Below are 119,674 nucleotides of genomic sequence, written 5' to 3'. Positions count from 1 at the left end.
TTTTAAAACCTTATTTTAATTTTGTACCTTAGTTTAACAAATTCATATACTATATTATATGTCATTTCAAGAAATCAGATATATATTTATAGAATATTAAACACACAATTGCATTGCTTATCAAAAGTTCTACAAACATACTAATCACTAAAGTCATTGAAAATTTTGATTAACCTTATTTTAATTTTGTACCTTAACAAATTCATATACTGTATTTTATGTCATTTCAAGAAATCAGATATATATTTACAGAAAAGTAAAACCATTATATAATATGTCCACTTATTTAGCCTGATTAATGTATAATAAACAAGATTATCATTATCATACAAATCTGTATAATCAAAAAGTGTGCCCACTTAATCAGCCTGATTAATGTGTGATAAACAAGATATTAAAGGGCAGTGCTATACTGCTACTTGATTATACAGTAGCAAACATGCATCTAACCTAATCAAAGTTGACATGTGGGGAAAAACTTTTGTGTTCAAATAATTCATAATTAATATTTTATACAAATAAGGGAGAAGCTTTTCAAATTGTCAATATTATTTCGAGATTATTTTAAAATATCATATGTTAACTATAATGGGTTTAAATTAAATAAACTAAATTTCAATTTCATGTCAAGGAAATATGTGACAGATTCAATAATCCTTTACTGCTTATCAAGCAGATTGTTAAATTTACTTAGACTTTAACATTTAATTTGTAATTCTTTAAACAACGGACATACTAGAATATTCTGTTATATATATTTTTTGCATCGTTAATAAACATAACACTCGAACATGTATATCATAAAAGATGATAAATTTAGGTGGAAATTTTAATATTATATACAAAATACAAAATCTTGCCAAATGAGTAAAGTCACCTACCTGTATAACTGCAAATATCTTGTACAGACAATTTAAACATCCAAGGTGTGATTAACACTTAATCACCTAGATGAAATAATTTATTAGCCTAATAATTGCAATTGCAATTACTTACTTTGAGAAGGAAAAAAAAGGTGCAAAAACCATAAGTGTACCTACAAAGGACTAATTAAATATCATTTTCCACTGAATAGTTGTTTGTAACAATTTTTACAATACAACAGAGCAACAATTTAATATAACTGAAAGATTTTATCAAACAGACAGCTTGAATGGATGCAATCAAGAAATCTGCAAAATATATTCATTTCTTAGAAAGGGAATTATTTATGACAAATTAATTATTGATATTTATTTCTGTACAACTTTATCATATATGCTTCTATATTCGAAGACATATATTTTAGAATCAATATATTTAGATATTTCTTTTCACTTGATGGTATAAAGAAAACTGCCTGAAATAATTTACTCATATCTTTTTTAAAAATTTAACCATGCTATCTTATAATTAAAATTTAAACTTGAAAATTAACGTAATACAATCTGTTGGCACTGCTTTCAATAATTATTATCGTAATTGCCCCTAATTTGTCCATAGTGCATCTTTAATAGTCTTTAGTGGCCCATAGTGCCTCCTTAGCGGTCTTTGCTAGGAAAACTGCCTGAAATAATTTACTCATATCTTTTTTATTTTAACATTTATTTCTTAGATTTTTCTTAAGGGTCCTTATTGTACCCTAAGTCACCCCTTAGTGGTCCTTAGTGCTCACTTAGAGGTCCTTAGTGGTCCTTTGTGCCTCCTTAGTGGTCCTTAGCGGTCCTTAGTGGTTTATTGCAGGACCGACAAATTGACAGTGACATATATGGCCAAGACGATGTGTTTATGTTATATAATGTCTAGATATATAGTTAAATTAATGTAGCAGTATGCATAAAACTTGGTGAAATAAGGTGAGTTTAGACCACACTTTGTTTCTAGGAACAGTGTAAGATAGTTATTATTCTAAGTTTTAAAACTAAGTTGAAAAGAGATTGATTGGATAAGTTTGCAGGTGAAGTTGCGACAACACATTAATTCAGGGAGGGCCTAAATTGTCCACCTATCATGTTGTAGAATAGCTTTATTATACCAGTATAATCAGAATGATTTGCACGAAGTTCATGTGGGAGGAAAAACTAGGTCACCAGGTTGTGGTGGTCTTTAAATAATCTTACATACAAATTATAGGGCTTAAAATATCTAAAGTATATGCCTGTAATGGGGTTAAATCCAGGTAAAACCCCTTGTCCTTATTAAATTTTCCCAAAAATAGAAAAGATGGAAACCTCGCAGATCGCCCAACACGACAAAAATGATAATGTTGCAGGCTCGGTTTGATGGAGCAAGGTCATGGACGGTAGTGGAAATTTATGCTACCGTCAATGCACTATAGCCTCTAAAACAATTTAGAGACATGCGAAGAAGTGTCCATGTGGAGGTGAACATTGAACATTCAATGACACACAGAGTGCAATTCCATGAACATCGGTGTATGGTCCCTACTTAAAACAATTGGCTTGCCCTAAACAAATAAACAATGGGCAGAACTAAACGAACTGGAATTTAACATAGAAAATTAAAGTTTTGTTGTTAAAATCAAATATGTATTATTTGAATATACAGGAAAGAGGCTGCCGGAATCCTTAGGCGGTGCCCATTTGTTGTTTTTACTGCTTATGTGTATGCGTGTGTGCTTGTGCGTCTGTATGTCTTGGGCGGTGCCCTATAGTGTCGTTACATTTTACTTGTTTGTTTGTTTATCAATGTATGTTAGTTGTGTGTGTGTCTCTGTGTGTGTGCGTGTATGCGTGTGTCTTTTGTACGTTAGTGGTTTCCGTTGTAGGGTAACTGTGATTAACGAACGTAGCATTCCCTTTTGAATATTCATCCTTATTCCACTTTCCCGTTCACCCCCCCCCCCCCCCCCCCCCCCCCAAACCCAAACACACCCTTTCTACTCCCTATTATTATATTATTGTTATTATTATACCAGATTTTTATAGCGCCCTTTTCATGATCAATTTCACGTTCAAAGGCGCTTTACATAGTTCAAATGCAGCCACACAGGGCGCATAATCCATCCTCTACTAGTACAGACACAGAGCGATCTGACCAGACGGACAGAGTGAGACAAAGCCTGGGGAAGACAGAGAGATCAGAAATCAGATACAGGCTTGTCCGGCTAACTTAGCCTAGCTCGTTGCGAATAGACAGCCTGGTTCTTTCACGTGCCCAGTGTATAGCACTGATACATGCAAGGATTGCCTGGGTTCCTGACCAGTACACCTCTAGTTGGGTGGGAAACACTGAAAAGCGTTTCTGAAAATTCCCGAGTAGCTGCCGGGGATCGAACGCCCGACCTCAGGATTGGAAGGCCAGTGTGCAAACCACTGAGCTATCCGTCCACCACCTTTCCTCCCCTTTTATATTTTGCATGAAATTAAATTTACTTGTTAAATTTTTGAAGCACCCGTCTATAATATTTTTCCGTTACAGCTTATTTTTGTTTTGGGCCTACTTTGCAAATGCATGGCTCTGTGGCTGTGTTTGTGGTGCTCTGTGCTTCCGAGAAATCTACCCTTACCTTTTGTCTTTAATACAATCTTATAGCTTACTCCTTAATCTTATGTCATTAATATTATGTTTGTATATTATGCATATTTTGGAAATAAATATTGTTTAAACCAACATAGTATATTAGAATTAATGAATCCATCATATCAGAGAAACTGTCAAAAGGCAAAATTAAAAAGTAGGCACCATATCCTAGGGATGTTTGAACAATGTCTAAAGCTATGAAAGCGGGGTCATTGGAACCACACAATTCGATATTGTCAAGCTAAAAAACTAAACAGTACCACGAATGCAATATTGATGTCGTGGTGCGCGATCTGAAAGGATCTAAATACTTCTGCTCTGGCTGAATGCATTTAAAACATTACGGCCGACACAAGGTACAAACAATACTGCTGCTAAAGAGTTCCACCAAGATATAGTCTCAAGCATTACAAGTATATTCCAACGATTTCTTGAAACATGTCAATCACCTAAAGACTGGAAGAGAGCAATCGTTTCACCTCATATTGTTTCACTGTTTACAGATTATCAGAATCGACAAATAATGTCCTATGTTAATATTTATTGGATAGGAAACAACAAATTCAAATTGAAAATGTAATACGTATGAGGGCTAAAATTAAGAATGAAGTACCACACGACAGAATGGTCTTCTTTTTTAACGTCTTTATCAAATGTATTTTCTACTTAATTCAGAGAGGAACACTTTACAATTTTGTAGATGACAACACCTGCCTTTATAGTCACCTGATTTTAATGAAGTGGTCAATGTTTTAGAGCAAGAAGTAAAGTTTTTATCAAGTGGTTTAACTTTAACTGTATGCAGGCAAACCCTGATAAATTTCAAGCAACTGCTGCAGGCAAGAAAACATGTTCAAAGAATTCAGTCTTCAACAGCGGTTCAGCACGTATAACATGTGAGGGGGTTAAAAAGTTTTATGGAGAAGGTAAAGACTACCAAATGAATTTCGACTTTTACATAGGTACATCTGTAAAACAGGCAACTGAATATACCTTAAAGAATTGACAGAAATCTGAGCAAATTGAATAGCTATAGTTTTATACATTACAACTTCAACTTTTGTCCAATGAGCTGGCATTTTTGTTCTGAAAGTAACACAAAAATTGAATAATCAAGACCTATACCGTGATATACTTCCTTTAAATTCGTCCTCGATTTTTTAATGGGACAGAGAACAATGTGAACATGATCTCGGAGTATTTTCAGTCACGGACCCCGTTGGGTGCCAAATGTCACAAGGTGAGAAAAAATGTGCAGCCAGACCGAGACTCGAACCCGAGGCTTCGGAATACCGTTCCGATGCTCTACAGACTGAGCTACTCGGCCGTTTTAATATTCAAGCCCAACACCATAACAAAATCAAATTCTTCAAGCTTCCCTTACTCTTTAACGTATCAGGTGTACAAGATTTATATACTTGACTTTTTATCTAAAAGTTAGAAATTTCAGTTGCAGGAGCGGGTACTTGAACTCACGAGGCCTGGTTTCGTAGTCCGAGGTGCTAAGTATTGCTACATTAATTTTCTGGTTCTGATAGACCTTGAAGTACCTTCAGCTTAATGATAAAAAAATCCGCTAATGCGGATGCATGCAGTAGGAGCGTGGGGGTATTTCACGCCCGAAGAACTCGGTGAAACCAAGTCTGCTATTATTTTGCTTGGCTGTGTTATATTTTTCTAAAGGGTATTTTTGTAGATTTTGTTTACCACTGGACCACCGCGTCCGCTGTTAATCGTAAGCTAGTCATAATTTTGTTTTCAGTGCATTTATTGGAAGGCGCCAGCGGCTTCCAGTAGGTACGCTTAAAAGTTCCTCACATAGAGATGACGTCATTAATTTAGAATCAGCTGTTGTATTACAATATTGTGTTTAGATTACAAAAATTGTGTATAAGACGAACTGATTTAATAAAATTTCATAGTAAAAAAAATCTAGCGGAAACAAAGAATTGGAATATTTTGTTCATTTTGATTTGTATTTTGTATCGTTTTAATTGTTTAATATTTTCTTTCTCCCTTACCGCCCCGCCACCCACCAGACTACTGACCATAACTGAGTTACTTTAATATTATGTATTCCTTTATATTGACAAAACTTTTCCCTATTATTGGATCTAAGACAGAAATATGTTTGTTAATATTGTTGCGTGGATTATATTAAATTGATTTGCTTTTTAATATAGGAAGTGTAACTTTAGATTGTGCAACATTTCACTGGTAAACAGCAATTTAACATTAATATATACATATCAATTTAAAATTGCGATCAGAGTAAAGATATTACATTGTAAATAAAGAAAGTTAAAGGGTGGGGACCCCCTTTTGTTTGCATGATTTTGAATATACTACCCCTGCTTGCCCTCCAAAAAATACAAACATAAAAATAAACGAAAAGATGGGGGAAAAGTTAGCGTTGGGGCAGCCGGCTCGCAGTTTCTTAGCTTTCTTGAATATTTTAAATTATATATGAAAGGTATTTTCAGGATTGTTAACCTTTTGGTTCCAGGTGCTTTTTACGTTTTTGTCAGCATTATGATATTGCCATTTGCTGTTCCAACTTTGAGAGACGAAGTGTTCTGCGCAAACCCCAGATTCCTATCTCAAAGGTTAACGTCACAGTTAGAGGTCGAAGCTTATGTCAGATCCTGTCCGGGTTGCATCTTTGCCATGCTTAATGCAATCCTTTTTTTGTTTGGCATAAATGTTTGCCCCAATGAGACAATGTCGTGTGCAACTCAAAGACCACTACCTCAAAGATCAAAGTCATACTCAGAGGCCAAAGGTCAAAATGCTGTTAGTCCTTTTGACACCTGGTGGGTTCGACATGTTGCCCAAGGTCATCTAGTTTGAGTGTAAGAACAATTTCGAAGATATTGCCTTTGGTTTCCTTTATGGCATGCAGAAAGGTAATTGGCTGATATTTTAACCCGTCATGAATAAATGAAGTATAAATCTGAAGCATTGAAGAGATAGAATCTTAACATCACCGTGCACCAATCATAATTTTACATGGTCCACTTTTATAATCATTTATTCTACTTAGCATTATACATCGTAGACACCTTCTTTATTTCTACGTCTAAGAAATTCTAAGGAACAAAGAAATTGCGGCTTCTTTGATGCCATGCATCAATAAGAGCTGTCGGAGGGCTATTCAACAGCCTTGTCAATTGAATGAATACAAAAGTCGAGAAAGGGGCATAATTTTGTACAAATGCAAAACAGGGTTACGGAACCTGCACAGTGCTTATCAGCTCATGACAGTGAACAAATATTTGAAGTTTCAATCCATTCCCAAGTCGAAAAAGGGGCATAATTTTGAAAAAATGCGAAGTTTATTGAACCTGCACAGTGCATGTCAGATCAGACAGTGAACAGATGTTTGAAGTTCCAGTCCATTCCAATAAGTGGATACTGAGATACAAGCTTACATACAAAAACTTAACCCAAAACTGCTTAGTCGAAAAAGGGGCATAATTTTGAAAAAATATAAAGTAGAGTTAAGGGACCTGCACAGTGCATGTCAGATCACGATAGTGAACAAGTGTGTGAAGTTTCAATCCATTTCCATTGGTGGGTACTGAGATACAAGCTTACATACAAAACCTCAACCAAAAATTTCTATGACGAAAAGGGGACATTACTTTGTAAAAAAAGCAAAACAGAGTTATGGAATCTGTGCGATGTAAGTCAGTTTATCACAGTGAATAAATGTGTGAAGTTTCAATCCATTACCACAAGTGGTTACTGATACCAGCTTACATATAAAAACTTAACCGAATCGGGACGCCGACGCCGACGCCGACGCACGGGCGAGTCCAATAGCTATTGGATAGCTCTACTCGATTTAAAAACCTATATACCGTTCAACTTGGGAATATGTTCTATACCTTCACCGGTTTTGTTGTTGTTGTTCTCCCATAATTCTACCGGACCTGCTGCCGTGCTTGCGCAATAAATAATTTTCAGGACGACATTTGATAAAATAAAATTTCTTATGAACGATCGGGCGCCGCATTATTTAAAGGCAAAGAAAATCTCCTATATAAGTGACCCCCCCCCCCCCCCCCCCCCCAAATACCAGACTTTTTAATCCCCAATATACAAGATCCTGTCTGGTCCAGTCTGATAAGGGTCCATAAAACCCCTGTAGACTTGACATGTAGCCTAATTATTGTCCGAGAATCATAAATTTTATTGCCTACAGGTATATTGGTTATTTCATGTGTTTTGCATTTTATTAATTGAAATGCTGTTGTTTTTTTAGTCTTTTTTCAGGATGTAAACAAAATTATTTTAATTGATAAGATACTAATTTTGATTGCTCAGTCATGTTGAGTAATGTCCTGGCCAATTAAAATATAACGCTTATAGCAAAGTATTTCTCACTATAAAATAATTATTCAAAACTTAATAAGAGAAATTACAAGTTTGTTTATTCAATGATTATGATCTTTTTATCAAAAGTAACAAAATAAAAACGAAAGAAAAAGATAATTGCTGGATTTTAATGGAAATTAAAGAAGCGTTCAGTTGCATTTTTAATAGATAAAGAAGGTATATAGACAGAAGGATGTTACATATTAAAAATGCTTAATTCCTCTTGTGTTATCTAAATAATGTTAACTTTCTTTTATGTATAATAAAATCCAGCAATAAAGATATTTCATTGTTCAAAATACACAATAATTTATTACTTCTAAAAGCTATGTGCCTGAATGCATTTTTTATATTTTTTATAATAAAAAACAGCAATAATGAGAAATAATGAGATGTAATTGTTAAAAAACTTACTTTATTAAAAATATGATAAAACACTGTTGTATCTTATCACTTTGTTTATTTAGCCCTAATTCAATCAAGCTTTCTAAACTCGTTATAAAGGTGAGAACTGATTTGCTATAAAGGTGAGAAATATCACCTGCAATTTATTTACTGCACAGTAGCTATACAGTAGCTTATTATGATAAACAGAAGCAAGTCTACCAATGGTCCTGATTTGTGTATTGGCCCTTATCGCCAATACGCAGACCTTATCATCTCCATAGGCCACATACCAGGCATACCAGAATCAGTGTCTTTAAACAAATTATTCTATCCAGTTGAAAATTCGCGGTATCAATAGAAATCGGTGTTATTCGGGTTTCTTCATGAAACGAGTTTATGGATGATTCAAGCGGCCCACTTTTTGTTTCCAATAATGAATTATGATGTAAGCTACATTACTGCACTGTTTGAATAACAAAACCATTGTTTATTTATTTCTATGAATGTAGAAAAGCCAATAATTTCAAAAATGTCAATGTAAAATGAATATAGACACGCTGTCCTAACAAAATTTATTTATATACATAATTTTATCACACATTTATGTCACAAGTCACTGTGGTCCAGTGGTTAGCGCACATATTTTCCATGCGCGAGGTCCGAGTTCGAATCTCGTAAGGTGCTTGATTTTTGTTTTTGTTTTTTTTTTTTAGCTTAGGCCCAATTCAATTTTTTTTTCTTTATATTTATCACACTTTTTTCAATTACTGGAACACAAATCAATAATAAGTATAGTTAACCAATGTTCTGTCTGTAAATTTTGAACAAAATATTCGAAGGCATGGAAAAGCATATATCGATATTGCTTATCTCACCTCCCTTCCACAATCTTTCACATACATTGCAACTACTTTCTAAAAGTCAATTCATTGACTAGAGTTTTAGTAAAATTACACTTGGAAAAAAATGTTGGCTATAAACTTGAGAGGCTCATTACGATCACTATCAAGCTAAAAAATTAACCTTAATCATATTAAAAAAAAAGGTCCCAGACTGTTAGCAGTTAGGTAAATTAAATTGAATTTAGACCAAGAGTGTTTGTGTTATATATAAAATTCTGGTCAAGAACTTTTTACAATGAATTTGAAATAAGAATTTCACAAGTAAATGGTTGTTTGTCATTCTCACATACACGAGTTTTACCATAGCTGTATTAGTGGAACACAATTTGTCCTAAAAGAGTGTCATTTGACAATAATGTCATTTAAAAGAATTAAAATAGTCCGTGTTTAGGACAGCAGGATTGTGTAAGTTCCGGTATCTATACTACAAAAGAATATCAGAACAAGATTATATTGAATGTGATGTTACGCAGGCATAATGTGTAAATTATTGTGTTTTATTTTTTGGATTGTTTTGTCGTTTTTAGAAACTATATGTTTGTAACAAATGAACTGAAAAGAATATGTGCATTTCCGGATTCAGAAATTTGTATTAGAGAAACAAATTGATAGCAAAGGCATGTTCGTTGTAAACAGAAACAAAATTGGTAATATTATGTATAAATAAATGACTTGCATTTATCTGTATATAATAAAATATTTATCCAAAACTACTGAGGAAGAGTGTGTTTTATGCATGCTCACTGACAACACATAAAGGCCTGATATTGGGTCACTTTTGAATGACTGTTGCACCATATATAATACTATGAGGAAATTTTTGTAAATGACAAAGTGTTCGAATTTATCAATGTTCGTACAGCCCCCATTTTACATACCCCTTTCCGGCGCTCACTTCGTGTGAGTTAAAATTTGCTTACTAGATATAAATTTGAATTATGTAAAGTTTTCAGTAAAAGCATTATTTTGATACCAATAAATGATAACAATTTGCAGAAATAAAAAAGTGACAGGTCAAAAACCCCCCGTTATCTGTCCGGGTTTATGCAACAGTTTCGTTTTTGTCGTGTTGAGCGACATGTGAAGTTTCCACTTTTCTCTATTTTATCATCAGTACAACTAATGGTGCGTTTTTGCAGGAAGGTCTAATACGTATCAGTTGTTCCAGGTTTTTGGGAGTAGATTCTGTGCACCCAAATATCAATATTATCTTTAACTCATGAACACTATTTTCCATTGTCTGTCTAGTCTTGATACATTTGAAGAAATGATTAGATCTATGTCCATTTAAACAAAACTTTTTAAACATTTCCCCTTCTTATTTTTATAACAATAGCAAAACCATCAGGCTTACTGTTAAAACTGAAAGCCAAACAAAAAATATCAGAAAGAACAATTTAATGCAGAAAAAAAGAAAGAATCCGTATCACTATCACTAGGTTTTCCCGTCAGATAGGCAGCGCCTAATTTCATATTATTTGGTATGTAAGCAAGGTCGACTTGATCGAGCGTAAACCAGTCTGCAATGACGTGTTGGCGGGAAAATTTTCAGAAGGTAAACAAAGAATTTGCTAAATAATTAGATGCAATATTGCAATTACAAGGTCTTGAAACACCAATGTTTAAGAAGAAATGTTGTCGTTTAAGTTGTTACTGAAAATAGTAGTTACTGATTAAGTCGCGGATACATGTGACTTTTCTAGGATAAGGTAATATTCGGATGAACTTATTTCGGATATCAACAAAGATTTAAGTTAAAATTTTCTTATTATCTTAGCATTAATCTGTACAGCTTCTCATGCAGAGAAGTTACTGTATTATTTTTTAGGTTCCAAGCGACTGTAAAGGGAAATTTTAAGGAAGCCAATACAATTTGACACCAAATGAAAGTGAAAGTTGAAAATCTAGAACTGATGTAAACAGCGGCAGAGATCAAAGACAAGAGACAGACTGAACCAGGTAGTTTATTTGATTTAGTATGGTACAAATGTCCCATGTCTATCTAGCTTCCTACCGCCTCGGTAGCCTAGTGGTAGAGCGTTTGCTTCGAGTGCGGGAGGTCGTGGGTTCGATCCCTGGCCGCGTCATACCAAAGACGTAAAAAATGGTACTAGTAGCTTCCTCGCTTGGTGCTCAGCATTTAGAGGATAGTACTAAGATTGGTCAGCCCGGTGTCAGTATAATGTGACTGGGTGGGGTATCATGTCATGTGTCTACGGCGTGATATTCCAGTGAGGCAGCACTATAAAGTTGAGCATTGTGCTCACTGCTACAAGTAGACATCGTCGTTTATATGACTGAAAAATTGTTGAGAAAGACGTTAAACCCGAACACACACACACTATGTAGCTTCCTGTATTATTGCCTGCTCAATATTTTATCTTGCTTACAGAGAAACAAAAATCATTTAACACTTTGATACCTTGAGCTTTGGGCCATAATATTAGCTGTGCTATCCTGGCCCGGGCCCTCTTGTGAAGTATCTTCTGAATAAGTCTCAAAACTAGTTATTGCTAAAGTCTCTATAATGGACTATGAACTCTTGAGTGCGCACTTAATAGTCTTATTAAAGTAATATTAACAACTTTGCACAAATTTCTTTGAATTCCAATTTTCGTTTTCAGCAACAATTTAAACTCATTTACTGACTGCATTTACAGTTCGTGCACTTAAAGCATTCCAGTTAAGAATGGATCTTTGGCTGAATGAGTTAAGCCTGATGTTATGGCGGCACTTTTCCTTCATGAATTTTAAATGATGTCCTGGAAGACCACCCACAGATAAATTGAACATTTTGTCCCATTTCAGATCATCAAATTTATGAACTGATATAAATATCTGTATAATGTCAGCTCGATCTCTTCTGTATTCTAATGTTACAAGTCCCAGATTCCTCAACCTTTGTTCATACAACAAATGTGAAATATCATAATTAAACCAACTTGGTTGCTCTTCGTTGTACGTCTTCAATTTTTCTAATATCCTTTTTCAAAAATGGTGACCACACACTAGATCCATATTCTAAAACTGTCTAACCAGAGATTTGTATAATGTGAGAAACATTTCCCTGTCCAAATACTCAGATGATCTATGTATAATCCCAACCTGGGTTCTTTGTGTTTTATTAGTAATGTTGATAATATGTTGTTCAAAATTCAAGCCCTCATCAAAAGTTACACCTAAGTCCTCAGATGGTACTGGATCTACATACACGTAATTTCGATTAGTATCAGGCATTGTGTATCTGTAAGGCTCATTACTATTCCCAATATGCAGAACTTTGCACTACTTTGCATTAAATGAAAGTTTCAATTTCAACCTCCAGTTACATAACTGTCCAAATCAGACAGTGAACTATCACAATGTGTTATGTCCGAAACACCAGAATAAATTTTGGTATCATCAGCAATTATTTTCACAAGACCCGTTACTACATCAGTTAAATCATTAATAAAGCACAGAAACAAAACTGGGCCACTCTAAATTCCTTTAAGTCTAGACTTCTATAACAAGTTTTGGGTTGTGGCAAATAAAGTTTCGCCCAACTGTTATAGTTAAAGGGGTTAAATTGGGTACTATAAGCCTCAATACAAGATAGTGTAACAGTGTACATAGTTTTAAACTAGTATGAACAGTGTTGTTATAAGAAACATAGACAGTGTGAAGCAGTGTACATACTTTTAAACTGTTTAGAATTGTGTTGCTATAATAACTATAACTATAATATGAATGAAAAAGATAACAAAATAGTATGAAGTGATCCACATGTAAAAAAACAATACAAATGGAAAATAACAAAATATTATGATGTGAACTACAAGAAGAAACATATATATACACATATATATATATTGTGAACTGGAAGTGTCAAATACCATTTCGGGAAAACATAATATTATGTCAAAAGGACCTAAGATACAACATTGTTTATACAGCTCTTCGCTGTACGGTTTCTAGAACTACATGAAATACATGGGCCGAGAACGCTGCCCTGTGGAAAACCACTTATGACTTCTGACCATGTTGAAACGGATGAACCTATCCTAACACACTGTAGTCTGTCTGACAGGAAACTGCTAATCCACTTAAGTGCTAGACCTCTTATGCCTAATTTGTGAAGTTTAAAAAGCAAACGATCATGAGGCACGCTGTCAAATGCCTTGCTAAATTCTATCAAAGCCTTGATAAAGTCATTTATCTCCCAAGCAATTTCCCAACAAATTCATGCTGATATATCTCATATTGAAAAATATCGGATACTATGAAGTAGTTAAGTTGAAACATTATCAGCTGCAGTAAGTTAAAGATTTTAGGCGCGCAATGGAGGTAAATTGCGCAATGGACTTTTTAGGAGTGATGTTTATTGTTTAAATTGTCAACTTAATGTATAAGAGAGTGATTGGTTTGTTTCTTATAATGAGTGCTGAAAATTTCAATTTTTCCTGGCTTCAAACAGAACAGCAGCTATTAAAAACCACCACCTCTTACAAACTAGGTTTCAAATTCCACAAATAAGCAAGTTCTTTATAACAGTGCTGTTAAAATACATCAAATATTGATGCCTGATAATTTGTGGTTCGTATAGCTTAAACTGGAAGTGATGTTGCAACATGACGTCATTTAATTGACTGATATAAAAGAGAAATTTGATATTAAACTGCTTTTATAAATGACTTTTAGCATGTTGTAATAATTAGTTTCAGATGTATTCAATTCACATGTTTGTATATTTTTAACATAATTATACCCCCACAAAATGAAGTTTGCGGGGTGGGGGTATATAGGAGTGAGCTTGTCGGTTTGTCTGTCGGTCTGTTGGTTTTCATGGTTTCCGAACAATAACTCATGAAAGGCTAGACAGATTTAAATAATTTTTGGTACACAGGTGTTACATCAGAAAATACAGGTCAAGTTCGATTTAGGGGTCAGTAGGTCAAAGCTCAAGGTCACAGTGACCCTGAACAGTTAAATGGTTTCCAGATGATAACTTGAGAATGCTTCGGCCTAGAATCATAAATTTTGGTACACAGGTGTAACATTATAAAATGCAGGTCAAGGGTGACTTTGAGGTCAGTAGGTCAAAGGTCAAGGTCACAGTGACCTGGAACAATTAAACGGTTTCTGGATGATAACTTAAGATTGCTTGGGCCTAGGATCATAAATTTTTGTACACGAGCGTAACATGATAAAATACAGGTCAAGTTTGACTATGAGGTTAGTAGGTCAAAGGTCAACTTGGTCACAATGACTTGAACAGTTAAACGGTTTCCGGATGATAACTTGAGAACGGTTGTGTCTAGGATCATGAAAATTGATAGTGAGGTTTGTCATGACCAGCAGATGACCCTAAATGATTTAAAGGTCAGTAGGTCACAGGTCAAGGTCATAGTGACCCGGAACATTTGAACAGTTTCAGACAATAACTTCAGAAAGCTTGGGCCTAGGATCACGAAACTTAATAGGGAGGTTGGTCATGACCAGCAGATGAATCCTATTGATATTGAGTTCAAAAGGTCAGAGGTCAGAATGACCCAGAACATTTAAACCAATTCTGGACAATAACTTGAGAACACTTGGGCCGATGGTCATGAAACTTCATAGGGAGGTTGATCTTGACCAGCAGATGACCCCTATTGATTTTGAGGTCAGTAGGTTAAAGGTCAAGTAAGTTCAGCTTTGACATTGGCTTAGTTCTGTGACAAGGCCATATTGTGGGGGTATAATTCGTCACTCCTGTGACAACTCTAGTTTATATTTTTATGCCCCTGAAGGGAGGCATATTAGTTTTCAACTGTTCGTTCGTTTATTAGTTCATTCGTCACAACGTTAACTTTATGCATGAAGGCACTTTACTCGCAAACCACTGCACCCAGGACCTTCAAACTCCACATGCTGATAGTACTTATTGAGTACACGACCCCTACTGACTTTGGGGTCACCAGGTCAAATGTCAAGATATTAGTTTTATACTGTCAATCAGTTCCTTAGTTCGTTCATCACAACATTAACTTTTTGCATGAAGGCACTTTACTCGCGAACCACTGCACCCAGGACCTTCAGACTTCACATGCTGATAGTACTTATTGAGTACACGACCCCTACTGACTTTGGGGTCACCAGGTCGAAGGTCAAGGTCACAGGGGCCAATGTTAACTTTTTGCATGAAGGCACTTTACTCGCGAACCACTGCACCCAGGACCTTCAAACTCCACATGCTGATAGTACTTATTGAGTATACGACCCCTACTGACTTTGGGGTCACCAGGTCAAAGGTCAGGATATAAGTTTTCAACTGTCAATCCATTCCTTAGTTCGTTTGTCACAACGTTAACTTTTTGCATGAAGGCACTTTACTCGCGAACCACTGCACCCAGGACCTTCAAACTTCACATGCTGATAGTACTTATTGAGTACACAACCCCTACTGACTTTGGGGTCACCAGGTCAAAAGTCAAGATATTAGTTTTCAACTGTCAGTCCGTTCCTTAGTTCATTCGTCACAATGTTAACTTTTTGCATGAAGGCACTTTACTCGCGAACCACGGCACCCAGGACCTTCAAACTTCACATGCTGATAGTACTTATTGAGTACATGACCCCTATTGACTGGGGTCACCAGGTCGAAGGTCAAGGTCACAGGGGCCAATGTTAACATTTTGCATGAAGGCACTTTACTCGCGAACCACTGCACCCAGGACCTTCAAACTTCACATGCTGATAGTACTTATCGAGTGCATGACCCCTACTGACTTTGGGGTCAAATGTCAAGGTCACAGGGGCCAATGTTAACTTTTTGCGTGAAGGCACTTTACTCGCGAACCACTGCACCCAGGACCTTCAAACTTCACATGCTGATAGTACTTATTGAGTACTCAACCCCTATTGACTTTGGGGTCACCAGGTCAAAGGTCAAGGTCACCAGGTCAAAGGTCAAGGCGCTGCGGGGGCATTTGTCGCCATTAGTGACAGCTCTTGTTTTATTTGTATATTTTTAACATTTTTTTTTTTTTTTTTTTTTTTTTTGGTGCTTCAGGAACGTTGGTTGCAGAAATAAAAATCTTTTATAATTTTTCAGCATGTTTAAAATATGGATTCAAATCTTTCTAGAGTCAGATGTTTGTATATATTGTTTTAAAGCGGCATGCCTCCGGATCGTTTGATTACTGACAAATTTTATGTTACGGAAACACATGAGAATTTGCAGTTTTTACTACTTTTTACGATGAAAATCGAAAAGCATTGTCACGCTTTTACTCCAGGAAAACAGTCTCGATTATAAATATCTGTATTTTGAAGTCATTATTCACTACTTCAGCTATAGCGCTATTGGTTACGACGACGGGAAAATGTCTTTATTGCCGCGCCAGTCCGGGGTTCAATTCCCGACGCGGTCATCATTTTTTCTTGATTTGGAATTTTTAAAATATTTTAGAAACAAAAATTCATATTCTAATGTTCATAATATGACCAAAACTTCAATTTGAAAGAAAGATTATTTTTAGCCAAATCTGGAGGCATGCTGCTTTAACATAATTTATATTATTTTAATTATTTGTTTGTTGTTTTTAACATAATTTATATATTTTATTCCAATTCTCTTGTTTGTGTTTCAGGAAAATTTTGTATAGAAAAGCTCTTTTATAATTTGTAATCATGTTTGAAACATACTTAGAGCAGCGTGTTTGTATGTTCCAATATAATTTATATCTTTTAAATATGTTTAAACTTAACAGAAAATTTCATAAATTTGTAAAAATATGACCCCAATTTTCAAAATTTAATGAAACTGTGAAATATTAGATAAGAAAAGTCGGCGCCAATTAAAAAGTGTCAAAACTAGACTTTCATCCGAATGTGTATTGCAAAATGAATGCGCATCTGCATCTAAAATTACAAACTGGTGAACATGTGCATGTGTTATTTCCTGCCGAGAAACGTGTAATGTGAATTGGGTAATAATGCATCGGATGCAAATCTAGCAATTAATTTATAATATTTAATAGTCCCAGAGTAGTAGTAGTTTACTACATGTCTGTAAAAATAAAGCCTAATTTAGAAAAATTGCAAAAAAACTTCAACAGTGGCATGTGACGCTACATCAAACTTCTGTTTTTAGCTCACCTGTCACAAAGTGACAAGGTGAGCTTTTGTGATCGCGCGGCGTCCGTCGTCCGTCCGTCCGTGCGTGCGTCCGTCCGTCCGTCCGTAAACTTTTGCTTGTGACCACTCTAGAGGTCACATTTTTCATGGGATCTTTATGAAAATTGGTCAGAATGTTCACCTTGATGATATCTAGGTCAAGTTCGAAACTGGGTCACGTGCCGTCAAAAACTAGGTCAGTAGGTCTAAAAATAGAAAAACCTTGTGACCTCTCTAGAGGCCATATATTTCACAAGATCTTCATGAAAATTGGTCAGAATGTTCACCTTGATGATATCTAGGTCAAGTTCGAAACTGGGTCACGTGGGGTCAAAAACTAGGTCAGTAGGTCTAAAAATAGAAAAACCTTGTGACCTCTCTAGAGGCCATATTTTTCATGAGATCTTCATGAATATTGGTCAGAATGTTCACCTTGATGATATCTAGGTCAAGTTTGAAACTGGGTCACATCGCGTCAAAAACTAGGTCAGTAGGTCTAAAAATAGAAAAACCTTGTGACCTCTCTAGAGGCCATATTTTTCATGAGATCTTCATGAATATTGGTCAGAATGTTCACCTTGATGATATCTAGGTCAAGTTTGAAACTGGGTCACGTGGGGTCAAAAACTAGGTCATTAGGTCTAAAAATAGAAAAACCTTGTGACCTCTCTAGAGGCCATATTTCTCAATGGATCTTCATGAAAATTGGTCAGAATGTTCAGCTTGATGATATCTAGGTCAGGTTCGAAACTGGGTCACGTGGGGATAAAAACTAGGTCAGTAGATCTAAAAATAGAAAAACCTTGTGACCTCTCTAGAGGCCATATTTTTCATGAGATCTTCATGAAAATTGGTCAGAATGTTCACCTTGATGATATCTAGGTCAAGTTCGATACTGGGTCATGTGGGATCAAAAACTAGGTCAGTAGGTCTAAAAATAGAAAAACCTTGTGACCTCTCTAGAGGCCATATTTCTCAATGGATCTTCATGAAAATTGGTCAGAATGTTCACCTTGATGATATCTAGGTCAAGCTCGAAACTGGGTCACGTGCGGTCAAAAACTAGGTCAGTAGGTCTAAAAATAGAAAAACCTTGTGACCTCTCTAGAGGCCATATTTTTCAATGGATCTTCATGAAAATTGGTCAGAATGTTAACCTTGATGATACTAGATCAAGTTCGAAACTGGGTCACGTGGGATTAAAAACTAGGTCAGTAGATCTAAAAATAGAAAAACCTTGTGACCTCTCTAGAGGCCATATTTTTCATGAGATCTTCATGAATATTGGTCAGAGGGTTCATCTTGATGATATCTAGGTCAGGTTTGAAACTGGGTCACGTGGGATCAAAAACTAGGTCAGTAAGTCTAAAAATAGAAAAACCTTGTGACCTCTCTAGAGGCCATATTTCTCTATGGATCTCCATGAAAATTGGTGAGACTGTTCAGCTTGATGATATCTAGGTCAGGTTCGTAACTGGGTCATGTGCCTTCAAAAACTAGGTCAGTAGGTCGAAAAATAGAAAAACCTTGTGACCTCTCTAGAAGCCATATTTTTCACGAGATCTTCATGAAAATTGGTGAGAATGTTCACCTTGATGATATCTAGGTCAAGTTTAAAAGTGGGTCACGTGCCTTCAAAAACTAGGTCATTAGGTCAAATAATAGAAAAACCTTGTGACCTCTCTAGAGGCCATATTTTTCAATGGATCTTCATGAAAATTGGTCAGAATTTTTTATCTTGATGATATCTATGTCACATGTGCTGAAAAACTAGGTCACTTTGTCAAATAATAGAAATAACGACGTCATACTCAGTTCAACACTGGGTCATATGGGGATAGGTGAGCGATTCAGGACCATCATGGTCCTCTTGTTAGTATCTACTTTTACTTTGAGTAGCATGTCATAAACAAACCACTGGAAATTGTCTGAATGAAATAGTCGGTTTTGTTCTGATGCATACCTATGTTTATCATTGATAGAGCCTCCATAAACTACACGGAAGCTGCAGGTCAGTACTGCCGCATGCACACAACTATGGATCATATCGGATGGCTATAGTGTATTTTATTGCGACATTGTATACAATTTACATTATCGTGGGCACAATTGGTTTGTTGGGACTTAATTTCATGGTTGGGCTGAACCGCAAAATCCACAAAAATTAATCCCCCACTAATAATAATGATTTTACAGTGTCTCAAAATATACTTGATCTAGAATCGTAAAACGTTACAGGATTGTTATAATACTTTAGCATAATGAAGTTATGCACCTGATGCTCTCTTTGGAATTTCACTAAGCTAGACCAGAGTTATGGTCCTTCACTTGGTAAAAATACACATAGAGTGCTTAAAAGTTTTATTTAAATATTTCACCTACTGACATAGAGTCACGAAACTATGTACAGTGACAGGAGTGGGTGTCCTATGGTCACACATCTAGTATTTATTGAGATTTAATTCTTTTGGATTGACACAAACATGCAGTTTATGAAAATTGTGCTCACGGATTTTAATGATTTCACAATATGTGTTTTTTGGGTTCAAAATATTTGACATTTTGATTTTCATTTGAAAAAAGTAACTTTATTATTTTTTTCAAAGGCCATGAAACAATGTCAGCAGCCAAAAATAGATCTCTAGACTGGTCAAGATGTGCAGAAGGTTTTGCTGACTTTGACATTGACAGAGGAAATACTACCAAAAAGAGGGCTGAGCCAGTGAAAAGAAAATCTTCTGAATCAGCCTTCAGTCATGGAAATATATTTGAAAAACTGGCCTTTGGTTATGAGGATGAGAAAAGTAAGTTTACTAAATATTTATTTCATTGCTTTATTGACTCTAAATTATTAAAGGTACGTGTTTAAGTTGAATCATGTGTAAAGTTTTTTAAAAATATTTTTTGATAATCTGAAACGTGCTATTGAAATATTGCGGTTGTTGAGTACAAGCAACTGTGAGAATCAACTAAAATTTTCTTAGAGAGACAAGGTGATGTTTTTTCTGCTTCTTTGTTTACATGTTTCCGTAAGTGGCGTGTAAGAAATAATTGAGGTGACTTGACTTTAACACAATTCAAAATCCCTAAATTATTACCCATAGGTCTTCTTTGACATTTTCACTAGAATGGATTACAGTCATGTTCAAACTGCTCTAAGTACATTTGTATTCTGTTTTCACTGTTTGGTGAATCTGTGTCCTTCCTACACCAAATTTTGATGCAATATAACAAGTGCTTTATCCTTTTACAAAACTTTTTATGGCTTCAACCCATTTTTCAAGTGTAAAGGCCTTTCTCTTAGATGATGCAGACATCTCAATTTGACATACCGTCAAGAAACAAAATAGTGGCCTTTAAATTTTCGCCGGTCAAACTTGCTAATGTTATAAAATCTCACAAGTCTCTTGACTGTGAGACCAAAATTAATGACCTAAATCATAAGAAAGAGTTTTACTCAAACAAACTGATTATCTATTTTATTAAAGTTTTCTTAATCCAAAATCTGACCTGAGGGTGTGATAACTCCATTAAATAAGAGTAGATCATACCTTTAACTCTTATTACGCTGGACACAATTGATTCTGCCTTTGCGACCAGTGTATATCATGATCAGCCTGCACATCCATGCAGTCTGATCATGATCTGCGCTGTTCGCCATTCAGTCAGTATCTTTTTGGTTAGCAGTCCTTTTAACAGTTAATGGTACTGTCTAAATTGAAAGATGGACAAGTTCATTATAGAAATTTAGCAGGGTAAGGGCTAAGCACTGATTTCATATACCTGTCATTTGATGAACACAGTGATTTTAGATCTATATAATTCACACGTTTTTAGCCATGCGGCAGTGTCTGCTATATCGTAGATTTTGTTAATTTCTGCTACAGGTTCACGCTATATTAAGGTTCATTTTAGGGATTTTCACCCATTGGCCCTTATTAGGGGTGTAACGATACATCGAAATATCGATGCATTGCGATACTGAGTGTCCTGATAGTATGCATCGATAGAAAAATCACGATCCAATAACAATCGCTGATAGTTCCTTCAACAATCGATAGTTTCGATAGTTTTGAAATTTTTGTAAATACATAAATAATTTATAAACCAAGAAACAGAGCCAGCTTTCATTTGCGCCTCGGAAAATGTTTACGTCTCCATTACAATAATTACCCTCACGGAATTAAACTACCACAAAGGACTGGGAAGTCTGGGAGATAATTAATAACTTTAGTTTCTTAGAAACTTTGATTAAATATATTTTTAAATAACCTGTTAATCTTAAATGAGAAAATGTACTATGGACATGGGGAAAGTAGACTACTTGTATGATATAGCAAACTGTTCGGTAGGGCCCTTCATTTAGCGCTGGTACACCTTAGTCCGATCCGTCAATTTTCGTCTTTTTCGATGCTTTGGGTTATTAAACATGTTGACATTCGCAACAAAATGGCCGATTCGTTTAAGTATACTTTGCATAGGTTTATTGTTTTACTTATTGTTTGAATGTTTCAAAGCCAAGGAAGGCAAGAAATAGAAAAAATGTTAAAAATATTTAATGTTAGATTTATTTCTGTCCATTTCAGTTATACAATCATCTCAATGTGTATTAACAGCAATTATAAACAGTGCCGTGTCTTACACACTGTAATAAATTATGTCAGTTGGTAGTTTTACTGTATAAAACATGGTGGCCGATAACTATTGCAATAGTATCGTAATAGTAACCTGCAATAGAATAGTATGGCAATAGTTTTTCAGCAATATCAGTAGTATTGCAATAGTCAAAATTGGCCTCAATAGTCACCCCTAGCCCTTCTGCTGGCACAGACAGGATCACACTATGTAAAGGTGTCTGCTAATGTAGATTAGACTTTACTTTTATTTAATAGTTTCTGTATGGCTAGATGATCTTAAGAGGTGATTGTCTATGGTACCTAGTTGACTGTACAAATTATGAAGACTGGTAGTTCAATTTCTGATAAGAAATTATAATAAAAATTAGCATGTTAAGATGCCGTTGGGGTCAATGAGATCAAAAATAATGATAAACTGACACATTCCCAGGAAGTATGATGGCCAGTGAAAGTATTAAAACTGCTGCAGTCGTATATCATGGACACACATCTTAACATTGTACAAACATCTAGGTATTGGCACAAATCTAGCCATGGACACACATATAGCCATGGACACACATCTAGCCACGGACACAATACTTAGCCATAGGCTCACATACTTAGCCATGGACACACATCTAGCCATGAACAAACATACTTAGCCATGCTATGGACACACATCTAGCCTTGAACACACAAATAGCCATGGACACATATACTTAGTCATGGACACACATCTAGCCTTGAACACAGATCTAGCCATGGACACAGATCTAGCCATGAGCACACATCTAGCCATGGACACACATATAGCCATGAACACACATATAGCTATGCACATATAGCCATGGACACACATCTAGCCACAGACACACATACTTAGCCATAGGCTCACATACTTAGCCATGGACACACATCTAGCCGTGAACAAACATACTTAGCCATTCTATGGACACACATCTAGCCTTGAACACACAAATAGCCATGGACACATATACTTAGTCATGGACACACATCTAGCCTTGAACACAGATCTAGCCATGGACACACATACTTAGTCATGGAGACACATCTAGCCATGAACACATATCTAGCCATGAACTCACATCTAACTATTGACACACATCTAGCCATGTAGACACACACTTAGCCATGGACATACATCTAGCTATGGACACACATCTACAGGTGTTTGCATAAATTCTAGTCTTGCCTTGTACTTCTGAACATATGCAAGGAATCAGTATTAATTTAGTGAAGAAGGGCTACTAGGGTTTGCTAGGACCTTGAAAATTCCTTGTATTTCGTGCTACATCCTGAAAAGCCCTTGAAAATGACTAATACCATAAAATTGATAAAAAGGACTTGAACATTCGAGAGAAAAAAATTGCTTGAATTTCCTCTTAAAAAGTTGTTTAGACTTAAAGTTGCAAATTCAGGAAAAAGGAAAGTACTTGAATTTCTTGTGACTCGGTATTTTGTATGAACCCTTGGCTACATTTGATGTGAAATTAAAGAAAAATGCCTAGTTTTATCATGAAAAATTAACAGAATTTTGTTTTAGCAATTTATGCTTGATATACCTTTAAGGTAAACTTTATGGCGTAACATTTTATGGGAGTAAAGTTAATGAAACCTGAAATACAGTATTGGTAAACATGATAAATCCAATATTTCTGTTTTTTTTACAACAAGTTGTAGTGATTTTTAGTCCAAATGATTATTTTGAAATAGATAAATACTGTAGAATAGTATATTATGGCTGGGTGTGAGCCATGGAGGACATGCAAACCAAACTTGCCTAGTCATTACGGTCAAGTCCTCTGAAGAAGTTCACAACTGCTGAACGAAACCGGTAAGAGAAGATATCTAATCAACAAGGGAGCATGTCCTCCATGGCTCACACCCAGCCACAATATACTAGAAGTAACCCTACTTGGGTCATGGAGACCTGCTCCGCAGCAACTCCAACTACGAATCCCACCTCTGGGAGTAACTCCAGCATCGGCAACTATCTATGCAACCATACACTTGCCCCTAGCTATGCCAGCACGATAGTTACCGCGGGCACTAACAATACAGCGCCCCAGAACAGAGAGTGAAAGCAAAACAACTCAAAAGATGAGGATAACCTTAGACATATCCAATATATGTATGCAGCTTTATAAAGAAGCAACATAGATCCTAAGTATATATGTAAAGTCTCAAGTCATTAAAGACTACACACTAAACGTGCAGCATAAGTATATCTAATCAAAATCATGCAGAATGACCCAGAGACAGCAAATAACACAAAAATAAAAGATGTAACAGGTAATACTCTGGGATCCACGAGCTTCGTACTCTCAACCCAGTAGGGATCAATATTTACGGATAGAATGGGAATACTCAGCCACTTCATTTAAATACTGTAGAATAGTTTTATTTTATGGCATAAATTCATGGATGGCAAAAATGGCTATTTTATGGGTACAATAATTCTGGGTAGGGCCTCCGTGGTCAAATGGTTAAGGTTGCTGACTTCCAATCTCTTGCCCCACACTGATGTGGGTTGGAGCCTCACTTGGGGCATTGAATTCTTCATGTGAGGAAGCCATCCAGTTGGCTTACGGAAGGTCGGTGGTTCTACCCAGGTGCCCGCTCTAGATGAAATAATGCACGGAGGTGCACCTGGGGTCTTCCTCCACCGTCGAAGTTAGAAAGTTGCCATTTGACCTATAGTTGTTTTGGTGTGGCGTTAAACCCCCCAAAAACAAATACAAGAATTCTGGGAATTTAGATTTTAAAGGAACAATAAATGAAGGTTTTGACATTTTTTGGGGGGATTGAATTACATGGATCGATTCAACCACGATTTCCACAAAAATAAGTCCTCCACAAAGACTTATGAATTTGCAGGAAGTGCTGTGTATCTCAGTTCTAGAGGGAGCTGAATTTGTAAATCTGTTACCTATATAAAACATCGCAAATTCAAGTAACTCTCCAGTTGGTGAAAATATTATTGAATTTGCAGTTTTTTCCTTTCATGTGAACAAAACATTAATGTGCTATTATCAAGAAACCTTCTGGTAGAAGTAAGACAAGCTCTGTTATATCATTTTAGGTCAAAGCATAACATGGAGTTCAAGTGAAGATGAGAAAGAAAAAGAAATAAAGATCACCCCAGTTGTGAAAAAGACAAAACGTCAGACCACACCAAAGAAGACAGCTTCTGCAAGGAGATCAACTAGAAGTAGCAGTGTAACTTTTTTTTTCTTTTCTTTTTTTCTTGTGTTAAAAAAAACCTATCTTAATGCTATTAATTTCAATTTCACATTTAATAAAAAAAAAGGAATTTTTTTAGCTCCACTATTCATAGAATAGTAGAGCTATTGGACTCACCCATGCGTCGGCGTCCGCGTCCCGATTTGGTTAAGGTTTTGTATGTAAGCTGGTATCTCAGTAACCACTAGCAGGAACAGATTGAAACTTCACACACTTATTCACTGTGATAAACTGACCTACATTGCACAGGTTCCATAACTCTATTTTGCTTTTTTACAAAATTATGTCCCTTTTTCGACTTAGAAATTCTTGGTTAAGGTTTTGTATGTAAGCTGGTATCTCAGTAACGACTTGTGGGAATGGATTGAAACTTCACACACTTACTCACTGTGATAAACTGACTTACATTGCACAGGTTCCTTAACTCTGTTTTGCTTTTTTTATGAAATTATGCCCCCTTTTCGACTTAGAAATTCTTGGTTAAGATTTTGTATGTAAGCTGTTATCTCAGTACACACTAATGGGAATGGATTGAAACTTCACACACTTGTTCACTGTCATGATCTGACATGCACTGTATAGGTCCCATAACTCTACTTTGCAATTTTTTCAAAATTATGCCCTTTTTTCGACTTAGAAATTTTTGGTTAAGTTTTTGTATGTAAGCTGGTATTTCATTATCCACTTATGGGAAAGGATTGAAACTTCACGCACTTGTTCACTTTATGAGCTGATAAGCACTTTGAAGGTTCCATAACCCTTTTTCCCATTTTTACAAAATTATGCCCCTTTTTTGACTTTTGTATTCATTCAATTGACAAGGCTGTTGAATAGTCGAGCGTTGCTGTCCTCCGACAGCTCTTGTTTTTTATGCTGGAATCGTCATTAAAATTTGGTGACCTTTCAAAAACTTTGGTTTGGGTTGAGATATTGAAATGAAACTTGGCTTATAGGTAGCATATAGTAAGACCAAGGTTGGGATTGAATTTGGGGTCAGTAGAATCAAGGTCGTGTGTGTGTGTTCGGGTTTAACGTCTTTTTCAACAATTTTTCAGTCATATAAACGATGGTGTCTACTTATAGCAGTGAGCACAATGCCCAACTTTATAGTGCTGCCTCACTGGTATCACGCCGTAGACACGTGGCATGATACCCCACCCAGTCACATTATTCTGACACCGGGCTGACCAGTCTTAGCACTATCCTCTTAATGCTGAGCGCCAAGCGAGGAAGCTGCTAGTACCATTTTTTACATCTTTGGTATGACGCGGGCGGGGATCGAACCCACGACCTCCCGCACTCAAGGCGGATGCTGTACCACTAGGCAACCGAGGCGGTTGAATCAAGGTCGTGGTCACTGGTACTAAAAAAAGAAAAAGCAGTTCCCACTCAATAACTTACCACTCAGTAACTTGAGTTTTGTTTGATAGATTGAAATTAAACTTGGCATATAAGTAGCTTATAGAAAAACCAAGGCTGGGATTGCATTATGTGGTCATTCAGGGTTCAGTTTTAATGCCAGTTTAACTGATTTAATGTGCAAACTTAGAAAATTCCACCATGGCGCAGTGGTCTAGAGCATTTGGCCAAAGCTACCTCTTGTACTGTGGAACAGATGGGTGGTTCAAATCCATCTGAGTGCCTTGCCTTTTAGCTTACCAGAGCACGAAGTGCTCAAGGTGAGCTATTGTGACTGGTCATTGTCTGGCATCGTTCATCAACTTTGCCACTGTAGAGGCCACATTTGTGACCCAATCTTTATGAAATTTGGTCAGAATGTTTGTCTTGATGATCTCTAGGTCAAGTTTGAAACTGGGTCATGTGGGGTCAGAAACTAGGGAAATAGGCCAGATCAAAGGAAAGACTTGTTAACAATCTAGAGTGTACAGTTTAAGTTTGAAACTCATGAGAATTGTTCAGAATGTTTGTATTGATGACCTCTAGGTCAGATTCGAATTTGGGTCATGTAGGGTCAAAAACTAGGTCACCCGGTCATATCAAAGGAAAAACTTGCTAACACTCTAGAGGCCACAGTTGTGACCCAATCTTTATGAAACTTGGTCAGAATGTTTGTCTTGATGATCTCTAGGTCAGTTTGGAAACTGGGTCATGTGGGGTCAAAAACTAGGTCAGTAGACCAGATCAAAGGAAAAACTTGTTAACACTCTTAGAGTCCACAGTTTTAAGTTTGAAACTCATGAGAATTGGTCAGAATGTTTATCTTGGTGACCTCTAGGTCGAATCCGAATCTGGGTCATGTGGGGCCAAAAACTGTGTCAACTGGTCAAATCAAAGGAAAAGCTTGTTAACACTTTAGAGGCTGAAGTTGTAACCCAATCTTTATGAAACTTAGAATGTTTGTATAGATGATCTTTAGGTAATTTTGAAACTGGGTCAGGTGGGGTCAAAAACAAGGTCAGTAGGCCAGATCAAGGGAAAATCTTGTTAACACTCTAGACGCCACAGTTGTGACCCAATCTTTATGAAACTTGGTCAGAATGTTTGTCTTGATCTCTAGGTCAGTTTTGAAACTGGGTCAAGTGGGGTCAAAAACTAGGTCAGTAGGCCAGATCAACTCTGGTGAGCAATATAGGGCCATCATGGCCCTCTTGTTTTTAATCCCCCACCACTCGTGGTGGGGGATTATAGGAATAGTCTCCGTCCTTCTGTCCGTCCGTAACAATTGTGTCCGCTCCATATAACTTAAACCACTTGAAGGACTTTCATGAAACTTGGGTCAAATGATCACCTTATTAAAACGATGTGCGGAACTCAAGAGTCAGCCATGTTGGCACAAGGTCAAGGTCACAACTCAAGGTCAAAAGTTTGAGGCTTCCATTTTGTGTCAGCTCTGTATCTGCTAAACCCCTTGAAGAAGGATTTTCATGAGAATTTGGTCAAATCATCACCTCATCAAGACAATGTGCAGAACTCGATGAGTCAGCCATGTTGGCTCAAGGTCAAGTTAACAACTCAAGGTCAAAGGTTTTTGCCTTCGATTTTGTGTGTGCTCTGTTATCTCCTAAACCCCTTGAAGGATTTTAATATGACTTGGCTGTAATGTATACTCATGATTCTTTTTATTATGTCTGGGAAAGACACTGGTTTTGCCCTGTCCGTCCATCACACTTTATTTCCACTCAATAACTGGAGAACCATTTGACCTAGAACCTTCAAACTTCATAATATGGCAGGGCTTATGGAGTAGACGACCCCTATTGTTTTTGGGGTCACTCCATCAAAGGTCAAGGTGACAGGGTCCTGAACATGGAAAACCATTTCCGATCAATAACTTGAGAACCACTTGACCCATAATGTTGAAACTCCATAGGATGATTGGTCATGCAGAGTAGATGACCCTTATTGATTTTGGGGTCACTCTAATAAAGGTCAAGGTCACAGGGGCCTGAACATGGAAAACCATTTCCGATCAATAACTTGAGAACCAACTGACCCATAATGTTGAAACTCCATAGGATGATTGGTCATGCAGAGTAGATGACCCCTATTGATTTTGGGGTCACTCTAGTAAAGGTCAAGGTCACAGGGGCCTGAACATGGAAAACCATTTCCGATCAATAACTTGAGAACCAACTGACCCATAATGTTGAAACTCCATAGGATGATTGGTCATGCAGAGTAGATGACCCCTATTGATTTTGGGGTCACTCTAGTAAAGGTCAAGGTCACAGGGGCCTGAACATGGAAAACCATTTCCGATCAATAACTTGAGAACCACTTGACCCAGAATGTTGAAACTTCATAGGATGATTGATCATGCAGAGTAGATGACCCGTATTGATTTTGAAGTCACTCTGTTAAAGATCAAAGTCACAGGGGCCTAAACTTGGAAATCCATTTCCGATCAATAACTTGAGAACCATTTGACCCAGAATGTTGAAACTTCATAGGATGATTGGACATGCAGCAGCCCTTTTTTTACGCCGATTTTGGGGCCGAAATTCGGCCCCATTCCCCAGGCAAAATAATATACTTTTATCCCCAATTGCACTAAAAAATTCCCCAAATGCAAGTCGTTTTTATCAGAAAAAATTTCCACCCCCGATGGATTAATAGGTCTGATTGTATATGCATTCTAAACACCGCTTCAAGAAACGCCGCAATCAGAACATCTCAGATATTACCGTTAGCGTCGGTCATCGGGAATTTCCCTTTCCAGAATTTCTGATTCGCGGATATATTTATCTACAACAATCCGATTCGCTGATATATTTATCTAATAACAAGCAGATTCGCGGAAGTAATGAACGAAAAAATCTGGAAATATTGTTAAGTCCAACGACTCACAAACAATTTGCGCGATCGTGAAATGATTTCAGTCGCGTTCATTTCAGTCTACGCGAAGATTTCAGTCGCGTTCATTTCAGTCTACGCGTAAACATTTCGGTCCGCCCAATTCCGCTCGCGTTCGTTAAATTTCAGTGAAGTAAGTTTGAGATACAAATGAACTAAAGCAGTTCGTTTGGTTCTTTCACGTGCCCAATGTAAAGCATTGATACACGGGATGGATTTTTTAAAGCACCTCCCAAGAGCTTCAAAACAAAGTGCTAATCATACCTTTAGGTGGTATTTTCGCTATACAGTAGTATGTATGAAATAGATTGTAAATTGAGATTTATATATAATGCAATTAAAAGCATTTAAAAAGCTTTTTAAAAGTCATAAAATAAAAAAGGACAACTCTATTTTTGATAAATGACCTTATATTAAGTTTGAAATACAAAAGTCAAAAATAAAGAACTAAATATTAATGCTTTATAAACATCTAAATAGTGAAAAATGCCCATTAAAGGGAGATAATTCAAAAATTGCAAATTATTAAAGGAATAATTTCATACATTGAGCAATTACTTTAGCTTTGAAATGAAAGTGTTCTTGAAAAATGATTTAAACATTTTAATGATAAGATTAAAAACTATTTTTGATTCAATGTGATATTAGGATGAAATGGTTCACGGGCAAATTGCTTGGTTAAAGTATAAAATGAAATAGAGATTTTAAAAAAAATAATGGCTTCTAATTCTGGCACTTTAGGGTATGAAATGGTCCCAAGATTTTGCAATTGGCTTAAGTCATGGCTAAAAGTGTGAAAGAGCCAGGGGAGGCCTTGATCTTACTCAATCTGTGTTTTTTTTTTTTTTTTATATATATATAAAAAATTCCCCAATTTGGTATTTTACGACGCAAATTTCCCATTCTGAAAGGACCCGCCACCCTTCCCCAGAACCATAAAAAAAGGGCTGTGCAGATTAGATGACCACTATTGATTTTGGGGTCACTCTATTAAAAGTCAAGGTCACAGGGGCCTGAACATGGAAAACCATTTCCGATCAGTAACTTCAGAACCACTTGACCCAGAATGTTGAAACTTCATAGGATGATAGGACATGCAGAACCTTCAGACTTGATAGCATGGTTTGCCTTAAGTAGTAGGTGATCCCTGTTGTCTTTGGGGTCAGTAATTCACAGGTAAAGGCCACAGGTGCCTGAACCTGTAAAACAATTTTTTTGGGGTTAGTAAGTGAAAGGTCAAGGTTACAGGGGTCTGAAGCTTGAAATGGCTTCAATTTAACACCTTGAGAACCATTGACCAAGAACTTTCAAACTTGATAGCATGATTGGGCTGATGAAATACATGACCCCTATAGTCTTTGGGGTCAGTAAGTCAAAGGTCAAGATCACAGGGGCCTGAACCTTGAAAACCATTTCCACTCAAGAACTTGAGAACCACTTGACACAGTATCTTCAAACTTGATAGCATGACTGGGCTTATGAACTAGATGACCCCTAATGTTCTGGGGTTAGTAGTTCAAGTTGAAAGTGATCAAGGGAGTGAAAATGGGACACCCCATCATGGGGGTGTTTTACAAACAGCTCTTGTTTTCTAAAGAAATAAGACTGTTGTCATATATTTTTTGTCACACACCTTTTGAATGTTTTTTATACAGCTTAAATGATCAGAAGTACCAAAATGTTAGAAATCTTCCAAAAACTGTCTGAAATCTCTTAGACACTTGTTGTAATTAGAAAACGAACAGCCAATACCATGGAATCATTAAATTTTCATGGATTCAAAATTCTGTGGATTTTATCAAAATTGCTATTTTATGGGGATATTACTTTATAGAAGACAAATTTTGAACATAAAATGAAAAGGAATATTTCTTGTGCATTGGGATTTAATTTTCTGGAATCCATGAAAATTAGTCCGCCAAGAAAATATATGTTTCATAATATTAAATAACTTTTGAAAAAAAAATTATATGCAAAGTCATTTTAGTAGCACATTAAGTTATAAATTAAGTCTTCAAAAAATTTAGTATTCTTAATCCTTACCATGCTGGACACGATTTATTCTGCCTTTGCGACCAGTGTAGATCATGATCAGCCTGCACATCCATGTAGTCTGATCATGATCTGCACTATTTGCAGTTCAGTCAGTATCTTTTGGTAAACACCCCTTTAAAAAGTTAATGGTACTGTCCAAAATGGAAAAATGGACAAGTTCATTATATAAAATTTAGCAAGGTAAGGGTTAATTAAAAGTGCAGCTATACCTTCATGAAAATAGCTTCATTTGAGTGAAAACCAGTGAAGTTTTACCACTGAGGCAGCATCTGTCTTTAAATGCCTGAACAAACACCAGCTGTCATTAAGACAAAAAAGACAAGTTTTAACTGAACAAGACATATCTTCTGGTATTAAAGAGATAGATTAAAGATCGCTTTTTTGGAGATAAAAATTCTGTCTTTGTGTTGTGAATTGACAGATTTAATTGAATTGATGTGTGACAATGAGCAGTTGTTGCAGGTTCTGTGAAAAGCTGGAGGGTAAAAAAGAAAGAATTTGAGCTGCGTCATGAGAAAACCAACATAGTGCATTTGCGACCAGCATGGATGCAGACCAGCCTGCGCATCCGCCTTCAAAGCCTATTGCAATTAGAGAAACCGTTAGTGAACAGCATGGATCCTGACCAGACTGCGCGGATGTGCAGGCTGGTCTGGATCCATGCTGGTCACAAAGCCACTATGTTGGTTTTCTCATGGTGTGGCTCATTTATGTATTTAACGTTTCTGTCAATAATAGTTGGGGGAAAAAATTGCTAGTAAAAGTGGTATTTTTAAGTTGAAATTTCTCATACTTGCAAAAATTTGTAAGTGTAGAAAAAAAAGAAAGTTAAGTTCTAACCCTAAGCCAATAGACACAACAGGAGCAGCTGGTAGAGATAGCCACATGTTTGCTTGTATAACTTGTAAACCTTAGTTTTTGTCACTTAAAACCATGTTCATTTACTTCTAGCAAGCTAACAGATTAATTCATAGCTGTACTGTTGAAACTTGGTATCTTAAATTCCAAGGGAACTAGTGTTTCGTTTTGCTTCCAGGTAATCAAAATTTGATTCTGCCTTTGCGACCAGTGCAAACCACTGAACACAGATGTGCAGGCTGATTATGGTCTGCACTGTTCGCTATTCAGTCAGTAAATTTTCAATGAACACCCCTTCGAATAGTAAAGGCTATTGCCCAAATTGAACGATGGTCCAGTCCATTTTAGAAATTTAGCATGGTAAAGGTTGAAATGATACTTTGTGCACATGTTAGGTGGCGGGACTTGAAAATGTTTTTGAGATAGTCGCAAATTCAAGATAAACAAGTTTGAGATAATATTGCTTGAAACCACTCTTCTAAATAATTAACAAATGAGCCGTGCCATGGGAAAACCAACATTATCTATAAGTGGCTTTGCGACCAGCATGGATCCAGACCAGCCTGCGCATCCGCGCAGTCTGGTCAGGATCCATGCTGTTCGCTAATGGTTTCTCTAATTGTTATAGACTTTGAAAGCGAACAGCATGGATCCTGACCAGACTGCTCGGATGCGCAGGCTGGTCTGGATCCATGCTGGTCGCAAAGCCACTATGTTTGTTTTCTCATGGCATGGCTTAAATATTTGCAAATAACTTTTTGAAAAACTGAAGTTTTCTGTACTATATTATTTATCAAAAATATCAATGTAATAAGAAAAAAAAAATGAAGATACATACATCAAGTAACTAACTTATTTTTGTTTTCTGATATCCAATATTGACAACACACAAATGAACATCTTCTTAACATGTTGAGGTGACGTGGTATTGAAATTAAAAAGGTTTTGGATCTGATATTTAGTTCAATATATTGATCTAAGTGCAAATGTGTTGTTAACGTAGCCACGTATACTTGCAAACTGTTACTTTCGAATGAAATAAATGAGTAAGAGCAGAAGTTAAGTTATTCTGTTAAAAATAAATCACAAGTTTGTCATATGTTTTTGTCTTCATTTTGGAAGTTAACTACTTTTAATCATGTCAGTAAGTGGAAGTTTTGCTTCTTTTTAGATTTGAGCCTCTTCGCATTATAAGTTAACCTATTGAATGGAATACATTTTGTCAATACAGGCCAGCTAGAATATTCTTATCCTTTAGCCTGCTGGCGGCAATTGATTCTGCTGCGACCAGTGCAGACCAAGATCAGCCTGCACATCGATGTAGGCTGATCATGGTCTGCACTGTTCGCTATTCAGTCAGTAAATTTTTAGTAAGCACCCCTTTTAACAGTTAATGGTACTGTCCGGACAAGTAGAAATTTAGCAAGGTACTGGTTAAAATGTCAAAAATATATAGGTGGTCACCATTTACAATGACCAGGGTCCGACAAATCAATTGCCCGGAGCCCGCGGGCTACCAGAAATTTTCGTCGGGCTACCAAAAAAATACTGGCGGAAGCCCGCCGGGCAACCATAAATTTGAAGCATCAGTAGCCCGGTCATTGTATATTTTACAAAACTCCCTAACAAAATCATCAACATCCGGTCGTCTACTCGTTTGTAACTTGCAATAAACAACAACTTTCTATGTGTACTGATTAACGGGTCGTAACCGTCCTACTAGTTTAACCACGCCCATTTATCGATAATTTCAACGGTAGCTGCAGAAGCAGTCTCCGCCTACGAATATCAAATATGCAAACTATTGTGGACTGGTCTCCGCTCGACTAATCAAAGTAGACCGATTTAACGAGAGTCAATTATGACCGATGTACCAGTCAAAATTTCTAAATTCAATCGGATCCGCTCGTACTTTACCGACGACTGATTATGATAGGTACCACGCTTTCACTGCTTCAACAGTTCAAAGACTGGGAACCACCGTTAAATGAGTCATTAGTAACATGTCTGTCAGCATGTGTGAAAAACACGTAAAAACATAAAGACTGTCAATTTACTACACGAGTCTTTTGTATAATGCCGATTTCTTTGGTCGGTGTTCTTTGAAAGTATGAGAAGAGGAATGGCATTGATAATTAAGGTAGGTACCTGTAATTGGGTGGTAATTACTCCATGTCATTGAAATTAAATTAGCATTGAGGCAAAGCATTGACCAGTTGTTTGTAACGTGTAAATCCTAAGTCATTTTCACTAAAAAACTTCATTAGTGAGCACGTTCTAACTGTGTGTTCTTCAACTTATTATGATATGAACATTGGAAATATACACAAGTGAATATCACATGGAGCATTAGTTAAATTATTGAATGATAAATTAAGAATGTATTAGACTTGGAGACTAATTTGAGTGCCTAGTTTAGTGTGATTAACCATGGATCGTTTCGTAATAAGATCAGCTAGCCAAAAGCCGTCTGGGAGTGCTTGTGTGCCATCTGGGAGTGCTAGTTCACAAAAGCGTAAGAGACATAACGAGACAGAGACTCCAAAACCAAAGAAATTCTGTGATAAGGAGTATGACAAGACTGAACGTGTCCGGAAGTTTCAGCCCTCGTGGAAAATAACATACCCATGGGTTGAGCATGAACCTGACTCAGATGATACCAAACCTGGTGTTATGTTCTGTGCCACATGTAGGATGTACCCCGAGATTGCGGACAAATCATCAAACTTGTTCACTGGATGTTCGAATATGAGAGTTGATGGTCTTAAAAAACATGAAATATCTGCCGCTCACACTAAAACAACAGATAAAAAGAAGAAAGATGTTATGTCAGATGTGGAAAGGACTCAACTTGTTAACAACAGTCAAATTGTCAAAGCTGTCCAGAAAAGTGCGCAAATCAACATGAATGTGTTAACAGTAATGTTCAATACTGTGTATGCTCTGGCCAAAAAGGGAAAGCCGCTTAGTGACTATGAGACACATATGGAGTTACATGTCAAGAATAGACGTGACATTGGTGAAGATTATATGGACATAGGGATGAACTATCTTAAAGAAAAATCTGCCAAACAGTTCTTGATGAACATAGCTGAGCAACAATGTCTTGAAACATCGATAAACATTGAGAACTGTAGGTTCCTGACAATTCTTGCTGATGGGTCAACAGATTATGCGATGACAGAGCAGTACACAGTCTTAATACGCTTTGTAAAAAATGGCAGTCCTATAACTAAACTTGCGTCAATTGAAGCTGTTGAAAGTGCCAATGCCAGCGGTGTATTAGAGGGAATAGAGAGTGGAATTGCTAAAGTTGGTGTTGGTTTAGAGAAACAATCAAAGATAGTGAGTGTAAATTTCGATGGAGCCGCAGTTATGATGGGGTGTAGATCTGGTGTGAGTACTATGATGAAAGACAAAAACAAACACATTGTTCCAGTGCACTGTGTTGCACACAAGCTTGAATTAGGAGTCCTGGATGCTGTCAAGTGTGTAGAATACCTATCAAAGTTTGAGGAGACTGTGAAAGGCATCTACCGTTTCTATGCAAAAAGTCCCAAACGAAGAAGAGAGCTGGAAAGCATTGCCAAGATGCTTGAAACTGACTTGTTGAAGTATGGTGACGTGAAAAGTGTGCGATGGGTTGCCAGCAAGGGAAAAGCCCTCAAAGCCATCGAAAACAACCTACCTGCTACCATGGGACACCTTGAACATGCAGCCTCTGTGAATAAACTTGAAGAAGGGGGAAAAGCTAAGAAGCTTTTACATGAAATGAAATCAGCCAGGTTTGTGAAGTACCTGTACTTCATGATGGATTATCTTGAGGCCATCACAGCCACGTCTATCAAATTCCAGAAAAACGAATTACTTATAATGGATGTACCTGCAGCTGTGAATGATTTGACTGACGAGTTGGAACTTATGAAGGATGAACCTGGGGAAAATGCATCAAGATTCTACCAACACTACAACCCTGAAACAAATGAATTAAAACATGGTGGCCATGAATTGAAACTATTAGGACAGAAACAAACCGCCTACTCAGATGACACTGATAAAGCCAAGCTACTGATCAACTCAATTAAGTATCTAGAGGATAGGTTCAGTGACTTTGAAAAAAATCCCTTGAAATGCTTCTCTGTGTTTGATTTAAGAAACTGGCCCACTGATGAGAAAGAATTGTTAAAATATGGTAGAGAAGAAATCAAAGACTTATGTGAACATTACTCTGAAATTCTAAGTGAAGATGAAAAAAAATCAATGCTTCGTGAATGGACCACATTAAAAAATCAACTAAAAAAGAAAAAATCTGGTGTCAACTGTCGTACCCTATACTGTGAACACTTACAGACCCAGCCAGCTAGTATCACTAATATCCTGGTCCTTGTCAACATCATGATAACAGTGTCTCCATCCACTGCTGAATGTGAAAGACAATTTTCTGGTACTTAACTTTTATTAATGTATGATTCTGGTTTTGAATGATTCTAGAACCAAGTATTTACTTATTTACATTTAAATCAAAATGACTAGAGAATTATAAATTACATTATAGAGGAATAGAACAAAATGTACAGTCTAGTATCTTGTTAACATTTCAATTTCATTTATCCAATTTAAGTTCAGGAAAATTTGAAAGTTGCTATATCTGTATTATAAATGTTAACTGATGTCATTGTTTGTGTATTTTTAGCAATGAAGCTCATCAAGTCAGCCAGACGGTCACACATGAACCAAGACACCCTTGAGGCTCTGATGAGAGTTCATGCCGATGGTCCCCCTGCAGCCCTGTTTGATCCCCAGCCTGCCATCGACCACTGGATGTCCAGTGGACCTGGTACCCGTCACCTTGGTGGCCACAAGATACCACAGAAACCCAGTGGTAAGTACTGAACATGACAAATTTTGAAAGTTTATGTTAATATTGAATTTAACATCTACATGTCTAGATAATAAATTTTTAAAGATACTTTTACAGTAATTTTACCAAAAAAACCCCAAAAAAAAACACATCTGTGTCTAGTGGCTTTCAGATTTAAGTAATAGTGTCAGATATCCTTGAACTCAAACCATTTTGTCTGCAGATAGCTTATTATTGTATTTTCTCTTCCAGTTGTTCTATCTGACAATGAAGATGATGACCTTGATGATTCCCGTGACCAGTAATGCTATACCTGAAGAGTGAGCTACCAAGATTTTAATATGAACTGCACATGCAGTACATAAAGACAATGCTTTGAACATACTGTGCACATTGTGAACATTTAGCTAGTGATAGAGTGTACAAGTAGATCCCCATATTGACAGTGACTTGCAAGTTAAATACATACCATTATATGAACATTTAACTAGTGATTATAGAATGTACAAGTACTAAAGTTGGTCTCAATATTGACAGTGACTTGCAAGTTAAATGCTTATTAATACATACCATTTAATGATTATGTGAACATTTAACTAGAGATTATAGAATGTACAAGTACTCAAGTTGATCTCAGTATTGACAGTGACTTGCAATTTAAATACATGTTTTGTACTTAATAATACATACCATTTTGTGAACATTTAACTAGTGATTATAGAATGTACAAGTATTTAGGTTAATCTCCATACTGACAGTGACTTACAAGTTAAATGCTTATTAATACATACCATTTAATGATTATGTGAACATTTAACTAGTGATTATAGAATGTACAAGTACTCAAGTTGATCTCAGTATTGACAGTAATTTACAGGTTGACTTATATGCTAAATAATACATACAATCTTTCTTTTATCTGATGTTGTTAATATTTTAAGACTTTTAAGTTGTAAACTTAGAGATATTTGTGTGAAAATGTTTCTTTAATTAGATGTTGTATTAACTTCAGCTTGTACTTCTATATTATGATTAAACAGAATGAAATGTTTATTTTGGTGTTTTTAAATTTCGGTTATTAACCGAATATTGTTACAGACCCCTCTTATTCTCACATCTCAGTAAGTCTGGTTCGTATAGAGCAAGTTAGTACTTTCATGGTTAATTTTCTGGGCAACTACAAGAAAATGCTGGGCTACCAGAAAAAAATTCTGGTAGCCCAGTGGGCTACCAGTAAAATTATAAATTTGTCGGACACTGATGACGGACCTACGAAAACTTGGAAAAAATTCAGGGGAAGCAATGTAAATTTTAGCAAAGTGTTGCAAAAAAGTAGAAATAGGTTTGAAGTTTTCCATTTTTCAGGGTTATAAAAAAGATGCTGAAATTTTAATTTTGTTGCTAGGCTCCCTTTGTTGCATGTTTTTATACACCATTCTTGATGTCAGAATCATAATCGAAAGTGTTACTGATATGCTGATTAATCACAACTGTTAATGATTTTGTAGTCCTAACAATGCCCTAGATATTAGCAAATTCTAGTAAAATGCCACTTGGAACTATTGCTGTGGATGAAAAATGATTTGTTACAAGATAGAATTATGACAATTGGCAGTTTATAGGAATTATGTTGAAAATTACCAAAATTACTTTAAATAAAATTATGTGTTAAGACCACTACCCCTTCCCCCAGCCCATAATGAAACCCCTGAAATCAGTAAAAGACTGTTATGAATAAATTTAAGAAATGAAAAAAAAAACCAAAAAAACCTTCTTTGACTTAAATTTATTCGATTGATAAGGCCTTTGAATAGTTGAGCGTTCCTTAACCTTCAACCTCCTGGCAGGAAGTGATTCTGCCTTTGCGACCAGTGCAGACCAAGATCAGCCTGCAGTCTGAACATGGTCTGCACTGTTCACTACTCAGCCAGTAAATTTTCAGTGAACACCCTTTTGAATAATAAGTGGTACTGCCCAAATTCAATGATGGACATATCCATTTTAGAATTATAGCAGGGTAAGGGTTGATAAATTTCATTTAGACTATTTCATGGAATGTTTCAAGGGTTTGTAGCAAATGATTGCACTGCTTGTTTGTTTAATTTCGTAAAGTTCAATCTAATTTGGAAAGATCATTGTCCTATCCCATGAAACACTAGGCAGGAACTGACAAATGCCCTGAAGCCCCAAGAAGGCTTTAATAAAATTTAAATTTAAACGCTTGGTTGGAAACCAGTTTCCACACTTTTCCAGAAGTGACTGTCCGTCAGTCATTCCGTCCACCCATCCATCTGCAATGTTGTGTCTGGTCCATAACTCTGTCATTCATCAAGGGATTTAATTTTACTTGGCACAACTTGTCATCAGCTCAACCTGGACTCCTGGCTCAAAGAGCAAGGTTACACTTGGAGGTCAATGGTCAACAGAGCTTTTTTCCTGTCCGGTCTGATCCTCAACAATTCATGAAGGGATTTTAATATTATTTGGCACAAATGTACCCCATAGTAAAACAATGTGTCATGCACAATTTTCAGACCCCTAGCTTAAAGGGAATGCCCTTGGTGGGCGGGCGGATGGGCAGGTGTGTGTCATCCACAAAATTTGTCAGGAGCATTTCTTCTTCATGCATGGAGTGATTTTTATGTAACCTGGCACGAATGTTCATCATCATGAGATGGAGTGTCATGCGCAAGGACTAGGTCCCTTGGTCTAAGGTCATGGTCACACTTAGAGGTCAAAGGTCAAATTCAAGAGTGACATTGTCCAGAGCATTTCTTTTTCATGCATGGAGGGATTTAGATGTAACTTGGCACAGTTGTTCACCATCATGAGACAGTGTCATGCGCAAGAACCAGGTCCCTAGATAAGGTCAAGGTCACACTTAGAGGTCAAAGGTCAGATACAAGAATGACAATTGATGAATGACCTTGTTTCTCATAATTTCCGCAATTTCTAAATGAAATTTTATCAAAATTGAAATTTTTTGTTATAAACAATCAACAGCCGTTTACTGTACATTTTTATATATGCAAATTTTAATCTAAACTTTGTGTTATAACATATTGTGTATATAATACAATACTGTGAAATCATTTAAATTGGCTGGCATTGAATTCCGCACAAACGGCAAAAAAGACATTTTCGCATGGGCTTTAATTCGCGCATTTTTAGCTCACCTGTCACAAAGTGACAAGGTGAGCTTTTGTGATCGCGCGGTGTCCGTCAGTGCGTCCGTGCGTCCATAAACTTTTGCTTGTGACCACTCTAGAGGTCACATTTTTCATGGGATCTTTATGAAAGTTGGTCAGAATGTTCATCTTGATGATATCTAGGTCAAGTTCGAAACTGGGTCACGTGCCGTCAAAAACTAGGTCAGTAGGTCTAAAAATAGAAAAACCTTGTGACCTCTCTAGAGGCCATATATTTCACAAGATCTTCATGAAAATTGGTCAGAATGTTCACCTTGATGATATCTAGATCAAGTTCGAAACTGGGTCACGTGCCGTCAAAAACTAGGTCAGTAGATCTAAAAATAGAAAAACCTTGTGACCTCTCTAGAGGCCATATATTTAAAAGATCTTCATGAAAATTGATCAGAACGTTCACCTTGATGATATCTAGGTCAAGTTCGAAACTGGGTCACATGCCTTCAAAAACTAGGTCAGTAGGTCAAATATTAGAAAAACCTTGTGACCTCTCTAAAGGCCATATTTTTCATGGGATCTGTATGAAAGTTGGTCTGAATGTTCATCTTGATGATATCTAGGTCAAGTTCGAAACTGGGTCACGTGCGGTCAAAAACTAGGTCAGTAGGTCTAAAAATAGAAAGACCTTGTGACCTCTCTAGAGGCCATATATTTCATGAGATCTTCATGCAAATTCGTCAGAATGTTCACCTTGATGATATCTAGGTCAAGTTCGAAAGTGGGTCACATGCCTTCAAAAACTAGGTCAGTAGGTCAAATAACAGAAAAACCTTGTGACCTCTCTAGAGGCCATATTTTTCATGGGATCTGTATGAAAGTTGGTCTGAATGTTCATCTTGATGATATCTAGGTCAAGTTCGAAACTGGGTCAAGTGCCGTTAAAAACTAGGTCAGTAGGTCAAATAATAGAAAAACCTTGTGACCTCTCTAGAGGTTATATTTTTCATGGGATCTGTATGAAAGTTGGTCTGAATGTTCATCTTGATGATATCTAGGTCAAGTTCGAAACAGGGTCATGTGCAGTCAAAAACTAGGTCAGTAGGTCTAAAAATAGAAAAACCTTGTGACCTCTCTAGAGGCCATACTTTTGAATGGATCTCCATAAAAATTGGTCAGAATGTTCACCTTGATGATATCTAAGTCAAGTTTGAAGCTGGGTCACGTGCCATAAAAAACTAGGTCAGTAGGTCAAATAATAAAAAAACGTTGTGACCTCTCTAGAGGCCATATTTTTCAATGGATCTTCATGAAAATTGATCTGAATGTTCACCTTGATGATATCTAGGTCAATTTCGAAACTGGGTCACGTGCGGTCAAAAGCTAGGCCAGTAGGTATAAAAATAGAAAAACCTTGTGACCTCTCTAGAGGCCATATTTTTCATGAGATCTTCATGAAAATTAGTGAGAATGTTCACCTTGATGATATCTAGGTAAAGTACAAAACAGGGTCACGTACCTTCGAAAACTAGGTCAATAGGTCAAATAATAGAAAAACCTTGTGACCTCTCTAGAGACCATATTTTTCAATGGATCTTCATGAAAATTGGTCAGAATTTTTAACTTGATAATATCTAGGTCAAGTTCAGAACTGGGTCACATGAGCTCAAAAACTAGGTCACTATGTCAAATAATAGAAAAAACGACGTCATACTCAAAACTGGGTCATGTGGGAAGAGGTGAGCGATTCAGGACCATCATGGTCCTCTTGTTAATTTAAGACAGATTTTATTTTCAGAAATCGCCGCCAGCATCACAAGTGTCATTATCATTTATCGCCTTTCAATAAAAGCGGCCTGTTTATGACCTTGTTAAAAAACAATATAACTGCAACTGATGATTGTTGTTAATTGACACTATTGTTAGCTAAAGTGTGAAAGAGTATCAAAAGATCGATTAAAATAAAAGGAGTTGGAAGTCTTATTATGAATGGCGCTTGTCCAATTACTCAAATGGCAGGTGCAAATAATTACAAAGCTGCGCCGTTACATTCAGTAACGCAGTGTGACAAACTTGAAATTTGTGGATGACGAATGAATTTATACGCACTGGATTCAAATTTTTACATAGTTTTCTGTCAAGGATTAAATGATAAATAAAAGAAATAGTTTGTAGCATTTGTAAGACGATATGACAATGATATAAAACTTGCAGAAGTAATTGAAGTGTTCGTAAAGAAGAACCAATTAACCAATTAATATAAATGATTTAATCAAATCTCATAATCCATTTTGGTAAAAAACAAATAAGTTCCTATCTAGACAAGCTTTAATTAACTGTCGATAAACTTTGACTTTTTGATAAAATTTGAAATACATGGGTCTTATATCATATACATATTTCGGACAGGAAATGGATTCGGATAACTATGTACTAAATTGTTAAATAAGAGCGCGGTCTTAAATTTGCGCATCGTTCGTAGCGCAAAATATGGGAAAATTCATCCTGCGTGAACAATGATGTCACAGTATTGTTTATTCACCACCAACAGATACTAGATCATTTTGTTATACTGCTGTAGGGGACATTGTATTGCATGGCAATACTTCATTCACATGTTTATCTTTGTTTTTCAGAGATCACAGAAAGTACCGTTACCAGATGATACCGTAGAAATTATAGATTTAGAAGATGATGCGGAAAGTGTGCCCACAGCTAAACAATTCAAGAATGAAAGTCCTGTCAAGGTAAGGTCAAATGTTTTATCTACACTGTTTGAAATTTATGAGTTAATTAAGCGGACCTATTTCAAAATATTTTTCATGAGTCAGGTAGGCTGTGGCAAGAAAACATAGTTTTCTACTGCAGAACTTCTGTTTACCTCCTTGGGGCCAAAATGCTACTAAAGGCATTATATTTTCTCCCCCTGTTGCGTCGATATCCGACTACGCGCATTATCATGACTCCCCAGGACGGCGATTTACGAGTATAGTCGCGGCACCAAGATCATGCTGATTGCGATATGTACTTGTTAATTTTTGATAATCCTGACTAAGCAGAATTAATTTGCATATTGGCTATTATTTCTTAGATGTTATAATTATGTCTCCCACCACACAGTGATGTGGGAGACATATTGATTTACTCCAGTCTGTGTGTGTGTGTGTGTGTCTGTCACAAAGTTTGTCCGCACTCTAGGAGTTCCGGTCCTTGAATTACCGAAAAATCAGCCTTTTTATTCTTGTCCGCACTCTAAGTCAAACATTTCTCATCAGATCTTCACCAAACTTGAACAAAATATGTTTGACCATGAGACCTCGGCCAAGTTCGATAACTAGCCAAATCGGTCCAGGCATTCTGGAGTTACGGCCCTTGAATTACCGAAAAATCAGAGTTTTTACTCTTGTCCGCTCTCTAAGTCGAACATTTCTCATCCGATCTTCACCAAACTTGAACAAAATATGTTTGACCATAAGACCTCAGCTAAGTTCGATAACTAGCCAAATCCGCCCAGGCAGTTTTGAATTATGGCCCTTGAATTACTGATTGGATCCACTCGTCCAGACCATCTAATTGGATCCACTCATCTAAACCATCTAGAGAAACTAGACATTTTTCATAGGGGCAGTTGTGGGAGACATGCGCTTTTCTCAAAAGCATCTCTAGTTATTAATTGTGTTAATGATGAGTTCCCTTCTTAAAATAAATGTTTGTAATTATGTGGTTATGTAAAGGAAATAGAAAAGACAAACTCCGCTGTGTTTCATTCATACTGTATTTGACTTTTCAAAAGAGTACAATAATGTCGTCTGCCAGTGATCTTTCTGAAAATGAAGAAAATAATCATTATCATTCTGATCCTGACATATCAGTTCCATCAAAATGTTAAAAGGTTGAAATATTGGTACACGTACATTGCATACTATTAAAATGGATAAACTTCACACAATAAAACATGTTTCATAAAATACAAAATAAATGGTGTGTAAATAAACACATGTTTGTTAATTTAATAATTCTTCAAAGATGGATGTAAATATCCCAACTTCACTGTACTTTACACAACCTCTAAGCGCGTGTCACACAACATTTGTGAACATGTTTATAAATGAATTATACATCAAAATAAACAATCTATGTTCATACAAAAACGGATATAAATTTCAAGTAATGCTGCTGTAAATATTCTGTGTTAATAATGTATTTCTATTTATTTGAATTTAATGTGTTTATATAATTTTATGAAACAAGTAAGAAAATCAGAAATGTTCAAATATTTATTAAACGTAATAGGTGTGTTAAAATAGTGAGTATTTCGAAGTGAAAATATTAATCTATTTGGATCTAGTTACGGACGAAATTGGATATAAAATTTTTGTTCAAACTTAAAAGATTTTGTAAGTTTATTTTAATTTACACCAAAGTTATTAGTGTTTCTCTGATTGATTTCAATTGACAGCATGCGAGTGTGATTATGATAAGATCAGATAATGTTCTTCGACGTCAGGTGGTAATTCTTATCTCGCCCCAGCAGGTATGTTACGATATCGGCCTCAGGGAGTTAAATGTTTTTTTGTTTCATTTAAAGCAGATTGCCTTTTATAAAGATGAAGGTTTCTTATTCAGCATAGGTATCTTTCCAAAAGGCCCTTCTGGAATAGATGGAACAACTTATTTCAAGGTTAGCCGACAGCAGGCGTCATATTAACCTTTCCAACATCCAGTCTATACCAATACTGCTTGTAACAGTACCAAATTAACCTTTACCCAGTTACATTTCTAAAATGGATCCGTCAGTCATTCAATTTGTGCAATACCATTCATTATTCGAAGGGGTGTTTACTGAAATTTACTGACTGAATAGCGAACCGTGCAGCCTGATCTTGGTCTGCACTGGTCGGAAAGGCAGAATCCCTAGCCGCCAGCAGGCTATATAAAGGTTAAGTGATTCACTCAGCACTGAGGGATATCAGCCAAAACTGGGATTTGAACCCAAACGGCTAGCATAGTTAACAAAACTGCTAACCACAGTGTCATTGAATCCCTTTAGTTTTATGGCAGCTCTCAGTTTACTATGTAATTCTACAGTGTTAAATTGCATTTAGAGAAAATTTGTCTTCAGTGTAAGTTTCGAACTGGAAAATTGTTTCTATAGTTAGTATATCAGATAAAGATCCAATATACACAAGGCTGCAAATTCATAAGTCACTAAAATGCTTTTTTGAAGCAATTTATGTAGTGCAGAATAAGCAAGTTATTTTAATGATGTAAGTACATTAAGATTCATAGGTGTGTTGCATTATACATGTACATGTTATATATCTAAGTGTATATAAATTTTCATTTTTAGATGACACAGAAGAAATCGTTGAGAAGTGATAGTGTTGAAATTATTGATTTGGAGGATACAAACTCGAAGGATATAAAGTTTAAAAAGGTAGGGATTCTGATGTACTGTAACCGTTTCTAGCTTACAGTATACTTTCCAGATCTGGAATATTTTTGACCGTCTCTAGTGTGCCTACTGGTTTGCCCTCCAATTCCTTACCAGGGTGTTTGCGAACTTTGGATTTATTTTGCAAGGTTGATATTTAAGTTTATACGTAATTGTAATATTCTCAAAGGGTTGGTATTGGAACTTGGGGAATTTTCAAGATATCTAAACTGATCAAGATACTTTGAAAATTTAGAAAGATTCAACTGGAGTTTTTCAGAGAGGTAAGCGATACAAATGGTATAATAATGTGTCAAGGAAAAATATTTTTAGGGAAAAGAAGGCTCAAATAGTAGGTCATCATGCATTACTATATGGTTGATTGCTGTACTTATTTCTGTGACCACTCGGCTTGATTGCATCTGAGTCCTCTGAATGGATCTTCATGAAAATTGGTCAGAATGTTCACCTTGATGATATCTAGGTCAAGTTCGAAACTGGATCACATGCCTTCAAAAACAAGGTCAGTAGGTCAAATAATAAGAAAACCTTGTGACCTCTCTAGAGGCCATATTTTTCATGGGATCTGTATGAATGTTGGTCTGAATGATCTAGGTCAAGTTCGAAACTGGGTCAACTGCGGTCAAAAACTAGGTCAGTAGGTATAAAAATAGAAAAACCTTGTGACCTCTCTAGAGGCCATATTTTTCATGAGATCTTCATGAAAATTGGTGAGAATGTTCACCTTGATATCTAGATCAAGTTCAAAACTGGGTCACGTGCCTTCAAAAACTAGGTCATTAGGTCAAATGATAGAAAAACCTTGTGACCTCTCTAGAGGCCATATTTTTCAATGGATCTTCATGAAAATTGGTCAGAATTTTTATCTTGATGATATCTAGGTCAAGTTCAAAACTGGGTCACATGAGCTCAAAAACTAGGTCACTATGTCAAATAATAGAAAAAACGACGTCATACTCAAAACTGGGTCATGTGGGGACAGGTGAGCGATTCAGGACCATCATGGTCCTCTTGTTTTTAAATTACTGTCCGCTCTAAAGGCTTCTTGGCAAGAGTTTTAGTTTATACTAATTCACTTTAGCTGGATTGTGATGAAAGATTAAAGCTTATTTGAACCACTCTCGAGTTCTTCTCCTGGAAAAACCAGTACTGGTGTCATAATGAGAAGGCATGGTCGTGGCCTCAGCGGGGCTCAAACCCAAGACCCACTAGCTTTGAAAGAGTGTTTACTTATTACATGTTAGGGCGTCACCAGGCTACATGGTAGAGGGTTGTTAATTCAATTCAGGTAGCTGGCTGAGAGTTGCTGATTCTACAAAGCTAGCTTGCTGAGGTTTGGTGATTCTACCCATCAGCTAGTTGACTGAGGTTTGGTGATTCATCCCAGCTAGTTGACTGAGGGTTGATTCTTCCCACCAATTAGCTGACTGAGGTTTGATGATTCTACCTGTTAGCTGGATGAGGTTTGATGATTCTACCCTGTTAGCTGGCTGAGGGTTGATTCTTCCTACCAGTTAGCTGACTGAGGTTTGATGATTCTACCTGTTAGCCGGATGAGGTTTGATGATTCTACCCTGTTAACTGGCAGAGGGTTAGTGATTCTACCCTGTAAGCTGGCTGAGGGTTTGTGATTCTACCCTGTAAGCTTACTGAGGGTTTGTAATTCTATCGTGTTAACTGGATGAGGCTTGATGATTCTACCCTGTTAGCTGACTGAGGGTTTGTAATTCTACCCTGTAAGCTGGCTGAGGGTTTGTGATTCTGCCCTGTTAGCTGGATGAGGCTTGATGATTCTACCCTGTTAGCTGGCTGAGGGTTAGTGATTCTACCATGTTAGCTGGCTGAGGGTTGGTGATTCTACCATATTAAGTAGGCGGAGGGTTTGTGATTCTACCCTGTTAGCTGGCTGAGAGTTTGTGATTCTACCCTGTAAGCTGGCTGAGGGTTCATGATTCTACCATGGGTTGATGACCCATTTAGCAGGCTAAGGGTTGATGATTCTGCCATGTGAGCTGTGAGAGTGTTTGTGATATTACCCAGTTAGCAGTTTGAGGGTTGGTGATTCTACCTGGATATTTGCTGAGGGCTGATGATTCCACCCAGTTAGCTGGCTGAGGGTTGATGAGTCTACCCAATTATATGGCTGAGGGTTAATAATTCTACCCATTTATCTGACTGTGGGTTGGTGATTCTACCTAGTTAGCTGGCTGAGAGTTGATGATTCTGCCAAGTGAGCTGTGAGAGTGTCTGTGATTTTACCCATTTAGTTTTTTGAGGGTTGGTGATTCTACCTGGATGTTTGCCGAGGGCTGATGATTCCACTCAGTTAGCTGGCTGAAGGTTGGTGATTCAGTTGGCAGACTGAGGGTTGATTATTCTACCCATTTGGCTGACTAAGGGGCTAGAGGGTGTGGATAGTAACATGCATTTCCACAACTGTCCATGAACAGGCTCAATCAAAGTGAGCCTGCAACATTTTCGTTTTTATTGTGTTGAGCGACCTGTCGAGTTTCCACATCCTAAAGTAATCAGAAAATATATGTCATGCAAATTATATTTACTTCACAATGTAATGATATGTTTTGTCGTATTTTAGAGATCACTGAAGAAATCTTTACTAGAGGACAGTCTGGAGATAATAGATCTTGAGAATGATTCTGATATTGTACCTACATCTGAGCCAACACAGGATGCCATTTCTGTGAAGGTATTTGATTTACTTTCATTCAGCAGTTAACATTTCCACACCATGAATTGACCTGTATTTCATATGCCTTAAGACAACATTAAGCACATAGTATTCTGACTCAAAAGAAAGCAAAAAAGACTTGTATTTCGAAAAGTGTCCTAAAGAGAAAAGAATGCAGAGATGATGCTATATTCTTTGATAATGTAGAATGAGTAATTATGAGCCGCGTCAAGCATTTTCATGTTTTATGGTAATTCTTTACCCTTTTCAGATGTTTACAGTTTCAAACTGCCCATTTCATTAGCTTTAAGAAAATGTATATGTCACAGGGTACAAACATGTTAAAAATAATACAATTTTGGCAGTAAGAATGCCTAGTGACGTTACGTGGAAGTACGTGACGTTGTTTAAAACGTTAAGCATCTAGATTACGTTCTTACGACATTATGTATATCTTTATTCAAAGTCCATACAACACCATTTTGTCAAACTAAAACTATGTAAACATTTTGTCTTTATTTAATTTGATGATCTAAATGCCTCATTCATAGCGACATAAAATAGCACATGTTTACTTAATTGTCATTTATAACTGTCATTTATAAAACTAAACTAAAACAGTCCAAACACTTTACGACTCTTCTGGAGCAGGGCATAAAACATCCTGAAATGGTCGTCTGACCAGAGGACGCACGTGCCTGTACAGGTAACGCACACGTTCAGCAGAAAGGCCGGTCTGGCCATCTCCAACAGGTGCGTCTTGCAAATAACGAAGCGCACCTCGTTTTCGTCAACAGCTGACTGCCTCATGTACACAACCACTGGCTCCTCAGAACTAAAACGGAAGAAGTGATATTTTGCGATATTTGGCACTTTCTTAAATCTATCACCAATGAAAGTTTTCAATGCCCTCCAAACCCATCCACTTCCTCCGTCATAGGTAACAGGCTGGTTACTTTGGGAACTGCTGCTAAGAACTTCAGCTATATGTTGTAATGTGTCACAATCCTTCCTTCGGTACAGTGTCTAAATGTTCCCAAATCCTGCATCGATCAAACACCTTAAAGAAAAAATAAATAGCATTTTGCAACAACATACAGAAGCAACCAGCTTTAGTGTTCAAGACCGACAGTGAAGGTATATGTAACTGAATTTTGGGAGTTGATTCGTGACGTTAACGTTAATCGTGTCATTTATTGTTATATTCAAGTATGTCCACACACCATCACTAAATTCGCCGACATCCGTTTCAATACTGTTACAACTCTGCCTTTACTTTAAAATGAAAGCTTACCGTGTGTGTCCATGAAGTTGCATCATGTACGTCATTTTCTGGTGACGCTGCATCATAATTCTCCAAGACAGGTAACAGAGAACGTAACGGTTCTTGTTTTGACCTGTAAAAAGGATAGCCATAAGCGATTAAATACATGTTTTGAATTAACTAGTTAATACATATTTCATTCTCTGTCCATTACAATTTGAATGATTGAAACAGAGACACTACGCTAACAACCTATAATTATAGCACTTCTTCCGAATATAGGTAAAAAGAAGGCTTACAGCAAGCTTTTTAAATAAAAAAAACGTTATTGTATAAAAACAGGACAACAAAGGAACCACATACCAAAGCAGTTGTCTGCATGCAAGCTACACTCATTTTCACCCAAACTGTAATTGGCAAATGCATGGTCTAACATAGATATTACAGCGTCAGGTCCATGTACCAATTGGCCATCACGTCCTGAAATATTATCAAAGCATAAATCAAGCCCACCTTCAGAGGCTATTTAGGAATAAGTATACGTAATAGAATCCCACAGACTTAAATTGTAACGCCAAGACTCGTTGTAACTAACGTAACTCTCATACACAACTGACATGAAGAATTTTGAAGAACAAGCCTAGTGATACAAATATGTCAAATGTATGCATTCCGTCTCTAATTTTGAGTTAAATGACGTCATGAAGGTTGTATATACTACCTTTATGTCGACGCCACTCCTTTTCATATGTAATTTATAAGTCTCTGATCTAAATAGGCAACATTTTTAAATACCAAATATTTTACATGAACATTATATCCAGAATGTTTTACACATTTTTATGATAATATGTAACTCCGTCGGCAATTTATATTAAGGATTAAATGTTCAATACATTCAACTATTTTCTGCTTATCAGCAGTCAAGCTCATAGAGTAGGCTTGGATGTTTCCCTCTATGTATTATACTTAGACCTATCAGCAAAATATTTCTCTCATTAAGAAGTACCGTTCATTGTCCCCATCAAGCATATATAGTTTTCTTTTATTACCGTGTTAAAACGTATTTAAAGCACACTTAATAATTTCTTTGAGTACTGAGAATAACAAAACAATTTATTAATGTAAAGCATTTTGGCTAGACTTTAAATAAACATATACTGTAAATTGGGAAAAATTCGCGCCACCAGCATTTCGCAAATTTGATTAACTTGATGAAATCTAGGCTGAGTTCGAAAATGGGTCATCTGGGGTCAAAAACTAGGTCACTAGGTCAAATCAAAGAAAAACCTTGTGTATGCGATAGAGGCTGTATTTTTCAATTAATCTTCATGAATTTTGGTCAGAATGATAACCTTCGTGAAATCTAGGCCGAGTTTGAAAATGGGTCATCTGGGATCAAAAACTAGGTCACTAGGTCAAATGAAAGAAAAACCTTGTGTATGCGATAGAGGCTGTATTTTTCAATTAATCTTCATGAATTTTGGTCAGAATGATAACCTTGATAAAATCTAGGTCAAGTTCGAAAATGGGTCAACTGGGGTCAAAAACTAGGTCACTAGGTCAAATCAAAGAAAAAGCTTGTATATACGATAAAGGCTGTATTTTTCGATTGATCTTCCCGAAATTAAGTCAAAATAATAACCTTAATGAAATCTAGGCCGAGATTGAAAATGGGTCATTTTGGATCAAAAAGTAGGTCACTAGGTCAAATCAAAGAAAAACCTTGTGTATGCGATAGATGCTGTATTTTTCAATTGATCTTCATGAAATTTGGTCAGAATGATTGCATTGATAAAATATTAGTCAAGTTTGAATATGGGTCATCTGGGGTCAAAAATTAGGTCACTAGGTCAAATCAAAGAAAAACTTTTTGTATGCAATAGAAGCTGTATTGTTCAATAAATCTTCATGAAATTATGTCTGAATAATAGCCTTGATGAAATCTAGGTCAAGTTTGAATATGGGTCATCTTGGATCAAAAAGTAGGTCATTATGTCAAATCAAAGAAAAAAACTTGTGTACACTATAGAGGCTGTATTTTTCAACTGATCTTCATGAAATTTGGTCAAAATGATTGCCTTGATAAAATCTACTTTGAGTTCGGTTATGGGTCATCTGGGATCAGAAAGTAGGTCACTAGGTCAAATCAAAGAAACACCTTGTGTATGTGATAGAGGCTGAATTTTTTCAACTGATCTTCATGAAATTTTGTCAGAATGATAGCCTTGATGAAATTTGGGTCAAGTTTGCATATGGATAAGCTGGGTTTAAAAACTAGGTCACTAGGTTAAATAATGGAAAAACATTGTGTATGCAATAGGGGCTGCATTTTACACTGGATTTCATAATATTTGTTCAGAATGGTTGCCTTGATGAAATCTAGGTCAAGTTCGAATATGGGTAGTCTGGGGTTAAAAACTAGGTCATTAGGTCAAATCAAAGAAAAACTTTCTGTATCTTCTTGAAATTTGGTCAGAATGATAGCCTTGATGAACTCTAGGTTAAATTTGAATATGGGTCATCTGGGGTCAAAAACTAGGTCACTAGGTCAGATCAAAGAAAATACTTGTTTAGACTCAAGATTTTTTGCTCCAATTTTAATGATAATTGGTCAGAATATTTTTTCCATGAAATCATTAGATCAAACATGTTTACACTGTTATGGTGTGTTATGGTGTGTTTCTCAGGTGAGCAACCTAGGGCCATCTTGGCCCTCTTGTTCGAAGGAAGGTGGACTGGTGCTTTTTCTCCCCGGCCACGTGGAGCTGCTGGCTGTGGAAGCCCTTCCTCACTAGCATAATTCAGGAGAAACTGCACTGCATCTTTAATGGTTTCATGTGAAAACGCGTTAGGTGCTTTTCTACCAAAATTCCCGTGAACTCGAGGTTGAACGCCTTTTTCTTTCATATGTTTCAGGAGAGCTCTAACTGTCCATAAACCTATGTCATAAATCACAAGAAAACATCTTGACATATCTTAATACCATTAAAGATGTATTCATAGTGTACACGTTTCCTTTCACCACTTCTGCATCTCTGGTCATTTCCGATTTTTTTAATGTTCCCATAATTAGCAGCTCCTTTTCTGTTTTTGTCAATTCCCTCAAATTATATATGTTTGATCTAATTTCTTCGACAGAAAACTGCAAGAAACATTTCTTAGAACACCCACAACCCTTGTCATAAACACTGTCCAGTTTATCTAAGTCAAACTGTGGATCATCATTTTCAGAATGTTCTTGATAAGTCTCAGATTCTTGTGATAAGTACCTGCTAACATGGGTGTCAATGTTGTCTGTGGTCTCTATTTCATCTTCACTGTCCTCATGTGTATCATTAGCAGGACACAAATGAGACTGTGTACTGTTTGTGGATGAGGGTTCAGTTAACCCAAACGCACCCAACAATGTATCTAATTTCTGAAAAATAAAAATGTTATTTTATTTACAACTTTTAAAAGTAGTAGTATAGGCGTCCTTTTGGTGTCAAGAAAGCGCATGCACATGTGGATTAAGTATAAAGACTGACTTATTGTTTAGATGATTAGGCAGTTGTGGGAAACAACAAAAGCATCTCTAGTTTTTCTGTGAGTTTTATTTTACAATTTGTTAGACATACACACTTATTCACAGAAGTACGAATTTGCCCTTCTATGTGAGATAATACTTTTTTTTTTTTTTTGTGAAAGGTTTTAATATGCATAATGCTGTGATTAGGAAGATTAGCAAATATAAAACCCCTGCAAATAAATGTACAATGTTATCGTCTTTTATATTTTGCAGTCTGAGGATTTGATTGGCATTAATAATTATGACTCTGATTTGGAGATAGAGAAAGGTGAAAGGAAGTCTTCTAAAGCCAAGGTGAATTTTAGAAGTTTTTTCATAGCTCACTTTAGCCAAAGGCTCAAGGTGAGCTTTTGTGACCACTTGATGTCCGTCTTCCCTCTGTCAACAGTTTCTTGTCTGCACAATAATGGTTTCATTATGTCACCCCCATAGGTGGGGGAGACATATTGTTTTTGCCTTCGCCATATGTCAGTCCTTCCATCCGTCCGCATTAAGCTTGTCCGGCTTTCACAGGTCTAACTGCTGACCAGTTTCAAAAGAAACTTCACAGGAATGATCAGTACCAAGCCTAGTTATGCATATCACTGGCACGTTCCGCTTCGCTGCACAAAATAGCCGAGTTAAAAATAGAAAAATCTTGTCCAGCTTTTACAGGTCAAACTGCTTGCCGGATTTCAGCGAAACTTCACAGAATTGATCAGTACCAAGCCTAGTTGTGCATATTGCTGACATGTTCCACTTCGCTGCACAAAATGGCCGCCAGAGCTAAAATCTTTTCTTGAACCAGCCATAATCCATTATAGATTCTAGAGTTACGGCCCCTGAAAGGGCCAGAAATTGTCTATTTTGGTCTTGTCAGCACAATAGCAGTTTCATTTATGATTCGATTTTAACTAAACTTGCACACAACTTGTATCACTATAAGATCTTGGTTCCTGTCTTGAATCAGCCATATCCCATCATGGGTTCCAGAGTTAGGTCCCCTGGTGGGCAAAAATTGGCTATTTTGGTCTTGTCTGCATGATAGTGGTTTCATTATGTCTCACCATACGGGGGAGACATATTATTATACGCCCGAAGGGACGTATTATGTTATGACGCTGGTGTCCGTCTGTCCGTTAGCAATTTCGTGTCCGCTCTGTAACTCTTGAACCCCTTGAAGGATTTCAAGGAAACTTTACACAAATGTTCACCACACCCAGACGATGTGCAGAGCGCATGTTTTGGATGTCTCGCTTCAAGGTCAAGGTCACACTTAGGAGTCAAAGGTCATATCAGTTTGTTTCGTGTCCGCTCTATAAGTCTTGAACCCCTTGAAGGATTTCAAAGAAACTTGACACAAATGTTCACCACACCAAGACGACGTGCAGAGCGCATGTTCCGGATGACTTGCTTCAAGGTCAAGGTCACACTTAGGGGTCAAAAGTCATATCAGTTTGTTTCGTGTCCGCTCTGTAACTCTTGAACTGCTGGAAGGATTTCAAAGAAACTTGGCACAAATGTTCACCACATTGCAACAATGTGCAGAGCACATGTTCCGGATGACTCGCTTCAAGGTCAAGGTCACACTTAAGGGTCAAAGGTCATATATGACTTTGCTTTGTGTATATTGCTCTGCATTGCAGTGCTCTTGTTTTTATTTGGCAGATCTGTTTTTGTACTTACAATAATTTTTTTGAATTACTTCCCTTTTATGTTACTATAAATAGCTTATTTTGAAACTTTTTTATTATTGGCCGTAGGGAAAAACCGAGACCACTTTTCTGTGGTACAACATGGATGGTACCTCCAATTTTAAGGTGTATTTTTACGTACCTGTACCGGATAAGGATTTTTTTGTAGACTTTGAATATTTTTTTTGTGGACTTAGATTTATTTTTTGAAGTTTTCCTTTTGTTGTTCCAGTCCTTTTAGTGGAGCAGCTTAGTGTGAAAATCTAAGGAAATACTTCACTTGATGATACAAGTAAGAAATTTACACCAAATGTTCATCATATGACCCAGATTCAAAAATGATCGAGGGCCATCTAAAAATCATCCATTTTCAAGATGGCCTCCAAATTTCAAAATGGCTGCCAGAATTGAGGCAGTTTTCATATAATCAGGATCTGTAAGTTTCTAAAATATCATATTTGTTGAGCTGTAACATGTTTTTCTATCAGTTTGTTCCCATAAACTGATAGTTTTATTTTTAATGTTGCCTTTTCCAAATATAGACCCATTTAAGAAGGTCGCCATCTTTAAAATGACTGCCAGACTTTTAGATAACGTTCTTATCACGGCCAAGTATGAGTCTTCTACTTTCAGTGCTATAACCATCGACTATTGATTAAATCCTGGTCCCAGATAAACCTGAAAGCATATTATTATGACACTGGCCTGAAATAAGCTAATATGGTTTATATGGACGTCTCTTCTTTTCAATCTGTTCTCTGTTCTACCCTTCATTTCTTGCTTTGTTTCACTGAGAAACAGTATCAAAATCATGACAATACTGAACCATTGCTAATTAGCTGAAACAAAATCTTTAATTAAATGATATGTGTAATGATTCTATAGAATGAACTACAAACACTACAAGGGCACACTGATATAGTTCATAATGTCATGTTACTCAGCATAGGGTCCAGTGACAACTTCCGTACGTATATGTAACAAAAAAAAACCCAAGTCATATCACATACAGCAAAAAATGATAATTCCTTGGCCTTCAAATTAAAATAGTACATACTTTGTATTAACATATACCAAATTTGAATATGTCATTGTAAGTTTGAGTGTTTAAGTGTCTGTGCTTTTGTTTATATTCTATTTCAAACTCTTGATAATGTTGAAAAGAGTTTAATAGAAGACCTCCTAAACTATGGAATAGCTTTCTTAGATGCGTTGAAAATAAAACTCAACTATTGAGTTTTCGTGCGGATAAAACAAGACGTATCACTAATGGTGATGAAAACCCCCAGATATCAGCTTATTGTCAGAGGAACAGGGTTATTGAAAATATGATACATTGCTTTGTATACTGTACAAGAAGAAAATGTACAAAGACGCACAAAAATGGTGCGCAAAACTGTATAAGATTCCCATACTTCACTGCTGTACCTTAAAAAAAAGAAAGTAGGTCAAGATAAAGGTTACTGAAAATCAGTTTTGAAATGTTTGTTCAAAACTGTACAAGTGGTTCGAATTTTATGGCAATCTCTTAAAAAAAGAAGAAATTAATTCAGTAGGTCAAGGTCATGGACAAGGGACCATGTAATCTGCTTTTTTAATCTTGTCTTTTGGCATTTTCTGTGATATGAAGGCTCCATAACCACAAATGAAATCAAGCCTGCAACATTTTCGTTTATGTCGGGTTTGGAGACCTGTGGGTTTCCACTTTTTTTTTTATTACATCACCAAGGGTCATCAACTAGTTATACTTAACAAATAAAGTATGTTAAAATATCCAATGTAACTCTGTTCGTATTTGAAACAAATAAAGGGCAACAACTTAGTCAAAACTCATTCTAATGGAACGTGTTTTGCACATGCATAACTACACTTGGTACCAATGATAATAGTTATAACAAGGTGTGATAAAAGTCTGGCATACAATGACTGATAAGTAGCGCGGACATTTTTTCCATATACATATATAGAAAAAATAATAAAGGGCTATAACTATGTGAAAAATAACTCAATTGGAACATGCTTTGCACATGTTCAACTTGACTTGGTACGAATAATAACTGCAAGGTTTGATAAAAGTCTCGCATATGATGACTGAGAAATAGCGAGGACAAAAGTCTTCCAAATACATATAAAGAAATAAAAATAAAGGACCATAACTAAATGAAAAATCAACATGCGCAACTTGGCCTTGTACTGATAATAATTACAAGGTTTGATTGAAAACTGGTAAATAATTGCTGAGAAATAGCGCAGACAAATTCTGTATACAGACGGACGGACTGGAATCCAGAATAGCCCTAGATATCTCGGGTATAATGATAAGGGTGCAAACCAATAAATGATCATAGCAACAAAAGCTGCCGATATTGTTTGCAATTTATATATAAACAGAAATGCGCTTGCTCCATGTAATCACGAAGAAGCGGATAATCGTATATTTGTTCATGCAAAGCATGCCTCATTGACAGAAAACCGAACAATTACAATTATTAGTTAGTTCTTGCTATGGCAGTGTACTGATGTTTTGTGGCTTGCTTACCTGGTCCTCACTCAGAGGCATTGCCATTGTTTCTTGCTTTTACCCGTTGAGAAACTGTTTCTGCATTTGTCGACAAGGGCAAGAAATCTGCATGGGAGGAATGGAATGTTTGTGAAACAGCTATAGTTCAAAGCATTTCATAGTCTCAGTGCTGCCAAATACATAATAACTGAGTAGGAAATGGATACATTAGAAACAAAATAGTTATGCTGTATGCTCGATCAAGCACGACATGCAAGATGGATGAACCTTGACTTGATTTGTTTACCCGGAAACAAAGAGCGTATAATGGGATTCGATCAACAAAAGGTGGTCTGAAACAATTCATCGAGCGAGCAATTTTTCAGGCAGGCCATGTCTGAGGTAAAGCAGCTGTTACCATGGAGGAACTGCCGCCTCCGTCAAACTGGGGATGGCTGAAGCAGAACAATGTGTGGATCCCTTATCGGATGGAATTGTCGGTTAAATCTGAATGCTTCCAGGTCCTTCAAAGGTGTGACTGCAAAAGGACTTCCTGTACTGGATATTGCAAGTGCCACCACTTAGGTCTGCTATGCACAGCAATTTATGTTGCAACTGTTCAGAAAATGACCAAATGCAGTATATGCATATTTTTTTGTTTCGGCTAGAACACGATTTCCATTGTGTATAATTTCATGGGTATAGTAAATCAACAGAAATAGTTTCTTAAGGTTTGCCTTATAAGAAAATGTTGCTCTTGACTGTGCAAGTGCTCACGCTGTCCTATTTCGTTATCCCCTCGTGGTTTATAAGACGCATTTTCTAAAGATGTTAATTTATTGCATTGAATGTAATCTGAGTGTAATGTATATAAAACTTATATTGGTTGGTGTACTCCAGATTTTACCATTGTTCAAAAACAAAACTGCAAGTTATAAAAACTTAAGTGTTGAGATGTCTAAGCCATACAAAATTGATTACAAATTAAAAGAGTATGAATACTACAGATTGATATTCTGTTCTAAACTGAAACGAAAGTATATAAATGAAACCAAGGAGCTGCGTTCAATAAACGCTTGATGCCCCCCAGTGGCATCCTTATCGGTAGTCCAAAACGAGGTCAAGGTCAAACTGACGTCAGGTGATGTTTGAAGATGAGGAATGGCCACAGTTTACATCTGTATTTGTATCAATTCATTCTTGTAAGGGGTATTGATGCTAGACGAAACGGTCCCATTTGGTTAACCAAGAGATGACCCATATAAAGCAAACTAAGTCCAAAATGAGGTCAAAGTCAAACTGAGGTCAGGTGATGTCTGAAGATGAAGAATGGTCACAGGTTACATCTGTATTAGTATCAAATCATTTAAGTAAGGGTATTGATGCAAGACGAAACGGTCCCATGTGGTTAACCTCGTGTGGACGAAGGGACGTACGTACGAACGGACGGATGGACAGACAGGACAATCACTATATGTCTCCGGCATCCGTAGATGCTGGGGGCATAAAAATGCTATCGTTTTAATGTATTACATGCTTGCCTCAAATAAAGTACTGAAAAGTAAATACAAAATGGCGGCCATTTTGTTTTCGCGGCGGCCATCTTGAAAACGACATTATTTCAATTGGCCCTTGATCTTATATTAAAGCGCATGCCAGGTAGTTACTGTCCTGTAAATTTGATGCTTGTATCATCAACTGAAGTATTTATGCGATATCCTGCTCCACTATTTAGGGCTACAACAGTCAAGTTCTTAAAATTTTGCTCCCATCCTATGATGTAAGCCTTTGGGCGTATATTGCCCCGCTTGGCGGCGCTCTTGTTTTTGGCCTGTCCATCCATCCTTCCATCCCTCCATCAAACTTCATTTCTGATCAATAACTGGAGAACCATTTGACCTAGAACCTTCAAACTTAAAAGGGTAACAGGGCTTATGGAGTAGACGACCCCTATTGTTTTTTGGGTCACTCCATCAGAGGTCAAGATCACAGGGGCCTGAACATGGAAAACCATTTCCGATCAATAACTTAAGAACCACTTTACCCAGAATGTTGAAACTTAATAACCCTTTACCACACAGAACAGAAGCCAAAGTAACCTCTTTTACATAACACTGATAAGTGATAATCAATAATCAATAATCGGTATATGGCTGATAAAGGTGACTGTCTTATCTGAACAGAGGTGTTGGCATTATTTTGTGATTACACACACTTATGTTAAAAATGTCATTATTTTAATATTTTCTGTAAGTTTGACATTATTTTTGTCAATATAAAGTTTATAGCAATTTAAATTCTCTTTCCGATGATACAAAATTTATTGTAGTTTCTCTTTGAGTTTCGAAGATATAAAGTGTTAAAGTACGGGAATATATATTTTTAGGCATAAAATTCTGTTTTGGATTACTTTCACATTGAAATTCATATACAATTTCATTTTGATGTTTGAAAGTTTGATTTATAGTTAATAGACTTATCTTCCGAATCGGAATCGGTAAGTATTTATAAAAAAAACAACCATCAAACTGAATAACACTACAAAAATAACGGATCATAAAATTTCTGAAAGTGCAAAAAGATCGCTGGGATCGAGACTCGTAACCGACTACAGTATTCTTGTGCTAAAAATTAAAAATTTTAAGATAATATTACGTAATATTTTGATGATCAAACGTCGGTACATCACGGGTGACTTCCGCAGCAATTAACTCTTGGGGTGTCATAAAATATTTGAAAGCCGCGGTCCTTCTGTTTTGATTAACACTTCCCGTTATGTAAGGCCATAAATTCCAAGCCATCGTATACACAAATTGTTGTTTAGGGGAAATCCGCATGTATCACGCGTGACCTTCATGACCTAACACATTTAAAAATACTTTGATGTTAAATGGTTGTTATTTTTAGAACGAGGAAAGCCCGCGAACTGGCCAGTTGCAAGCAGTTTTCTCAGTAATTTTCCATGACGTAGCGTCGTGCACATGTAGGAAAAAACCCCGGTGTCTTTCTTTGCAAAGTACTCGATAAATTTAAATAGTAACCACATGATCTTGTAGGTAAATAATGATGACGAAATCCCATATTATACGCCCGTTTGAAAAACGGGACGTATTATGGGAACGCCCCTGGCGGGCGGGCGGGCGGGCGGGCGGCGTCCACAGACCTTGTCCGGAGCATATCTTCTACATGCATGAAGGGATTTTGATGAAACTTGGCACAGTTGTTCACCATCATGAGACGGAGTGTCATGCGCAAGAACCAGGTCCCTAGGTCTAAGGTCAAGGTCACACTTGGAGGTCAAAGGTCAAATTCAAGAATGACTTTGTCCGGAGCATATCTTCTTCATGCATAGAGGGATTTTGATGAAAGTTGGCACAATTGTTCATCATCATGAGAAGGAGTGTCATGCGCAAGAACCAGGTCCCTAGGTCTAAGGTCAAGGTCACACTTAGAGGTCAAAGGATACAAGAATGAAAACTTTGTCCGGAGCATTTCTTCTTCATGCATAGAGGGATTTTGATATAACTTGGCACAAATGTTCACCACCATGAGGCGGAGTGTCATGCGCAAGAACCAGGTCTCTAGGTCTAAGGTCAAGGTCACACTTAGAGGTCAAAGGATACAAGAATGAAAACCTTGTCCGGAGCATTTCTTCTTCATGCATAGAGGGATTTTGATATAACTTGGCACAAATGTTCACCACCACAAGACGTAGTGTCATGCGCAAGAACCAGGTCCCTTGGTCTAAGGTCAAGGTCACACTTAGAGGCCAAAGGTCAGATACAAGAATGACTTTGTCCGAAGCATTTCTTCTTCATGCATGGAGGGATTTTGATGTAACTTGACACAATTATACACCATCATGAGACGAAGTGTCATGCGCAGTTCCCTTCTTTAGAATTACTTCCCTTTGTTGTTACTATAAATAGCTTATATTGTAACTTTTTCATTACTAGTCGTAGGGAAAAATCGAGACCACTTTTCTGTAGTACAACATGCATGCTACATCCAAATTTGAGGTGTATTTTGACCAGTCTCTACCTGGTAAAGATTTTTGTGTGGACTTACAATTTTTTTTGATTTTTTTTTTTTTTTTTTTTTTTTTTTAAGATTAACTTCCCTTAGTTGTTACTATAAATAACTTATATTGTAACTTTTTTATAATTGACCGTAGGGAAAAACCAAGACCACTTTTCTGTGGTACAACATAGATGTTACTTTCCAATTTTAGGTGTATTTTAAGGTATCTGTACCTGGTAAGGAGTTTTTTTGTGGACTTAGAAAAACAAAACACTTAGTTATTACTAAACAACCACAAAATTAAAATTCCATTTGCAAATACAGGTGCTAGAGTAAAGAAATTTGCTGTGACGGGCGTATATTGTGACATTCTTGCACTCTTGTTTTGAGTTAGTAAACATCTGGAATTTGTTTCTTTAGGAAAAGAACGAAAATAAAGCGATTGATTATGAGACACGGGATAAAACGATTCTGTTCAAATGGCCGTTAATCGGTATAATACGTTTCTATCGGGGAACCAATAGACTCGGGTCAATACGTTTCTGTTCGGTAATCGATAGATACGGTGATAAACGTATCCGTGTGGGAAAGGGATAAGATGATTGGTCATGCAGAGTAGATGATCCATATTGATTTTGGGGTCACTCTATTAAAGGTCAAGGTCACAGGAGCCAGAACATGGAAAACCATTCCAATTCATAACTTGAGAACCACTAAGCACAGAATGTTGAAACTTAGTAGGAAGATTGGACATGCCAAGTAGATGATCCCTGTTGCAGTCAACCATCAGTGTCTTTTTGACTTTCGCTCCTGTCCCCTTTTGACTACTTGCTTATATGACTATGCACTGGGGGAGACATGCGCTTTTGGAACTACAAAAGCATCTTCTAGTTTTTGATTTGATTTTAACCAAACTTACACACAACTTGTAACATCTTAAGATCTCAGTCCCTTTCTTGAACCAGCCATATTCCACCATGGGTTCTAGAGTTAGAGCCTCTGAAAGGGCCAGAAATGGGCTTTTTTGGTCTTGTCTGTACAGAAGCATTCATTTATGATTGGATTTTAACCAGACAAATACAAATTTAGGAGCGCAAAATTCTTCCACTAAAGAAAGAGTGCATATTTCCAGATGCAAAGATAATAACCTTTTTATTACATACATATCTACACATATAAATGTAATGAAAATATTATGAATTTGTTCAATAGTCTGAATAAGATTGACAATACTGAATTAAATAAAAGAATTAATGCAAAGACACACATTAAATATGGTCACGCACCAGATATGAAATTCAGGTGTCGGTGGAAAAATATTGACGTTTCTGGTACCATTGTAACTTAATGGGGAATAGAAACAAGTATGTAATAATTCTATTTATTACAACAGGATACTAAAGAATCAGAAAGCCAGGTTTCAATATATGAGGACAGTTCCCAGAATTCCACATCTCCTGGTACCCAGACTTGTACAGGAGTAAAGGCTAGTGATTGGCTTAAGTCCTTACACCTAAAAACTCCAAGTAAATCTGAGTACCAGGGAGAGAAATTAGAGCCGGAGGATTCAGCAAAGAAAAGAAAGAAACATTCAAAGTAAGTGACTAGAACATACAGAGGAGTTTGATGTTTGTGTAGAGATGTGTCAGTGTTTCATTACATTGGCAAAAATGTGCCTTTGTTTTGTATTGTTTTGCTTTTGTTGGGTTTAGAGGCATGCAGACGCATGCCAACACAGGTTGGGTCATATGCGACTTTTCCCAGCTTTTCATGGTGGAGGAAGATCATATCTTTCAGCATTTGTTGGTGGTAAATCCACCAGTCTTCTGTAATATTGACACAAAGGGAATAAATTATGATCTATAAATCCCTGCCTGATTTTTGAAAAATTTGTTTAGATAATTAAAGAGAGTTATTGTTGTTCCTGTTATTTCTCATTTAATGTTTTATTATAAACAGAGATTTGACAATGCTATATTTTTCACCACTTACATCAGTTTAGTGTCATTATTACTTTATACAAATGTTATTCCTGAAGGTGACTATTATTCAAGGATCTCTCCATGTTACTTTCAACAGTTTTGTATTTAACCATTACTCTGCAAAATGTCTAAAATGGATTAGTCCATCATTCAGTTTGGGCAGGTACCACTTGTTTATCAAAGGTGTGTTCACTGAGAGTTTACTGACTGAACAGGGAACTGTGCAGACCATGATCAGCCTGCACAGACATGCAGGCTTATCTTGGTCTGCACCGGTCGCAGACAGAGCAAGCTAAAGGTTAAGACAATATATGAGCCGTGCCATGAGAAAACCAACATAGTGGGTGTGCGACCAGCATGGATCCAGACCAGCCTGGGCATCCGCGCAGTCTGGTCAGGATCCATGCTGTTCGCTAACAGTTTCTCCAATTCCAATAGGCTTTAAAAGGGAACAGCATGGAGCCTGACCAGACTGCGTGGATGTGCAGGCTGGTCTGGATCCATGCTGGTCGCAAACCCACTATGTTGGTTTTCCCATGGCACGGCTCATATTAGTCCTACACAGAGTTAATTTTCTGTAAATATTTTGATCTAGGGGCGGCTTAGCAGAACAGTTGAGCAGACTTCAGTCCAGGGATAAATCAGCTGTAAGAATGTGGTATCATCAACAAGGAAAACCATCTGCTTCACAGGGTGTGTATATGGTTCTCAGCTCCACTAAATTTATAACCTTTACACATTTTTTCAGCCACATATTTTTACTACCTGCATATCACTTGCACAAAACAGTAACACTTAGCATAAGATTTTTATGTACACAATGTTTTGTAAGATATCATTTAAATTAACAGTTTACATGGTATTATACTCTAAACTAAATTTTCCTAGGGTAAGTACATGTACTTTAAATTCATTTTCGCAGGGTATATTCTCTAAACTTAGTTTTGACAGGGTATGTGCTCCTAAACTTGTACTCACAGTTTATAGATACACTTTGCACTCATTGTACCCCCAACAACAAAGTTGTAAGGGGGGGTATACTGGTTTCAGTTGTACCCCCAACAACAAAGTTGTAAGGGGGGGTATACTGGTTTCAGGTTGTCTGTCTGTCTGTCTGTCCATCTGTCCGTAGACGCAATTTTGTGCGCACCATCTCTCCTTATCCCCTTGACAGAATTTAATGTAACTTCACACAAGTGATCAGTACCAACAGTAGTTGTGCATGGGGCATGTTAGGTTCTTTTAGAAAAAAAATTTGCAGAGTTATGGGACTTTGTTTTTTTGTTACTATACTATGTACATAGACACAATCTTGTGCGCACCATCTCTCCTCATCCCCTTGACACAGTTTAATGAAACTTCACACAAGTGATCAGTACCAACAGTAGTTGTGCATGGGGCATGTTAGGTTCTTTCAGAAAAAAAATTTGCAGAGTTATGGGACTTTGTTTTTTTGTTACTATACTATATACATAGACAATCTTGTGCGCACCATCTCTCCTCATCCCCTTGACACAATTTAATGAAACTTCATACAAGTGATCAGTAACAACAGTAGTTGTGCATGGGGCATGTTAGGTTCTTACAGCGACAAAAATTGCAGAGTTATGGCACTTCGTTTCTTGTTAACATACTATGTACATACAGTCTGCATATGCAATCTTGTGTGTGCCTAATCTACCAAACCCTTGCACACAATTTAATGAAACTTCACACAAGTGATCAGTACCAACCATAGTTGTGCATGGTGCATGTTACATTCTTTTAGATAAATATTCTGCATAGTTATGGGACTTTGTTTTTTGTTACTATACTGTATACATACAGTCTATATACATACATAATTATGCAATCTTGTGTGCGTCAAATTGCAATGTACTGTGTCAGTGCAACTGTGTCAGTGCATGCGGGGGGTACATTCATCACCTTTAGTGATAGCTCTAGTTTCCACTAGTTATAATATCTACATGTACTCTAATATTTTCAAAGAAATTAACCCAAACACCAATTTTCATGTCAGGTATGATTGATAAGTTATTGTAGCAGATTTTTGTAAACACTGATCCAGTGTAAAATTACATTTGAGCTGCACCATGAGAAAACCAACATAGTGCATTTACGACCAGCATGGATCTAGACCAGCCTGCGCATCCGCACAGTCTGGTCAGGATCAGTGCTGTTTGCTAATGGTTTCTCTAATTGCAATAGGCTTTGAAAGCGAACAGCATAGATCCTGATAAGACTGAACGTATGTACAGGCTGGTCTGGATCCATGCTGGTCGCAAATGCACTATGTTGGTTTTCTCATGGTGCGGCACTTTTGATTAGTAATTCTTGACTCCTAATGTAAATAGCTGGTCCATGCTTTGTGTTCTTGACCGGTCTGTGGGGCAGCACTATGTTTTGCAGGGTAAAAGTCAAAACTTGAAGAAAAAAATAATTTATTTTTGATGTCATATAATAAAACACATAAAATGGCTTGCCAGTCAACAGTCAGAATGACCTTCAGACCTCGGGCAGTAGTGTTGTCTATTGACTAGCAAGCCATACAGTAAATGTTCACGAAACTATGTACAGTGACAGGAGTGGGTGTCCTATGGTCACACATCTAGTATTTATTGAGGTTTAATTCTTTTGGATTGACACAAACATGCAGTTTATGAAAATTGTGCTCACGGATTTTAATGATTGCACAATATTATTTTTTGGTTCAAAATATTTGTCATGACATTTTGATTTTCATTTGAAAAAAGTAACTTTATTCTTTTTTTATAAAGGCCATGAAACCATGTCAGCAGCCAAAAATAGATCTCTAGACTGGTCAAGATGTGCAGAAGGTTTTGCTGACTTCGACATTGACAGAGGAAATACTACCAAAAAGAGGGCTGAGCCGGTGAAAAGAAAATCTTCCGAATCAGCCTTCAGTCATGGAAATATATTTGAAAAACTGGCCTTTGGTTATGAGGATGAGAAAAGTAAGTTTACTAAATATTTATTTCATTGCTTTATTGACTCTAAATTATTAAAGGTACGTGTTTAAGTTGAATCATGTGTAAAGTTTTTTAAAAATAATTTTTGATAATCTGAAACGTGCTATTGAAATATTGCGGTTGTTGAGTACAAGCAACTGCGAGAATCAACTAAAATTTTCTTAGAGAGACAAGGTGGTGTTTTTCCTGCTTCTTTGTTTACATGTTTCCGTAAGTGGCGTGTAAGAAATAATTGAGGTGACTTGACACAATTCAAAATCCCTAAATTATTACCCGTAGGTCTTCTTTGACATTTTCACTAGAATGGATTACAGTCATGTTTAAACTGCTCTAAGTACATTTGTATTCTGTTTTCACTGTTTGGTGAATCTGTGTCCTTCCTACACCAAATTTTGATGCAATATAACAAGTGCTTTCTCCTTTTACAAAACTTTTTATGGCTTCAACCCATTTTTCAAGTGTAAAGGCCTTTCTCTTAGATGATGCAGACATCTCAATTTGACATACCATCAAGAAACAAAATAGTGGCCTTTAAATTTTCGCCGGTCAAACTTGCTAATGTTATAAAATCTCACAAGTCTCTTGACTGTGAGACCAAAATTAATGACTTAAATCGTAAGAAAGAGTTTTACTCAAACAAACTGATTATCTATTTTATTAAAGTTTTCTTAATCCAAAATCTGACCTGAGGGTGTGATAACTCCATTAAATAAGAGTAGATCATACCTTTAACTCTTATTACGCTGGACACAATTGATTCTGCCTTTGCAACCAGTGTAGATCATGATCAGCCTGCACATCCATGCAGTCTGATCATGATCTGCGCTGTTCGCCATTCAGTCAGTATCTTTTTGGTTAGCAGTCCTTTTAACAGTTAATGGTACTGTCTAAATTGAAAGATGGACAAGTTCATTATAGAAATTTAGCAGGGTAAGGGCTAAGCACTGATTTCATATACCTGTCATTTGATGAACACAGTGATTTTCACCCATTGGCCCTTATTAGGGGTGTAACGATACATCGAAATATCGATGCATTGCGATACTGAGTGTCCTGATAGTATGCATCGATAGAAAAATCACGATCCAATAACAGTCGCCGATAGTTCCTTCAGCAATCGATAGTTTCGATAGTTTTGAAATTTTTGTAAATACATAAATAATTTATAAACCAAGAAACAGAGCCAGCTTTCACACGGTGGCGATACCCTGGGTATGCAGGGGTGCAAAATGGCGGCGGAATCTCTCGATTCAGGTAACATTTTTTATTACTACTGTCTTAATACTTAACCAATTTTAACGAAATAAAGACGAGTGCCCGCTCATAAGAATACTACACCCTGGGCTATAAAGCTTGGGCTCCTGAGTTTCGTAGTTTTTGTGAAAAGTGCAACAGCGCATTCTGACGGAAAAAATGCAACTGCTATGTAGGGGGGCATTTTTATGAAAATGACTAAACCAACTATCCCCGTGTGTTTCGATAAACGGCTTGTAGGGCGGAACCGGGCTTGACATGTTCCAAAGCTGTTGTAGAACTTCAGCAAGTGAAATCGCCAGTTTTCGGCATTTCCGGGCGATTGAAAGGAAATGCTATGTGGGGGAGGTGTTTTCATTATGTTATGTGGGGGTGCTTTTGACATGTGGGGGTGACTTAACTGGCTGCTAGGCTGCTAGAGGCACGCAGTGATATGATCATTTGATATATAAAGTATATATATAATATGGATAGAAATTATCCCAGTGGAAAAAATCTTTTCAAGAATTTTTCATTTTGAAGGTGGATGTGAAGTAAACATATGAATGCCTTCTACGGGCACATTTGGGTACATATCTCTGGAACATATTGTCAACTCCGTCCGCTCAGATTAGTACTTGTATTTTGATAATATTCCCTGTGTTTTTATCCCCGTATCCGTTAAATCGGGGGCAATATCTTTGTTGGCCTCTCTCTCTCACACACAAAACGTAAACATATCATAAAAATATTTAATTTCTTAATTGATGTCTTTGAAACTCACATACTTTACTCTTTTTCATATTACCTTTACATTGATATATAGACGTGATACCATGACCTTCATGATAACTTTTTCACGGTAAGACACTTGGCAATTTTCCTATTTATCAAATTAATGCTAATTAATGATAACTGCTTTACCACTTAGAACCATAGAATATTTTAAGTTTCAACTGTCATGACTATATTTCAATACAATACAACTTCTAATTAATGCCACCTTTAATATTTTTTTCCAATTTCTTTAAAAGAGTTTTTATGAATGTTACCATACGCCGCTTTTTTGTCGCATGGATTGTTCAGTTTACATTACAGCCAAGTTGACAAAGGCTATGGGGAATTTAATTATTTCTGATTTTTAAACGCAAAGATCAAAGTAAAATGAAGGACATTGTCATACTTAAATAGATCAAAGTGAACATCTTGTCACAAGAATTGGTATTTGTGAATACGAGTCAAATGTGTGAAGTAATAAAAAATATTACAGCAAACTAACTGCTTTTAGCGTTTAAACAGTAGATGTCAAATATCAGAGGGACATCAGAATGACTAAGTTCCGACTTTTAAAAGTAAAGATGAAAAGTCAAATAGTTGTTGTTCTTTATCCTATATAACACTGACCTATTTCCAATGACCGCAGAACACATCAGGACCCATTTTAAATGTCTGTAACTTACATTTTCTTGAAGAATATTGTCAGTGCTAACTAAAAATCAAAAGAAAAGTGGGGGTCATGTTTGATGCAAGAAAAATAATTTCAGCCAAACACACAAACTGCAAAATCAGCTAAAAAATGAGACCCCAAATTATACTGGTTGTGTATGATCTACGTTTCCATGAAAATTTTGGTCATGTTGTTATTTCATTATGAAAATGCTACCTACATGTCAAGCATAGATCTGTCATGTGATTTTAGCAAAACAATTGCAAAGAAAATAAGGAAAATAGCTCTACAGAGCAAAAAAAAAAACTGAGGACAATTTGTATCCGCCATTATTACGCGCCATTTTTCTATTTAGTGTCTGTATGCCTAAAGGTAAAATATTAAAGAATATAATTGAACGTCTTGTCAACAAGGTTGTTATTTGATTATTAGCCAAATCGGTCAAGTACTAATTTAGAACAAGTTATGACCAAATTTAATATAATAGATCTAGGCCCCTTATGACACCTACAGCTTTATATCTAGGTGACGAATGAAAATGCACTCTCCAAAGGTCATAGCAGTATCGTGATCAAGTTTCAAGTTTCTAGTGCCAACGATGTATTAGAGGAAACATGCAAGGACGAACGGACGGACATCATCACAATATATATTGACATATAATATGCCTTTAACAGTTAAAAGTATTTTTCGCTGGCTTTATTTGTCCGTATTATTGCGTGTCTCTAGCAGCCAGTTAAGTCACCCCCACATGTCAAAAGCACCCCCGCATAACATAATGAAAACACCTCCCCCACATAGCATTTCCTTTCAATCGCCCGGAACCGCCGAAAACTGGCGATTTCACTTGCTAAAGTTCTACAACAGCTTTGGAACATGTCAAGCCCGGTTCCGCCCTACAAGCCGTTTTTCGAAACACACGGGGATAGTTGGTTTAGTCATTTTCATAAAAATGCCCCCCTACATAGCAGTTGCATTTTTTCCCGTCAGGTTGCGCCGTTGCACTTTTCACAAAAGCTACGAAACTCAGGAGCCCAAGCTTTATAGCCGAGGGTGTAGTATTCTTATGAGCGGGCACTCGTCTTTATTTTGTTAAAATTGGTTAAGTATTAAGACAGTAATAATGAAAAATGTTACCTGAATCGAGAGATTCCGCCGCCATATTGCACCCCTGCATACCCAGGGTATCGCCACCGTGTTTCATTTGCGCCTCGGAAAATGTTTACGTCTCCATTACAATAATTACCCTCACGGAATTAAACTACCACAAAGGACTGGGAAGTCTGGGAGATAATAACTTTATTTTCTTAGAAACTTTGATTAAATATATTTTTAAATAACCTGTTAATCTTAAATGAGAAAATGTACTATGGACATGGGGGAAAGTAGACTACTTGTATGATATAGCAAACTGTTCGGTAGGGCCCTTCATTTAGCGCTGGTACACCTTAGTCCGATCTGTCAATTTTCGTCTTTTTCTATGCTTTGGGTTATTAAACATGTTGACATTCGCAACAAAATGGCCGATTCGTTTAAGTATACTTTGCATAGGTTTATTGTTTTACTTATTGTTTGAATGTTTCAAAGCCAAGGAAGGCAAGAAATAGAAAAAATGTTAAAAATATTTAATGTTAGATTTATTTCTGTCCATTTCAGTTATACAATCATCTCAATGTGTATTAACAGCAATTATAAACAGTGCCGTGTCTTACACACTGTAACAAATTATGTCAGTTGGTAGTTTTACTGTATAAAACATGGTGGCCGATAACTATTGCAATAGTATCGCAATAGTAACCTGCAATAGAATAGTATCGCAATAGTTTTTCAGCAATATCAATAGTATTGCAATAGTCAAAATTGGCCTCAATAGTCACCCCTAGCCCTTATGCTGGCACAGACAGGATCACACTATGTAAAGGTGTCTGCTAATGTAGATTAGACTTTCCTTTTATTTAATAGTTTCTGTATGGCTAGATGATCTTATGAGGTGTTTGTCTATGGTACCTAGTTGACTGTACAAATTATGAAGACTGGTAGTTCAATTTCTGATAAGAAATTATAATAAAAATTAGCATGTTAAGATGCTGTTGGGGTCAATGAGATCAAAAATGAAGATAAACTGACACATTCCTAGGAAGTATGATGGCCAGTGAAAGTATTAAAACTGCTGCAACCGTATATCATGGACACACATCTTAACATTGTACAAACATCTAGGTATTGGCACAAATCTAGCCATGGACACACATCTAGCCATGAGCACACATCTAGCCATGGACACACATCTAGCCATGAACACACATACAGCTATGCACATATAGCCATGGACACACACCTAGCCACGGACACACATACTTAGCCATGGACACACATCTAGCCGTGAACAAACATACTTAGCCATGCTATGGACACACATCTAGCCTTGAACACACAAATAGTCATGGACACACATCTAGCTATGGACACACATCTAGCCTTGAACACACATCTAGCCATGGACACACATATAGCCATGAACACAAATATAGCTATGCACATATAGCCATGGACACATATCTCGCCACGGACACACATACTTAGCCATAGGCTCACATACTTAGCCACGGACACACATCTAGCCGTGAACAAACATACTTAGCCATGCTATGTACACACATCTAGCCTTGAACACACAAATAGTCATGAACACATATACTTAGTCATGGACACACATCTAGCCTTGAACACACATCTAGCCACGGACACACATACTTAGTCATGGACACACATCTAGCCATGACGCGCATCTAGCCATGAACACATATCTAGCCATGAACTCACATCTAACTATTGACACACAGCTAGCCATGGAGACACATACTTAGCCATGGACATACATCTAGCTATGGACACACATCTACAGGTGTTTGCATAAATTCTAGTCTTGCCTTGTACTTCTGAACACATGAAAGGAATCAGTATTAATTTAGTGAAGAAGGGCTACTAGGGTTTGCACGGACCTTGAAAATTCCTTGTATTTCGTGCTACATCCTGAAAACCCCTTGAAAATGACTAATACCATAAAATTGATAAAAAGGACTTGAAAATTCGAGAGAGAAAAAAATTGCTTGAATTTCCTCTTAAAAAGTTGTTTAGACTTGAAGTTGCGGTTTCAAGAAAAAGGAAAGTACTTGAATTTCTTGTGACTCTGTATTTTGTATGAACCCTTGGCTACATTTGATATGAAATTAAAGAAAAATACCTAGTTTTATCATGAAAAATTAACAGATTTGTTTTTAGCAATTTATGCTTGATGTACCTTTAAGGTAAACTTTATGAGGTAACATTTTATGGGAGTAAAGTTAATGAAACCTGAAATATTGGTAAACATGATAAATCCAATATTTCTGTTTTTTTACAACAAGTTGTAGTGATTTTTAGTCCAAATGATGATTATTTTGAAAAGATAAATACTGTAGAATAGTTTAATTTTGTGGCATAAATTCATGGATGGCAAAAATGGCTACTTTTACTTTAATCATGTGGGTTTGAGCCTCACTTGGGGCATTGAATTCTTCATGTGAGGAAGCCATCCAACTGGCTTATGGAAGGTCGGTGGTTCTACCCAGGTGCCTGCTCTAGATGAAATAATGCACGGAGGTGCACCTGGGGTCTTCCTCCACCGTCGAAGTTAGAAAGTCGCCATTTGACCTATAGTTGTTTTGGTGTGGCGTTAAACCACCCAAAAAACAAATACAAGAATTCTGGGAATTTAGATTTTAAAGGAACAATAAATGAAGGCTTTGACATTTTTGGGGGGATTGAATTACATGGATCGATTCAACCACGATTTCCACAAAAATAAGTTGTCCACAAAGACTTATGAATTTGCAGGAAGTGCTGTGTATCTCAGTTCTAGAGGGAGCTGAATTTGTATATCTGTTACCTGTATAAAACATCGCAAATTCAAATAACTTTCCAGTTGGTGAAAATATTATTGAATTTGCAGTTTTTTCCTTTCATGTGAACAAAACATTAATGTGCTATTTTCAAGAAACCTTTTTGTAGAAGTAAGACAAGCTCTGTTATATCATTTTAGGTCAAAGCATAACATGGAGTTCAAGTGAAGATGAGAAAGAAAAAGAAATAAAGATCACCCCAGTTGTGAAAAAGACAAAACGTCAGACCACACCAAAGAAGACAGCTTCTGCAAGGAGATCAACTAGAAGTAGCAATGTAACTTTTCTTTTTTTTCTTTTCTTTTTTTCTTGTGTTAAAAAAAACCTATCTTAATGCTATTAATTTCAATTTCACATTTAATAAAAAAAAATAAAAAAAATTTTTATGCTGGAATCGTCATTAAAATTCAGTGACCTTTCAAAAACTTTGGTTTGGGTTGAGATATTGAAATGAAACTTGGCTTATAGGTAGCATATAGTAAGACCAAGGTTGGGATTGAATTTGGGGTCAGTAGAATCAAGGTCGTGTGTGTGTGTGTGTTCAGGTTTAACGTCTTTTTCAGTCATATAAACGATGGTGTCTGCTTTAGCAGTGAGCACAATGCCCAACTTTATAGTACTGCCTCACTGTTATCACGCCGTAGACACGTGGCATGATACCCCACCCAGTCACTTTATACTGACACCGGGCTGACCGGTCTTAGCACTATCCCCTTAATGCTGAGTGCCAAGCGAGGAAGCTGCTAGTACCATTTTTTACATCTTTGGTATGACGCGGGCGGGGATCGAACCCACGACCTCCCGCACTCAAGGCGGACGCTGTACCACTAGGCTACCAAGGTGGTTGAATCAAGGTCGTGGTCACTGTTACTAAAAAAAGAAAAAAACAGTTTCCACTCAATAACTTACCGCTCAGTAACTTGAGTTTTGTTTGATAGATTGAAATTAAACTTGGCATATAAGTAGCTTATAGAAAAACCAAGGCTGGGATTGCATTATGTGGTCATTCAGGGTTCAGTTTTAATGCCAGTTTAACTGATTTAATGTGCAAACTTAGAAAATTCCACCGTGGCGCAGTGGTCTAGAGCATTTGGCCAAAGCTACCTCTTGTGCTGTGGAACAGATGGGTCGTGGTTCAAATCCATCTGAGTGCCTTGCCTTTTAGCATACCAGAGCACGAAGTGCTCAAGGTGAGCTATTGTGACTGGTCATTGTCTGGCGTCGTTCGTCAACATTTGCCACTCTAGAGGCCACATTTGTGACCCAATCTTTATGAAATTTGGTCAGAATGTTTGTCTTGACAATCTCTAGGTCAGTTCGAAACTGGGTCATGTGGGGTCAGAAACTAGGGAAATAGGCCAGATCAAAGGAAAGTCTTGTTAACAATCTAGAGTGTACAGTTTAAGTTTGAAACTCATGAGAATTGTTCAGAATGTTAGCCTTGATGACCTCTAGGTCAGATTCGAATTTGGGTCATGTAGGGTCAAAAACTAGGTCACCCGGTCATATCAAAGGAAAAACTTGCTAACACTCTAGAGGCCACAGTTGTGACCCAATCTTTATGAAACATGGTCAGAATGTTTGTCTTGATGATCTCTAGGTCAGTTTGGAAACTGGGTCATGTGGGGTCAAAAACTAGGTCAGTAGACCAGATCAAAGGAAAATCTTGTTAACACTCTTAGAGTCCACGGTTTAAGTTTGAAACTCATGAGAATTGGTCAGAATGTTTATCTTGGTGACCTCTAGGTCGAATTCGAATCTGGGTCATGTGGGGCCAAAAACTGTGTCAACTGGTCAAATCAAAGGAAAAGCTTGTTAACACTTTAGAGGCTGAAGTTGTAACCCAATCTTTATGAAACTTAGGATGTTTGTATAGATGATCTTTAGGTAATTTTGAAACTGGGTCAGGTGGGGTCAAAAACAAGGTCAGTAGGCCAGATCAAGGGAAAACCTTGTTAACACTCTAGACGCCACAGTTGTGACCCAATCTTTATGAAACTTGGTCAGAATGTTTGTCTTGATCTCTAGATCAGTTTTGAAACTGGGTCAGGTGGGGTCAAAAACTAGGTCAGTAGGCCAGATGAACTCTGGTGAGCAATATAGGGCCATCATGGCCCTCTTGTTTTTAATCCCCCACCACGAGTGGTGGGGGATTATAGGAATAGTCTCCGTCCTTCTGTCCGTCCGTAACAATTGTGTCCGCTCCATATAACTTAAACCCCTTGAAGGACTTTCATGAAACTTTGGTCAAATGATCACCTTATCAAGACGATGTGCGGAACTCAAGAGTCAGCCATGTTGGCACTAGGTCAGGGTCACAACTCAAGGTCAAAAGTTTGAGGCTTCCATTTTGTGTCAGCTCTGTATCTGCTAAACCCCTTGAAGAAGGATTTTCATGAGAATTTGGTCAAATCATCACCTCATCAAGACAATGTGCAGAACTCGATGAGTCAGCCATGTTGGCTCAAGGTCAAGTTAACAACTCAAGGTCAAAGGTTTTTGCCTTCGATTTTGTGTGTGCTCTATTATCTCCTAAACCCCTTGAAGGATTTTAATATGACTTGGCTGTAATGTATACTCATGATTCTTTTTATTATGTCTGGGAAAGACACTGGTTTTGCCCTGTCCGTCCATCACACTTTATTTCCACTCAATAACTGGAGAACCATTTGACCTAGAACCTTCAAACTTCATAATATGGCAGGGCTTATGGAGTAGACGACCCCTATTGTTTTTGGGGTCACTCCATCAAAGGTCAAGGTCACAGGGGCCTGAACATGGAAAACCATTTCCGATCAATAACTTGAGAACCACTTGACCCATAATGTTGAAACTCCATAGGATGATTGGTCATGCAGAGTAGATGACCCCTATTGATTTTGGGGTCACTCTATTAAAGGTCAAGGTCACAGGGGCCTGAACATTGAAAACCATTTCCGATCAATAACTTGAGAACCAATTGACCCATAATGTTGAAACTCTATAGGATGATTGAACATGCAGAGTAGATGACCCCTATTGATTTTGGGGTCACTCTAATAAAGGTCAAGGTCACAGGGGCCTGAACATGGAAAACCATTTCCGATCAATAACTTGAGAACCACTTGACCCAGAATGTTGAAACTTCATAGGATGATTGATCATGCAGAGTAGATGACCCGTATTGATTTTGAAGTCACTCTGTTAAAGATCAAAGTCACAGGGGCCTAAACTTGGAAATCCATTTCCGATCAATAACTTGAGAACCATTTGACCCAGAATGTTGAAACTTCATAGGATGATTGGACATGCAGATTAGATGACCACTATTGATTTTGGGGTCACTCTATTAAAAGTCAAGGTCACAGGGGCCTGAACATGGAAAACCATTTCCGATTAGTAACTTCAGAACCACTTGACCCAGAATATTGAAACTTCATAGGATGATAGGACATGCAGAACCTTCAGACTTGATAGCATGGTTTGCCTTAAGTAGTAGGTGATCCCTGTTGTCTTTGGGGTCAGTAATTCACAGGTAAAGGCCACAGGTGCCTGAACCTGTAAAACAATTTTTTTGGGGTTAGTAAGTGAAAGGTCAAGGTTACAGGGGTCTGAAGCTTGAAATGGCTTCAATTTAACACCTTGAGAACCATTGACCAAGAACTTTCAAACTTGACAGCATGATTGGGCTGATGAAATACATGACCCCTATAGTCTTTGGGGTCAGTAAGTCAAAGGTCAAGATCACAGGGGCCTGAACCTTGAAAACCATTTCCACTCAAGAACTTGAGAACCACTTGACACAGTATCTTCAAACTTGATAGCATGATTGGGCTTATGAACTAGATGACCCCTAATGTTTTGGGGTTAGTAGTTCAAGTTGAAAGTGATCAAGGGAGTGAAAATGGGACACCCCATCATGGGGGGTGTTTTACAAACAGCTCTTGTTTTCTAAAGAAATAAGACTGTTGTCATATATTTTTTGTCACACACCTTTTGAATGTTTTTTATACAGCTTAAATGATCAGAAGTACCAAAATGTTAGAAATCTTCCAAAAACTGTCTAAAATCTCTTAGACACTTGTTTTAATTAGAAAACGAACAGCCAATATCATGATATCATTAAATTTTCATGGATTCAAAATTCTGTGGATTTTATCAAAATTGCTATTTTATGGGGATATTACTTTACAGAAGACAAATTTTGAACATAAAATGAAAAGGAATATTTCTTGTGCATTGGGATTTAATTTTCTGGAATCCATGAAAATTAGTCCGCCAAGAAAATATATGTTTCATAATATTAAATAAATTTTGAAAAAAAAATTATATGCAAAATCATTTTTGTAGCACATTAAGTTATAAATTAAGTCTTCAAAAAATTTAGTAGTCTTAACCCTTACCATGCTGGACACGATTTATTCTGCCTTTGTGACCAGTGTAGATCATGATCAGCCTGCACATCCATCTAGTCTGATCATGATCTGCACTATTTGCAGTTCAGTCAGTATCTTTTGGTAAGCACCCCTTTAAAAAGTTATTGGTACTGTCCAAAATGGAAAAATGGACAAGTTCATTATATAAAATTTAGCAAGGTAAGGGTTAATTAAAAGTGCAGCTATACCTTCATGAAAATAGCTTCATTTGAGTGAAAACCAGTGAAGTTTTACCACTGAGGCAGCATCTGTCTTTAAATGCCTGAACAAACACCAGCTGTCATTAAGACAAAAAAGACAAGTTTTAACTGAACAAGACATATCTTCTGGTATTAAAGAGATAGATTAAAGATCGCTTTTTTGGAGATAAAAATTCTGTCTTTGTGTTGTGAATTGACAGATTTAATTGAATTGATGTGTGACAATGAGCAGTTGTTGCAGGTTCTGTGAAAAGCTGGAGGGAAAAAAAGAAAGAATTTGAGCTGCATCATGAGAAAACCAACATAGTGCATTTGCGACCAGCATGGATGCAGACCAGCCTGCGCATCCGCCTTCAAAGCCTATTGCAATTAGAGAAACCGTGTGAAGAGTGAACAGCATGGATCCTGACCAGACTGCGCGGATGTGCAGGCTGGTCTGGATCCATGCTTGTCACAAAGCCACTATGTTGGTTTTCTCATGGTGTGGCTCATTTATGTATTTAACGTTTCTGTCAATAATAGTTGGGGGGAAAAATTGCTAGTAAAAGTGGTATTTTTAAGTTGAAATTTCTCATACTTGCAAAAATTTGTAAGTGTAGAAAAAAAAGAAAGTTAAGTTCTAACCCTATGCCAATAGACACAACAGGAGCAGCTGGTAGAGATAGCCACATGTTTGCTTGTATAACTTGTAAACCTTAGTTTTTGTCACTTAAAACCATGTTCATTTACTTCTAGCGAGCTAACAGTTTAATTCATAGCTGTACTGTTGAAACTTGGTATCTTAAATTCCAAGGGAACAAGTGTTTTGTTTTGCTTCCAGGTAATCAAAATTTGATTCTGCCTTTGCGACCAGTGCAAACCACTGAACACAGATGTGCAGGCTGATTATGGTCTGCACTGTTCGCTATTCAGTCAGTAGATTTTCAGTGAACACCCCTTAGAATAGTAAATGCTATTGCCCAAATTGAACGATGGTCCAGTTCATTTTAGAAATTTAGCATGGTAAAGGTTGAAATGATACTTCGTGCACATGTTAGGTGGTGGGACTTGAAAATGTTTTTGAGATAGTCGCAAATTCAAGATAAACAAGTTTGAGATAATATTGCTTGAAACCACGCTTCTAAATAATTAACAAATATTTGCAAATAACTTTTCGAAAAACTGAAGTTTTCTGTACTATATTATTTATCAAAAATATCAATGTAATAAGAAAAAAAAAATGAAGATACATACATCAAGTAACTAACTTATTTTTGTTTTCTGATATCCAATATTGACAACACACAAATGAACATCTTCTTAACATGTTGAGGTGACGTGGTATTGAAATTAAAAAGGTTTTGGATCTGATATTTAGTTCAATATATTGATCTAAGTGAAAATGTGTTGTTAACGTAGCCACGTATACTTGCAAACTGTTACTTTCGAATGAAATAAATGAGTAAGAGCAGAAGTTAAGTTATTCTGTTAAAAATAAATCACAAGTTTGTCATATGTTTTTGTCTTCATTTTGGAAGTTAACTTCTTTTAATCATGTCAGTAAGTGGAAGTTTTGCTTCTTTTTAGATTTGAGCCTCTTCGCATTATAAGTTAACCTATTGAATGGAATACATTTTGTCAATACAGGCCAGCTAGAACATTCTTAACCTTTAGCCTGCTGGCGGCAATTGATTCTGCTGCGACCAGTGCAGACCAAGGTCAGCCTGCACATTGATGCAGGCTGATCATGGTCTGCACTGTTCGCTATTCAGCCAGTATCTTTTTAGTAAGCACCCCTTTTAACAGTTAATGGTACTGTCCGGACAAGTAGAAATTTAGCAAGGTACTGGTTAAAATGTCAAAAATATGTAGATGGTTATCATTTACAATGACGGACCTACGAAAACTTAGAAAAATTTCAGGGGAAGCAATGTAAATTTTAGCAAAGTGTTGCAAAAAAGTAGAAATAGGTTTGAAGTTTTTCCATTTTACAGGGTTATGAGAAAGATGCTGACATTTTAATTTTGTTGCTAGGCTCCCTTTGTTGCATTTTTTTATACACCATTCTTGACGCCAGAATCATAATCGAAAGTGTTATTGATATGCTGATTAATCACAACTGTTAATGATTTATGAATCATTGGACTAAGAATTTTGTAGTCCTAACGAAAGTTTTAACTGTTGATTAATTTTGTAGTCCTAACAATGCCCTAGATATTAGCAAAATCTAGTAAAATGCCACTTGGAACTATTGCTGTGGATGAAAAATGATTTGTTACAAGATAGAATTATGACAATTGGCAATTGATAGGAATTATGTTGAAAATTACCAAAATTACTTTAAATAAAATTATGTGTTAAGACCACTACCCCTTCCCCCAGCCCATAATGAAACCTCTGAAATCAGTAAAAGACTGTTATGAATAAATTTAAGAAATTAAAAAAACCCAAAATAACCTTCTTTGACTTAAATTTATTCAATTGATAAGGCTTTTGAATAGTTGAGCATTCCTTAACCTTCAGCCTCCTGGCAGGAAGTGATTCTGCCTTTGCGACCAGTGCAGACCAAGATCAGCCTGCAGTCTGAACATGGTCTGCCCTGTTCACTACTCAGCCAGTAAATTTTCAGTGAACACCCCTTTGAATAATAAGTGGTACTGCCCAAATTCAATGATGGACATATCCATTTTAGAATTATAGCAGGGTAAGGGTTGATAAATTTCATTTAGACTATTTCATGGAATGTTTCAAGGGTTTGTAGCAAATGATTGCACTGCTTGTTCGTTTAATTTCGTAAAGTTCAATCTAATTTGGAAAGATCATTGTCCTATCCCATGAAACACTAGGCAGGAACTGACAAATGCCCTGAAGCTCCAAGAAGGCTTTAATAAAATTTAAATTTAAACGCTTGGTTGGAAACCAGTTTTCGCGCTTTTCCAGAAGTGACTGTCCGTCAGTCATTCCGTCCACCTATCCATCTGCAATGTTGTGTCTGGTCCATAACTCTGTCATTCATCAAGGGATTTAATTTTACTGGGCACAAATGTTCCCCATGTTGAAACAACTTGTCATGAGCTCAACCCGGACTCCTGGCTCAAAGAGCAAGGTTACACTTGGAGGTCAATGGTCAACAGAGTTTTTTTCCTGTCCGGTCTGATCCTCAACAATTCATGAAGGGATTTTAATATTACTTGGCACAAATGTACCCCATAGTAAAACAATGTGTCATGCACAATTTTCAGACCCCTAGCTTAAAGGGAATGCCCTTGGCGGGCGGGCGGATGGGCAGGTGTGTGTCATCCACAAAATTTGTCAGGAGCATTTCTTCTTCATGCATGGAGTGATTTTTATGTAACTTGGCACGAATGTTCATCATCATGTGATGGAGTGTCATGCGCAAGGACTAGGTCCCTTGGTCTAAGGTCATGGTCACACTTGGAGGTCAAAGGTCAAATTCAAGAGTGACATTGTCCAGAGCATTTCTTTTTCATGCATGGAGGGATTTAGATGTAACTTGGCACAATTGTTCACCATCATGAGACAGTGTCATGCGCAAGAACCAGGTCCCTAGGTAAGGTCAGGGTCACACTTAGAGGTCAAAGGTCAGATACAAGAATGACAATTGATGAATGACCTTGTTTCTCATAATTTCCGCAATTTCAAAATGAAATTTTATCAAAATTGAAATTTTTTGTTATAAACAATCAACAGCCGTTTACTGTACATTTTTATATATGCAAACTTTAATCTAAACTTTGTGTTATAACATATTGTATATATAATACAATACTGTGAAATCATTTAAATTGGCTGGCATTGAATTTCGCACAAACGGCAAAAGAAAAAAGGACATTTTCGCATGGGCTTTAATTCGCGCATTTTTAATTTAAGACAGATTTTTTTTTTCAGAAATCACCAGCATCGCAAGTGTCATTATCATGTATCGCCTTTCCTTAAAAGCGGCCTGTTTATGACCTTGTTGAAAAACAATATGACTGCAACTGATGATTGTTGTTAATTGACACTATTGTTTGGTAAAGTGTGAAAGAGTATCAAAAGATCGATTAAAATAAAAGGAGTTGGAAGTCTTATTATGAGTGGCGCTTGTCCAATTACTCTAATGGCAGGTGCGAATAATTACAAAGCTGCGCCGTTACATTCAGTAACGCAGTGTGACAAACTTGAAATTTGTGGATGACGAATGAATTTATACACACTGGATTCAAATATTTACATAGTTTTCTGTCAAGGATTAAATGATAAATAAAAGAAATAGTTTGTAACATTTGTAAGACGATGACAGCGATATAAAACTTGCATAAGTAATTGAAGTGTTCGTAAAGAAGAACCAGTTAACCAATAATTAATATAAATGATTTAACCAAATCTCGTAATCCATTTTGGTAAAAAACAAATAAGTTCCTATCTAGATAAACTTTGACTTTTTGATAAAATTTGAAATACACGGGTCTTATAACATATACATATTTCGGACAGGAAATGGATTCGGATAACTATGTACTAAATTGTTAAATAAGAGCGCAGTCTTAAATTCATGCATTGTTCGTAGCGCGAAATATGCGAAAATTCATCCTGCGCGAACAATAATGATTTCACAGTATTGTTTATTCACCACCAATAGATACTCAATCATTTTGTTATACTGCTGTAAGGGGACTTTGTATTGCATGGCAATACTTCATTCACATGTTTAACTTTGTTTTTCAGAGATCACAGAAAGTACCGTTACCACATGATACCGTAGAAATTATAGATTTAGAAGATGATGCAGAAAGTGTGCCCACATCTAAACAATTCAAGAGTGAAAGTCCTGTCAAGGTAAGGTCAAATGTATTATCTTCACTGTTTGAAATTTATGAGTTAATTAAGCGGACCTATTTCAAAACATTTTTCATGAGTCAGGTAGGCTGTGGCAAGAAAACATAGTTTTCTATTGCAGACCTTCTGTTTACCTCCTTGGGGCCAAAATGCAACTAAAGGCATTATATTTTCTCCCCCTGTTGTGTCCATATCCGACTACGCGCATTATCAGGACACCCCAGGACGGAGGTTTACGAGTATAGTCGCGGCACCAAGATCATGCTGATTGCGATATGTACTTATTAATTTTTGATAATCCTGACAAAAGCAGAATTAATTTGCATATGGCTATTATTTCTTAGATGTTATAATTATGTCTCCCACCACACAGTGATGTGGGAAACATATTGATTTACTCCAGTCTGTGTGTCCGTCTGTCAGTCTGTTTGTGTGTGTGTGTGTCTGTCACAAAGCTTGTCCGCACTCTAGGAGTTACGGTCCTTGAATTACCGAAAAATCAGCCTTTTTATTCTTGTCCGCACTCTAAGTCAAACATTTCTCATCAGATCTTCACCAAACTTGAACAAAATATGTTTGACCATGAGACCTCGGCCAAGTTCGATAACTAGCCAAATCGGTCTAGGCATTCTGGAGTTACGGCCCTTGAATTACCGAAAAATCAGAGTTTTTACTCTTGTCCGCTCTCTAAGTCGAACATTTCTCATCCGATCTTCACCGAACTTGAACAAAATATGTTTGACCATAAGACCTCAGCTAAGTTCGATAACTAGCCAAATCCGCCCAAGCAGTTTTGAATTATGGCCCTTGAATTACTGATTACTGATTACATCTAGAGAAACTAGACATTTTTCATAGGGGCAGTTGTGGGAGACATGCGCTTTTCTCAAAAGCATCTCTAGTTATTAATTGTGTTAATGATTAGCTCCCTTGTTAAAATAAATGTTTGTAATTATGTGGTTATGTAAAGGAAATAGAAAAGACAAACTCCGCTGTGTTTCATTCATACTGTATTTGACTTTTCAAAAGAGTACAATAATGTCGTCTGCCAGTGATCTTTCTGAAAATGAAGAAAATAATCATTATCATTCTGATCCTGACATATCAGTTCCATCAAAATGTTAAGTTTTAAAAGGTTGAAATATTGGTACACGTACATCGCATACTATTAAAATGGATAAACTTCACACAATAAAACATGTTTCATAAAATACAAAATAAATGGTGTGTGTAAATAAACACATGTTTGTTAATTTAAAAATTCTTCAAAGATGGATGTAAATATCCCAACTTCACTGTACTTTACACAACCTCTAAGCGTGTGTCACACAACATTTGTGTACATGTTTATAAATAAATTATACATCAAAATAAACAATCTATATTCATACAAAAACGGATATAAATTTCAAGTAATGCTGCTGTAAATATTCTGTGTTAATAATGTATTTCTATTTATTTGAATTTAATGTGTTTATATAATTTTATGAAACAAGTAAGAAAATCAGAAATGTTCAAATATTTATTAAACGTAATAGGTGTGTTAAAATAGTGAGTATTTCGAAGTGAAAATATTAATCTATTTGGATATAAGTTACGGACGAAATTGGATATAAAATTTTTGTTCAAACTTAAAAGATTTTGTAAGTTTATTTTAATTTACACCAAAGTTATTAGTGTTTCTCTGACTGATTTCAATTGACAGCATGCGAGTGTGATTATGATAAGATCTGATAATGTTCTTCGACGTCAGGTGGTAATTCTTATCTCGCCGCAGCAGGTATGTTACGATATCGGCCTCAGGGAGTTAAATGTTTTTTTGTTTCATATAAAGCAGATTGCCTTTTATAAAGATGAAGGTTTCTTATTCAGCATAGGTATCTTTCCAAAAGGCCCTTCTGGAATAGATGGAACAACTTATTTCAAGGTGAGCCTACAGCAGGCGTCATATTAACCTTTCCAGCATCCAGTCTATACCAATACTGCTTGTAACAGTACCAAATTAACCTTTACCCAGCTAAATTTCTAAAATGGATCCGTCAGTCATTCAATTTGTGCAATACCATTTATTATTCGAAGGGGTGTTTACTGAAATTTACTGACTGAATAGCGAACCGTGCAGGCTGATCTTGGTCTGCACTGGTCGCAAAGGCAGAATCACTAGCCGCCAGCATAGTTATCCAAACTGCTAACCACAGTGTCATTGAATCCCTTTAGTTTTATGGCAGCTCTCAGTTTACTATGTAATTCTGCAGTGTTAAATTGCATTTAGAGAAAATTTGTCTTCAACATAAGTTTCAAACTGGAAAATTGTTTCTATAGGTAGTATATCAGATAAAGATCCAAAATACACAAGGCTGCAAATTCATAAGTCACTAAAATGCTTTTTTGAAGCAATTTATGAAGTGCAGAATAAGCAAGTTATGTTATAATGCAAGGAATGTCATTCATAATACATTTAAGATTCATAGGTGCGTTGCATTATACATATTATATATCTAAGTGTATATAAATTTTCATTTTTAGATGACACAGAAGAAATCTTTGAGAAGTGATAGTGTTGAAATTATAGATTTGGAGGATACAAACTTGAAGGATATAAAGTTTAAAAAGGTAGGGATTCTGATGTACTGTAACCGTTTCTAGCTTACAATATACTTACAGATCTGGAATATTTTTGACCGTCTCTAGTGTGCCTACTGGTTTGCCCTCCAATTCCTTACCAGGGTTTTTGCGAACTTTGGATTTATTTTGCAAGGTTGATATTTAAGTTTATACGTAATTGTAATATTCTCAAAGGGTTGGTATTGGAACTTGGGGAATTTTCAAGATATCTAAACTGATCAAGATACTTTGAAAATTTAGAAAGATTCAACTGGAGTTTTTTTTCAGAGAGGTAAGCGATACAAATGGTATTATGTTATGTCAAGGAAAAATATTGTTAGGGAAAAGAAGGATCATATAGTAGGTCATCATTTATTATTATATGGTTGATTGCTGTACTTATTTCTGTGACCACTCGGCTTGATTGCATCTGAGTCCTCTATGGCTGAATGGTTGTGGTTGTTGTTTTTAAATCACTGTCCTCTCGAAAGGCTTCTGGCAAGAGTTTTAGTTTATACTAATTCATTTTAGCTGGATTGTGATAAAAGATTAAAGCTTATTTGAACCACTCTCGAGTTCTATTCCTGGAAAAACCAATACTGGTGTCATAATGAGAAGGCATGGTCGTGGCCACAGTGGGGCTCAAACCCAAGACCCACTAGCTTTGAAAGAGTGTTTACTTATTACATGTTAGGACGTCACCAGGCTACATGGTAGAGGGTTGTTAATTCAATTCAGGTAGCTGGCTGAGAGTTGCTGATTCTACAAAACTAGCTTGCTGAGGTTTGGTGATTCTACCCATCAGCTAGTTGACTGAGGTTTGGTGATTCTTCCCAGCTAGTTGACTGAGGGTTGATTCTTCCCACCAGTTAGCTGACTGGATTTGATGAATCTACCTGTTAGCTGGATGAGATTTGATGATTCTACCCTGTTAGCTGGCTGAGGGTTTGTGATTCTACCCTGTAAGCTGACTGAGGGTTGATTCTTCCCACCAGTAAGCTGACTGAGGTTGGATGATTCTACCCTGTTAGCTGGATGAGGTTTGATGATTCTACCCTGTTAGCTGGCAGAGGGTTAGTGATTCTACCCTGTAAGCTGGCTGAGGGTCCGTGATTCTACCATGTTAGCTGGCTGAGGGTTTGTGATTCTACCCTGTAAGCTTACTGAGGGTTTGTAATCCTACCCTGTTAACTGGATGAGGCTTGATGATTCTACCATGTTAGCTGACTGAGGGTTTGTAATTCTACCCGGTAAGCTGGCTGAGGTTTTGTGATTCTGCCCTGTTAGCTGGATGAGGCTTGATGATTCTACCCTGTTAGCTGGCTGAGGGTTAGTGATTCTACCATGTGAGCTGGCTGAGGGTTGGTGATTATACCATATTAAGTCGGCTGAGGGTTTGTGATTCTACCCTGTTAGCTGACTGAGGGTTTGTGATTCTACCCTGTAAGCTGGCTGAGGGTTCGTGATTCTACCATGGGTTGATGACCCAGTTAGCTGGCTAAGGGTTGATGATTCTGCCAAGTGAGCTGTGAGAGTGTTTGTGATATTACCCAGTTAGCTGTTTGAGGGTTGGTGATTCTGCCTGGATATTTGCTGAGGGCTGATGATTCCACCCAGTTAGCTGGCTGAGGGTTGATGAGTCTACCCAATTATATGGCTGAGGGTTAATAATTCTACCCATTTATCTGACTGTGGGTTGGTGATTCTACCCAGTCAGCTGGCTGAGAGTTGATGATTCTGCCAAGTGAGCTGTGAGAGTGTCTGTGATTTTACACAGTTACAATGTAGTTGTTTGAGGGTTGGTGATTCTACCTGGATGTTTGCCGAGGGCTGATGATTCCACTCAGTTAGCTGGCTGAAAGTTGGTGATTCAGTTGGCAGACTGAGGGTTGATTATTCTACCCATTTGGCTGACTAAGGGGCTAGAGGGTGTGGACAGTAGCATGCATTTCCACAACCGTCCATGAACAGGCTCAATCAAAGTGAGCCTGCAACATTTTCGTTTTTATTGTGTTGAGCGACCTGTTGAGTTTCCACATCCTAAAGTAATCAGAAAATATATGTCATGCAAATTATATTTACTTCACAATGTAATGATATGTTTTGTTGTATTTTAGAGATCACTGAAGAAATCTTTACTAGAGGACAGTCCGGAGATAATAGATCTTGAGAATGATTCTGATATTGTACCTACATCTCAGCCAACACAGGATGCCACCTCTGTGAAAGTATTTGATTTACTTTCATTCAGCAGTTAACATTTCCACACCATGAATTGACCTGTATTTCATATGCTTTAAGACAACATTAAGCATATAGTATTCTGACTAAAAAGATGACAAAAAAGGCTTGTATTTCGAAGTGTCTCAAAAGAGAACAGAATGCAGAGATGATAATTTATTCTTTGATAATGTAGATTGAGTAATTATGTCTCCCACCACACAGTGGTGTGGGAGACATATTGATTTACTCCAGTCTGTGTGTCTGTCTGTCAGAAAGCTTGTCCGCACTCTTTAAGTCGAACATTTCTCATCCGATCTTCACCGAACTTCAACAAAATGTGTCTGCCAATAAGTGCTTGGCCAGGTTTGATAATTAGCCAAATCGGCCTAGGCACTTCAGAATTATGGCCCTTGAATTACCAAAAAAACACTCAAGATTTCTTGCGCAGTTTTGCCCCCAAACCGGCGCCTATACTACTTTTAAAAGTAGTATAGGCGTCCTTTTGGTGTCAAGAAAGCGCATGCACATGTGGATAAAGTATAAAGACTGAGTTACTATTTAGATGATTAGGCAGTTGTGGGAGACATGCACGTTTCTCATAAGCATCTATAGTTTTTCTGTGAGTTTTATTTTACAATTTGTTAGACATACACACTTATTCACAGAAGTACGAATTTGCCCTTCTATGCGAGATAATACTTTTTTTTTTTTTTGTGAAAGGTTTTTATATGCATAATGCTGTGATTAGGAAGATTAGCAAATATAAAACCCCTGCAAAAAAATGTACAATGTTATCGTCTTTTATATTTTGCAGTCTGAGGATTTGATTGGCATTAATGATTATGACTCTGATTTGGAGATAGAGAAAGGTGAAAGGAAGTCTTCTAAAGCCAAGGTGAATTTTAGAAGTTTTTTCATAGCTCACCTGAGCCAAAGGCTCAAGGTGAGCTTTTGTGACCACTTGATGTCCGTCTTCCCTCTGTCAGCAGTTTCTTGTCTGCACAATAGTGGTTTCATTATGTCACCCCCATAGGTGGGGGAGACATATTGTTTTTGCCTTCGCCGTATGTCGGTCCTTCCATCCGTCCACATTAAGCTTGTCCGGCTTTCACAGGTCTAACTGCTGACCAGATTTCAAGGAAACTTCACAGGAATGATCAGTACCAAGCCTAGTTATGCATATCACTGGCATGTTCCGCTTCGCTGCACAAAATAGCCGCAAGAGCTAAAAATAGAAAAATCTTGTCCAGCATTTACAGGTCAAACTGCTTGCCGGATTTCAGTGAAACTTCACAGAATTGATCAGTACCAAGCCTAGTTGTGCATATTGCTGACATGTTCCACTTCGCTGCACAAAATGGCCGCCAGAGCTAAAATCTTTTCTTCAACCAGCCATAATCCATTATGGGTTCTAGAGATACGGCCCCTGAAAGGGCCAGAAATTGGCTATTTTGGTCTTGTCAGCACAATAGCAGTTTCATTATGTCTCCCCCGCCCCTCTGGGGGAGACATATTGTTTTTGCCCTGTCCGTCCTTCCGTCCGCCAGTCCGTCCGTACATCACACTTCATTTCTGAGTAATAACTGGAGAACCATTTGACCTAGTACCTTCAAACTTCATAGGGTTGTAGGGCTGCTGGAGTAGACGGCCCCTATTGTTTTTGGGGTCACTTCGTTAAAGGTCAAGGTCACAGGGGCCTGAAAATTGAAAACCATTTCCGATCAATAACTAGAGAACCACTTGACCCAGAATGTTGAAACTTCATAGGATGATTGATCATGAAGAGTAGATGACCCCTATTGATTTATGGGTCACTCCGTCAAAGGTCAAGGTCACAGGGGCCTGAACATTGAAAACCATTTCCGATCAATAACTAGAGAACCACTTGACCCAGAATGTTGAAACTTCATAGGATGATTGATCATGAAGAGTAGATGGCCCCTATTGGTTTTGGGGTCACTCCGTCAAAGGTCAAGGTCACAGGGGCCTGAATATTGAAAACCATTTCCGATCAATAACTAGAGAACCACTTGACCCAGACTATTGAAACTTCATAGGATGATTGATCATGAAGAGTAGATGACCCCTTTTGATTTTGGGGTCACTCCGTCAAAGGTCAAGGTCACAGGGTCCTGAACATTGAAAACCATTTCCGATCAATAACTAGAGAACCACTTGACCCAGAATGTTGAAACTTCATAGGATGATTGTACATGCAAAGTAGATGACCCCTATCGATTTTGGGGTCACTCTGTTAAAGGTCAAGGTCACAGGGGCCTGAACATTTAAAACCATTTCCGGTCAGTAACATGAGAACCACTTGACCCAGAATGTTGAAACTTCATAGGATGATTGGTCATGCAGAGTAGATGACCCCTAACGATTTTGGGGTCACTCTGTTAAAGGTCAAGGTCACAGGGGCCCGAACATTGAAAACCATTTCCGGTCAGTAACTTGAGAACCACTTGACCCAGAATGATGAAACTTCATAGGATGATTGATCATGCAGAGTAGATGACCCCTAACGATTTTAGGGTCACTCTGTTAAAGGTCAAGGTCACAGGAGCCTGAACATGGAAAACCATTTCCAATCAATAACTTGAGAACCTCTTGACCCAGAATGTTGAAACTTCATAGGATGATTGTTCATGCAGAGTAAATGACCCCTATTGTTTTTGGGGTCACTCCGTTAAAGTTCAAGGTCACAGAGGCCAGAACATTGATAACCAGTTCCGATCAATAACTTGAGAACCACTTGACCCAGAATGTTGAAACTTCATAGGATGATTGAACATGCAGAGTAGATGACCCCTATTGATTTTGGGGTCAGTCTATTAAAGGTCAAGGTCACAGTGGCCTGTTCATGTAAAATCATTTTTTGGAAATAATTTGAGAACCACTTGACCTACAATGTTGAAACTTAATAGGATGATTGGACATGCAGAGTAGATGACCCCTATTTATTTTGAGGTCACTTGATCAAAGGTCAAGGTCACAGGAGCCTGAACAGTGACTTGAGAACCACTAGGCCAAGAGTGTTGAAATTTAGCGGGATGACTGGACATGCCAAGTAGATGATCCCTATTGCAGCCAACCATCAGTGTCTCTTTGACTTTCGCTCCTGACCCCTATTGACTTCTTGCCTATAGGACTTTGCATTGGGGGAGACATGTGCTTTTTTACAAAAGCAATTTCTAGTTACACACTTATAATCCAGGATGAATATTAGTTAACACTTTAAATCCAGAAGGAATATGAACTTAATCCAAAACAATTAACACTTCCAATATTTATAACTATTGTGTACCATGTTGGTATGGTCTTGGACTTTGCATTGGGGGAGACATGCGCTTTTTTACAAAAGCATTTTCTAGATTATGATTCGATTTTAACCAAACTTGCACACAACTTGTATCACTATAAGATATTGGTTCCTGTCTTGAATAAGCCATATCCAATCATGGGTTCCAGAGTTAGGTCCCCTGGTGGGCAAAAATTGGCTATTTTGGTCTTGTCTGCATGATAGTGGTTTCATTATGTCTCCCCCATACTTTTTGGAAAACCATTTCCAGTTCATAACTTGAGAACCACTAGGCCCAGAATGTTGAAACTTAGTAGTATGATTGGACATGCCAAGTAGATGATCCCTATTGCAGTCAACCATCAGTGTCTTTTTGACTTTCGCTCCTGTCTCCTTTTGACTACTTGCTTATATGACTATGCATTGGGGGAGACATGTGCTTTTGGAACTACAAAAGCATCGTCTAGTTTTGGATTTAATTTTAACCAAACTTTCACACAACTTGTATCACCATAAGATCTCAGTCCCTTTCTTGAACCAGCCATATTCCACCATGGGTCCTAGAGTTACAGCCCCTGAAATGGCCAGAAATGGGCTATTTTGGTCTTGTCTGTACAAAAGGGTTTATTTATGATTGGATTTTAACCAAACAAATACAAATTTAGGAGCGCAAAATTCTTCCACTAAAGAAAGAGTGCATATTTCCAGATGCAAAGATAATAACCTTTTTATTACATACATATCTACACATATAAATGTAATGTAAATATTATGAATTTGTTCAATAGTCTGAATAAGATTGACATTACTGAAAGAATTAATGCAATGACACACATTAAATTAGGTCACGCACCCGATATGAAATTCAGGTGTCGGAAAAATATTGACGTTTCTGGTACCATTGTAACTTAATGGGGAATAGAAACAAGTATGTAATAATTCTATTTATTACAGCAGGATATTAAAGAATCAGAAAGCCAGGTTTCAATATATGAGGACAGTTCCCAGAATTCCACATCTCCTGATACCCAGACTTGTACAGGAGTAAAGGCTAGTGATTGGCTTAAGTCCTTACAGCTAAAAACTCCAAGTAAATCTGATTACCAGGGAGAGAAATTAGAGCCGGAGGATTCAGCAAAGAAAAGAAAGAAACATTCAAAGTAAGTGACTAGAACATACAGAGGAGTTTGATGTTTGTGTAGAGATGTGTCAGTGTTTCATTACATTGGCAAAAATGTGCCTTTGTTTTGTATTGTTTTGCTTTTGTTGGGTTTAGAGGCATGCAGACTTTTCCCAGCTTTTCATGGTGGAGGAAGATCATATCTTTCAGCATTTGTTGGTGGTAAATACAGTCTTCTGTAATATTGACTGATTTTTGAAAAATTTGTTTAGATAATTAAAGAGAGTTATTGTTGTTCCTGTTATTTCTCATTTAATGTTTTATTATAAACAGAGATTTGACAATGCTATATTTTTCACTACTTGATCAGTTTAGTGTTATCATTACTTCATTTAAATGTTATTCCTGAAGGTGACTGTTATTCAAGGATCTCTCCGTGTTACTTTCAACAGTTTTGTATTTAACCATCACTTTGCTAAATGTCTAAAATGGATTAGTCCATCATTCAGTTTGGGCAGGAACCACTTGTTTATCAAAGGTGTTTTCACTGAGAGTTTACTGACTGAACAGGGAACAGTGCAGACCATGATCAGCCTGCACAGACATGCAGGCTTATCTTGGTCTGCACCGGTCGCAGACAGAGCAAGCTAAAGGTTAAGACAATATATTAGTCCTACATAGAGTTAATTTTCTGTAAATATTTTGATCTAGGGGCGGCTTAGCAGAACAGTTGAGCAGACTTCAGTCCAGGGATAAATCAGCTGTAAGAATGTGGTATCATCAACAAGGAAAACCATCTGCTTCACAGGGTGTGTTTATAGTTCTCAGCTCCACTAAATTTTTAACCGTTACACATTTTTTCAGCCACATATTTTTACTACCTGCATATCACTTGCACAGCATAAGATTTTTATGTACACAATGTTTTGTAAGATATCATTTAAATTAACAGTTTACATGGTATTATACTCTAAACTAAATTTTCCTAGGGTAAGTACATGTACTTTAAATTCATTTTCCCAGGGTATATTCTCTAAACTTAGTTTTGACAGGGTATGTGCTCCTAAACTTGTACTCACAGCTTATAGATACACTTTGCACTCATTTCCACCAGTTATAATCTCTACATGTACTCTAATATTTTCAAAGAAATTAACCTAAACACCAATTTTCATGTCAGGTATGATTGATAAGTTATTGTAGCAGATTTTTGTAAACACTGATCCAGTGTAAAATTACATTTGAGCTGCACCATGAGAAAACCAACATAGTGCATTTGCGACCAGCATGGATCTAGACCAGCCTGCGCATCCGCACAGTCTGGTCAGGATCAGTACTGTTTGCTAATGGTTTCTCTAATTGCAATAGGCTTTGAAAGCGAACAGCATAGATCCTGACAAGACTGCACGTATGTACAGGCTGGTCTGGATCCATGCTGGTCGCAAATGCACTATGTTGGTTTTCTCATGGTGCGGCACTTTTGATTAGTAATTCTTGACTCCTAATGTAAATAGCTGGTCCATGCTTTGTGTTCTTGACCGGTCTGTGGGGCAGCACTATGTTTTGCAGGGTAAAAGTCAAAACTTGAAGAAAAAAATTTATTTTTGATGTCATATAATAAAACACATAAAATGGCTTGCCAGTCAACAGTCAGAATGACCTTCAGACCTCGGGCAGTAGTGTTGTCTATTGACTAGCAAGCCATACAGTAAATGTTTAATCTAATTTTCTACTAAATTGAAATTGAAAATTAAAATGACTAAATTATATAAATCTCTAGACGTTATTTGGTGCTACATGACCAGTCTGTATTAAACACATTAGCTTGACTAAGTCGAAACTTCAGAAGTAAAAAAAAAATAAAAAAAATATCAAAACTTATTTCTGGTGATATGTAATACAATGTTTATTGACTGGCTTGTCAGTCTGTAACTATATGTCTGTTCCTTGGGCGAATATTTCCATCTGTTGACAGGCAAGTTATCTGATAAAAGTTACACTTACATGACTTGTATAACTTGTCAGACGATAGTTTGTGCAACATGACGGGTCTAAGTTAAATATATACGTTTACCAGACATACATGTAAAAAACTTTAAAATAAAACAGAAATTAGTTTCTGATGTCATGTAGCAAAACATTGGCTTGCCGGTTATTAGTCAAAACCATTGGTCCTTGCCTCTTTAGATCTCAGGCAACAGTATTGACTATTAACCTGCAAGCCGTTCAATGTGTCTCCTCTTGGCCGATAGAGAAAGTATAAAATTATATGATATGCAATTGCTGTCATCAATTTAAAGTCAGAAGCTTGTACAGAAGCTCAGTTAAATTCAATCTTATTTTATTCAAAGTGGTTTTCAAACAAGTATTGCTACAACTTACGATAAGAAAATATTTAAAAAGTGATTTATTTCAGATTCCAAATCCATACAACTGGAAGTGGTGGGGTATGAGAACCTTTATTCTATGCAGCTGGTGAAATGTGTTCTTTATAAGACCCCTGAGGCAAATCAACTAGGTAATGATTTGAAAGACAAAAATGCAGGTGAAGAAAAGGAGGATAAACTGCTCAAATCAAAAAACACGCCACATGACAGAGAGTCTGAGGAAAAACGGCTTGTCATGTTCCCAGCAAGTCAGTCTGAGCAGCTGAACCTACAGATTGGAAGCCGATTTAAGATTTTTCCACCATGGTAAGTTCATGAACAAAAGAAATTTGTTTACTTCGTATTTTTTTACAGTAGTTCATTCAAATAAAATGGTGGATTTAAATTTACAATTTCACTGTTTCGAACAGTGTTGTAAATAAACAGAAACTCTAAAAAATGTGTATCAATGAAGTTATATATACTGATACCTAATAAACATAAGGAATGTGCACCACAATTCTAACATGAAGAAATTAAAAAAAATTGAAGAATTATTTGACATCTTTACCAATTTTAGCAGTCTGATACCGTAATATTGTACATAAAAAAACACTTAAAAGACAGATTGAAAAGACAATTTTTTTTGTATCGTTATGAAATGGATGTATCTTTCTGTTTGAACTTCAGACTTCAAACAGTGCATATGATTGGTATTTCGATCTTGCAGTGAAACAGATATCTTGTATATCTTTAAACACAAAAATCTACAAATTTATGCCCCATAAAATAGCCGTTCTACTTAAAATTATGTTATTTTACATTAAAGCTGCCACATTTGTAGCATTTTGTAAACGTTTACACAGTCTTTCAAACATGAAACCATATTGTTTAAGCAGTTCAAGTCATTGTCTGCAGTTATGATTCTGGATGGCTTTATCACTTCCATAGCAGGGGCCAAAAATCATAAATGCTTTAGTTTCTCAAATTGAACTGAAAAATTCCCAAATTCAAGTTAATTTTGGGTTACATTTTCGCAAGTTCTGACAAATCTGTGCTACGTTTGGCACCATTTGATGCAACTGCATTGCAAAATGAAACAGTTTACTTTAATCAAATAAAATTTAGCATTGTAAACAGTGTTCCTACAGGGTATAATTCCATCTGGATATATCAGACGAGAGCACAAAAAATGACTCCTTACTGTTCACCCTCACGCCCGCCCGCTTAGCTCAGTGGGGAGAGCGTTGGTCTACGGAACGCGGGGTCGCGAGTTCGATCCTCGGGCGGGGCGTATGTTCTCCGTGGCGATTTGATAATTCATGTGGGGAAGTTGGCAGTTACTTGCGGAGAACAGGTTTGTACTGGTACAGAATCCAGGAACACTGGTTAGGTTAACTGCCCGCCGTTACATGACTGAAATACTGTTGAAAAATGGCGTTTAACCCAAAACAAACAAACAAACAATACTGTTCACCCTCAGTTTTTTTTTTACGCGCATGACAAAACTTGTTACCTTTAGATTTATGTGCTGAGAAAGACATACATAACTGTGTCATTTATCTTGGTGCGCATGAAATTTCATGGTTTTGGTCTAAACGGCAATTTCATGGGAATATGAATTAGTGGATTACAACTTTTGAACATAAAGTGAATGTGAATGGGGATTTTACTTGTTCTTTGGGATTAAATTTTATGGATTGACTCAACCATGAAATCCACGAAAATTAGTCCCCCACAAATATTGATGATTTTACAGTAGTTGGCTAGGAAAGTGACTATTTTGTTTAACTGGTTAGAAATTTTGTAAACGTTTTACTGTCAAATTTGACACAGACTCGTTTTAACTTAATGTCGATTGGGAGTCTTATTTTGCAGTATTAGCTGTGCATGTTATATTCTACTACTGTTATATTTCAGGCAGCAGCTGGAGTTGAATGACGGGCAGCAGATACTGTTGTGTACAAAGTACTGTCATGTTGTACAACATCCTGATGTTACTCCCGTAAACATACCTAGAAGTGACGTCAAGCTGAAAGATGTTGTGTCAGCAAAGTGGAATTGCCCATGTGTTCAAGGTATCCAGACAAGACTACAAAAGTTTGTTCAAAACTCTCCATATGTCCTAGTGGTCTATACTCTATAAAGCATTTGAGAGGACAAATGGACTGTAAATGAAAGATTTATTGAACAGTTGTAGAGGTTGTTTGTTTTATGAATGTTTTTATTACAGTTAATCTGGAAAATATGTTGTCAAATAAATAAGGAAATCAGCTCAATATTTAACTTCTTTATAAAAGATTTTAAGGGGGCCTCCGTGGCCGAGTGGTTAGAGTCGTTGACTTCAAAACCATTTGCCCCTCATCGATGTGGGTTCGAAACCTCATTTGGGGCGTAGAATTCTTCACGTGAGGAAGCCATCCAGCTGGCTTACGGAAGGTCGGTGGTTCTACCCAGGTGCCCGCTTGTGATGAAATAGTGCACGGAGGGGCACCTGGGGTCTTCCTCCACCATTAAAGCTGGAAAGTCGCCATATGACCTAAAATTGTGTCGGTGCAACGTTAAACCCAACAAAAAAAAATTTAAAAAAAGATTTTAAATCCATGGTTGTAGGGTTTTATATTTTGTAAATTTCTCCTAGGAGAACCTTTGTCATTACATATAGGCCTGCCTGGATTATATGAACTTGTTCATGTTTATCATTGATTCATGATTGAATTATTGAAAAACAATTGGGGGAATATACCTGAAAATATCAAACATATTTTAACGGTTTTGGAACTAAATTTCTGTGGGAAACTGTTATGGCTAATGGGAGCTTTAAAAGTATCCTTCATTTATGGCAAATATTTGCATGATCATTTTTGGCAAATATGTGCATGATGTTGGACAAAGTTTTAATATTGAAGTTTTAAAAATAATATTATCTAAACCTTCATTTTAAAGTGTAATAGATGTTAGTCACATATAAAAATGTTTTCCAACTTAGCCTTTAGGCTACTGGCGTCAAGTGTTTTTGCCTTTGCGACCAGTGAAGACCAAGATCTTCATCATCTATGCAGGCTGATCTTGGTCTGCACTATTCGCTATTCAGTCAGTACATTTTTATTGAACACCCCTTTGAATAGGAAATACAGTGCAACCTCTCCAGAGCGGCCCTCTCTATAGCAAAAACCTCTCCACAACAGCATCACTGAAATTTACTATCAATTTAACTCAGCAGAGGCAAATATCTGCATCTCCTAAAGGGTGTTGCTCTGCAGAGGTTGCACTGTAGTACTAAATGATCAACCAGCCCATTTTAGAAATTTAGCAGGGTAAAGGTTAAACTTTGGCGTACCAAGACTGTGTGTAAATTTATATTTCCCATGGTATTGTATTAGCTTAATGTGTAATGCCTATTAAAACCATTTAAAAAACATCATAGTAATTTTTACTTAAAGATCAAAGTAACACATTTGCACATACACATTTAGTCTTGTTGCTGTGCACGTGAGTTGGTACAGCTTGTGAAAATATAGATAAAATATAGATATACATAAATACATATGAACAGTGCCGTGAGAAAACCAACTTGGAGCATTTGTGACCAGCATGGATCCAGACCAGGCTGCACTGATGTGCAGGCTGTTCTGGATCTGTGCTGGTTGCAAACGCACTATGTTGGTTTTCTCATGGTGCAGCTCATACATAAATATCTTCTGTTCACAAGGTATTCCAATCTTACTTTGAAACAAAAGATCACCCTGATTTCTATTAAATTCTCTGTCAAAGGTTTATTTAGACGTGTTGGTTATTTTCAGGTTTATGTCGCAGTCAGACACTTTGTCCAGCGTATCAGTTTCCAGCTATTCCTGGACAGTTTCAGGTATTTTTTTTGGCATTAAGTACCTTTTTGTATAGCCTTTGAATTTAATTGCCAAGATAACATGTTAAGCATCTAACTGTTCAAGGACTTAGGACATAAGAGTAGTTCAAACGGAAAATGTAATAGGATATTCTGAAACTCAACATTGCATTTAAGGTTTGCTGTCTGATCGTTAGATATTTAAACATCTTCTAAAGAAAGTCATTTCCATGTTAAGTTTCAATGCCAAGTTTCAACATCAAGTTTCCATGTCAAGTTTCAACATCAAGTTTCCACGTCAAGTTTCCTCAGGGTTTATATTTTAAATTTAGTAAAAATGTGTTGTGATAATTTTTAAATCCTTTCCAGAAAGTAAGGCCTAAATGGAAAAGTGAATTTGATCTACGTTAAATGTAGATGTTGTAATTTATTGAATCTATTTTTTACTTACATTGCATTAAAATAAAGAATTTATTGGGAGAGAAAGACATCATAATATTTTCAAAATACAAGTTTTGCCACATCCAGTTGAGGATATGCATTCTTGTTTCTTACAGGAAACTGTTCCTTCTCAAGAGGGTACCTCAGCTCAGGGAAAAGATTCAAACTCAAACTTGCTCAAGTCATCAGATAAACCTCCCACCACTCATTTATACACAGTCTCATCTAGACCATATGACTCAATATCTGATACATGTAGAAGCTTGAAAGAGTCAGGCAATTTTGACTCCTTATTGAAGAGTATAGAAGCTTGCCGGACAGCTGTAGATGGTGGGGGAGATGGGTACAGTGGAACTGTATCATTTAGTGGCCATGTGCATAGGGCAGTTACTGTAAGAAATGGCAGTTCTAAAACAAGGTAAGAATTCTGATAGTTAATTATTTTATTATGCGGTTTTTATGGCTTCTGGCCTAATATAGCTGTGATATACTTGCTCTGTATCTGACTAGTAGATTTAGGTAGAAAGTAAACTTGTTAATTTTTACATTGGTGATATGTATAAAAGTTAAGTTTATTTATAGGTGAGTTCTGTTTCGTATACTGTTTACTATATTTCATAATTTAAAATAAAGATAATGAAATTTAAATGGAACTCTGAATTTCTGTTTGCCTTTAAAACATCATGAGATCATAACAGTTACTGTTTACAGATGAAAATTACCCATGCCTTGTTTAGATTTGATATAAATTGGCTGAAAAAAAGTTACTGAATGCCTCAGATTTGTAGAATTAAGATAAATTAAAAAAATAAGTCTCACTATAACTTGCTTTTCAAATTATTTCTTGCACTGGCCTACTTACATACTGGTAATATAGCCCTCTACTGTACATGTAATTCTTACTTGTCAGAATGAAACATTCCAAACTGGAACTTTTCCTGTGGTTTGGACATGTTTGGGTTTAAGGGATTCTATTATTGTTGTGGCTTAACCTTTAGCATGCTAGATAAATTGTCGTCTGCTGGAAATGTCGTCTGCTAAAATTGTAAAGTTCATTCAGTTTGCTCCAAAATTGGAAGAAATATTGTCAGAGTAGCAAACAGCTTGGAACCTGATCAGACGCCGATTTAATCGGCGTCTGATCTGGTTCCAAGCTGTTTGCAAAGGCTGTTAAATTCGCCTGCAGCAGGCTAAGGGTTAAAGTCATTTTTATGCCCTATTTGGTTAACACTGTAAGAAAATCCATGATATTGAATTGAAGTCACATGTATAACCTGTTGATAGAGCTGTGGTCTTTAGTAGTTATCTGATCCCAAAAGCATCCATTCTTAACCTTTTTCAAAATGGAAAAGCTGTCAGCATATGAAAATGAGAAACACTTATAAGCTTACCAATTTCCAAAATACAAGGATCGATCCAGAAGTAACATTACTGCATCCATTGTGCAATTGTTTCATTATTATTATAGAAATTATATCAATACATACGCAGATTCAGTTATGATCAAATATATAGAACTTCAAAGCACACCCGTGATAACATTTAACAGCATGAAAAAAAGAGATAATGTTCATAAACAGAGTGAGACAATGAGACAAAGACTGTCACCTGCTGCCATCAAAATAACATACCTAACTATGCAAAATTATAATGATGTGAAGTTAGTATTTTAAAGCCAGTCTTGAATACTATAGTGGCATACTTATTGGTTAAAGTTTGATATGTAGTACTAAGGCTTGCTATTAGTGAGTGACATTATATATATATATAATATATAATATATATATATATATATATATATATATATTATATATATATATATATATATATATATTATATATATATATATATATATATTATATATATCTATCTATCTATCTATCTATCAATTTCTGATGTTAATAATTAAAGTCATAGATGTGCAGCGATCACCGTTAGCATGGTTTCTGTGCATGTTGGTATCTCTCCATATGGGAGCAATAAATCCTTATAATATTGTAAAAAAATACTACAAACAGGTCAAGTTATTTAGATTGGAATTACCGTTGTTTTCATAATGCATGTTTTCATAGCTTTAATGAAATGAGCAGTGCCATGAGAAAACCAACATAGTGGGTGTGTGACCAGCATGGATCCAGACCAGCCTGCGCATCCGTGCAGTCTGGTCAGGATCCATGCTGTTCGCTTTTAAAGCCTACTGCAACTAGAGAAACTGTTAGCAAACAGCATGGATCCTGACCAGACTGCGCAGATGTGCAGGCTGGTCTGGATCCATGCTGGTCGCAAACCCACTATGTTGATTTTCTCATGGCACGGCTCAAATTACTTTTGGATCAACCCTTGTAGCTATAATAAAACTTCCACATTCTCTAAATTATGGTAAATTGTTTACAGTATTTCAGTAGCATGCTAAGAAGACAAGTAACCTCTTTTAGTGGATTTGAGATAAGTAAGAACAGTTATATTAGCCCCATAGGTGGATCTAACTCATACCCAGGATATCAAATAATCACAACCGACAGAACTATTAAAAAGTCATTAAATGAAACGTGTGTTTTTTCCTCAGGTGTCACTTGTTGGTAGAGGACAAGTTTGGAAGCATATGCGAAATACAGCTATCTACCAAATCCCTGACGAAGGCTGGCTTAAGTGCAAGCTCCTGTGAGAGCAAAACCTTCAGGTTTTCTGGTCTCACTGTTCATGGTAGATTTATCAGGGATAGGTAAGATAAAAAACATTTTTCCTTTAGATGTTTGTCACAAGTGAGATGTTCTGAATATGTTTAATGAATGGGTCCAGTCCTATAATTTGGCATGTATTTTCAAATTGGCAAAACTATACCCCATTTTAGACTGAAAGTCCTGGTTAAAGTTTTGCATACAAGTTACTATTTCCGAAACAGATATTGAGGTGAAACTTCACATGTGTCTTTACGGTTATAAAATTAGGTGAAAGCATTAAGTCCTATAACTCTGACCTGCATTTTGGCCAAATTATGCCCCCTTTTGGGCTTAGAAAATTTTTTAAGTGTTAAAGTTTTGCATGCAAATACATATAGCTATAATAATATTTAAAGGCATATAGCTTTGAATGTTATTTTTTTCTACGTCAATAACCAACCGCAGGATCAAGTCCAATATCTCTGATATATATTTTGGGCAAATTGTGCCCCCATTTGGACTTGGAAATCCTGGTTGTAGAAAATCCTGGTTAAAGTTTTGTATGCAAGTTACTTTCTACAAATCTAATGCAGATATTGATTTGAAAAGTCATTTGAATGTGTCCTCGGGGGTTTTAAAACTAGATAATGGTATCAAGTCCCATAAGTTGGACAGGTATTTTGGCAAATTATGCCCCCTTTAGGACACAAAAATTCCTGGTTACAGTTTTGTATGCAAGTTACTTTCTCCAAATCTAATGCAGTACTGGATTGAAACTCTATAGATATTTCGATATTTAGGGTAATATTCCTGCTTCTCGAACAACATTGAGAAAAGTTTAGCATTGGTTGTTGTACAGACGGCATTTGTTACTTTAACCCTTAGCCTGCTGCAGGCGAATTTAACAGCCTTTGCAAACAGCTTGGAACCAGATCAGACGCCGTTTAAATCGGCGTCTGATCAGGTTCCAAGCTGTTTGCTACTCTGACAATATTTCTTCCAATTTTGGAGCAAATTGAATGAACTTTACAATTTTAGCAGACGACATTCCCAGCAGACGACAGTTTATCTAGCATGCTAAAGGTTAAAAATTGGCTGCCAGAGATGGGTCTGCTTAATATGGCACTATGGAAAAAAAATTCTGTTTTCTGTTGAGCAATTGCAAGTTGTCAAAGTTTTTTAGCAGAAATGTTGCTTGTTAGAACCTTTTAGAACTATGAAACTGGGTTGAGTGTCTCTCTTGTTTATAGGTTGGACATATATTATAATTTGTAAACTTCATATATTTTCAGACATGAGAATTTGTTTACTATGGTCGACAGTGTCTGGTCAGGCAAATGCCTGGTTGATAGTCAAGATAGCTCAGAGTCACAAAATATACTGGTGAGTATACTACATCAGAAATAATTATCAGCGAGTCACAGAATATACTGGTGAGTATACTACATCAGAAATAATTATCAGCGAGTCACAAAATATACTGGTGAGTATACTACATCAGAAATAATTATCAGCTAGTCACAAAATATACTGGTGAGTATACTACATCAGAAATAATTATCAGCGAGTCACAGAATATACTGGTGAGTATACTACATCAGAAATAATTATCAGCGAGTCACAGAATATACTGGTGAGTATACTACATCAGAAATAATTATCAGCGAGTCACAGAATATACTGGTGAGTATACTACATCAGAAATAATTATCAGCAGTGCCACCTGACACTGGTTTGAACATTCAGCTAGGACTGAAAAATGTTCTTAAGTTTTTATATGTAGGCTAGTACACTCGAACCCCTTTTTATCACATATTTGACGTCGCGGGAGTGTAATAAAGCCATTAAATAAAAAATGATAATACACTAGTTTAATAAAGCTTTGACGTCGATGTCGTTTATAGTATAGAAGACGTTGGTCAAATTGACTTGTTTATATAGTAAAAGAAAGTGAAAGTGTTGAAGTTTCTATAGGAAAGGCTGACAAGTGATAAAAAGAATATTATATTTGTGACTTTCCACATTGAATTTATTAAACTCATCGAATAAAATTGATAAAATGCTCGGCAGAGCCTCGCATTTTATTATTTTATTCAACTCCTTTAATAAATTCGATATGAAAAGACACTCATTTAATATTCTCTTTATAACGCTGTCAATGGGGTCCAAAGTTCGAGACATGAGGATCTGATGGGGTTAAATATATATCGCGAGTTGGCATGATATGCAGTACCCCACCCACACGTAATGCATTATGCATATTTTGAATGCTGCTTCCTGTTGTATGAAAAGTTCTATGCATATAAACGGCAGGGATCGAATTTAACTTTTTTTCCCAATAGCAAATTTTGCAAGTGCCATTTTTTTCCACTAACAAAATGATGGGTTCCACTAGCAATTGTTATGTCTCCCCCAGGAGACATATTGTTTTTGCCCTGTCCGTCCGTCCGTCCTTCCGTACGTCACACTTCATTTCCGAGCAATAACTGGAGAACCATTTGACCTAGAACCTTCAAACTTCATAGGGTTGTAGGGCTGCTGGAGTAGACGACCCCTATTGATTTTGGTGGTCACTCCGTCAAGGTCAAGGTCACAGGGGCCTGAACATTGAAAACCATTCCGATCAATAACTAGAGAACACTTGACCAGAATGTTGAAACTTCATAGGATGATTGGTCATGAAGAGTAGATGACCCTATTGATTTTGGGGTCACTCCGTCAAAGGTCAAGGTCACAGGGGCCTGAACATTGAAAACAATTTCCGATCAATAACTAGAGAACCACTTGACCCAGAATGTTGAAACTTCATAGGATAATTGGTCATGAAGAGTAGATGACCCCTATTGATATTGGGGTCACTCAGTCAAAGGTCAAGGTCACAGGGGCCTGAACATTAAAAACCATTTCCGATCAATAACTAGAGAACCACTTGACCCAGAATGTTGAAACTTCATAGGATGATTGGTCATAAAGAGTAGATGACCCCTATTGATTTTGGGGTCACTCCATCAAAGGTCAAGGTCACAGGGGCCTGAACATGGAAAACCATTTCCGATTAATAACTAGAGAACCACTTGACCCAGAATGTTGAAACTTCATAGGATGATTGTACATGCAAAGTAGATGACCCCTATCGATTTTGGGGTCACTCCATTAAAGGTCAAGGTCACAGGGGCCTGAACATTGAAAACCATTTCCGGTCAGTAACTTGAGAACGACTTGACCCAGAATGATGAAACTTCATAGGATGATTGATCATGCAGAGTAGATGACCCCTAACGATTTTGGGGTCACTCTGTTAAAGGTCAAGGCCACAGGGGCCTGAACATGGAAAACCATTTCCAATCAATAACTTGAGAACCTCTTGACCCAGAATGTTGAAACTTCATAGGATGATTGTTCATGCAGAGTAAATGACCCCTATTGTTTTTGGGGTCACTCCGTTAAAGGTCAAGGTCACAGGGCCTGAACATTGATAACCAGTTCCGATCAATAACTTGAGAACCACTTGACCCAGAATGTTGAAACTTCATAGGATGATTGAACATGCAGAGTAGATGACCCCTATTGATTTTGGGGTCAGTCTGTTAAAGGTCAAGGTGACAGTGGCCTGTTCATGTAAAATCATTTTTTGGAAATAACTTGAGAACCACTTGACCTACAATGTTGAAACTTAATAGGATGGTTGGACATGCAGAGTAGATGACCCCTATTTATTTTGAGGTCTCTTGATCAAAGGTCAAGGTCACAGGAGCCTGAACAGTGACTTGAGAACCACTAGGCCAAGAGTGTTGAAATTTAGCGGGATGACTGGACATGCCAAGTAGATGATCCCTATTGCTGCCAACCATCAGTGTCTCTTTGACTTTCGCTCCTGACCCCTATTGACTTCTTGCCTATAGGACTTTGCATTGGGGGAGACATGCGCTTTTTTACAAAAGCATTTTCTAGTTTAAAAGCTGTTTACATGCTAAATTTATTGTTGTTTTGTTGTTGTTTGGTGTCATATAAAAGTTAAAGGTCTGGACAGGCCAGGGACTTTCTGGTTTCGTACGTATGGTACAAACCACAGTACTCTATGATTCTTCGGACTTTTGGCTGGATTCGGAAGTTTAAGGTTTTTTAGCTCGACTATTCGAAGAATAGGGGAGCTATCCTACTTGCCCCGGTGTCGGTTTGTGAGCGTTAGCATTAGCGTGAGCGTCACACAAATGTTAAAGTTTGCGTACCACCCCAAATATTTTCAAAGTCCATTGAGATATTGCTTTCATATTTTGCATACTTGTTTACTATCATGACCCCAGTCTGTAAAAAGGAGGAAGCAACTCTATCAAGCATTTTGACTGAATTATGGCCCTTTTTCGACTTAGAATAAATGTTTAAGTTTGCGTACCACCCCAAATATTTTCAAAGTCCGTTGAGATATTGCTTTCATATTTTGCATACTTGTTTACCATCATGACCCCAGTCTGTAAAAAGGAGGAGGCAACTCTATCAAGCATTTTGACTGAATTATGGCCCCTTTTCGACTTAGAATAAATGTTAAAGTTTGCTTACCACCCCAAATATTTTCAAAGTCCATTGAGATATTGCTTTCATAATTTGCATACTTGTTTACCATCATGACCCCAGTCTGTAAAAAGGACTGACCAGATCCCTTCATGGGTTCCATAGTTATGGCCCTTTAAAAGGCCAAGATTTGCTACTTTGGCTTTTGCAGCCATATAGAGACTTCATTTATGGTTTGATTTGATACAAAGTTGCAAAATATCTTCAACAACAATAAATCTTGGATTTCATGATGAATCTGTCAGATCCAATCATAGGTTCTGGAGTTACGGCCCCTAATTGACCCCTGAAAGAGCCAAAATTGGTTAATTTTTACCTTGTGAACATGAAAGAAGTCACATTTTAAATTTGATTTTAACCACACTTACACACAACTTAAATCACAATAAGATCTCTGTTCCCTTTGAAAACCAGCAAGATTCCTTCTAGAGTTACTGCCCCTGAAAGTGGCAATTTTTCTGTGTGGCCCATTCAGCCATTTAGAGGTTTCATTTATGCTTTGATTTGATACTAACTTGAACAGAATGTTTATCTTGACAATCTCTAGGCCAAAATTGCAACATGGTCATATGGGGTCAAAAATTAGGTCACTAGGTCAAATCAAAGGATATTGCTTGTTAACAACTTAAAATTCACATTTATGACACTATCTTAATGAAACTAAATCAGAACGTTTTTTCTTGATGATTCCTATTCTAAGTTCAATACTGGGTCATATGGGGTAAAAAGCTAGGTCAGTTGGTCAAATCAAAGGAAAAGCTTGTTAACACTGTTGAGGCTACATTTATGACCATAATTATCTTCATGAAACTTGGTCAGAATGTTTATCTTGATGACTTCTAGGCCAGGTTTGAAACTGGGTCATGTGGAGTCAAAAACTAAGTCACCTCAAATCAAAGGAAAAGCTTGTTAACATAGAGACCATGTTTTTGACTCTATCTTCATGAAACTTGGTAAGAATGTTTATCTTGATCATTTTCAGGCCAAGTTTGAAACCTGGTCATGTGGGGTCAAAAACTAGGCCGCTACTCAGATCAAAAGAAAAGCTTGTTAACACTCTTGATGCCATATTCATGACCCTATCATCATGAAACTTGGTCAGAATGTATTTTTTGATGATTTTTATGTAAAGTTTGAAACTAGGTCATATGGGGTCAAAAACTAGGCCACACGCTTAAAGCAAAGTAAAGCTTGTTATCTTCCATACCTCATGTTTTTATTTCGATTTAAATGAGATGTGGAACCAAAATTTGTAGTCCTGTTTGGCGCCATATAACCTATACTGTGTTGGTGCACCGTAAAACCCTAAATAGATAAATAAATAAAAGCTTGTTACCACTCTAGAGGCCATGTTTATGGCCTTATTTTCAAAAAACTTGATCAGAATGTTTTATCTTGATGATTCCAAGGCCAAGTTTAACAGGTGAGCGATAAAGGGTCATCAAGAACCTCTTGTTTGATTTAGTGGTAATTTTTCTTGGAGGCTCTTACAAAACTACCTGTATGTTTAAATGAAATACATGAGGAAGTATAACACTGTGTATAATGTGGACTTGTGTGTTTGGTTTTTAGCTCACCTGTCACATAGTGAAAGGGTGAGCTTTTGTGACTGCCCTTGGTCTGTCATCCGTCCGTCTGTTCATTCACAATGTCTTGTGGAAATGATAGAGACCACATTTTGCAACTGATCTTAATCAAACTTGTACACAACTTTTATTGGCGTAACATCTCGGCACTTGTTGAAAACTGGCATGATCATGTCATGGGCACCAGAGTTATGGCCCCTGAAAGGCCAAAAATTCAATATTTTTGGCTTGTGAACACAATAGAGACCACATTTTTAATCTCCAGCCACGAGTGGTGGGAGGTTATAGGAATGGTCTCCGTCCATCTGTCCCGTAACACTTTGTGACTCAAGGTAAAAGGTTTTAGCCTTCCATTTTGTGTCCGCTCTGTATCTCCTAAACCCCTTGAAGGAATTTTATAAAACTTGGCTCAAATGATCACCTTATCAAGGCGATGTGCAGAACTCATGAGTCAGCCATGTTGGTTCAAGATCAAGGTCAGAACTCTGGGTGAAAGGTTTGAGCCTTCCATTGTGTGTTCACTTTGTATCTACAAATCCCCTAGAAGGATTCATATGAAACCTGGGTCAAATGAGCCCCATGTAGTTCTGGGACGATCTATGTATGAAAAGAGTTGGAAACACTGCCTTACCCTTGCATGTTCGTAAGATACGACTAATAGGGTCTTAACACTTGGTTTTGCTGTAACTCTGTGATTCCAGCAGGTATGCAAATTTTGATTCCATACCTCATGTTTTTATTTTGATGTAAATGAGATGTGAAACCAAAATTCATAGTCCTGTTTGGCACCATATAACCTATACTGTGTTGGTGTGCTGTAAAACCCAAATAAATAAATAAATGGGTCAAATGATCACCTATCCAAGACGATGTGCAGAACTCATAAGTTAGCCATGCTGGCTCAAGGTCAAGGTCACAAATCAAGGTCAAAGGTTTTAACCTTCCATTTTGTGTCCGCACAATATCTCTTAAATCCCTTGAAGGATTTTCATCAAACTTGGGTCAAATGATCACCTTATCAAGACGATGTGCAGAACTTATGAGTCAGCTGTGCCGGCTCAAGGTCACAACTTGGGGTTAAAGGTTTGAGCCTTCCATTTTTTGTCCACTCTGTATCTCCTTAACTCTGTGAAGAATTTTCATCAAACTTGGGTCAAATGATCACCTCTTCAAAAACTCATGAGGCAGCCATGTCAACTCAAGGTCAAGGTCACAACTCAAGGTCAAAGGTTTGAGCTCTGTATCTCCTAAACCCCTTGAAGGATTTTCATGAAACTTTGGTCGAATGATCACCTCATCAAGACAATGTGCAGAATTCATGAGTCAGCCATGTCAGTTCAAGGTCAAGGTCACAGCTCGAGGTCAAAGGTTTACCTTTTCACTATCCATAACAGTGGTGGGGGATTTAGCTGTCTTTCAGACTGCCTTATGCAATCAACTTTAATCAAAGTTGCACACTGCTTGTATTTGGATAATATTTCAGTTCCTTTCAAGAACTGGCCAGACCGTATCATGGGTTCCAAAGTTACGATTCCTTAAAGGGCCAAAATTTGCTATTTTGGCTTTTGTGGCCTTATAGAGACTTCATTTATCATGCTAAACCCTTAGCATGCTAAATTGCAGTGATGAACTTGTCCATCTTTCAATTTGGACAATACCATTAATGTTTAAAAGGGGTGTTTACAAAAATGATACTGACTGAATGGCAGACAGTGCAGATCATGATGAGACTGCACAGATGTGCAGGCTGATCATGATCTGCACTGGTTGCAAGGGCAGAATCCATCGTGTCCAGCATGCTATGGTTAAATATAAACTTGTAAAATTTTACATCTTCAACAAAAATAAATTTTGGATTCTATGATGAATCTGGCAGAACCGGTCATAGGTTCTGGAGTAATGTTCATCTTGATGATTTCTAGACCAAGTTAGAAACTGGGTCATGTAGGGTCAGAAACTAGATCACCCTCTGAACTCAAAGAAAGTATTTGTTAACACTCTAGAGGCCACATTTGTGACTTATCTTCATGAAACTTGGTCAGAGTGTCTTTCTTGATGATTCCTATGCCAAGTTCAAAACTGGGTCTAATGGGAAAAAAAAGCTAAGTCACCCATTCAGATGAAAGGAAAAGCTTGTTGACACTCTTGCGGCCACATTATGACCCTAACTTCATGAAACTTTGTCAGAGTGTTCATCTTGATGCTGTTAGGCCAAGTTTGAAACTGGGTCATGTTGGGTCTAAAACTAGATCACCTGCTTAAATCAAAAGAAATGCTTGTTAACACTTCAGAGACCATATCTTTGACCCTATCTTCATGAAACTTGGTAAGAATTTTACCTTGATGATTCCTTTGCCAAGTCCAAAACTGGGTCATGTAGGGTCAGAAACGAGGTCACCACTCAAATCAAAAGGAACAGTTTGATAATACTCTAGAGGCCACATTTATGACCCTGTGTTCATGAAACTTAGTCAGAATGTTTATTTTGATGATTCCAAGGCTAGGTTTAACAGGTGAATGATATAGGGTCATCATGACCCTCTTGTTATCATTTTAGCAGCAGAAACAAAGAAAATATAAAGAAACAATTTGGGATCCATAGGGCATTTAAGTTGTCAGTGATTTGTCAAGGGGATTTATTGTCTGCAGTTTTCCTTTCAGCATTGCTGTAACATTTGAAAAATAATCACCTCTTACAGTTTAGGCTGACTGGGGATGGGGGGCACAGGTGGGTAGGTGCCTGCCCATGCCTGAAACAGTGCTTGGAAGGGCACATGGGCACTTTCTCCACCATCAAAGCTGGAAAAAATGTCATGACCTTAAGTGTGTCATTGTGACTCTTAACTTCCCCCCTACCCCCTCCATTTTCCAAATGGAAAAGAAAAATAACACATATCAAGATTTACAAAGGAACACACTTTTTAATATGTTCTGTGATTTATAAGGAAACACATTTGTTCACAAAATAAAATAAATTATGATTTACAAGAAATAACAGTTTTTCACAAAACAAGATATATATTCTGTGACTAATCAGAATCACATGAGTTAACAAAAAAGAGATACAGTAGTCATATTCATTGCTGTTCACAAAATATGATAAGTCATATTCCTTTATTAACTAGGAATCACAGTTGTTCGCAAAATAACAAATATGATTTGCAAGGAATCAGTGCTGTTCACAAAATAAGATACAGTCATACTCAATAATTTTCAAGGAATTATTATGTACTTGTTCATAAAAATAGGATATAGTCATATTCTATGGTTTGCAAGGTCATTACTGTTCACAAAATAAGATACGGTCATATTCTGTAATTCAAAAGGAACCACAGCCGTTCATAAAGTAAGATTCAGTCATATTCTATGATTAGTGATGAATCAGTGCTGTAAACAAAATAAGATACAGTCATATTCTGTAATTTACAAGGAATCAGTGCTGTTCACTAAATAAGATACAGTCATATTCTATGATTTTTCAAGGAATCAGTGTTGTTCACAAATTAAGATACAATCATATTCTATGATTTGTAAGGAATCACTGCTGTTCACAAAATAAGATACAGTCATATTCTGTAATTTAAAAGGAATCACAGCTGTTCATAAAACAAGATTCAGTCATATTCTATGATTAGCAAGGAATCAGTGCTGTAAAAAAATAAGATATTCTGTAATTTACAAGGAATTATTATGTACAGTCAGACCTGTATATAAAGACCACCCTAGGGAGAGCCAAAATGTGGTCTTTGTTGGAAGGTGGTCTTTATTCACAGGTTTGACTGTAGTTTTTCACAAAATAAGATAGTCCTATTCTATGATTTGCAAGGAATCAGTGCTCGTCACAAAATAAGATACAGTCATATTCTGTAATTTACAAGGAATCAGTGCTTTTCACAAAATAAGATACAGTTGCAAGCAATCAGTGCTGTTCACTAAATAAGATACAGTCATATTCTATGATTTTTCAAGGAATCAGTTATTCACTAAATAAAATACAGTCATATTCTATGATTTTTCAAGGAATCAGTTGTTCACAAAATAAGATACAGTCATATTCTATGATTTTTCGAGGAATCAGTTGTTCACAAAATAAGATACAGTCATATTCTGTAATTTACAAGGTATCAGTGCTTTTCACAAAATAAGATACAGTTGCAAGCAATCAGTGTTGTTCACTAAATAAGATACAGTCATATTCTGAAATTTACAAGGAATCAGTGTTGTTCACAAAATAAGATGCAGTCATATTCTGTAATTTACAAGGTATCAGTGCTTTTCACAAAATAAGATACAGTCATATTCTGTAATTTACGAGGTATCAGTGCTTTTCACAAAATAAGATACAGTTGCGAGCAATCAGTGTTGTTCACTAAATAAGATGCAGTCATATTCTTAAATTTACAAGGAATCAGTGTTGTTCACAAAATAAGATACAGTCATATTCTGTAATTTACAAGGTATCAGTGCTTTTCACAAAATAAGATACAGTTGCAAGCAATCAGTGTTGTTCACAAAATAAGAGACAGTCATATTCTTAAATTTACAAGGAATCAGTGTTGTTCACAAAATAAGATGCAGTCATATTCTGTAATTTACAAGGTATCAGTGCTTTTCACAAAATAAGATACAGTTGCAAGCAATCAGTGTTGTTCACTAAATAAGATACAGTCATATTCTGAAATTTACAAGGAATCAGTGTTGTTCACAAAATAAGATGCAGTCATATTCTGTAATTTGCAAGGAAACACATTCTCTCACCAAATCTTGTTTACAAAGATGAAAATGAAAAAAACAACTTTAAAATATAGAATATTTCTTCTGATAAGTTTTCACTATAATGTTTTCTGTGCGTCTTGGATGGACCTACCTCATATTCGTCCAGAAACATCCATATGGACTGCCTTCTTTGGCCATCAATAAAATATTGTTGTTGTTTTTTGCTCTTTTTTAGCTCACCTGTCACAAAGTGACAAGGTGAGCTTTTGTGATCGCGCGGCGTCCGTCGTCCGTCCGTGCGTGCGTGCGTCCGTAAACTTTTGCTTGTGACCACTCTAGAGGTCACATTTTTCATGGGATCTTTATGAAAGTTGGTCAGAATGTTCACCTTGATGATATCTAGGTCAAGTTTGAAACTGGGTCACGTGCCATCAAAAACTAGGTCAGTAGGTCTAAAAATAGAAAAACCTTGTGACCTCTCTAGAGGCCATATATTTTACAAGATCTTCATGAAAATTGGTCAGAATGTTCACCTTGATGATATCTAGGTCAAGTTCGAAACTGGGTCACGTGCCATCAAAAACTAGGTCAGTAGGTCTAAAAATAGAAAAACCTTGTGACCTCTCTAGAGGCCATATTTTTCATGAGATCTTCATGAATATTGGTGAGAATGTTCACCTTGATGATATCTAGGTAAAGTTCGAAACTGGGTCACGTGGGGTCAAAAACTAGGTCATTAGGTCTAGAAATTGAAAGACCTTGTGACCTCTCTAGAGGCCATATTTCTCAATGGATCTTCATGAAAATTGGTCACAATGTTCAGCTTGATGATATCTAGGTCAAGTTCGAAACTGGGTCACGTGGGGGTAAAAACTAGGTCAGTAGATCTAAAAATAGAAAAACCTTGTGACCTCTCTAGAGGCCATATTTTTCATGAGATCTTCATGAATGTTGGTCAGAATGTTCACCTTGATGATATCTAGGTCAAGTTCGATACTGGGTCATGTGGGATCAAAAACTAGGTCAGTAGGTCTAAAAATAGAAAAACCTTGTGACCTCTCTAGAGGCCATATTTCTCAATGGATCTTCATGAAAATTGGTCAGAATGTTCACCTTGATGATATCTAGGTCAAGTTTGAAATTGGGTCACGTGCGGTCAAAAACCAGGTCAGTAGGTCTAAAAATAGAAAAACCTTGTGACCTCTCTAGAGGCCATATTTTTCAATGGATCTTCATGAAAATTGGTCAGAATGTTTACCTTGATGATATCTAGATCAAATTTGAAACTGGGTCACGTGGGGTCAAAAACTAGGTCAGTAGATCTAAAAATAGAAAAACCTTGTGACCTCTCTAGAGGCCATATTTTTCATGAGATCTTCATGAATATTGGTCAGAATGTTCACCTTGATGATATCTAGGTCAGGTTCAAAACTGGGTCACGTGGGGTCAAAAACTAGGTCAGTAGGTCTAAAAATAGAAAAACCTTGTGACCTCTCTTGAGGCCATATTTTTCAATGGATCTTCATGAAAATTGGTGAGAATGTTTAGCTTGATGATATCTAGGTCAGGTTCGTAACTGGGTCATGTGCGGTCAAAAACTAGGTCAGTAGGTCGAAAAATAGAAAAACCTTGTGACCTCTCTAGAGGCCATATTTTTCACGAGATCTTCATGAAAATTGGTGAGATTGTTTACCTTGATGATATCTAGGTCAAATTTAAAAGTGGGTCACGTGCCTTCAAAAACTAGGTCATTAGGTCAAATAATAGAAAAACCTTGTGACCTCTCTAGAGGCCATATTTTTCAATGGATCTTCATGAAAATTGGTCAGAATTTTTTATCTTGATGATATCTAGGTCACATGTGCTCAAAAACTAGGTCACTTTGTCAAATAATAGAAATAACGATGTCATACTCAGTTCAACACTGGGTCATGTGGGGATAGGTGAGCGATTCAGGACCATCATGGTCCTCTTTTTTTTTTTTTGGTTTTTTTTGTTTTTTCAAGAATGAAGTTTTTTTCTCTCTCATATTAGAAAAATATGACAGAGTAAATAAAGTACAACAAAAATTTTCTAGCTGTGATTCTTCTTATCAGTTTGTATAAACACTTAACTTTTAAACCCTTAAAACTGAAATATAAGTTATTCTCACAGACAGCACTCTCACAGACATCATTAGAAAAGTTGCATATCACCAAGCACAGAAAAGGTTGAATTTCAACAACATTGATATATACAAGTCTCATGTAGCTTGAATGTTTATTCTGTGATTGAAATTTTACAAGTTTCTATTTTATACCGTAAAAACTCGAATATATTACGTATTTTTTTTTACATTTTTTTTCATTTCTCAAAGGGGTGCGTAATATGCACCAAGGTAGAGCTTCAAACATATTTTCCCAGCTTGAAAACCTGAAAATATCGGGGAAAATCGGACAATTTTATCAACTGTCATGTGTTTACATTTTGGGCCGTGCTTTTTTTTATCCTCCTCTTGAAGAGCGTTTTATTGGGTGGGTCTAAAAACAGGTACGGAACCGAACATTTGATGATATATGGTAAAGTTGGTTTTGTTTGTGAGTTTAAATTTTTGTATTTGTAAATTTAATTAATAAATATCGTACATATCCAGAGCACCGTATAATGTGTCAGTCTAATAATTAGGCAAAATACAAAATCTCGCGGTTCTGGGTTGTAGGTGTTTGATCATTAAAATCATTATCTTTAAAGGATGCACAAATAAATTGCAATTAAAACAGATTGTTTGATATTTCTTTATTTCCAGCCAATTACTGATCAGTATAACCGCTCGTATATTGTTAGACAAACATGCCAATAACGGCGCTTTTCTCGTTTGATGTGCCCATAATTATGAGATGTTTGTTCGCACGTCTGTTAAAGTGTACTAAGGTGTTGACAGCTTGAGAAGGCTCTCAGATACTTTAGAAAGAATTTGCCTCTCAGATATTGTCACTGTTGTCTGTAACCGATTATGCAGCAGTTGCGATTTTCACAAGAAATCGTTTTTACGCATGCCGCTAATGGCCAATTTCGAGTTTGTAAACAACGTTGTCTGACTGATTTTTCGGTGCGTAATATATTCCAATGTAAGCATTTTTCCCAAGATTTTGATACAAGATCGGGGGTGCGTAATATACATGCTAGCGTAATATATTTGAGTTTTTACGGTAATTTTAATAAGAAAATCATTTTGCAGCATAAATATAATTTAGATCTCTCTCTGTATATATTAAATTGTCTATTTTGCTGCTGTATTGCTTTCATTCTGTTGATAAGGTCACATGTATAGTTTCTTGTATAGGGTATATTTATGCCCCAACACATTTATGTGTGTGTGTGGGGGTTGGGGGAGGCATATAGAGTTGCTGCTGTCTGTATGTATGTGCATCCATCCGTACATTAATACCTCCCGAATTTTAATCTTGTGTGTCCAACTCTTCCCACCCTATTTGCCGGATTTGCTTCAAACTTTCAAAGATGAACAATCTTGATGAAGAAAGGAATTGTTCCTGTGATTATTTTTACCACAGTTATGGCCTTTTGATATTTTTGTTATATAGAATAAAGAGAGTAAAATCTTGCATGGCTAACTCCCAAAACACTATTGAAAGGATATGAAAATTTTACAGTTGAAGTACCTTCATGTTGAAGATGGCCGTAAATAATAGACTTTTTTCTGTGGGTACTTTTTCTAGAATTACGGCCCTTTCCCAATAAAAAAAATTTGCTATTTAGAAGATGGCGCAGTATGTGGGGTGGGGGGGGGGGAGCATACGTGTCCTGTGGACACAATTCTTGTTTATACTAAACACATTTTGTTCTCTTTCATGATACAATGTGTGATGACATATATTCAAGGTCAAGTGACAGACTTGGGGCCATTATGATCCTCATATTGTTAAATACTGTGATGATTCTTCTATTTTTTCTGATTTACCAACATGCTAAGCAGTCTGCATATGTGTATCTTGGCAGCATTATGTGTTTTTCTTATTTTCAAAGATCTTGTGTAGCAGTGTAGAGCATCATTATATCGTTTCTCCTGTTCCATACACTGTCCTAGTAAGTTCAGAGCAGTTTCTCTGTGACTCAGGTTTGTTACTGTATCTATGGTTGTGGCAAGATATTCAAGTGCACACTGCTGACCTGCTGGTCTCTCAAGGTGGCCATATGTTTTGTACTGTAGGAAGTACAGGTAAGGAAGAGAATCCACTGCAGCTAGGTTTAAGTTATGGTTTTCTGTTCCAAAAAATTGATAGAGCATTTCTTGGTGAGACATGTTATCTTTTGTACTTGAAAACATTTCATATTGTAGTTCTTTTGGAACACAATTTATCTCACATAGCATGAATGTAACACATAATGCTGTAACATGTTGGATTACTTCTTCATTTCTAGCGTAATATGTATTCTGGTAGTCAAGTTTTCTGTCTGGAAGTTCATTATTTGAGCACCAACATAAAGGTTCAATCTTATTTGGATCATACATTTCTTCTGCTTTTCTAAGAACAAGCTCAGCCTGTTCCATATTGCCTGAACAGTAATATGCTGATGCAAGTTTCAGCCTGCCTGATGATACGTCTGAGTATAGACCAAGTGAAAACCATGCCAGTGCACTTTGAGATAGAATATTTCCAGACTGATTGTCAGCGGGAGTATTTCCAGTCTGAATATCAGTGGGAGTATTTCCATACTGAGTGTCAGTAGGAGTATTTCCAGCCTGAATGTCAGTGGGAGTATTTCCAGTCTGAATGTCAGTGGGATTATTTCCAGACTGATTGTCAGTGGGAGTATTTCTGGACTGAATGTCAGTGGGATTATTTCCAGTCTGAATGTCAGTGGGAGTATTTCCAGTCTCAAAGTCAGTAGGAGTATTTCCAGACTGAGTGTCAGTTGGAGTATTTCTAGGCGGAATGTCAGTGGGTGTATTTTAAGGTTGAATGTCATTTGGAGTATTTCCAGACTGAATGTCAGTGGGAGTATTTCCAGTCTGAATGTCCGTGGGAGTATTTCCAGACTGAGTGTCAGTGGGAGTATTTCTAGGTTGAATGTCAATGGGGGTATTTCCAGACTGAATGTCAGTGGTAATATTTCCAGTCGGAATGTTAGTGGGAGTATTTCCAGACTGAGTGCGAGTGGGAGTATTTCCAGTTGGAATGTCAGTGGGAGTATTTCCAGATTGAATGTCTGTGGGAGTATTTCCAGATTGAATGTCCGCGGGAGTATTTCCAGTCAGAATGTCAGTGGGAGTATTTCCAGACTGAGTGCCAGTGGGAGTATTTCCAGTCTGAATGTCAGTGGGAGTATTTCCAGTCTGAATGTCAGTGGGAGTATTTCTAGGTTTAATGTCAATGGGAGCATTTCCAGACTGAATGTCAGTGGTAATATTTCCAGTCGGAATGTTAGTGGGAGTATTTCCAGACTGAGTGTGAGTGGGAGTATTTCCAGTCTGAATGTCAGTGGGAGTATTTCCAGACTGAATGTCAGTGGGAGTATTTCCAGTCGGAATATCAGTGGGAGTATTTCAGTGAGGCTGAATCAGTCGAAGTGTGCTATCAGAGATCAGATATAGGCTGAGCAGGAGGTCAATCAATTAAGCTGATAGAAGTTGCATGCTGATTTTGTCAGTGTATTAAGTTCTGCTGTTCTGTATATTTTAACTATACCAAGTAGGAGGTTTTTTATTCCAAGATGCGCTGATTGATGGTTACGATACAGAAGAGAAAGATATCGTAGTGACACGCACAGTTGGGATTTTGTGATAGTAATTAGCTCTTTTGAAAGATGAGAAGAAACAATTGAGGGCATACAAGGCAGAAGACCAGGTAAAAATGGTAACATCAACTGTAGAAGTGGGCCAATATTATCAATGCGAATTTCTAGCAATGCACGACCTTCACTTTGTATGATGTACTGCAGGATTTCAAGAAGTTTCTGTTTGTTTGTAGGAGAAATTTTTCCTGCCATTAGGTTGTTTCCAGGTATTATGAAATGTGGGCAATGTTCTTGTATGACACAGTTTTGTAGTGCAATAAGGCAGACTTTTAAACATACAAGCAAGTTATGCTCCTGCCATATATTTGAATGTGTATTCTGTATAGAATGAAATAAAACAGTTTTACACATGTAGCTTGAAAGGACATTATCACACTTGGGGTTAATGAATGTTTTGAGAATCATCTTCATCAAGATGTAACATCTCATTTGTGTGATGTTTAAACTGAACATCAGACACGCACCCTTGTAAGAGAACATTGGTTGGAATGAAATCTTATGTCCCATCGTAGTACCTGATATCGCAAAGTTTGTTTTACCAAGATATCACTGTGGAATTATGATAGTTTGATTATGTAGTTCTTATACATTTGTCTTTTTATTTAAAGGGTCACAATGTCTTTGCTTAAAATTTAGCTGCCGCAATTTTGTTAAGAAATTAAAATATATCATTTTCTTTTTAAATCTGTTTTTTTTTTTCGCAATTATTTTTTTTATATATATTTGCTATAGTTTTGAATATTTGATGAACATATATTTTTTATTGAATTCGATGTTTTGATTACCTTCTAAAAGGGACAGACTGTGTAAGTTCATGTATATAATTGAAATTAGTGTTTTACTAACTTTATTATTATGAATATAATATCTAATTTGAACTCTGTTTTATCTGTTTTTAACAAAAATGCAAAGCCTTATGGAATTTTGAATTATGTTATCCGCAGTACATTTTGTACAAATTAATAGATAATGTAGGCAAGAGTGCAATTTTAAATCGTGGCGGGGGTTATGGGAATGGTCTCCGTCCGTCCGTCCGTTCGTTTCTCCGTACGTCCGTAACACTTTTTGTCCGCTCGGTATCTCCTAAACCCCTTGAAGGATTTTCATGAAATTTGGATCAAATGATTACCTCATCAAGACGATGTGGCATAATTTATGAGTCAGCCATGTCAGCTCAATATTAAAGTCACAACTCAAGGTCAAATGTTTGAGCCTTTCATTTTGTGTCCGCTCTGTATCTCTTACACCCCTTGAAGGATTTTCATGAAACTTGCGTCAAATGATCACGTAATTACGAAAATGTGCAGAATTTATAAGCCAGTCATTTCGGTTCAAGATCAAGCATTGTATCACTTAAAAACCTTGGAGGATTTTCAGGAAACTTGGGTCAAAAGAGGATATGCAGAACATTTGAGACAGTCCTGTCAGCTCAAGGTCAAGGTCACATTTCAAGGTCAAAGGTTTGAGCCTTTCTTTTTATGTCCACTCTGTATCTCCTAAACCCCTTGAAGGATTTTCATGAAACTTGGGTCAGGTGATCACCACATCAAGACAATGTGCGGTACTTATGAGTCAGCCATGTGTGCTCAATGTCTAGGTCACAGGTCAAGGTCAAACGGTTAAACTCTATATCTCCTAAACCCCTTCAAGGATTTTCATGAAGTTTGGGTCAAGTGATCACCTCATTAAGACGATGTGCAGAACTTATGAGTCAGCCATGTTGGCTGAAGGTCATGGTCACAACTTGAGGTCAAATGTTTGAGTCCTCAATTTTGTGTCCACTCTGTATCCTAAATCCCTTGA

At 36.9% G+C, this 119,674-nt stretch overlaps 2 protein-coding genes across 2 annotated transcripts; both read left to right on the top strand.

The window, feature by feature from the left end:
• The first annotated feature begins 10,681 nt into the window (after nt 1-10,681).
• On the top strand, nt 10,682-102,611 carry LOC123549466 (DNA repair-scaffolding protein-like). Its single transcript, XM_053546701.1, has 16 exons — nt 10,682-10,746; nt 11,020-11,150; nt 66,376-66,573; nt 73,350-73,486; nt 82,532-82,642; nt 85,169-85,255; nt 87,364-87,474; nt 88,284-88,364; nt 91,728-91,930; nt 92,602-92,699; nt 94,307-94,583; nt 96,177-96,334; nt 98,060-98,124; nt 98,661-98,962; nt 101,111-101,266; nt 102,497-102,611. Exons 3-16 carry the CDS (start codon nt 66,387-66,389, stop codon nt 102,609-102,611), a joined length of 2,088 nt encoding a protein of 695 aa, XP_053402676.1. The 5' UTR covers nt 10,682-10,746; nt 11,020-11,150; nt 66,376-66,386.
• Nucleotides 34,871-38,352, top strand: LOC123536613 (zinc finger protein 862-like). The gene is made up of 3 exons (XM_045319941.2): nt 34,871-36,884; nt 37,134-37,322; nt 37,554-38,352. The coding sequence occupies exons 1-3, from the start codon at nt 34,871-34,873 to the stop codon at nt 37,604-37,606; spliced, it is 2,256 nt and encodes a 751-aa protein (XP_045175876.2). The 3' UTR covers nt 37,607-38,352.
• Nucleotides 102,612-119,674: the final 17,063 nt, after the last annotated feature.

This window comes from Mercenaria mercenaria, chromosome 6 (genome assembly GCF_021730395.1).
Source record: "Mercenaria mercenaria strain notata chromosome 6, MADL_Memer_1, whole genome shotgun sequence".
Classification (NCBI taxonomy): Eukaryota; Metazoa; Mollusca; class Bivalvia; order Venerida; family Veneridae; genus Mercenaria; species Mercenaria mercenaria.
This window is presented reverse-complemented; position numbering and strand designations above follow the sequence as displayed.

Bases quoted from the DNA above. Each gene is read 5' to 3' on its own strand.
- LOC123549466 (XM_053546701.1), top strand. From the start codon at position 66,387: ATGTCAGCAGCCAAAAATAGATCTCTAGACTGGTCAAGATGTGCAGAA. The intron at 96,335-98,059 runs GTATCCAGACAA...GGTTATTTTCAG, and splicing joins GAATTGCCCATGTGTTCAAG to GTTTATGTCGCAGTCAGACA. The intron at 98,125-98,660 runs GTATTTTTTTTG...TGTTTCTTACAG, and splicing joins CTATTCCTGGACAGTTTCAG to GAAACTGTTCCTTCTCAAGA.
- LOC123536613 (XM_045319941.2), top strand. From the start codon at position 34,871: ATGGATCGTTTCGTAATAAGATCAGCTAGCCAAAAGCCGTCTGGGAGT. The intron at 36,885-37,133 runs GTACTTAACTTT...GTGTATTTTTAG, and splicing joins ATGTGAAAGACAATTTTCTG to CAATGAAGCTCATCAAGTCA. The intron at 37,323-37,553 runs GTAAGTACTGAA...TTTCTCTTCCAG, and splicing joins GATACCACAGAAACCCAGTG to TTGTTCTATCTGACAATGAA.